Raw genomic sequence first — 103,087 nt, forward strand, 5'->3', positions numbered from 1 at the left:
CCATTATCTTTAGGTTTAGACTGCATTTATTTAAAAAACTTAACACAGCTGCACATCAGGAGAACAGAAGTGTTAGATTTTTGTTTTTATTACTTTTTTTTAAAATTGATTTGGGGTTTGGGAAGGCTTTCCTTATTTTAATTTGTTTTCATTGTGTAAAATGTTCAGTTTGATTAGTTTCACGATTTATTTCTGTAATCTGTCAGGAGGAAAATTTTTAGATATGCAGCTATTACAGCACAAATCCAATGCGGCATCTCAGCCTCACTAAGTACGACCAAACTGCCAAAGACTTAAACAAGACACAGCACTGTGCAAAAGACTTGAGTCACCCCTTGCTGTCTTTATATTTTGCTTTTAAGCAGCCAAACTTCTTGATCTCTGTTCTTGAGGCTTTCTGAAGGTCTTTCAGTTTTTATTTACAGCTCAGGAATGCATCTGGCTCTTCAGTTCATAGACCTACTGGTCAGTCTTATCAGAAATCTTTTTCACTGGAAGGATGTCTGTCAAGAAGATCCATTTTCCTAGCAAAGTAGAAAGGATATCTCAAGACGTTTGCACTATATTGTAGCGTTTTCTGATTATTTGTTATTTAGTTTACACACAGTAAGTTTTTACTGTCGTTATAGTTTACTAATGTTGACACTTTGACAACATATATTATAATAAAATGTATATACGCATTCCTTCTATTAAATATTTTCTTTAAAGTTCAATAAATCCAAATATTTGTTAGATTCGGAGCATAAGTTCAAAACGCTGTTTATTCTTCCACCAGTAGGCGGCAGTGTTGTCGTGCAGCGTGTCTTCTTCTTCATCGCCGTCGCTCCTTTAATGACGTCGTAAGTGCGCGAGTCAAACGTAATTGTTACCACAGCGGCCTGTGTGTGTTTTCACCCGATCGCTGCAATTTTTCTCTTTGGTGGAGGATTTGTCTCTACAGTCCATCACCATCATGAAACTAGTCAGGTAAGCGGAGTCTGGAATGCGCCATTTAACGAACGAGTGAACGTGGGATGATGAAGTGAAGGCGTTGCGGCTGGATGGGTTTAGATAGAAAGCGAAGAAGAGGAGGATAAGATATGAGCGGGAAGCGTCGGGCCGAATGAATGGAGGCTGTCCGGAGTTAGAGTGATCGCATTCACAGTTAAACTACACCTGTAGTGTTAACTCATGCTCGGTAGTTGGAATTAGCTGCATGCATCGACGATTTTTAAACGTACTTTGGTTCGTGGACGTTAGCAGACTCGTAGGTCCGGCCTCGGTTAAGCTGCTACTCAGCGAACGAAATAAACGTAGCCTAAATGTGTAGTAGCAGGAGCATAAAGCTAGTCCAGTATTTATTTTAGTTATGGCGGTTAACTCTGGAGGGTTTCAGCGGGTTTTCATAAGGTCGTCTCACTCCAGGGGTGGTTTTGTTTTGCAGGTGAAAGCTATGCAGCTAGTAGCTAGCTTGAGGCTAGTTTTTGGTTCATTTCCAGGCTGAACTCAAACATAGATGTTCATCTTCTTCCACGATGCCCACAGGTTTTTGATGAAGCTCAGCCATGAGACTGTTACCATCGAGCTGAAGAACGGCACTCAGGTCCACGGCACCATCACAGGTAAGACTCAGCTGGAGGTGATTTATTAAACAGGTATTAAACAGGTGTTGGGCTCACCTCCTTACCGCTTTCATTAGTTGTGCTGCCACTCTAAGCCAATTCATTCCGCTAAGAATGCTGTAGTTCAGGCGTTTCAAAGTAATGCTCAGAATTTTAATGTAACGGTGGCCAGTAAGGCTCATTTTCAAGCCAGCACCCAATTCTTCCTAAAGCTAGAGTCCTGTGGAAATGCTGGGAAATGTTTATATATAGCTCACTTAAATATAAATATAAACGAAGTATGCAGGTCCCAGGTTTGCAATTAATAATTTTAAAGATCAATAAACTGGTTTTAGCTGAATGCAACTTTCCCAGCTCCCTCTGTTGGTAAATACAGTGAGCATCATAAAAAGTGAAGTTTGTTCCATAGTCTTCATATGCTTGTGTATTCCCTTTAATGTCCCAGTGATACTTCAGTGAGAAAACACTATCAAGTCCTCCTGTGCATTGTACTTTTTCACTGCTGTTTTTTTAATTTCTTAATAAAAGAATAATCATAGCATCAGTATAAGGATTTACAAATGTCAGTGAATTCCTGGAGGGAGATTGTAGAAATTATCAAAATGGAAGAGGGGGAATGGTCAAAGGAGGAAGTGGAAAAACACAGTTTAAAAAAAAAAAAAATCTAACCTCAGTAAAGAGATGTAACCGAAGATATTTTATTTGTTTCTATCAGCTGGCACTGCGTATGAAACGTTGGGACATGACTGCACTGTAATTAACACATACTGCACCACACACAGCATAAGTGTTGTAGGACCTAGAAAGATTTCCCGCAGAACTCTCAGATAAAACGGTTAGCTTTTGGTTACTCAGTGTACTGTGTGACATGTCTATTAAATGTGCTCCAGTGCAGCCCTCCATAATCCAAACTGCACAGTGGTCAACATAGCTGATGCTGTGTGGGTTCCAACAGGTAAGGAAGTAACAGCGGCGTTCACCAGGAATGGGAGAAACACAACAAAGTAGTGATGTGCAAATGAAGCAGAGAACCAGTACTGACCCACTTGAAAGTGGGTTCATTCATTCACAGCTTTGTTTCAGTGACATCTAGTGGTGGAATAGGAGTCAGCAAAACAATGTGTTGATAATCGTGCTGATTGTAAGGAGGGTTTGTGTGAATGATATAAATACAATTTTGCAAAGGCAGTCAGTTGATTCTGTAAACGTATCTAATAGTTGGAAGAAGGCGTGCTCTGCGAAGCTCAGTGTGTGCTGGGATGGTAGGGTGTGAGATTATACTTTCCACAGTTTTGACACTTCAGGTGTTTATGTCATAACTTCGCCCTTCTCCACGGTCGGCTGGTTGATCATCAGCACATGTGGCCCACAGACACCCTTCTTTGACACATCCCCCATCTGACAAGACACTCTGCAGGTATATGAGCTGTCCACGGAAAACCAACACACCACGTCTGAACCATAATTTCAGCATTAGTCTAAACCGTGTCAGTGATGACAGTCTTCGCTTCTACCTTCACAGCCACTGGATAAAAGACAGACTTTAGACAAGTGCTTGTATGATGTACAATGATGAGGGACGTGAGAACGGCTGACAAAAAATGCAGTGCAGAACACAGAAAGTGGGCATCTGAGCCGAAAGACTTAAAACTGCATTTTTTTTCTTTATCTGCTTGTCAGACCAACTGAGCCATAAACATAAGGCATCAGTTACATTGCAGGTAAAATAATAATAATGTTCATATAGTAGAGTTTAGTTGTAGTTGTCCACACTGGAGCACACAGATGGAGGATGGAAGTCAGAACAGTTGGGAACAGATGTTTCTACACTCATTTGGACTCACTCAGAGTCTTACTTCCATCTACTGTATTCAGTTTTCAGATTTTTCTTTCCTTTCCTTTCCGTAGGTGTCGACGTGAGCATGAACACCCACCTGAAGGCGGTGAAAATGACCCTGAAAAACCGGGAACCCACTCAGCTGGAGTCGCTGAGTATCCGTGGCAACAACATCCGCTATTTTATCCTGCCGGACAGCCTCCCGTTGGACACCTTGTTGGTCGACATCGAGCCAAAGATCAAGTCCAAGAAGCGAGAAGCAGGTGAGGAAGTGTTTGCTGTGCACCTGGCTCTTTTTGTTGTCTTTAAAGGCTTGTTTTTTGTACCCACAGGCTGGTTTATAAATGTCACTTCCCAACACTTTTTACATGAATGTGGACAAAGGGTCAGGCACGTGAACCAGTATCCGTACGGCAGCTTTTCATGTCCTTTGGAAAAGTTAAATCTGGAAGCTTTGTGCAGAAAAGCAAACGAGGGCTGTGGGTGTGGGAGCGTAGCGGCCTTATGCACGATCGCTGTGTTTGATGTTTACAGTTCTTCCATACCGCTGCTGAAGCTGTGGTGTGTTTTGTTTGTTTTTGTTTTTTTTTCCCCTGAGTTGTGTAAGCATATAGGAACACATTGTAGCTATTCATGCGCATCTAAAGTGTGAGCATAAATGAAAACAGTGCTGCGCTGACGTCACAGTTGGTGCGAGCAATGACTGGTGCGTCTATCGTAACAATAACATAAAATGCCTCAGAAGCATTTCCACTGATGTCCTCTGTCACGTCTGAAGCTCTCACTCACCCACAACCTGTTTCCAGCAGGTTTTTAATTGCTCGCAGCTCTTTCTGCGTCTTTTTAAAATCTGTTTAGTGCAAATTGTACTATCAGATTTTTTTTAGCCCCTCTGCCTGGTCTCTTCCACATCAACATGTGGTTAAACAGCCCACTTAGAAATCACTTGGGTGCTCAGGGTTGTTTCAGTGATCACATTTGTTCACTTCTGCAGTATTAAAATTATATTTTCAGGGCCTGTGTTTTTTAAATTTGTATATAGGAAGTTTTTCAGAGTTGATGCAGTTTTAAATTGTGGTATCTAAGTGATCTTTAATAGGCCTGTTTGTACTCGGGCCTGTTGTACACTCTGTCCTGCTGTAGTTACGGGAGCATGAAGCCCAGAAAATGTCAGATACAGGCTGTTATACGGTCACCTTAAGAAATGGAAATTGATTCGTGCTGAGTTATCGCTGTTGTGCGTTTCAGCAGGGTTTGTGTGAGTTTGTCTTCACAGCATGAGATGACCAGACACAAAGTTGATACTGATAAACTTATAAAATTAGATTGGAGATATAAGGATGATTGATTTATTGGGGGTTAAACACCAAACACCGGTCAGTATGGCTGAGTTTATACTCACCACAGACATGTCTCTATTCAGTCTCTAATATCTTCCATTTACCACACTAAACAATAGAGGTGGGAATCACCATACATCCCACGATATGATATTATCACAATATTTAACTCACGATACGATATTATTCTTGCTCAGAAAAAGGATCAACATGCTCTGAAGTCAGAGTCCACAAAAACTTTTTTTGTAACAAAATATCGATTTCTGCTGTCCCTGTATCGATACATTATTAGAAAACAAAATATCACGATGCTACACAGTATCGATTTTTTTCCCCCACCCCTACTAAACAACATACATGTGCATCTTTAAACATGTGACAGAAAACTGGTTCTCCTGGTTTTGTTCTTCATATTTACTCCTCGTACTGTACTTTCGAGCCATGCAACAGTGTTTAGTCGCAATGTGAGACCCTGAAATGATGCTGCTGCTCAAAGAAATGTTACTCCTGTTCAAAGCAATGTGTTTACACTTTCTTTTAAATATATTAAACATTACTAAAACCAGAAGTAAATCAGGATAAATGCTCAGATTTAAATTGAATAGGGTAGCACAGATTCGATTTTTAAACTGCGCATAGAACAACCTGCCTTATGTTTATAGTAACATAGCAACTCAACACATGTAGGTGAATGTTTGTGACAAATCTGTTGCTCTCCTCTCAGTGGCTGGACGGGGGCGAGGCAGAGGACGAGGACGTGGCAGAGGAAGAGGAAGAGGACGGGGTGGACCAAGGAGATGATCCAAAGGCCTTAAAGCTGCATCTCACCATCCACTGTTTGTACAGGAATTTTTTTTTTTTTTTTTTCCCCACAATTTGCTCAAAGGAAACCGTTTGTGAATTTCAGTGTGTTTTTCATTATTTTGTACATTAAAAATGTTCCTCATTAAGAGGATAAACTTGACTCCAGTGCATTATTACAATACCTGTGTGACAGGGGTTCAGGTTAAACTTTTGTTCTTTATTTACAAGGTTGAATAAAGTTTCTTTGTTAATGATCATGATTTTAACAGAAAATGAATTTGAAGCGCTCAAAACGCAACAGGTTATGTTGTGAGAGGGGTCAAAATCTGAAGAATGTTATTATAAAATAGCACACAGTCTTACACTTTGTCTAATTTATGTTAAATAAAAAAGGATCTAAAACTTTGATCTTCAGCTGCCAATACTAGAATAGAATAGAATTCGACTTTATTGTCATTGCACATGTCACAGGTACAAGGCAACGAAATGCAGTTTGCATCCATCCAGAAGTGCTTTAGCCATGATATAGATATATTACAATATATATTAGCAATAACATAGATATGTGAGTATATTACAGAAATGGGTCTATTATGGTATGTTATAATGTACACGGTATGATGTATGTTATGAATATGCTATAAGTATGTACAGGCTATGAACAGGATATAAATATGGAAAACTACAGAAATATGAGATATACAGAAGTGTGAACTGTGCAGGTCATAAAGTTGTAATTTAAAAATTATCGTATTGTACAGAAAGATTATTTATACAGTAGTGCAGTTAAGATAAGTGAGATATGTGGATAATTTCTACAGAGGCTATATAAAGTGCTAGTGGTTGTGAGTGGTGGTTCAGTCCATGTTATTGTGTGTATGCGGGTACAGTTCATTGTGTGTGTAGGTGGTAATAATAATGAAAGTAAAAATACATTTAGGTACACATATGGAGGCTAAGCTCTTAACATTAAGTAATATCAGCAAACATTTTGTGTTGGTGTCCGCAATTATGAATAAAATGGAAGTGAATTTTATTTAGTTTTAGAAATAAAAAACTGAAACCAAATTCCAAAGTACCTGAAGGTGCAATACTGCTGTTGGGCGCTAGGGTCGGTTCCACCGGAAAAGCATAAAATTTAAGGGAAGCATATTTCCAAGAGCACCTGGCTGCAGCCAAAAAAGCTATATTTAAACCATAGCAGATAGTTAAATACTGTATTTTTATAAGCTTAGTCACTCAGGGTTTTTACTGTTCTACTACCTAAATTGTGCAGCACCCGGTCCCCTTATTCTATAGATATATTCTTAGCTGTAGAGGTTTAGAACTTACTTTTTCTCTTTCTTTTTTCTAATAACTTTGTCTTTTTCACTTGTTTCTCTTAATACCAGGAGTTTAGGACAAACCTGTAAACGCAAAGCTTTGTTTTTGTTTGCCAAACAATTTAAAACAGATTTTTGCTTTTTCCAAGAGAGTCATTCCACACCTGCTGATACAAATTTTTGGAAATCACAATGGGGTAATGAAGTCTGTCCCATGGCTCTGAGCGTTCTGCTGGAGTTGCCACGCTTAAAAATTATTTTTCTGGGGATGTGTTACACTCTGACTGTGACACCTTAGGACACTACCTCTGCTCAATAATCAGACACAATAATCTTTACTTGGAGCAATAAGACAGGATCCAGGCAATCACGTATTGACTTTTGGCTTGTTTCTGACTGTATTGATAAAGATAATATTACCATTAATGTACTTGCCACCCCCCTCACTGATCATAGAGCAATTCACATTAACGTCCAAATGTTTACACTGGATAATATACCTCATAAATTCTCTTATTGGAAGTTAAATAATTCTTTACTAAAAGATAAAATGGTTAACATGCAGATTAATAAATTAATTGTTTATTATTGGAACAAAGCTAACAGACAGAAGTCCTTTTGTACCAATTGGGAACTTTTTAAATTTGAAGCATGCAAATTCTTGAGAAGATACGGGAGTCAAATTGCTAAATTAAGGAAAGCTGAAGAACAAGTAGTAATAAGCAGAATTGCCTCTTATTACCAGAAGTCCCCAGAAGAAATCTCAGAGGAAGATAAATTAAGTTTACTAGAACTTCAAAATAAATTGGACGATTTATATCGACGCAAGGCTGAGGGTGCTTTTATAAGATCCAGAAAGAGGTGGCTGGAGGAGGGCAAACAAAATTCTGCTTACTTTTTCAGACTTGAAAAATACAGATCAAAAACAAACTCTATTCATCAACTAAATATTAATAGCACTGTCTCTGACAATCCTAGAGAAATTTCACATTTCTGTGCCGAATTCTATACTAAACTATACAACTCAAAATATAATGAGGCTGTCTCAACAGGATTTTTCAATAATATTAAAAACCTAAAATCTATTGTTGTGGAAGACAGAAGTTATTGTGACAGCCCTCTGACTGTGGAGGAAGTTTGTAATTCCATTTCTGCACTTAAGGCCAATAAATCTCTGCACAGACTGCAGAGTTTTATAAATCATTTTCTAATCTCCTGGCTCTGTTTTTACTGCAGGTTTTTACAGAAAGTATAGAGAATAACACCCTCCCTCCTTCTCTTACTCAAGGTCTCATAACACTTATTCCAAAACCAAACAAAGACTTACTTTTTATTGATAATTGGAGACCCATCTCCCTGCTCAATAATGACTATAAGGTTATGGCTTCAATACTTGCTAACAGAATTAAAGAGGTCTTGGAAACAATTATTGATGAGACACAATCAGGCTTTATGAGAAACAGACACATTTCTAATAACATTAGACTGGTTTTGGATTTACTTGATTACTCTGATCTGGTACCTGACAATAGCTTCATTCTCTTCCTGGATTTTTATAAGGCTTTTGATACAATTGAACATCAATTTATCTTCCCCTGTTTGGAAAAATTTGGCTTTGGCAAGTTTTTCTGTAAAGCTGTCAAAACCTTATACACAAATGGCAATAGTTCTATTAAAATGATTAACGGCTCCACCCCGAGATTTGACCTGAAACGTGCTATTCGCCAAGGATGTCCTATTTCACCATATTTATTTTTACTTTGCACACAAATTCTTGCAACTAATATTACTCTCCTTACATCTGGATAAGAAAATTAGTAAAGATATTGACCGTATGCTCTTTAATTTTATATGGAAAAACCGTACGCATTATATTAGAAAAACTGTTGTGATGAATAAGTACGAATCAGGTGGGCTTAACGTCTTAGACCTTTCTACTTTAAATAACACTTTCAAGATTAATTGGGCTAAACATTTTCTTAAAAACCCTACCTCTATCTGGAACTTTATACCATATTATATTTTCTCTCGTTTTGGTGGCTTTAATTTTATTTTAAATTGTAATTACAATGTTGAGAAACTCCCTGTAAAGCTTTCATCCTTCCATAAGCAGGTCCTCTTAGCGTGGACCCTCATTTATAAACACAACTTCTCACCTCACAAATACCTTATCTGGAACAACAGAGATATTTTATAGAAAAATAAATCACTTTTCCTGGAAACTTGGGTCCAAAATGGGATCCTATTGGTGGCTCAGCTGGTTAGTAAAGAGGGACAACTACTTACTTACAACGACTTTATTGCACTATATAATTTTCCAATTAGTGTTCAGGAATTCTCAATGGTGCTTGGTGCCATACCCTCAGGGACTTTAATGTTATATAAAAACACTGACAGCTTGATCTCTACCTCAGTCACTCTCCCTGATCCAGCTGAGTCACCAATAGGAAAAATCTGCTTTTCACAGGAACTTGGTAACAGCAATAAGAGAATACGTAGTTTATTCCAAGAAGATAGTCTCTCTCCCATATATAACATCTTATTGGAACCGATTTGTTCCAGATATCAAGTGGAAGACAGTCTGGATGGTCCCCCATAAATATTTGATTGTAAATAAGGTGAAAGAAGTCTCATTTAAAATTCTACATAAATGTTATCCAGCCAGTCACTACATGGTAAAATTTAAAAGGGACATAAATACTAATTGTACTTTCTGTGGGGATCATCCAGAAACTGTGACACATCTTTTTTGGTACTGTTCTTTTACACAGAGATTCTGGAAGGAATTTAGCAGGTTTGTTATTGTCCATATTTTAAGGAAGTTTTCTTTACGTTGGGAAAATGTTTTATTCTGTTTCTTTAAGTTCCCCAAGAAGTATGATAAATGTTTTTTATGATAAAGTTGTTAATACTTTTAGCTAAATTTTTTATCCATAAATGTAAGTTTACTAACAAAACACCATATTTCTGTCATTATTTTAAGGATGTGGAAATGTACATACAATCAATATCAGACTCCACCAACAAAAAGGCTTTCAAAACAATATATGTATGTGAATTTTTGTGTGTATTCTTATAATTGTTACCTTTTTCTTTTACTCTTGGCTTTTTGTGTTCATGTTCTGTTGTTTTGTATACTTCATCTGTTCTGTGGAGGTCACGTGCTTCCGGCTACTGTGGAGGTCACGTGTATCCGGTTACTTTGGAGCTCCACAGTGGCTGCAGCCAGATGCTCTTGACACTCCTTAAACCAGGTGTTTCTGTCTGGATTTGATAATAGTTGAGCCAATTATAATCTGCAAATAAATAACAAAGAATTTCAAAACATTACTAAGGCTATCCCTCAAAACATTCTATGTACAGCATATAATCTTTTTCAAAACCCTGACTATAGATCCCCTGACCTCTCTGAACTCTTGGTAAATGGGCATAACATTACAGCTAACAGTCTAAAAACCTCCCAAATTAGGGAATTATTTACTAATGTTTTTTTCCCTTATAGATCCAATCCAAATTCCATCTCACATCTGTTCTCCGGTGATCAAAAGAAAGAGATCAGAAAAAATTACCTAAAACTTCCCATTCCTCCCAAAGTTAAGGAGGTCCAATACAAAATCCCTTCTGGTATTTACCCTTCCAAAGAATTTCTCAGACGTCGCTTTGCTATTGATAATAATTCTTGCTCTTTTTGTGATGGGGATATTGAATCAACAGAACATTTATTTTATGATTGTATATTCTGTAAAGCCCCTTGGAACGATGTGCACTACTGGCACTTTCCAAAGATTCCAAACTTACTTGAATTTTCTAAAAATGATATTATCTTTGGTTCTCTAAGAAAAGAAAAGAAGCTTGAAAATGTTTTAAATGTAATAATTATTATGGGGAAATTCTTCATTCACAAATGTCGTTTTCTGAAAATAAAGCCGTCCTTTTTTACTTTTCACAAAGAACTCTGCCTCTTCCTCTCATCTGTTAAATTTATGGACAACAAGCTCTGGTTCTGAATCATGTGATTATTGAACTAGATCTGCTAGAAATCCCCTAAGGTATAACGTTTTTTGTTTTTTTGTTTATTTGTTTTTTTTGTTTTTTTATTCTGTTTTTATTTATTTATTTATTTGTTGTTGTTTGTACTTCCTGTTCATTATCTATCTTCTATATGTTGGAATTCAGCCTGTTCTGATACTATTTCGTGTTGGGAAAATAGAATCTTTGTAGAGATTGCCATAATTGTTGTACATTTCTGTGAAAATAAATAAATAAATTTGATAATAGTTGACCTTTGACCCATTTCAGGATAAACCGGTTTTCCAGACACCTAATTGTACGTAAGAGGTTACACAAACATGGCGATGTCCTATTAATAAAATAATTAATGCAATTAATTAACATTAAATATAGTGGCGTGGTTGTTTGTGTGTCTGAGAGGGGTTACTTGAACCGGAAGTAATAAAACGACTCTAAAATATAAATAATATATAATAATATAATAATGCATTCATAATATAACATAAGCATATAGAGTTTATGTATGAGATTGTTAAACTTGGAATGAGATTAAATTTAAAATATATATTACGTAATTACGTATTCTGCGCGCTCTGCGCGAGTCCACCGGGCAAGCAGGTGCAACCGACACCTCCGGCACACCAACATTGGTTGCAAGAAGCATAGAGGTTCCTCGTGCCCGTTTGGTCTCGAGCCACACGAAGTAAGATGGAGATGTCGGGAGCCGCTGGTTTCTTCCTGTATTTCGCCTTCGGAAGCAACTTATTGAAAGAAAGGCTACAGCTGGCTAACCCGTCGGCGACATTTTATAAGACCGGTCGCCTGAAGGTGTGTACAATAAAAACAGCTTTATTATTATTGTATTTAGTCTTTATTATTGCTTCTGTAAACCACCTATTGGCAATGATGTGCTATCGAGTTTGTGACATTTAGATATTATGAGAGATTCGGGGACCATGAAACGGCTTGTTTGGTTGCATTAAATATAAACATATTTTTAGCTTGGTTGTGCGGTGTGTTAAATTGTTAACGTATTAATCTCTGTCTTAACTGTTCTAGTGGTTAATACGAACACCTCCAAGTTCACAGTGTAGTGATTTTGACATCACCTTCGTTCCCTGGCAACGTGAACGCAGCTGGACCTCGGGTATTTTAGCCAGAGGTGTCGTCCAAAAAGTGATTTGTGCGTCTATAACCTGTCCAAAATGTTTCACGAATGATATCAAATCAGTATTAGGTAGAAGGTACAATCAGGTGTTTTTCCAGTGTGAGGTTAATATAGCCTCAATTTATCAATTTAATCTGTCTTTTTTACATTATTTTTTAAAGAGATATGGACACAAGGGAATCGGAAATTGCAATAATTGTAGTATATGTGTGTATAAAAAAAGAACTAGATTGATTATAATGTAGGACGCAGAGTAGGTACAATAATGCTGAGTCATAAGGGCATTTATCAACATAAGCAAAAATATTACATGTAATAAAGACAAAGAAACATTGGAAATCATTTTTTGGCTCAGCAATAATAAAAAGTAGAAAAAATTAATAAACTTAAGCTTAACTTGGAAAACTAACTAAATAATAATAAGTAATAATACAGAAAGCATAGTGGAAAATATCCCTAGTTTGAGTAGTTTGTAGTTTGGTAAAAATCTATATTCACACCTTGCCCGATGAGACTTCGGATGTCAACAAGACTGTGAGCCAACTGCTTTGAAAAAGTTGTTTTTATTCTGTTTATCCAGCACATGCCCTTCATATGCTGGAGGACTAAAACTGACACTGAAACTAATAAAAAATAATAATAATAAACTGAATAAAAATTCAAATGAATTAGAAAATTCAAAACTATAGGAAATTGATGAGCTCATAATAAAATCAAAAACTATATACACTAGCTGTAAACAGTAGCAGTCCTTCTTCCTTTTTGTTTATATGGAAAATTAAACAGTACAGTTATCGTAAATCATACCAAAATTTTAAATGTGGTTTATATAATTGATTTGACTGGTTGCCGATGAAGCTGAGTTCATCTGAGAGTTGCACCTCCCCTGTTTGTGTCAGATCATTAGCTAGCAAAAACAAATTTAAACATTAACCACGTTTGTACCAAGAGGGAGATATTTACTAGTTATTTTCAACCCTCCTTTGTCAACGAGTGGTTTAAATGACAATTTATTATTTCTCAAAAGTCTTGAAGGAATGAAGGATATGGAAAACAACTGAGTCAGCCCCCTCCTGCATTAGCATCTTAGATTGGCCAAATAAAGGTTGCTGCTCTACCTCCTCTGATGTGCCAGCTGTAATAACAGGACTCGGGTGTACTGCAGTTTGACTCTGGTATAACAGCAAAACAAGCTCACGGGAGGGGGGGGGGCACTGCTGAAATCACAAACAACACCCTTCTTACATTATAACAGTAAAACAAAGAGACTTGGTTGAAATGCTGTTACTTTGTATCCAGCTGCAGATAATGTTAAAGGTAAGAAAAGTGTTTCCCACTCAGATGAAGAGCATTAGAAGTAGCAAATCTCCACATAATGACTGGCATTGTTCTGTGTGTGTGTGTGTGTGTGTGTGTGTGTGTGTGTGTGTGTGTGTGTGTGTATAGGACTACAAACTGAACTTTGGCCTGTGGAAAGAACACATAGACAATGCTTGGCACGGTGGCGTGGCAACCATTGAGTCGTATCCAGGCGCAGAAGTGTGGGGGGTCATCTGGACTTTGAACAACGAACACCTCTCAAGCCTTGATGAGTGAGAGCCACACATGAACACGCAGCTATTGGTCCATTTCTGAGTTAATTTGTGTACTTTTAACCAACTGTTTTGTTTTTTAAATTTTTGTTCTTCTTTAGCCAGGAAGCAGTGAAGGCTGGTGTATACTCTCCACTGGAGGTCTCAGTGGAGACTGATAACGGGACCGTGCTCTGCAGGACGTATCAGATGAACAACTTCCACGCCTGTCCTCCCTCGCCACAATACAAACAGGTGCAAGGAAAACACCCTGATTCTTAGAGTATGCAATGAAATAAGATACACTCACCCACCACTTTATTAGGTACACCTTACTAGCGCCAGGTTGGACCATCCTTTTTTTCTTCAGAGCTGCTTTAATTATTCATAGCACAGATTCAACAAGGTGCTGGAAACATTCATCAGAGATTTTACTCTATATTGACAGGACAGCATCACACAGTTGCTGCACATTTGTCAGCTGCACATCCAAAAGGTGCATTACTGGACTGAGATCTGGTGACTGTGGATGTCATTTGAGTGGACATGATTTGAGCTTTGTGACGTGGTGTCTTATCCTACTGGAAGCTGCCATCAGAAGATGGCTGCAGTGTGGTTATAAAGGCGACATACTCAGGCAGCAATATTCAGGTAGGCTGTAGCATTACACAATGCTCAGTAGAGGCCAAAGTGTGCAAAGAAAATAGCCCCCACTCCCTTAGTACCAGCGTGAACTGTTGAAACAAGGCTGGATGGATCCATGCTTTCATGTTGTTTACATTAATTTTTCATCCTACCATCTGAACACTGCAGCAGAACTCCAGACTGATCAGACCAAGCCACAGTTTTCCCAGCCTTCTGTTGTTCAACTCATTAAGTTTAATTTTCCTCATTCTCCTCTGACCTCTACAAGATATTTTCACACAGAGAGTCTCAATTTCTTCTTTTGCAGAATATGCTCTGTAAACTCTAGAGATGCTTGTGTGGGAAAATCGCAGATCAGCAGACCATCTGTCACCAACACGACACGTTCAGAGTCACTGAAATCACCTATATTTCCTGTTCTGATCTTCAACCATGTCTACATCTGTAAAAGCACAGAGTTGCTTCCATGAGATTGGTGGGCGATTAGAGATTGCACTAACTAGCAGCTGAACATGTGTACCTAATAAAGTGGCCAGGGAGTGTTACTGTACATTGCAACACAAATCTCTCTTTTTTTTTTTAAACAAAAAACAAAACGTAATATTTAACATAATATCTGCTCATGTATGCATCACGCTGTGCCTCACGTAAGGTGGTGTGTCTGGGCGCGGAGCAGCACGGACTCCCCGTAGAGTACAAGAAGAGCCTGGAGGCCGTTCAAACCAACAACTACAGCGGCCCCTCGATCCTGGACCAAATCCCAACGATCACGAACCTGAGATTAAACAGTTCAAATTCAGGTTCCTGAACTTGGAAATGAAAGTGAGCAGAAATGCACCAGAATGAGATATAAAGCAGCTAATTGGTGGAGGAACTGTGGTGAGGAAGTTATCGCTTTTTTGTTTTCTTTTTTTGCAGATTATGGACCTTTTAACCTCAAACATGATTATAAATGATTACCATTATATAACAAGATTGAAACTGAGATATAATTAACAGGACAGGGAAAAATGTTTTTTGTTTCACAAATAACTCTCATGTTATGAAAGTGGCACCACTGTGTGGACAGAACTTAATAATGCATGCAATTTAATAACGAGACGTTTGGCTGAGCCCAGCACAAACCACGTCTTAATCACCGCTGAGCAAATAGATTGTGTTGAAAAATGTGTTTCATTTCAAAGACTAAAAATATGCAGCGCAGACACTTGTTACCACAGTGTTCCTCTGGGGTATATTAAACACTGATGACACACCCTTAAGACTCTAAACTTGTCCGCCTTTTATTACACATAATGCACTGCCTGTATTATGACTTTAAACCAGTTTGTTCACTTCTGTGAAAAAAGGAAAAGAAAGAGGGGCCTGCAGTTTGTAATTACACACAGGGGGGAAAAAAGGAAAATAAAAACATACCTTGGGATGCTTTAACACAGCTTAATTAAAAATTACATTTTTATTACAAAATGAAAATAAAAATGGACCATTCGTGTAAAAGGAAACCATGTTATTTTGTTTACACCACAGTGGCTTTGGACAGTGTATTTATTTTAACGCCTCCCAATATTTCAATATATTTATACTCTTGGACTTATAGAAAATACAAGTATATAGAAAACAAAACAGAAAACCGATGCGGGGAACACCCAATAACACGTTCTAGGTTCTGCTGAATCTCCCGAACAATTTCCTCAAATCTGAGGAAATGCGCAGACTTCACAATGGCACAAATTATAATCTAATCTGAAAGTAAAACAAAGGCTCATGCGGGGAACATGGCCAACAGCAAGTTCAGAACTCAAAACACTTATACATTCTTTAAAAGATTAACTTCCACACTGTGAGATGAGCATTCATCTCAGTAGGTCCACATGAGCTGGTGAGCTGGGCGAGAAAAAAAATTGAAAATAAAAAAGATAGTAATCTCCTTAAACTGTATAAATGTTGAGGGACAAGTGGAGTGAGTAATCTTAAAAGATCCAGTGGCAGAAATCAAAAGGCAAAGGTGAGAACCGGTTAAAACAAACAAACAAACAAACATGGTAAGGGAAAACTTGGTTTGATCAGCTTGTTTGTGTTGCGGTGTGCACCAAATACAAATGAACAAAAATAATGATTGCAAAAAGCAGCAAAAAGAGGCAGAAGCACTTAAGTCGAAACCATTGTGGAAAGAGATATCGTATCTAGCTAAATGCAATGTATCAGACAATACACTTGGACCTGCTTTCCCACAAGGCTTTGCATTTCTGTGGAAAAATATGGACCACTGACGAAGTACTGAAGTCAAACGAAGCACTAATAATGAAGGCTACATTAATAAACCACCCTCTGTTACAGGTAAGCTTCTATGTAAGATTATACATCATTCATTTACAATGCTTGATCAACCTCTCAGATGACTGTTAACACAAACGTGGTCATTATTAATGAGCTTATTTTCTTCTTTTAAATGCATTATTTTATTTTTATTTATTTTTTTGCACTTTTTCAGGTTCCACTTTCACGCACTTCTGAGCTCATTCCATCTGCTCCCCACCTGTGACTTTTTCATTTCCACTTTCGTCCATCGGTTCTGGTGCGTCTTCGCCGCTTTCCATCTCCTCTGTCGTGTCAGCTGCTGATTCGGCAGGCTGCTGCTCCGGGATGACCAGGTTGTGCTTGAGTTTGCTCAGTTCGGCCATGTTGAAGCCGAGGAGGATGCCTGCAGTGTTCCTCTTGAGACTCTTCATGCACTTGCTGCGTTTCTTGCTGAAGAGCGCCGCCAGCTCCGCCTTGGTAAGAGACAGCCTCTTGCACAGCTCTTCGGTCTCTGCTTTGGTCGCGTACGGGTTCACGTTGAAGTATTTGGATATGAAGTCTCTACGCTCCTCGCTGCAGCGGCGCTCCGTTGGGGTGGGCTCCAGCAGCAGCTTGACCGCCGTGTCGCTCTGAACTTCGGGCTCTGGCGGAGGCAACAACTTCTCCTGCTCTCGCTTCTTGCGCATGGCTGCCCTGTGTTCTCGCTCTCGTTTGTTGGCCTCGAGGACCTCCCGCCACGCAGCTTCCAGTCTCCTCTTCGACTGCAGCTCTGCTTCGGTTTCCGGAGGCTCTGTGGGGCGCACGATAGGAATCAAGCGAGCTGGAGCAACCCGAGCTGGAGCCACACGAGCTGGAGTCACGCGAGCTGGAGTCAATGTCTGTTTCATAGTCAGCCCTTGTGGTACTTGAAGGAAGTAGAGACCGGAAGCCTGATTGACCTGCTGAGCTGGTTTTGGTGGCGGCTGGGGTGCTGCAGCAGGTGTGGGTGGTTGTTGTGGCTTGGGTGAACAACGACATCGCTGAATGTGGAGCATCACAGCCTGCTGGGTGACCTTTCCTGTGTACACGCCGTTGCAGTATATGCACTTGAAAGCCTCCGTCTTGAGAATAGCGTGGATAGTGGGTGCTACAAAGTGCTTCTGTTTCAGGTGCTGCAAGTAGTCTGACTCCTGCTGAAACTTTTCATCACAAAAGGGACAGTAGGAGCTGTTGACTTTGACGGGTACGGAGCAGATTTCCGGGTGGTTGCTGGGCTGCAACTTAAAGAAAATCAGATCTAGGGAACTTGTGACCAAGGCGAGCTTGACCTCTGCGTCACCAAGGATCTCTCTTGGCGCAGAGGTGTGAACGTCAAAATAAGGGAACAGGATCCCTCCAGCACCCTTTGAGTAGACTCTGTACTTCTGCCTCAGGAAATCACAGTATGCCTTGCTTGTAGGATTGTGCTGCTTTACATGTTCGATGAGCTGTTTGATTGAGAAGAACAAGGCTGAGCAGTACAAGCAATTCAAGCCATGCAGCAGGTGCTGGAAGACGCTCTTTTCTGATAGTAGAATTTTGCAGGTTAGACATTTCACAGTTTTGTCAGGCATTTTTTTCAGGAATGCAGCTCGCGCAGCTACACTTTCTGACTTGGACGAGGAAGATTTTGTCTGGTGGGCGACCTCGGTGTGCATGTCAAAGACATTGGAAGGGAAGAGTTCATTGCAGAGGGGACAGGTTATCCATTTCTTAGTTTGTGGCGTGGAATTTATTTGTTCAACTGACTTGAGGGCAGTACTTGTGCTGTGAGAGACTGGCACTGCTACTTGCAGGGGAGCAAAAGTGTACGTGGGCATTCCGTTCACCTTGTTGCCAGTCGGGATCAGGTGACTCAGCAGAGACTGTGAAGTCAACATAGTACCTTGTAGGCCGATTTGGTTTGTTGCTAAACTGTGTGTAACTGCAGCAGGCTTGGGTACAGTCCCAGGTCCAGCTGCTACGTTCGCCTGCAGTCCCGACTGAAGGAGGATCTGCTGCGCTTGTGGGGTCTGTTGTGCAGGAGCAGGAGCTGAAGGAGGCGCTGAAGCGGGAGTTAAGGTCACTGGCGCCTGTTTTAGAGCAAGATTCGAAACTGTGGGAAGGTGGACCATAGGCGGTCCTTGGGGCAAAGCACTTCGGAGGGCTATCGTGGCACCGGGCTGAAGCAAACCTTTAGCCTCAGCACTAGCTAGCTGCACTAGCGCTGAGGCCTGAGGTGGCAGGAAAGCTTGGTTTGTTCCAGGGCCACAGATCAGAGTGGTACTGTTTGCAGTCCCTTGTACTTGCTGTAATGTCACTACAGTCCCAGCAGGTTGGCCGTTACTTGGCAAGACCAAAGATTTACTATTGAGCATTTGAGGTTGCTGTGGTTTGGGAGCAATACTTGGGAATGTCACAAACACACCATTCCCATTAGGAGTCGGTTTAACAATGTAGTTCTTATTCTCATAAATCAGAACCTGCACTTGTGTGCTTACTGTATAATGTGATGGCTCGATGAGCATGTGATGCAACATTTGGTCTAGAGTTCCAGTGTTCACCTTGCACATCTTGCAGCAATACACTTTGACAGATGAATTCCCCTGAAGGTGCAACCTGTAACCGATGTACTGCTCTGCCAAACTCTCCATGTGCTTCAGAATAATGTGCTTCTTCATTGCAAAGATAGAAGATGTGGGAAACGCACATCTTCGACACTGATACCTCTCGTTTCCACGATGGGTGGGTAAAGATGTTTCCCTCTGCAGCGGTATCTGGGTGTTTGACACAGGGAGTTTGGCGTGGAAGAACAGCATGTGCTTCTTCACAACCTTGGGGTGGCCGATGAAGACGCACTGTGAGCAGGGTGTCAGCGCACAGAAGGACTGGACGTAACCGTGGCAGCGGGAGACATGGCTCCTGAAGTTGTAGATGTTTTGTGAAGAGTACTTGCACAGGCTGCAGCACAGAGATCGAGACCGATACGGCCACTGAGGACGGCGAAAAGACAATGAAAGCGTAAGAGGAGGCAAAAAAAAAGTGCTTTTAAAGAATCCACAGCATGAGAAAAATTTTTTTTTTTTTTTTTTAAATATCAGGTTTACCTTCTTTTGCATTCTGCTGTAGTATCCTTCCGCAAAATCCATCCACTCAGTTTCCTGAAAAGCATCATCTTCATCCGAGTTTTTCTCAGAGTTTTCATTTATTTCCTGCACAGAACACACATATTTCAAATAAAAGTAAAAACACTGTGTGAAACTCCAACTTATCAACTTCCATTTACAGCTGTGTTTAGCGAAGGTTAATTCAGTCTAATGCACTTATGCCAATTCATTATTACCCTGCTCACTTACCCAACACCACAGACATCTCTTGACAGTTATCAGGCCACATCACATCACCCAACCCCACCTGTTGCCATGACAACAACAGAATAACCTAGATATGGTGTCCCCAACCACCAACCCTTCACTTCAGCCTGCATCTCATGTAAAACAAAGTAATACAGACTTTAAAGAAATTTAACTGTATTTATTTAAAAAATAAATAAATAAATAAATAAAAATAAAGCAGACAGAACACAGCTATGACAGATTGTAAGCCTCATGTTCTACACATCTTCCTCCCAGCAACAAAGACAATCTTTACAGTCACTCGAGGTTTTAAGGTGATAAAGATCATTGTCACAAACTGAGCATCTGAAGTGGGAAATGTAGGTTCAGGGCCTCTCACTGAGAGGGTTTTGGCCTTCCCTCCAGTGGAAAACCACAAGAACGGTCATATAAATATTTTTTCAACTGACTTTTTAAAATTTTTTAAAGCAGGCTTTTATTACTTAAATATTTTACTCATCAAATTGCTAAAAAAACAAACACCAAAATTAAATGATTTGGTTTTAAGGTTAAAACTCAAACTCTTTTTCCTCATCTACAAGCAGACCAATCATGCTCATTTGCATCCTCAAAGACCTTTTTTTACAAAGTTTGTTCTCGAGTTCAAGCGAATCCTTTCAAGTCATTTTAGAGGCAGTTCCCTCAAGACATGTCTGAGGTATCGTGTTCACAAGAATAGGACCGATGGGGCAGACGGAAACCTGAAAACATGACACCTCCAGCCAGGCCACTGCCACCAGCTGCAGCAGTTTCTGAGGCCTAAAAACTCTTTAAGAGCTTCTCTGTCCTAAAGCAGCTGTCATTACTTTTTAATAGTTAAAACCTAATTTATAGAATTACACCAGGAACCAAAAATTATATCAGAGTTTGTGTCAGAAAATACGGTGGCCCTGAGGTGCCAAACACACTGCAACTTAAAAAAAAAACAAAAAAAACAAAAACCCAGCAAATAGAAAAAACGCTGCAAAAGAACACAAAACATAACAGAAGTGTTTCTGTGGAGCCAAAAAAAAAAATAAAGATGGAAAAGCTGCAGACTTGGCAAGCTAACAGTAAACGGCTAATAGCTTCTTTTTCTTCCTCCTAGCATTATTCCCGCTCTGCGAGGTCCGCTTTTCTGCAAAGCCACCTCCATCTTCTTCACATAGTCTTTAATTCGGTCCATCCATCACCTTTTTGGTCTGCCCCTTGGTCGCTGAGTCTTAGTGCTGTTCTTGTCAACAAGTTTTTGTCACTTCTGACCACGCGTCCATACCATCGCAGTCGTGCTACTTGCTCTTCTCCGTGATTGGTGCGATGCCCAGCCGCTTTCGGATGTTAATGTTCATGAGGTGGTCCCACCGTGTCACGCCCAGGCACCACCAGTAAACGGCTAATAGCAAACATGATTATATGAATCATTCAATTAAAACACACATTACCTGCACCTTTTCACTTCCGTAGATGCTCTGTCAAAGTAAAGCACTTCTTTTGTGTTTTTTGAGATTTTGTTTTATCTAATCCCGTTCTATTTTTTGTGCTTTTGCAGTTTTTTCCCCATTTGCTGTTTTTTTTATAAAGTTGCAGTGCATTGCATCGTCAGAGCAGAGACAAGCAGAGCTACTGAGCTACAAGTGATTCCTTGTGTCAAGGGAGCAGCTGAAGCTAGTTTTGTAAACTGTTACTGCAATAATGGATGCAATTAATAGTTAATACAGTATCTTGATTTTTAACTGTCTAGCCTAGTCAGTGAAAAATGCCCAACTTGTTTAGTATTTAACAAAGCATCATACAGTCTCCCTGTGAGTGCTACTCTTATGTAAATGTGAGATCATGATGATTGGATCCATTTGCACTTTACAGTAGAGCAGGGCGATATGGCCAAAAATATTTATCACGATATATATTTGAAAATTTGCGATAACGATATAATTGACGATATAATTGATGCGAGACAAAATACAACTCCACAACATTACTAGCGCAAAAAGACAACCTTCCATTTATTTTCACTTAAACAGGAAGCTGGTTTTTATGTACATTAAAGCTTTAGAAAAATGTAACAGTGCAAATGCAAATTCCTTGCTGAAAGTTTAACCAAAAGGCATTTCCAGTAGAAATGGGCTGACATATCATGAGCATAACCACGTATAATATGGTTATATGGTTAAAAAGAGGTGCTTTGCAACATTAAACTGCAGTGTGCAGTACGTATTTTTCGGACCATAAGGTGCACGGGATTATAAGGGACATTAAGCGAAACAAAGCAGTCAGATAAATCAAACTTTATTAAACTCATTCTTCTTGCTTCCTCCACTTCTGTACCATTGATTCATTAATGTTGAATTCTCTGGCAGCTGCTCTATTCCCATGTCGTTGCAGTATATTAATGACTAACCTCGTATTGTGGATGGATTATCTCAGTTGTTCTCCTGACTGAAGATTGGTCCTTTTACAGCATCCTGCCATGCGATTGCATTTGTCTCTAACTATCAGGAACTTTAACGTTAACTTTTATAAGTGGAAAAGTGTTAGTGTTCGTCCTCCAGCTTCACTGTTTATGTTATGCTAACATAGCTTTGTCGCTAGCGGTCACGTAGCACATCATTATATACCAGCTAGCCCAACTTCAGTAACCCTACAAACGTCACTGCTGTTTAGTTTCCTGTCTTCATTTATGTTGGAAGTGATAGCAGAGCTGTACGTTTGATTTTTTTCAGAAATCTCTCAGTCAGAACATGCAATATCATGCTTAGGTAACTAGCGAAACTAGCGAGCTAACTTCCGCTAGCTTCCTGCTAACTTCTAACTCCGTTAAATGTAATAACTTTTGTTTTCATGGATGCCTGGAAGTTAAACTTCATAGTTACACCTGGTAAAGCAGCAATGCTGATCGTTTTATTAAAGATGAAAGAATTTAGACAGTTTTTAACTCTCAGTGATGCTGCAGTGTTCGTTTGACCTGAAGCATACGGAGTTTAGGACCCAGATTACTCCCAGATTTAAGAGCATCTTAGTCCGACAAATACGACAATAACGACGGCCGCTTGCATGTTCTGTAAAAAAAAAATGTGCTTTGTCGTGTATCTGACGGACAAACACCAAACCAGTTCCACATCACTGAAGTTGCACCATTTTTACAAACCAATTCTGGTTCATCTGTTTCACTCAACAATCGGCCATGTGCGCATGAACACAAAGGCACTGCGCATGCGCGTTTACTCATATTCTATCGCGATATTTCATTTTCCTATCGTTGCCTAACATTATACCAGTATTACCGTGAACGGTATAACATGGCCCAGCCCTACTTTACAGTGTAAAGCTGTAAAGCAGAATCAGTGATGAGTTTGTGTGGATGCAGCAGAATGGGATGAGTGTTTGGGATTAAAAACCCCATTTGCAAAATATTTTGAGAAGTTGGGACTAAACAACACCCTGTAAACATGTGAGAACTTAGGAGGCAAACAGCTTCATATTTTCCTCATTCTTGCTTGATGCAATATTACCACCTCTTTTTCAACGACGAGTACAAGATCTCTGCAGTGGGTGACATTTCTGGAGCGCAGGCAGGCCATTTTAGCTCCTGAACTCATACTGCAGAGTCATGCTGTTGGAATATATACCTAATGTAGGTTGGCATCATCTTAGTGAAATAAGCAAGAACTTCTCTGAAAAATGCTGTAACCCAAACCTTCTGTACTGTCTGCTGTTTGTTTTGGCTCTCTGATAAGCAACAAGGTCAGCCTAGTTGCGTGTTGACAGTACTTCCTTATGTGAAGAGGATATGAAACTATAGCTGTAACGTTTGACGTGTTTTCAGGCGAGAATGTAGCTGTGTAAACCTCAAATATCTGCTCAGTTTATCAAGACACCGCATATTTTCAAAAGCGCTCCGACGTTTTCGGAGACGTCTGTTACCCACTAGCTCGATAGCGAGCCGGGGACAAGGATCACTAGAGCCAGTGAGAACACCGGACTCCCGGCAAATCGTTTTCAAACCCACCGCCGTCTTTCGCTACTCAGGTTAAACATATATGAGTCACTTAGATAACTTAAAAATATTATTCTTTGGCTTTTTTCAGTATTTTATTTGTTCCTGTTGGCTGAGTTTATTAAACTTCACCAAAACAATCTGCACAATTCATTAAAATTTAATAAACTACCATCTTATTTTTAGTTAGCACATACCTTAAACACTTAAAGCTGTAGGCTAATGATAGTTATATAAGAGCAGATGCATGCTGGTGCAATAAGCATCCGTTTTACGTCCAATGGATGCATGATCTGATTAGTCGACTAATCGCAAAAATAATCGGTGACTAATCGACTATCAAAATAATCGTTTGTGGCAGCCCTAGTTCAGAGACATCAGGACAACATAAGACTGAGATTCAGACACATCGTAGATCTACTCGACTTTAACAGCTGTATTGTTTCAGAGACGTCAGTATATTATGTAAGTATTATCCATCACTGACAGAGAATGAAAATAAACAAAATATGTGAAAGCGGAATTTGACAGCTGTGTGCACCAATCTCTGTGCACAAACTACTGTTTATTATCAGTTTGTGTCCTGTGTGTGTGTCCTGTGTGTGTGTCATGTAATGAGCAACAACAGAGCCTGTCCCACCAACACTCCACCTTAACTTCCATTAAAATATCGACAACAGAAAAATGCAAGATTCAGCTCTCAACATTCAGAGGTGACCAGCTTCACACAGCAGAGGTGGGCAACCCTTACCATCAAAAGAAACATTTTTGACCCTCCCTAAATATAACAGCAATGCTACGTGCTTGTTTGTTTTATTTTTCTTTTTGCTAGTTTGTCATCCAGATCAAGCTCACCGAATCTGCTAATACAGTGTAAGACTCTCCACTTTCCTCTGATTGCACCGTATTTGAATTACTGTGCAGAGGTTTGGGGCAATACTTACAAATGTTCGCTATCATCAATCTTTATATTACAAAAAAGGGCCATAAGGATAATCCATAAAACTGGTTACAGAGATCATACAAATCCACTATTCTTAAAATCAAAAATTCTAAAATTCACAGATCTGGTTCATTTTCTCACAGCACAAATTATATATAAAGCAATAAATAACCTGCTTCCTGACAATATTCTAAAAATGTTTTCTAAAAGGGAACGGGGATACAATTTGAGGGGGGAATTAAATTTAAAACATCCTCGTATCCGTACAACATTAAAAAGTTTTTGCATCTCTGTGTGTGGAGTGAAGCTGTGGAACAGACTAAGTATAGATATGAAGCAATGTCCGAGCATGGCACAGTTTAAAAAGCGGTTTAAGGATATGGTTTTTACAGGGTACAGGTAGAGATTTGATAGGGTGTTCTTGTCTAATATTTTCATGTGTGTGCGCATGCACGGGTTTGTTGGTATGGGTAACATATATATATATATATATATATATAAAATTGTAGGTTGTGTATCCTTGAGGTGTTAATGGGGTTATTGAAAATGTGTATATGTGCGTATGTGCGTATATACGTATGTATGGATAGATAGAAACATATATGGGTATATATTAAAAAAATTTTTTTTACACATAACATATAATGTAATTGCAAGGAGGTATTTCTGTAGTCTATTGATACTAGATAGTGGAAAAGGGGTGGGATTAAATAAGCTTATGCTTCTTCCTGCTCCTTTTTGAACATGGACGTTATTTGGAGTTGTGGTTGCTCGTTTTCCTTTTGTTTGCTTTGTTCATTTGTCTCTTTTAATTCTATTTTTTTATACTTTTTCAACATGTTCAAAATAAAGATTCAATCAATCAATCAATCAAATGTTTCCTCTTTTGGGTTGGAGTCCATAACAAACAGTGGGAAGGGACTTTGAACCCATTTATTTTTCTACATCCATGCCAGGTCCAGCAAAACGTAAGGTGGTGCAGGCTCTGATTTAACTGATTCATTTTTTTGTTTTTTAAAAGGCAGAACATTTTTACAACTGGAAAATGTAAAACATTACTCACAAATACAAGAACTAAAAATGAAAAATAACTACTCCATAATAAAGTCATTTTTTTCCTCCTCTCTCTTTCTTTTGTCTTAGCTGCAGGGAGAGGGAGCCACACGTTTGCCAACCTCGGCTCAAAGCCTAGGCAGGGCACTAACAGCTGTGAGCCAACCCCCTGTGTCTCTGGCATTTCTAATAAATCAATGAGTGAAGAAAATCCACTGAGCACTCCGTCCTCTCTGATCCCGGGCCTCCTTAGGGCAACTATCGCAGCCACAACCAGCGCAAAACCCTTAAGACGCCACATTTTTACGACAATGTAGATGATGAAACACCCAAATGCTGCGGTTTTTACACTGAGGGCCACTATTCTTTTTGAAGAGACTTCTTCTTATACCCAGCCATGTTGCTGAACGGTCACCAATTAAACTAATTAGGTATGTTATGCTTTTATGTTATTTTCAAACAAACATGGGCTAACGCATTTCTGAAAATCAGCATGTTCTGCTTTCTTTCTACTTGAGTTGCTGTTACTAGAGCACAACAGAGTAAACAACACTCAAGCCCAGAGATCTGTCAGATTATTCTCCACGACAGAAACCTACCTTCAGCAGGTTCTGACAGTCTTCCAGGCCGATCTCACTCAAGATGCTCTTCACTGCCTTCCTCGCTTTGCGGATCTTTTCGATATTTCCAACTGGGACCTGATACATGATTCCTCACAAGCCCTTATAAAGGAAAATAAGTTTTCAACTGGTTACAAAGCATTCGCGCTCTTCTATTAATTATAAAATAATTATCAAAATATGCTTTTATTGCATTTATAGTGCAAACATACATCATATTTCTCAGCCTACAAAATTACCATTGTTTTTTAATTGTAGCATCATTAAATTAGTAAAAATATTTTCTGTAGCCCCAAAACAAGTGAATAGTATGGTGAAAAGGTGAACATGGCACACACTGGGCAGAATAACAAAGGTTAGCTGAGGTCAGGTAATGTATGCAGTATTACATCAATAATTTATAACCCTATTATGCCAATAAATAAAACACATAAACAGTAAATGAAGATGGAATAACGGACGGGGTAATAATGATGTAGTTAAATAATCCACTGCAGCATAGTGACAACCTGCCTGTATTTAGTACTGATTGATGAGAATCACAGCATGGCTGAATATGGGTATAATGTCTGCACAGGCTCTGTGGTAACACAAATAAAAGCCGTAACAGTTAGTGTGCATCAGCTGATATCACTCTCAGCATCTGTGCAAAAACACCAGCCGTTCGCCAGTGAGCACTACAAAAAAAGTTATTTTCAGTCAGTTAAAAGTGCGAGATTTAGATCACCTGTAAACTAAAAGCCTGTCCCCCTCACACATGCCATCCATGCTAACACTACAATGTGTCTGCTGGCCGTACTGAAGTCCTAAAAAAGCCCGGGGAGGCACGCTGACAACAAGCCGGTGACTAAGACGGCGAGGGCGCATCCGCCTACACGAGGATGCCCACAGCCTCCTCGCACATATTTACCTCGTCCAATTTTCAGCGTAGATTAACGTTAGTTGTCGCTGTGCCACCACCGACAGAGCTAAGGGTTTTCCCACTTCCACCGGCCCGCAACTGTGTGTATCAGTGAGCTGCGTCTACTGGCGGTGCTGCGCGCAGACGCTCCCCCGAGCGGCATTCGCTGTCCGTGCACACCGCTCTACGAACACCCTGCTTAAATATGAAACGTGATGTTTGCGAAACCACTCCGGAGACAAGTTATCTTTTTTCTTTTTTGGTCCAGCTTTTGTCCCTTTCTTCCCCCCTATTGAGGAAAAAATGGCGCTTAAGTTCAGGATCTGACGTAGCTGCCTCATTTGCATACAGCACAAACTGACCAATGGGAGCGCTCGCCTGCTAAAACCCGAATAACTTTTTATTCTCTCACTGGAACCCTCAGCCCGGCTCCCGGTTGCCCAGGTGACGCACTCTGTGGTTCACTTTCTGAATTTCATGCCACATCTGACCTGGTGAGCCCACATTTACCATTCCCATCTAATAGCTAGGTAGGGGGCGTGGCTCCTGCGACCCCCCCCCCCCCACAGCAGCAAGTCACGTGATACATGCTCAAGCCCAACCAATGAGGTGTCGAGAAAATGAGCTAAATGGGTGGTCTTTGACGTGTGATGTCATATCATGCTACTTTCCGTACCCAATTACTTTGAGCCACCATTTTGATTGAGGGAGAAAGCGAAATGAGTAGGTTAGATGTCTTTAGGCTAGCAAAAGATTAAGTGTTAGGATTTTTTATTGTGTTTTACAGTTACAACTTGACAAAATGGCTAGTTACCATCATGTGGTAATTTATACCAACTGCGAAATCTTGTTACATATATTTTATAGATAGTTGTAGCTAACTGTAAAAGTTGATTAGAGCAATTTCCAGGTTAACAATTTTACCTTCAGCTTTTCCCGCCTACAGGTAATTCAAGCACAGCTTGAGCGCTGCGTTAACCACCTATCTGACTGTCGCCTGCATGCTAACCTTAACAACCAAGGTTAGTTTAGGCAAAAACTGGATGAAATATAAACAAATCAATAATCTCTTCAACATGTCTGTGAAGGTTCTCAGTCATCCAGGTCATCATAGTCAAAGGAGCTTACAAAGAAAAGCATCTGGACTTCTTTAAGTTACTTGAAGACATTTCACCTCTCATCCGAGAAGCTTCTTCAGTTCTAAGGTCAAATGGTGGAGAGTCCCAGATATAAACCTAGTGGGAGTAACCCCCCACAGAGGGACAAAAGGACTCCCTGATGATCCTCTAATCGCCTGAGCCAAGGTGTGAAACTGGGTGTGGGTCCCAATCAGCCAGAGTTTCGGGTGAGTTCATTGTGAAACCTGGCCCCACCTTATCATGCGAATTCCTGAGATCAGATGGCCCAGGATGTGAGTGGGCGTTAAGGCGTCTGGGAAGGGATCTCAAAACTGGATTATAGATGGCAGACAGTTGGTGTCGTAAACCACCGCCTCTGTTCAAAGATGGTCGCTCACAGTGGACATAGATGGCTTCTTTCACTCCTCTTTCAAACCATCTGTCCTCTCTTTCCAAAATGTGAACATTGGCATCCTCGAAAGAGTGTCCTTTATCCTTAAGATGCAGATGGACTGCTGAGTCTTGTCCTGTGGAGGTGGCTCTTCTGTGTTGTGCCATGCGCTTGTGAAGTGGCTGTTTGGTCTCTCCGATGTAGAGGTCTGGGCATTCCTCGCTGCACTGTACAGCCAAGAAAAGAAGTCCAGACGCTTTTCTTTGCAAGCTCCTTTGAATCTCTTCAACAGTCTCTTCTTTGTAATGGCCTGATAACCAACACTTGCATTGCCTGATTTAGGCTCACACCCAAGTCAGATACTGCAAACAGAATGGACACACGAAGTGCCATACTTACACATATAATGACTGTACTCCAATATGTATCTCTAAGGCTAACAGCTAAGTTAGATTAGCATTGTCTCCAACCCAAAGTTAGCGAAGACAAAGATTTCCATTCTTTTTCTTTGCGATTTCCTTTGCTCATACCAACAAAAGGGTGTTCACTTTAGACCAATTAGCAATGGTCCAATCAGAGTTGCTCTATTTGTGCAGTCAAAGAGTGGATGATGTGAATCGCTCAAGCATATAATTTCAGATCGATCGAGTCTGTGGTAACCTTGAATTTAAGCTATTTTCTCTGCATTGCTGTGTGTATTTTCCCCTTGCAGACCATTTAGGTGCAAGATTTTATTCATTTATTTTTTATTACAATCAGATCCACTGCTGTCAAGCACAATGCCCAATTCATCAATACACACTCCAAACACAATGGAAAGCACTGTGCATGATCCATCTGCTGATCTATTCATCTTTTAAACCAATTAAAATGCAAGCAACACTTCTCTAATGAACACTTGAGGCACATGAGACACTTGATAGGAGCTGTAATGATCCCCGTTAGACAAATACATCCCTCAGATTAACTCGATTCTGACGTGCAACATCGAGGAAATAATTCAGCATCTTTAATTCACTCTGAAGTGTATTTATTCTGAGGAAATAACTTTGCACAAAACACATCAATATTTCCTTCGTGCCCCAGTGCTTCTTATGGTCTGCACTTAAAACATCTTTCTTATAAATATGTAATTATCAAAATTACACCCTGTTTTGTATATTGTCATGGATCTTACTGGAAGCTTCAGAGAACACTAAGAGGTCCGAGCTGGGTGTCTCATTCACTGACAGGGCATGCAAGGTAATTTACAAACAGTGAGGGCAGGGGTTTATCCATTTTATCCAGTGTACTCTCAGCGCAGCTGTGGCCGCACTGGCATTCTGATCTGAAGGATCAGCTCTTAATTTGATCTAAGTGCTGAAAATGAACCACACTGCTTGAACACATACGCAAATGTTGCAATGTATGGTGGAAACACAACACTGTACAGGTTGAACTCAACTGTAATTTTTGTAATGTTTAGGATGAAATCCCGCAAGCGGGTCAGTTTTCATTATAACAGGACCCACAGCAGCAAGTGATTAAAAGCTCCTTTCTGTCTAAAGATGCAATGCAGTGTGATAAACTGCTGGAGTGCTTCTAGTGGACATCCAGCAAATGGTTATTACCCTTCCCCTCAAATATATTTGCACTGTCAGTTTAGTGCTGAAAAGATAGCATTTCTCCAATGGGAAAGCTAGGATCCATAACTAACTTCAATAGACCTAAATTACTTTACCAGCATACTATTAGGATACGCAGACCACTAAAAAATATGAATAAAACTGTTAATTCTAGTTGGACAAAATCTAACTAGGCATGGTCCATGAGTATTAACAGCCAAAATTTTAGCTTTTTTCCTTTTTGAGAGCCTTTTAATTGATGCAGAGGTCCAATGACATCACCCCATTTTAATTTGGTAAATACTGCAAAACTAATGCCATTTTAACCTAAATTTTAATTAACAAGCAAACAAACTGAAGTAACACCAGGGGAAAAAAAACTAACCAAAAAAGTAATAAAGTATTTGATCAACATGAGCAAGGGAAGGCTTGGACTGAGACCCAGGTGACGACGTAGGAATATTTGCAACTTCCCACATCTTACACTGGACAAATAGTCCACATATTATTTTAGCTTAAAAAAACCCAAAAAAAACCAAAAAACCCCACAAACTTTTTTTTTTTTTTTTTTAAAAACACCAATAACTAAAAAAATAAATGTAAGAATAATACTGGTTGGTGCAGCACATTCTTGGCTGTTTAACACATCAACTTATTTCAGTTTTTAGTTCAAGTCTACTTTTGTTAACTAGCATTCAATTTTTGTTAACTTTATTAACCACAAGATTCGTGTTAGGTGTTTGTAGTTTTTACAGAGTAAAAATGAGGTGATGTCACTAGATCTGTGAATCACTTAAAGGCTGGGTTTCTCTATAACTAGGCTGTTGTAGTAGTTTTCTTCAGATTTAAAGAGTCTGTATATCCAAGTAAAGTTATTGTCTTCAAAATAACCCTAGCTGTGGGATGCAGCAAATTGCTAAAGCTCCAAATTATGCTGGCTTACAGGAACAATGTTGTATTTCCAGTCCCTCCACCCACCAATGCCAAAAACCACACAAACACCAGATGAAATGATTTCAGTCAGAAATGTATATTAAATTAATCACTTATTACTTTAACGAGCACAATGTACAGTCAAAGAACAGGCTATGGTCCATTAGTGCCTTAGACAAGCAAATTAATACATTAGTCACTCATGACACACAGGGGCGAGAGTTGATTTAAAAAAAACAAAAAAAAAACCAAAAAAAAAAAAACCTGATGCTTCAGGTCATCTTTAACATGAGTGAACATGTAGCTGTAGAGGAGACTGTGCAGGAAGTCCCTCGACTTCAGAGGCATGAAAGGTCTGTCCATGTTATTTAGCATTTGCACTGCCCCAGAGAGGTCTGTGTACAACTAGCATCTCTCACTTTAAAGATACAGACATGTACATCCATATCTGACACATACAAATCATTTGTGTTTGAGCATGTGTCAAAAGAAGAAAAAAATAAAAAATAAAAATTGAGAGAGAGAAACCCCCCTCCTTCCTTTGTTGGTTTTCAGAGCCAGCAAAGGAGCTAGTGAACAAGGTCCAAATCCCCTCGACAAGTGTCACAGTATTTTTCCTTTAACCCACATAAGATTTTGTGCCTTTTAAACCAGATTAACCTCTGAGAGAAAGGAGTGCACTGAATACAGTGTCCCTGTATCCAAGCTACAGCTCAGCACAGAGGGAATCTCCTACAGTAATTCCATCAGGGCTTTCGAGTAAAAGGAAACCACTGAGGTCACAAATGGAAATCACAGCACACGTAATCCATGTATCATTTAGAAAACAAAAAAAACAAACAAAAACCCAATAACTTATCACAAAAACACTTAAATGGGCCATTGCAATAATACCTGGGCAATAAACACACAAGGATGGAGCTTTAAATTTGCCCAAATTATATCTGAATCCAATAAATATTAAAAACAAAAACAAGATGCATTGAGTGAATTGCAATACAGAAAAATACATCATTGTCATTATTTCATTTAAGCAGCGCCAAGTGAGGAGTCCGAGGTGCAGAGTCCTCACGTGGCAGTGATTCTTTTAAACACTTCAAAAATTGCCTACAGACCAAATGTACTGTTCTCAGACACAGGAGCTACACAACTATTGATAGGTAATCAATACAAAGCATGTGATTCAATGGATCTAAATCAATTGTACATTTTGTAAACTGAATTTTAATTAGGAAACAAAACCACCCCAAACATATGGGGGGGGAGGGGGTCCCATCTCCAAAGAGTCATCCATTTTGTTGCATAATGTCATAAAAGCTTGGGCAAGAGTTCTTTTAGCAAACAGATTAAAGTCGCAAAGAGTCAAAACTAGGGTCATCTTCCAGGAAAAAATTTGAACTGAGGTATCAAATAACCAACCGTGTGTCATTGCTGGAGGTACAAAAGTGAAATTCTGGAAGAAATTACAGGACACTGCTGTTTTCCAAAGCGGCTGGAATGTTGACCACATTTAACCCCTCATCCCAAACACCACACTGACCTCTCCTCTCACACAGTGAAAGCAGAGGTAAGGCAGATCTGTGCAATAAAATATGGGACAGAGGCCGAGGGTACTTAGGGACTGTACGGGAGAAACGAGAAGTTCTTCATGGCGCCACCCAGTGTCACGCCGGCCTCCTGCATTTCGTACCTGAGGACAACAGTGTGACGATCAATTCTCTTAATGTCTTGTTGCTACATTTTCATGAGTGGCAGACGCCAACGCACTCACCAGTCAGAGGTGGAGACTGTGTAGTAGATTGGCAGTGGGGGGGCAGTGGAGAGGCAGCTTAGGTCCTCTAGGCCGCACACCCCCATGTTGGAGAACAGAAGCCAGTCTCCCACACTGAGCTCTGGTAGTAGGCAGCGCTCCACCACCTGGTCTAAGGGGTCCAGTGAGGGCCCCCAAAGGCTGCTGGCATACATTGCCTCCTCAGCACACAACACACGCTGGGGGGCAACAAAACCCATCAAAACAGGCAAAAAACAGACAACAGTAACCATGTGCGTGCTATCACATGATCTATTCAGTCATGAATTGAGTTTAGTCTCCTCTACTAACCTTGTGTACTGACGGGGCAGGGATGGAGTTTCCCAGCAGCTTGCGGCCAAATGGACCATAAACACCCTCATTCATGTAGTACAGGAACTCAGTATCCTCATTGTTCTCACCTGAGTGAATACATTAGATAACCATTTTAGAAATCTAAAACAAGAGTTACTTCAACTAGTTTGGTTCTGATTGTATGAAAAGTTAAATAATCACAACCTCAGAGAGTAAAGTAACTCACCTTGAGCTAGGCTGTCCCAGTGGCGAGTCACCACCTTCTTGCCCATAATGTTGACAGCCAGGCTGAAGGCGGAGGCCACGTAGAAGCTGCCCGGCTGGGCCAAGACCTGCACACCAGAAAGCTGGGGGAAGTAGGCATCCAGCAGTGGCCTGACTGCAGTTTCAACCTGCATACAGTGAACAGACAGATCAGATATTTTCAGATTAAAAAACAAAAAGACAAAAATAAAGGACTGGATCATAGGAATAAATGCTTTTGCTTATTAGCTAATAATAAGCTTCTTGCTAATAAAGCAGTTAAAAAGAAGATTGAAGCATTTCTAAATGAGTCACTTCAGTTCACTACTTGCCTGTTTCAGCTGAAACTCTGAGCCAGTAAATCCACCACCAATGTCAAGGATGTTCATGTTAAACCCCACTTCCACCTGAGTAGATACAGACAGTTGTCATATCAGATAAAGTCATTTCAAGACAAAATACTGGGGGGTGGGGAATCAAGTTAATATATGTCTACTACTAGAGTTATGATTTCATAATTAGGACAGCACTCACCCCCATGTCAAACACACAGCGGGCATCTGACAGTGCATGGGTGTAGGCCTGTTGCAGGTCCTGGCAGGAGCTGGGGATGTGGAAGGTTACCCCCACCACCTCGACTCCCAGCTCCTTGGCTGCTTCCAGCAGGTGCCGGCAGCTCTTGAGAGAGGAGCCGAAGGTCATGCTGGTCTCAGCCGCGTGGGCCTCTGTGGTCAACTGCAGCAGCAACCTGGAAGGGGTGGGAGGGGGGGTCAGATGCATTTTAAATTAGACCATGGATCTTCTTTTGGACTTTGCGTTTATTAAAAAAAAAAAAAGTTTGCTCATTTACTTTGCATTAGGATGCAGACGGGCAATCTTGGACAACTCTGCCTCATTTTCACACACAAGATGCTGGATGTTGTTCTTGGCAGCATACTTGATGTGTGCCAGTTGCTTGAACACACTTGAGAGGATGATGCTTTCCGGTGGTACACCATGATCCAGCACCAGGCTCATTTCAGCCTGCAGGTAATAGGATGCACAAAAATAATAAATAAATAAATAAAACCACACACTCATTAAAACAATCAAAAGCAGTACTAAATGCGTTGCATAAGTTGAAAGGATAACAGTCATCAGCTGACTACCAATCAATGATGCTTGTAATGTAATTTCCCTTAAAAAAAAAATGAAGTGCTTACATAAGAGGATGAAGCACTTTGCAGCTTAAAAATAATTACTGACTGAGTCAAAACTACATGAAAAAGCTTACCTTGTTGGCGCAAATGAAGCCCAGGCCCAAGGATGCCAGCAATTCAATGACTGCAGGGCTGCTGTTGCACTTGACTGGGTAGTAGGGCTGCACATGTGGCACCAGGCTCTGCCAGCACAAATGCTGTCGCATCAGTGCACCGAGATCACCCACCACAAAAGCACTTTTCTCCACCTGAGAAATCAGAAAGAAGGTAGGGTGCAGGTAAACAAATTTATCAAACATGTATAACTACAAATCCCATCAGATTAAGTAACTCACTGATGCAAAATAGAATTCAGGGATAGCCTCAAGAGAGTGTTATAGAAGCTGAACTGACCAGAGCCTGTTCACAGATGTGTGCATCAATGACATCTTCCAGAGTCACTCCTCCCTCCAGTAGTTCAATGATGTAGCTGGGTTGGTCAGTGAGTCCTTTCATCTCAACCGTATTCCGTTAATCCGACAATCATAAAGAGCAGATAAACAAGTCAGGGGGTCACGACTGAGCCAATGGGTCCTGCCGGTATGCAACAAACTGGAGAGAAGAGGGAAGAGACCAAAAAAACCAAACAAACAAACAAAAAAAAACAAACACACACACACAGAAGAAGAAAGGAATATATGACTATGGCCTTTAAAAAACCCCAAACAAAACAGCTTTGTGTGCAGAATTGAGTCCTTCTCCCACACACACCTTCACTATAAAAATGCATGCATCTTTGTGTATAAGACACACATAGCTACTCACATGGACAAGTCAGGAGATGGACCTGTCCCTTTATCAGCTAGGATCCCAAGGTGGCTCAGCGTTGAAGTTAAAGTGCTCCCGGTAAAGAGCCGCCCCTAGGCCCTCTGGGTAGCGTTCATACACCTGTGCAGAGACAGGGGAGCCCTGAAGTACAAGCACTCAGTATTAGATATAGATCCAGAGGAAAGACACTTTCAGGAAACATGTAGCACAGCGTTCTTAAGGAGGCTCAACAATCCTGATTGTTGCTTTTGATGTTTAGGTCTTATCTATTGAATATTTGTCATGGGTCAAAACCTGAATGACACAACACCCCTATCGGTTCAGTTACACCCGACTTAATGCCTGTAACTGAACTACTACCCCTGTCGTTAGTGTTTTTATGGCTGCTGGTACTCCTTACGCGATAGACGTCCAAATAAAACACGCGCATGCGCTGTAGTACTCACAACAGTGTCACAACTTGACAAATTGAGTATTATTTCAATGCGCAGACAAAGCATAACCCCTAACTAGAGCAAACTGATGTAATACGTTACATTTGACTAGTTAAAAGATATTTGTATTGCTCAAAGGAAACGCCATTGTGACAAAACACACTGCTGAAAGGTTCATGGAAACGACAGAACCGCTAACTGACGACGGAAGGAGCTTACGTTAGAGCTGGGTGTCCTTAAAATTTCAATAACAAGCCGCTAAATGACACAATAAACGAATAAAAGCTACATAGTGGTGCCGTGACTGCGTCACAATTTCTTAATACATTGAGTTGAACACGAAAACACCCGGAAAACACATATTTCAATATGTGGCTCGGTCATGTGCAGCAAGAAGGCAGAAAGACGAGCCCGCCATGTTACGTCCGCCCGCTGAACCCAAAGAACTCAATCGAAGTACTTCGCTGTACTTACGTGAGATAACGGCCAGAAGGTTTTGGAAAATCGTCTTCTCTTTTTCGGCGGAATTTTTAAAGAGTAGTGGGCACAATGATATAAGAAAGAAAGACGGCTGTTTTTGCCATATGTCTAGGCGAAGAACGCGCGTCGCTCGAGTAGTGTCTTCTCTGCCTGAGAGTGGGGTGGAGATAGACTGGAAAAGGAGGCTGGGGAAGAGGAAAAGGTAATCAACGGCTCGTGGGCGTGGCTTGAACGTTCAGTTTGACCAATTAACGCTCTGCATTCGTGAGCGCATACCAAATACGCATTTCCGAAAATTATACAGGCTGCAGTACATCTGTGATGTTTTTTCAGGTTGCATAACCATAAACTTTCCAAACAAGGCCACCCAGTAAATGAGCTCAAGAATACAACTGCTCCGTTTGTCAGGGAACAGCTCACACGCACTTTTGTGGTTGCTACAGAGCTATAGCTGCTATATTTTATATTTAGGAAAATATGTATAGGAAAATACTATGTATAGGGCATAAACGCTATGTAAAATAATAAACAGAATGTCAAAACAATATTTTCTAGAAAGCAGTAATTGTTTTTAAATGTCACATTTGTCAAAAGATATCAGCAATCAGCATCTGTCTAATTTCCAGAGATAAATAGTATTGCTCAGGCGTGGCTGAAACTTTGCACCTGCTTTGTGTTTAGTTCAGCAGTTCGCTGTGAATGAACAACGAACACAACAGATTAAAATAACATATTTTCTTGATTTCTGTTGAATGCAGTATTTAAACGCTCTGTGAGTGTGCCAGTAAGGGTCTGCTGTCTGCATCAAACTTGTGAGAAAAAGGAAGAAAATACCTGAACATTACCACAGCAAGTTTTTATCACATTAGTGGAAAAAACACACAGACCAGATGAAAATAGCTATCTGTGCGGAGTGTATACTTTTATATCTATGGTTTTCATTTACTGATTATCTTCCAGTATTCTGTTTAGCCAAAGAGAAAACTTCTGGTCTTATTAGCATTACGACTAAACACAAATGCGCTGTAAAATGTAAGCAACCGTCTTTGCATATAAAAATCACATGGACAAGGCAGGAGATGTCCGACTATTAGTTATAGAATTCCAAAATGGAATTATTTCTAAACATATTAATGCAAATATAAATTATACTTATAGCCATGCTGGTCAATTTCCAAAGTACATTAAAAAACAATATGCAATAAATATGCCATCACTGTGGATTCTTTGCACCTGTTGGCAAATACCTTCAGATTATTTGCTATCTTTATGAAAGTCAATGGTGACAAAACAAAGCACATTAAATTTACAATAGTATAATAGTAAAATAGTGTGCTTTGGATTTCTGTTAATTGCAGCATTTCTGCCTGTAACCAATTTCAATTTGTTTGATCTTTTTCTTTGGTGTAGTGGTTTAAATACTTATCTGTAAAGAAAAGAAACTAACAGGCTGAATGGTGAACCACAGCTGAATAATATATTATCAAGTCCAAGTTATGTTTAGTCAGTTTTTTTCAGTATTTTGTATTATTTTGTATTAATTGTTGTCTGTTGTGGCTGTATTGACAGTGTGCATGTAAAGATGGATGCATCCCCACTTCAGAATAAATCTAACTATGGGTTACCTGAAGCTGAACGTGAACCTGAGGCCAAACATCAGAGAATGTATGCATGGGAATAAGGCCCGCACTTGTTAAACTTGATTAAAAGGGTATCTAATTAAGTCATACCCACTCAACCTGCCCTGTCTTTAGGTAGCCACCTGAGTCTTTTCCTAAAGCTTTGCTTGGTCACTCACACTTTTATGACACTGAGAACACAAAACATGCAAACAAAACACGCTCCCCGTTGCAGTTGTACACGTTTTGGTATTGGTGCTTTCGTCACGTGATGAAATAAGATGTGAGAGTTCTTCAGAATGTTCTGTTCTTTGATCCTCAAGATCTGTCACGGTCATCATAGCCTTATTTTAGCTGCGATAATTTCAGCTTAAAAGGGATGTAAAATTAATTTCAACAAACACACAGTTCAGTATGACGCTAAAGCACTGGAACACTGCAAAGATAAGTGCGGAAACACAGCCTGCAGGCACTTTAGTCGTATGACTTTCTGTTGCACCCAACCAACGTGTTGCACGTCTTCACCCGTGTGTTTGTAAACAGCGTAGAGGTCCTAGAGCGCTTATCTTTGCTTTATGACACTGCAGTAGACACAATGTTCACAAAACAGCATGACCCAGAAATGCTTAACCAAACAACATGGAAACTGTTTTGCACATATTGCAGAAACAGCTAAACAAATGACTGTACTTCTGAAAAATTACTCTAAAGCTTACTCTAAAACTTCAAAGTCTATTTGGGCAATTTGGACAAGAAAACCATCAACTGAAGTATAAAAGTATGTGCTTCAAGTTTCATATCGGGGCCCATGGGGTCAGGAGTAAATTAGATTTAGTCACTGTTTGTAGCAAATAAATTCAATTTGCCACCATAACTAACAAATATTTTCAAAGTTAACACACTTTCCATTGTGTGAAGACTGCAGTAAGAAATCTGCAGGGATGTTTCATGTGCTCACTGCAGTTTAAGTAGTGTTACTAGAAATATTAAGACAGAAATGGCAGTATCACATTTTAAAGGGCCCGATGACTAAAATGCACTCACTGGCCACTGTGTTAGGTACACTTGCTCAACTGCTCATTAAAACAAATATCTAATCAGCCAGTCACATGGCTGGAAATCAGTGCATTTAGGTCAAGATGACCCACCGAAGTTTAAATTGAGCATCACAATGGTGGGAAGAAAAGGTGATTTAAGTGACTTTGAACGTGGCATTGCTGCGGGTGTAAAATGGGCTGATCTGAGTATTTCAGAAAATCTACTGGGATTTTCCAATGCAACAATCTCTGTAAGTGCAGAACAAAAAAAGAAGCATCAAGCCTGAAAAACACACATTTAGAGCAGAGGAAAAGTATTGAGTCTTTACTGGACTGTGTGCAGAAAAAGAAAAAACAAATTTCAACCTGTTTACCTCGCTTACCTTTTTACGCGGTACCTTTTTATGCCTTAACCTGCATAATTTGTGTCCACTACATTAATGTATTTGTGATTCAAAAGTTCAGTTTCTTCCTTTCTGTACCGACCTCTTGTGGTAAGATGTAATCATGGAACTGCTGTGCTGTCTTACTTGTCAGTTACTGCCTTTAGGTGGCACTGAATGTCTATGAGACAGCAATCCTCAGGTATTGGTAATGTGTCAGCAACCTCTATCTCTATACAGTACACTGCATACTTAACCTTTTTGGACCTTTTTATGTTGCTAGGCATATAGGCAGGATAATGGCATCACATCGAATTTTAAGTGTTAAATATACACAGTGACTGATTTTTATGTAAACAAAAAAAAATTGTTTATTTGTTTACATGAAAATCTAAATAACCTGCTACTAAATAACCCTTTTGAAGTAACTCTCAGCAGTTATTTGGACATGAAATAGTTGGTAGACATGTTATTAACCCTATGAGAAAACTGTTACTTTTATTCAGGTACAGTGCCATCATAAGGCTACAGGAAACACTTTTATTCAAACACAATTTCTTATCAAAATGGCTTTAAAAGAGATCTGTGGCAGTATGTCATAGCTCAGCTGTACAGACTAAAGATCAAGTGTACAGGTGTAAAGAATAAATAAGACATAGTTATGCTTGATTTAGAGAGACTAGAACAAAGCTGTTGTTTTGTTAGTATATCCCCGTGCAACAGCTTTGTTCTAGCAGACAGTTTCCTGCACAACGTTTATTTGTACAAGCACTTTATACAGCATTTCACTGCAGGCTTTCCAGCCCACTCTCTCGCTCTAGATCTGTGCTGGAATAATTTGCAAGTGCACGTTAGCGAGGCCCCTTCACTGTCCACTTTTAAATCGCGTCTTAAAACCCACTTTTATTCTTTGCCTTTTAACCTCAGCGAGACTTAGTTTCTCTTGTAATGAAATTAGTTATTTAATTAATTATTTTACTTTTTCTTTTATTTGGCTTTTATTTATATCTTATGCATTTTATTATATAGTTCCTATGTACAGCACTTTGTGTCAGCTGTGTTTTTTTAAAAGTACTTTATAAATAAAGGTGATGATGATGATGTGGTTCTTCGCTACATTAGCAGTTGTAGTGAGCAGAACTGGTACAAAGTTTGCAATGTTGTTGAGTAGAACTTTTAAAGGATTTTTCTTTTTGATTTCTGTCAGGATTGTCTGGACCATGTCATCTCTGATGCCACGGGAGAAGATGGCCTGGGTTTCTATTGATGTGATAGTTTTGGAGACTCGATCCAAAGGGATCAAGGAGGGGGAGGAGGGGGAGGAGGACGCTCCCAGAAGCCGTGCAGGATGCAGGGAACTACCCCTATTACCACTTCCTGTGCGGTGAGCAGTTTGGAGCAATGCTCCTGCTTCTTCCCTTTAAGGATTTCAATGTAATTTCTGACCATGTTGAGGAGTTTAGGTGTTCTGTAGAATAAGTTCAAGTTAAAAAGTTAAAAGAATGATCTTTTCAACATATTTAAAGCATCACAGAAATATTGAAACACTGTAGCTGGACCGTTAACAAACGTATGTCAGATGTAACTCACTGAAATTTAGGAGGTATGGCCTCTGGAAATTTAAGGAGCATCCAGGCTTGAAACTCTATGTCCCTCATTTTATTAATAATGCTCACTACCCTGAAACAGGAAACACATTAACAGTGCAGTTTTGTTTAGATATTATGTGAACATAATGAAAAAAACAAATCTCCAAATTACTACAAGTCTTGTGAGTTTTCTCTCACCAGTTTCAGTAGAGTTTTGGCTTCTTTTTAGTCAAAACCCTCAAGTTCAAACTCCCAAAGCCTTAAAAAGAAAACAAAACAGAGGTTTTCTCTCTGCATTTACACTTTAACTGACTGTCAGGTGTGACGGGGATGGTCTGTAGGTATCAGTGTAACTCACTGCTCTCTGCTCTGCTCTCTTTGCTCTTCTCCACCAACAGATCTCTCAGATTTTCAATAGTGATGTGTGATGGGATTTGATTCCCCTGCTGAAGTCTAAGGAACTCCATCATCGTTGGAATCTAAAAATAAAAGGAGCCATTTCATCAACACCACTCTCAGGTCCTCAGATATTACCTGATATTTTATGTCAACTGTGGGTCTTACCTGAGCCCTGTAGTGTGGAAGATGCCAGCAGATCTTCACAGCCATGTTGTAAATGGGTGTATTGAACAACACCTGTCAAAGAAATAAGAAGTTCCTTATTGCTACTTAAGTCGATTCTCAGTTTGTCAGCTTAAAAACCACATCAAATTCTTCAATTTGTTGAAATGCAGTACAAGCAAAAACTGTCAAATACCCTGATGGGTTTGTAGATTCTTCTACTTGCTTCCATTGAAATGTTGTTGTTGTATCACAGTCGGGAATAAAAACTGTCAAATACACTCCAAAAATTGTGTAATGTAAAATGTCTCCGGACTGGTTGTTTGCTGCTCTTTGAGTTCAGCAGGAGGAGGTGAACCCACAGCTGGGAGTGGTTCCATGGTGTCTTGGAGGATCTTACTTCAGGTTCATGATCATAATTATATTCTTTCTGGTCTAAACCTCAGACAAGAGCTGGTCAGATGAATTGAGTCAGCTTTCTGAAGTTCTGCTACAGAAAGGAAACAAGGACAGCAACACCTCCACCTTTATCTGACAACACATCTTTGACGATTTGTCTTCTCAGTATCATAATAATTATATTGTCAGAATATTTTGGGTTGCTAAAAACAACTAAAAGCATAAAATTCCGTTTTCAAAATTCAGTACTGATGTCCCACATTATGAAAAGTTAGCCCAAACGGTGTACAATGGGTTTCTTTTCTGTTGACCAACATAAAAACTTTTCCAAAAAGCAATTAAAGAGATTAAACAAAGATATTTTGAAGGCATTTTGGAATTACCTGATTTAGCAGAGCTACTTACCCACTGTAGCTCAGTTCATGGACTTGAATTAGGAGGGACAAGAAAAGTGAATTCAACTGACTCCAATTTACTGACATCTAATGGTGAGATTTTACATACTGTAACTTTAATGATAGTTGAAAATAGCCCAGGCGCACGGCTGCTAGGTGAGTACACAGTTTGTGTAATATGTGAATAAAAATAAATATAAGCTTTACCCTCTTTTCCAACCAAAAGTTCCCAGTAGAGTTTTTGACCTTCAGCTGTTTTCTTTCCGTTTTTGTTTTTAATATCTTACACACACACACACACACACACACACACACACACACACACACACACACACACACACGCACACACACGAAAAACATTTATGACTCGCACTCTCACCTCTTATTATTTTAAGTAGCTTAGTATAATGTATCTGTTACTTTAGCAATTTTCTCCCACTTCCCCATTAGGTTGATCTCTTTTACTATTTATTTATTACCATCAACTATTTGCTCAGTGTTAGTTTGATAAGTATTTTTTAAATATAAGGTAAATTTTACTTTTAATGAATTATACTTTATGCTTAAGTCTCCTTGTTCCTAGTACAACCTGCTTAAGACACGTGACAGCCGTTTGCGCACGCGCAGATTTCCTCCTCTGATCAGCTGACTTTGAGTGAGATGCTCTGTTGAAGGAGCCCCGTGTGTCTAAAACCCGCTGTTGTCTGCGCTATGTGCAGGAAACTGCGTGTGTTTGGCTGAAATATACCGAGTGGACTGCGCGCTGAAGCCGTTAAACGCGTCGGTGAGTACCGCGGTGCTTCGGTTAGTGACGTCGTGACACCGTGAGGCTACATTGATAAACAAGCTGCTGGTAGCAGCAGTAAGCTAACACTGCATGAAACGGGTTTATTCTGCTGTCACTGATTTTTTCTTCTTTCCTTTCCCTGATACCGAATCAAAGAGCGGCGGTTTCTATTCATGTGGCATTCTGTGTGTTTAATCAAGAGGAGGGTCGCTATTTAGCGGTCTGCATCAACAAGAAGTTGATCATATGACAGTCAGTCAGCAGACATGGAGACTTGTCTGTCTCTCCTGTGTAGCTGTGATGAAATCAGCCACTTCTGTATGTCTGTGGGACTCTTTAAAACCAGTGGGAAATAATGAGGAAGTTCAAGATTCAGAACCAAATAAGAATCAAAAGAGGAAGAAAGAGGATTTTTACATGACTCATTCAGTGTTAGTTTGACGTGTGTGTCTGTCTAATGCAAAGTGATCGGAAAGCACTGAGATTTTTCTTAATCAAAAGATGTGAGAACACAGTTTAAAGCAGGGTCTGTTGTGGATAGCCACACCATTGAACTGAACTCAGTTCTGTTCAATATTAATTTGATCTTTTGTATTTGATCTGTATTTCTTAAACTTTGTACCGATAATGTTTGCTCACATCTTCTGAGCGTGCCTCCTTAACTTTTAGAGAAGAATACAAATCTAGCAGTGATACTGACTTAAAGTTCTCTGCCTGTAATGAATCAAGAAGCTAACTGTACGTCCAGAGAAACAGAATCAACTTTTTGGGATTTTCTTATCTGGATTATTGAGAATGCATTTTAACAATCTTAGTTACAACATCAACAACATGGTTCATTTTTAGCAAAGACTGCACAACACTAGGTGGCTGTAGCTCAGGAGGTAGACCAGGTGTTCTAATAATCAGAAAGCTGGATGTTTGAGCTCTGACTGCTCCAGTCTGCATGCCTTAGCAAGATACTGAACCCCAAGCTTCTCTCTGATGCATCCATCAGAGTGTGAATGTCAGATAGGAACCATTTAGGTTGGAAAAAGGGCTTGTGTGAATGAGGCATGTATAGAGCGCTCAAGTAAAGTAGGAAAGCACTATATAAAAGCCAATACATTTACTTTTCATTGAGCACATAGCTGCTAACTCCTTTGTAATCTCAAACCCTTTGGCTATCCTGTGTTGTGGACAAAAAGTTAAAATTGTCCGCTTCGTATTTTTAACTGAGGCTCCAGATTTCCAGCAATATGCTCGAATTATCTTGGTCTGGTTCACCTGGAGAGGGTTATATTCTCAAATCTTTCTTTTTCTCAAGGCACATTAGTTCAGCTGTCTTCCACACACTCTAGTACAGCGGTCCCCAACCCCCGAGCCTCGGACTGGTACCGGTCCGTGAGTCGTTTGGTACCGGGCCACGAGAGTTGAGGCTCAGGTGTGAAATGTATAGTTTTCAGGGTTTTTATTGGTTTTCAGCGTTATTTTGTTATCGTTTTTATCGTTTACTCTGTTTTCCTTGGTCTCTTCACGTGTGTTATGAATAAATTTTCTTTTTTTCATTACCGGTACTAGTTTTATTTTGTTGTATTTATCCGCGACACCTTAAAGGCCGGTCCTTGAAAATATTGTCGGGCATAAACCGGTCCGTGGCGCAAAAAAGGTTGGGGACCGCTGCTCTAGTAAACTCCATCAGAAGCTGGATAACTTGTGTTTTTGCGATTTTTGTGGGAAATCACACAGCTGGTCTTCACTTCCTGGATGAGCTTGGTTAAGAAAGTCCTTGTTGCTTTTGCAGCTTTGTTGGCTAAATGTCAGACGTCCGTCCCTGCTATGCATCAGTCAAGTTCTTGTATTTTTCAGTGTGTTTAGTCTCATAATTGCGATTTAGACTGTAATCCTTAAACAACAATTTGCTCTCCACAAACAAACACACAGCTTTACCTCTGACTTCAGTCCATGTCTTATTAAAAACTCTACACTCATCTTTCAGGACTAGCAAACTCACATTTCTCATAAATGTTGGTTCCAAAGGAACATTTACAGTCATGCTTGCATAAGCATACCTATGTACATTAAAAAAGAAAATAAAGACAGCAAATTTGTATTGCGTATCTCCACAAAATCAGAAAAAATTGTAAGCTATTATCTCATTACAGCTTATGGTGAGGAATTTATCAAAGAATGTTTTGAGACTGAAAACAGGACAAGCTGCATGATGTATACTTATTTACATTTTAATTCCAATTTCCCACCAACCTAAAATGGGCCAATCAGGAAAAACCAATGGCTTGGATATGGCCGTACATTGGGCCCAGGTCTGGTCTAAAGGTAAAAGTAAAAGGTAAAAGCCATGCATTCATATGTTAATTAAGTAAAGATGCAAAATGAATAACCTGCCTCCAAAGCATTAGATAAGTATTATTATATTATCAGATTAGGATTTTACTGTAGCATTTCAGGTAGTGCTGCCCATTCACTAAATCGAAAACATAACATGAAAAAATTAAATCTTGTTTTTTCACCTTCAGTAACTTCCTTACATCAGCGGCACGGGGGACAAAATTCCTGCCAGCAGCCATGACAGAATTCTGGTTGATCTCGGCTCCCGGGGAGAAGACCTGCCAGCAGACCTGGGACAAGCTGATGGTGGCCACTACGCGCACCAACAACCTCTCCACTAACAACAAGTTCAACATCCCTGACCTCAAGGTGAAAAAACCCCAAAACACAGCAGTCCTCTGTGGCTAAGGCCTCAGTGATGAATGCATAGGTGGACACCAGCGTGGCCATTATTTGCCTTTTTGCTTATGTTTTCTGGTCTACCTCTAACAGGTTGGGACTCTGGATGTCTTAGTTGGCCTGTCAGATGAGCTGGCTAAACTAGACACTTTTGTGGAAAGGTAAAGTTTACTGAAACATGACAGAGTTTTGTGTAATGTGTTTGTCAGGCAGCGGAAGAGTTGTGAGCTCAGTTTTATAAAGAGTGAAAGAAACCTTTAGATAGAATCATGCTAATTGCTGTTTCGTTTTTCTGTTCTCTCTGCTCGTTTTCTATTCACTACTCATCCTGAAATCGGATGCAGTGTGGTAAAGAAGGTTGCTCAGTACATGGCCGATGTTCTGGAGGACAGCCGAGACAAAGTCCAGGAGAACCTGTTGGCCAATGGAGGTAACCTCTGCTTACGTAATCAGGCAGCTTCTTAGAAAAAACAAGTCTATTTGCTTTACAGCTATTAAAGTATATGGAAATGGAGATTGATGCTGATGTCTTTGATCTTGTTTCTACTTGATACAGTTGACCTGGTCACCTATGTCACCAGATTTCAGTGGGATATGGCGAAATATCCGATCAAACAGTCTCTGAAAAACATCTCGGAGATCATTTCCAAGGTAAAATCAACTCTCTTTGTAAATTAATTATTAATGCATTGTGTTGTATATTGCTGAAGTCCTGGTTGATGAGTTGAGATTTCATCTATTGTATTAAGACATAAATTGTCCCAGAGTACACTGACTATATCAGATTTTTCCAGCTGCACTGATCAGCGATGATGTATTCACCCATACCTGCTTGGTTTTCTAGCAAGTGACTCAGATAGACAACGACCTGAAGGCCAGAGCTTCGGCTTACAACAATCTAAAGGGAAACCTGCAGAATCTGGAGAGGAAGAATGCGTGAGTAAAACAGCCGTCACTAGCACAGACGTTTGTGGACACAGTGGACGAGTAGCTGTTGTTGTTGTACTTGTTTCAAGTCTGCTTGGAGTCCATCTGTGCATGGTTGAAGAGTTGTGTGTGATTACAAGGAATTTAAAGGGCACATAGTCATCTGTGCTGAGCCTCGTAATGAAATGTGTGTCCCTCAGACTACAGCGCACCCTTGCATAAATATGGGCCTATGTTGGCCCAGAGCGCTCATGCAAAAGAAATTATTCATCTCACAAGAGTTACTTTTGGTTAAGTGAAAGTTAACAACAAAAACAAAAACCATGCTTTTTTTTCCATTCATTGTGTTTCATTGATATTGTGGAATTGGGTGCTCTGCATTACAAGCTTTCACACATGGACACTATATATTTATTTTTTAATTTTTTAAAAAAAAGCTGGATTTAGAGTTGCACTGAAAATTTGTATGTTATGTGCATTTTTGTCACATGTATAGGATGTTTTTCTCATCACTGTAGAGTAAAACAATATTTTAGGTTGTTGCCTGAGCATAATGTGAAAACATCTTAGCTTTAATAATGTTAACAATACTGTTAGTATGTAACTTTATTCAACGTCTGTTTTCTTGTGCTCTGTGTATATGCATGTGTCTTTCTTCTAGGGGGAGCTTGATGACCAGAAGTCTGGCTGACATAGTGAAGAAAGAGGACTTTGTGCTGGACTCAGAGTACCTGATTACCATGCTGGTGGTCGTCCCAAAGTAAGTGCACCAGCATCATTGTATGCAGTGTGTGTGTCTTGTGAATACTTATTTTTTGAGCGCTTCTATTCATGGTGCAATCCCAGTTCCGAAAATGTTGGGACGCTGTGTAAAATGTGAATAAAAACAGAATGCAATGATTTGTAAATCTCATAATTCCCACATTTTATTCACAGTAGAACACAGAAAACATCAAATGTTTAAACTATGAAAATGTACCATTTTAATATAAAATAAGTCATTTTGAATTTGATGCTAACAAGTGTCAAAAACAAGGCCATGTCTAAAAAAACTACTGTGTTGCATGACCTTGACAAGGAGGCATGTCAAAGGATATTGCGTCCATGTTTTGCAAGGCCAATATACCCATAACTCAGAGCAAAAAAAGTTCAAGGTGAACTGAGGCCAAAACAACAAATAAAAACTTTTAAGGAACACTGCTACCTAATCCTTACGTGAAGCAAAACCAAACAAAAAGTGTGCTAAACTCACAAGCCAGAAACGAAGAGGGAGTTCAGCCCTTCTGCTTTAGTGATACACTCACACAGTGAGTGAGTTAAGGTATGTACAAAATATAAACACCAGCTAACAGTCACAGGGTCTAGCAGAACTAATGTGTCTCCACAAAAAACATGCACAAAACTATCAAAGGTTTGGAGGCCGAGGGCAGGACCAGAACGCTGCTGCTGTCATTTCTGTTAGGAAAGTGCTGCTGGGAGTAGGATTTTTATGTTATTTTATTTTTTCAAATACCAGATGTTGATAGGGACCAATCAGCAGCTGGCATGTCACCTGGCCCAGCCATGGATTCAGCCAATCAGGCGGAAACCTGCATAGAGAGGCTCAAAGATCCTCAGAGGTTGAGAGGTCACTCTCCTATATATAAAGCAGTGCCGAGAAACAACACTAACCACGTTCACGTGTGGAGTCTTTGCATTTGTAGATGGCGCAATAAACTGTTTTCACAGATGGTGATTTCTGGAAGTGTTCCTGAGCCCACGCAGTGATTTTAATGACAGAATCGCATGTTTTTAATGCAGTGCTGCCTGAGACACTGAAGATCACGTGCATCCAATAATGATTTTCAACCTTTTTCCTTGCACACAGAGATTTATCTTCTTTCAGTCATTGTTGATATTATGTATTGCAGGTGATATGTTTAAAGAAAGTCCTCACAATTGTATGTTGAGAAAACAGTTTCTTTTAACCACCACTTACATCTAATTTTCCAGCCGTTTGTTGCCTTTTTTTTTTTTTTTTTTTTTGAGATGCTTTGATGCCATCAACCTGAAAATTAGCTCAGATTTTAATTAAATTGTCCATTTTGTCATTGTAAACATTTGATGTTTTGCATGTCCTACTGTAAATTGTGGGGTTTATGAGATTTGCATAATAATTGCATAAGGTTTTTAATATTTTACACAGGGCTCCAATGTTTTTGGAATCTGAGTTGTAGACAGTGCGAAGACGTTTTGTGATCATTAATTTATGAGCAAGTAATTTCATAACTGTACAGAATTTGGCTGTGGTAAAGGTTAAATTTTTAATTTTGGTCTGAGAATGGTTTTTATCAAAATAAAATAAAAGTCAAAGATGTTATTTTCTAATTTCCACCCTCATCAGGACGAGCTACGCTGACTGGCAGAAGACATACGAAACGCTGGCTGAAATGGTCGTACCACGCTCCACCAAGTAAGTCCTCCCTAGACGCTGCTAAATACAAAAGGTACAAGAAAGGTCTGCTTTTAAATATATTTGTGCATGTCATGAATTGCACATGGCTGTTCCATGTTATTATGATAACAGTTGAGGTAGACCAGAATTTTTACTTCCTGTGTCTTCTTCTGAGTTTAACTTTGTGCTTGACTCTGATTAAAACTGGAACCATCTCACGTGTGAACTGTAAAAAATTATTTGACCCGTATTAGAATAGAAGACGTTACGTGGTTGACCTGTAGAAGGCAATTGATCCTGTGTCAACATGGCCAGGTGATTTAGGACATTGTGTTTAGACTTTCTGGGCAAATGTGACCTCAACATCCTGATGATCCAAATCTGGAGCTGTCTCAGCAGGAAGACAGTTTGCATAGTTTGATTAAACAGAGTTTATTCTTAGCTGAAAATATTCTCCAGTGTTGATTTCTATGGTCACCAGTGAGGGATGTTTCACTTTATAGTATAATTATAGTTATAGTAAATCCAACTTAACAGGTATCAACAGTTCTTTTCCTTTTTTTAAAACTCCTCTAAACTGGCATGGTGGTAAGACAAGCCAAAGTGTATCAGTTTTTCCAACCTTCTCAGCGTCTGGTTTAACATGAATTTCTGTATTTTTCTCACTTCAGTCATTTTTATTTTCTGACAAACTGAACTGTTTTTATTAAAGTGTAGTCCAACTTAAGTGAGTGCAAACATGTGTGGACTGTTGTACTATTACTATTACTATTTTAAACAGTCCAATTTGCAACGTTGCAAAGGTCAGCAGCTGAAGAAAGTAAATTACTGTTAAATAAAATAAACGTAAAAATTTTGTTTTATTGAAATTTATTATTTTTATACTAAAAAGTTTGATTTGCATTTGAAATGTATTTTTATTATATTACATAATGTTTATTTTAAACATTAAATTTACATTTAAATATAAATGTATTGCATCTCTGTGTGGTTGCATTGTTGCTCCACAAATACAAATACTCTGCTGTATTGATATATTTTCCCACACCTCTTGTGCATTCTGTCCTCATCTCCAGGCTGCTGTTTGAAGACAGCGACAGCGGTCTGTTCAGTGTCACCCTCTTCAGGAAAGCTGTAGATGACTTCAAACACAAGGCTAGAGAAAACAAGTAAACTCTTCCACTTCTGTTTACTCAAAAGAATATGAGCTTTTCAGAGTTAATGTCTAAAGCTTATGTTGCGTGTTGCACTTGATACACTCCAGCCAATCCAGCTTTGTGTTTTCTCTGAATGACAAATGTTTCCTTTAGTTATAAATGCTCCATAAATAGATAAGTGGCTCATGAGGATTTAAGTAGGGTGTGTGTGTGTGTGGGGGGGGGGGGGGGGGTAGGTGCTTGATTATACTCATCTCTGTGAAAGCTGATAGCCATCTCTCTGCTGTGTGTCCTGGCTCAGGTTTACAGTGCGGGACTTCCAGTACAATGAGGAGGAGATGAAGGCAGACAAAGAAGAGATGACACGCTTGTCCACCGACAAGAAGAAACAGTTTGTATGCCTGCTGCTTACTTCAGTAACAATGTGTGTAGTTAGTGGAGCTCGCGCTGTACAGAAAGAATTGCTTTTGTAGTACATCTGTACATCCTTTTGCAGCTGCTGTTTATAGTTAACTAGTAATCAGAAAGTAAGCATGCCGTTTCATTTTCATATTGCTGTGGTATTTATCACCCTTACTTTTAAGAATGGTAAAAATTGATGATATGTTGTTGCATTTAATCTAGGGCCCTTTGGTACGATGGCTGAAGGTGAATTTCAGTGAGGCCTTCATTGCGTGGATTCACATAAAAGCTCTACGCGTGTTTGTGGAGTCGGTGCTCAGGTGAGTTGTCTTACAGGAGATTATGAATTTATTAATGTACAGATGTGCATCCTTTACCATCAGGCTCTCGAATTCATGGTTACCTTGTATTTCATAGATATGGGCTGCCAGTCAACTTCCAGGCTATGCTGCTTCAGCCCAACAAGAAGAACATGAAGAAACTCAGAGAGGTGCTGTACGACCTGTACAAGCACCTGGACAGCAGTGCTGCAATCATTGACGTGAGTCTCAGCAGCACGTTTGTTCATTACTTACCTGTTTGTTTGTTTGTTTGTTTTTGGCAGTGTTAAATGAAGTAATCTGAGGACTGTGTTATACAGTAAAGTAAGAATCCACCACAGATTATGACCTCGAGTCTAAATGACCTTTATACTAAAAACACAAACTGGATAAAGGATGAATGCTGGTTTCCAGTTTGCGTCACAGTTGTTTTTGGAGTGGCTACAGGAGGTAGAGCAGGTCAGCTACTAATCTTAAGGTTGGTAGTTTGATCCCGGGCTACTCCAGTCTACATGCCAAAATAACATTGGGTAAGGTACTAAAACTCAATTCATTCATCCCAGAGTGAATGTGTGTGTGAGTAGGTAAATGAGATGTGTTGCGTAAAGCACTTTTGAGTGCTCACGTAGAGTAGAAAAGAGCATCCATGCTTCCATGCTAGCTGCAGGTGACTGCAGCAACCACTTGCCAACTGGTTGGGGAATGCACATTTTTCCCAGCGGCCTTCGGTTGCGTGGTGGAGGAGAGATAACTGACTGATCACTGACCGGTTTCTAGGCCTGCATGATGCATTCATTAGTACTAGTTAACTGGTTTCAAAGTAAATGCCAGCAACAACTGGCCAAGGGAAAAAGAGTTGCTGATTGGTCTTTATTTAAGTGAGGAAAAAATATTTTTCCAAAGAGAACGATAATGTATTGTCATATTCTCTTGTATAATTACTGTTCTCTGCCTTCAGGCCTCCATGGACATCCCAGGGCTGAACTTGAGCCAGCAAGAGTACTACCCCTATGTTTACTACAAGATCGACTGCAACCTGCTGGATTTCAAGGTCTAGATACATTATCATCACGTGCAGGAGTGTTCTGATGTGACACTTTCACATCCACAAACCTTAAATTATTTTTACTCTAGACTTTTTTTGTGTTCTTCCTTCTTTTCCTGTGTTTTATGTTCCTAGTACATTCCTGGGTCTCCTCCCTTATAAGTTGTTAGGAATCAGAGTGCTGATTAGCGACTGTACTTAGGATCTGTTTTAGAGGTAAACTGGTCTCTAATCACAACTTCTGTTCCAACATACTTAAATGAGAGCTAACTTTTTTGTTGTCTTTTTCTGTTTGTGCCACACTACTTAAGTAAACAGCTTCCTCCATCTCAATAGTTGGTATTCCCTCATTGCTTCAAATGCTATGTAAAATACAGTGTTTTTACTGTCACTACTTCCATACCCTACTTGTTAAAATTAACATGAAAGGTATATGTGGGGTAAGTGGGAATAAAAATAAATAAATAAATCAGTGTGCGTGTTAACTACAGTATTTATTTCAAGCCTCCAAAATCAGTGAATATGTTTGTTCAGTTTTTTAAAAGTGACGTGTTTATAGCTCCCTGTAAGGAATGCCTGTTTGTAAGTAGATGTTGACAGTTGTTTCTGCTTCTCAAGCTAAAACCTGTGAAACACTGAAACTGGTCATTTTACGGTACAAAGAAGCAATATGTTCGCTGATCTTATGCTCCTGTGATTTCTGTATATCAAGCCGTTTGAGAACAATGAATAATGTGTATATGTGCAAATACTGTATTGTCAGTATATCTATAAATTAAAACACATATTTAAATAAATGTGAAATTAAATACTCTATGAAAGATCCTTGACTTTGGCTTTTTATGCTGTGTAAACCTGCTCAATAAAGTAATGGGGGAAAAAAAGATAAAGGCTAAGTTGTTAAGGGGTGTGACGATTTATGAGGAAATAACATCTCTCTGAAATAAAGGTGTGGTTTTAGGTACTACAATGACCATTTTAAGGTTACTGTTGATACAAGATACACTAACAAAAAGCGTATCTTAAAGATAAAACATACACTAATCAGTTAGACAAAAACAACCATGTGCAAAATGACCAGACTCTTCAAAGAGATGCAAAACAAAGATAAATGAATGCAAATTGATTCCAGTGACAATGCTGAGGGATATCAGGAGGGTGTGAGGTTTTGTCTTATATCTTATTCCAAAGTTCATCTTATTTTTCTCTTTGTCCATGTATATGCATGTGTTTTTACACAAAGATGCACATCAAGCTCATAATGATTCACATGTTTGTTTTTTCTCATTATTTGGCTTTTTGTGTCTTTTACAAAATACCTACTCTACATATTCAGTGTTTCTTAATAAGAAGGAGCATATTATTCATTTTCTGTTACCAAACACAGCTATCCATCCACACACGCATTTGTGGGCATGTTTACTCTGATCATAAAGTATTTTAAGCCATTTAAAGCTTCATTATTATCAAATGCAGATCCCCTATAAAAAGTTATTTATTGGCGCCTTATTAAATATGAAAACTGGCATCCACGTTTTGTTGTTGATTGTGAAGATTTAACTCGATAAATTTCATTAAACACAGAAAGAGCAGTTTCGTTTGGCACACACGTTTCCATGTTGATGATGAGGATGCTGGCCGTAGTGATGATGCTGACAATAGCAGCTGTTGATTTCCCTTGTGGCCAATCAGCAGCCACTTTAAGCTCCGCCCTCTCCGGGTGACGCAGGTAGCTCGTGCTGGTCAGCTGGCTCTGCTGTTTGAGGAGAGCAGCAGCTTCAGAGCCGCCGACTGATGATGGAAACACGGATGGAGCTTTAGTAGAGAGCCAGGGAGGAGATGCTGCGGATGCTGTGAGACAAAGCGAGCCGTGTTTAAGCCCGCGTCAGCCTCAGCTACACCTGCCGTGGATGATTATCTCGATGGGTTGTGGAGGGAGTCGGGCGGACGCGATCATCGAGCCGAGGTACCATGAAAGCTGGACAAGAGAAACAGAATCGACATGGCTTACTAACACGGATGTAGAGACCCCTCTTCCAGTAGCAAACAGTAAGAGCCTCGTCATCTCTAAAATAATGAAGAGAAAGATCTTCCATTAAGATGCAAATCCAAATGCATTCTCTTTAGGTGCCATATATGCTGACAGGGTGCAGCCACAAGCTAAACAAACCACTCACACCACAACTTGACCGAGCTGACACAGCCATCGCAGCCATCTCTACTATCTTGTTTTCACGTTTGAAAGAGTGCCACATTTCAAACACTAACCACTGTCCTGTAGGTAAACCTCTGGAAGCCAACATAAGGGAGAAGAGGATGGTGAACACGGGCACCCAGTGTGGGAAGCAGGCCCTCACCACCAGCAGCTCCAACCACCAGAGGAGACCCAGACGCTCTTTTAGTGATGTAGGTGTCACTGGTAGCAGGTACTGGCATGTGTGAGTCCTAAAACATCTTTGCACACATGGTCATGAGCAGGATTTGAGCACCACCAGTAATGCCACACACCAAACCTGCAAAATCACCGTCATCGTCATTAAAGTGTAACTATATTCATCATTAGCTTTTAACATGTTTACATAGAGTGCAGCTAGAGAAGCTTAATCAGCTCGAGCCATCCACATGCCATTTATGCAAGGGCCTCACAGCATTTAAAATGTCATAAAAGCTTTGTTTGCAATTTTACATAACAATAATGTTCATAGATGATTTACAAGACAGCTATAAGAAAATAATTAAACAGTAATACAAAAATGTAAGATATTCCTAATATTTCTGATTTAACTTATTCAAGTGAGATTTTTTGCATTAGTTTATCGTACATACCAGAAACTCTTTGAGCTAATTGTTCTGTTTTTGCTGTGGGAAATTTTGTAAAGACACTTAAATATAGTTCACACATACTGTCTCACTTACTGCTCATTCATTATATTACAAAATGTCAGTTCATCTGACCTTCGTCAGGTATAAAATTAACATCCCTCCATTATCATTTGTACACTCACTGGCCACTTTATTAAGCACACCTGTTCAGCTGCTCATTAATGCAATCAGCCAATCACATGGCAGTAACTTAATGAATTCAGACATGTAGACAGTCAAGGCGGCCTGCTAAAGTTCAAACTGAGCACCAGAATGGAGAAGCAAGGTGATATAGGCGACATCGATTGTGACGTCATTGTTGTCAACATGAAGGTATGGATCCATCTTGCCTTGTATCAAAAGTTTAGGCACCATGGTGTGGGGGATATTTTCTTGGCACACTGTGAACCCACAGTACCAACAGACCATTGTTTAAATGTCATAGCCCACCCAAGTATTGTTGCTGACCATGCCCATCTTTTTATGACCACAGTTTACCCATCTTCTGATGGCTTCTTATAACATATCACGTCACAAAGCTCAGATGATCTCAAACTGGTTTCTTGAAGAAGACAATGAGTTCAGTGTATTCAAATGACCTCCAGAGTCAGCAGATTTTAATCCAATAGAGCACCTTTGGGATGTGGTGGAACTAGATATTCACATCATGGATGTGAAACAGACAAATCTGCAGCAGCTGCGTGATGCTGTCGTGTCAGTATCGACCAAAATCCTCCGAGGAATGTTTTCAGCACCTTGTTGAATCTGTGCCTTGAAGAATTACGACAGTTCTGAACGGGGCACTAGCAAAGTGTACTTAATAAAGTGATTGGTGAGTTTATCTTTTTAAAAAGGAAAAGTAATAACAGAAACTCTCTTTTTTGTGAGGTTTAAATTGAAAATATTTTTGTTGTTCTCAAAACTGAAATAAGCTTTAAAAAAAGATCTGAAAAATTATTTTATCTTACCAATTATATTTCAGTTTTTCTAAATGACAGTTAAAAATATGTATTAATAATTTAACCTTCCACACATGGAAGAACCTCAGTGACTCACCTCTCAATTGGCCATCTTTGCCCACTCGCTGTTTGTCTAGTGCGGTGACATTTAAATGAAGTGGGATTCCAAATCTTTTCACAGCAATCTACTCGTGACTCCAAAAGGAGGTCATCAAAGGAGGCCAGCGCTTTGTCTAAGGATGGGCAGCCGGTAAGCGCCAACAGCAGTGACGATCCAGAACCTGAAAACGCCTCTGACGAAAGATGAACCTCCACGAGGAGGAAGACGGCTGTAGGTGCGAGTGCCTCTCCAGAGAACAAGATGGAGATTTGAAGACGTGCGTGGCTGATTTTATTTATTTATTTTTATTTTCTATTTTTTTGCAAGATCCTGGCTGTTGTTTGCAGTGATTTACGACACAAGCACCTGCAAACGTCTCCATCCAAAGACCTGTGGATGCTGCATCTTCGTTGTGCCATTGCAAATGCATGTGCAAAGAAGAGAGTGGGTAGCGAGCAATGTTCACACTTTACACCATGCTTCTCTCCCATGCTTATGGTGCCAGTCAGGGAATGTGTCACTGTTTTCAGCCAGTGTGAAGAAAAAAAACAAAACAAAAAAGAGCAGATTGTCCCATATGCACATGATAATTACAAGCAGTGTGTTCTGTGTGAGGCCTTCCTAAGAATTTGCTTCAGTTCTTTGTGCAAGTATACTCCTTTTGTTGTGAATGATTATCAGTAGTATGGGAACTAATACCGATGCTGTTTAACCTCAGTCAATTCTGTAAGTAATTTTAATTTAAAAGAACCAGAAGTGCTGTTTAGAAGCTGAGACTTGGAGGCGTGAAGCTCGAAGGCTAAAGACTGCCTTTTCCAGCCTTTCGCAAGACATACAAACACATCCGCATGTGCCTACAATTAATCTTGATTCAAAGTGCTGTTGTGTTCTCTTTCAGAGTTTGATTTTTAAAGTTTGCTTTATACTGTTGTGTTCAATACTTCTACTTTACTCTCTGTTACGTTGTAAAATGCACACTTTATATTTAGTATTGTAACATGTAAATTTTTTTGGCTTAATACCGGTCTGCATGTATAGATCGGTGCTATGTTAATTTAATCAAAGTCTCTGCCCAAACTTGATCAATAGCAAGCCATTAAAAAATCAATTAAAAAAAGCCTATCCAACATATGTAAATACAAGCATACTCAGGAGGATTTTCAGGATGGGGCATCTGGCAAATTAGATCATATGACCAGCAGATGGCGTAGTTGACCAGCTGAGGTCTTAATATCTAAACACAAAGAGGTTTGAAAGTGGTAACAACCACATTAAGAAAAGCTCTGACTTACCGGAGGCTGTCGGCTTTACATGATTGTATGAAGGACAATCTGTTGGTCATATAAATAAATTTAAGAATCTGAATTAAAATGGTGTGCATGTGATAATGATCGCTTGTCAAGAGTTTTTAATGACTTTACTTAGATGATGTGATGAAATGTGTACAGACCGTGCCATATTTGTGATGGCAAAACAAACCTCAACGTGTATGTTTCAAAATTACTTTTTTCTTCTTTGCATTAAAATATTTGCTGGCTTTGTAATGTATGAAATCCAGGGGGAAAACAAGTGATCTGAGCATTTATTTCTCATTACACGAATTAAAAGAAATCAACCTTTTCTGTTTCCTATTGTGATTAGACTGGAAAAGCATCCGTTTTGCACTGAGCTATAAACTGTTTCAATTATAAGATAAAGTTTCAAAAGCGTTACTGACTACATTTCCCAATGTAAAATTGGCTTAATTGTAATTATGTGTAATGGTCTCTTTACCTTTAAGAGAGTAATTCATTAGTTTTGCCCAAGCATTATGTAGCCAACTCTGACAATCTCTGATGAGTGAGCAAATCATTTTATAAAACAGTTTTCTGTCATGAGTTTCTTTGTACTTTGCTTCCAAGAAAACAGACTTCATTTTAATTTTATTTTTAAAGTGGTCATGAGCAATAGTTCTTCTCTAGGTGATCTGAAGGTCTTTCAAATGTTTTCTTTTGACATTGGGTGCTTATTCGATTATTTTTAATCCAGTCCTTGTACTTGACCATTTTCAGAGGAATGTGTTTTTTTTTTGCTGTTGTTTCTTTTTTTTCTTCTTTTTTTTGGTGGCCTTTTTGTGCCTGTTAAGCAGTCTGTTAGGCCACTAAGGCCACTTGTCAGGTCCTGTGTCAGCTGGTCCATCATTGGTAATGGTAAAGAAATAAGTTCTTCATAAGGAAGGGAAACAGGAACAGAAGGCTGAGGCATGCCAAACTACATAAGAACTGAACTCAAAATCAGTGACAAAAGGTCTTGTGGAGTGATGAATCCAAATTTGAAATTTTGGTTAAGATTGTCAGTATATATGGAGGAGGTCAGGACAGGGGTAAAACACTGAGATTTTGATCTACTTTGCAGTACCAGCTAGAAAGAATCTAATTGACAGTGGCTTCATTTTTCTGCATGACAATGACCCCAAACACATGGATAGAAAAACACACAATAGCACACCATCAGTCAAGTTCAAGCTGTGTTGAAGACTAAAGGCAGCCATACTGAATATTGACTTTGAAGCTGGTTAGAATTGCACAAACTCTGTTTTTGACTGAAATCCTGTACTTCCAAGTATGTTTGCAAATGTTTCAAGAAATATCTGCGCCCAATTCCCATTTCCTTGAAAAATAGTTATAGGAGTAAGTACGGTACAGTCCACCACATGATTTGTTGACCTTTGTGACACACCTTTTTAAAACAAAAGCCCAAATCAGGTGTGTCGACTCATACTGTATGCTTAGTATTTTTTTAATAAAATATATTTGATAGTTTTATTTTATATAATTTAAAATGATAATTTATTGATTTATATTTTTGATCAAAAAAATATGACCCTTGATTACACACCGGAAGTTCTGTGAGTTATAAAAGACAGGAGTTTTGGCATGTTGCTGATGTTGATTGGTAATTAAACGTTCAGGCTTTAGGACCGCGCGGATCACGTTCTCGGTTGGCTGTGGCTCGGTGTGAACCGTTGGTGCTCCACGGCCACGGTACAGATAACACCTGGCTGACGGACGAGGCTACATCTTATCATGTAGCTGGGCAGCTCTGGGACGTTACCCGACAAACCTGTTCGTTTTCCCCTTTACGTTATGCGGACAAAAATGATTTGAGGATGGCCAAACGACCGGGGACTGAGGATGGGATGGTGACTTCGCCCACCGTTCTCCGGAATTTCGCCGCCGATTTGAGCATCGGAGACGTGAACATGGACTGCAGCGACGGAGCCGAGGAGCTCTCTTTAGAAGAAATCCTGGCTTTGTACAGCCAGCCGATAAACGAGGAGCAGGCATGGGCAGTGTGTTACCAGTGTTGTCGGACTTTAGCGCAGAAACACCGGAGGAGAAGCTCCAAGTCTGCTGTTGTCTCATCAGCCGAGCACCCGAGAAGGATTGAGGGACCCGGGAATGTGAGGCTCGGGAGAGACGGGACTGTCAAACTGCACTTTGAAGACAACGCAGGTAACTAAACCAACCAACCAAGACCGGGCAGGTGTCCGCTTTAGCTTTGTGTGCTATGAGTAACTGCACAGGTTAAACGAGGGAGACTGGCTTTGAACAGGCAGCCGTCAACAACGACAACAAAAAGCATTTTCCTCCACATCCCTGACAGGCCAAACGAATGGAGCATCCCTACGAAGAGGCCATGTTGTTGTAGCTGCCTGCTTTTAGCCATGTGGCGATTTTGTTTACAGGCGCCTATTAATAATACATCATAGATCACCGCATAGCTGCTGGGGGGGAGACCACGAAAGCTTGTGTGATGAATTATTTACGTTGCGGGTTTGTTCTCATAACAGCGGCTGATATTTACATCACAAACATGATTCATATTAAAGCTCTGTTTAGACTGGTTTGTGAACAGGGCTGCCTCACAGCCACTCTCCCCTGGAGTACAGCGGTCAGTTAGTCAGCAAACACAAATCACGTGACCTGTTCAAATTGCAGAGCACCTTTTTGGGTGCCAGACTGCGGTGAAACAAAACACTCCCTACAAGCACGAGGCCGGAGACAGATGAGTCATAGCTGCTCTTTGTTGTGACATTTTGGGGTGAATTGGGGACAAATTTGGGGCCAGGAGGCAGAATCCATTCAACAGCAAGGTGCCAGGTGTAGGCTGAGAGGTTCCACGCAATTTAAATCTAGCTGGATGGAAGTTTGTGTACGCACGTTGACTGTATACATCCTCTATATCCACTCTGTTTTTGTTTCCGTCATGCGATTTAGAGGATCCTTGAACTCTTTAATACAGGCTCATTTTCTATACAGATATTTTTGGGTAGTAAATAGACTTTTGTTCTGTGCTTGGCTGTACAGATAGAAAGCAAGTTATGTTTAATTCAATTCAGATTTTTTATATGGCACCAAATCACAGCAGTAATCGCCTCAAGATGCTTCACATTGTAGGGTGAAGACCTTAAAATAATACAGAGAAAACCCCACCAGTCAGATGACCCCCCACTATGAGCAAGTGCTTGGCAAAAGTGGGGGGGGGGGGGAACACCCAAACGTTTAACAGGAAGAAACCTTTGCGAGAACCAGGCGGGATGGCAGATATCTGCCACGACCGGTTTGGGGTAAAGGGAGGAAGACACTGTAAGAGAGTCAGAGGTTAATAATAAGTAATGCAGAGAGGTGTATAAACATGGTAAAAAAGAAACACTCAGTGCATCATGGGAAGCCCCCAGAAATCTAGGCCTATTGCAGTGTAACTAAGGGAGGATCGTCAAAATTGTACTTTTAAATATCCTAGGAATAATAAGTAAACCAGCAGTCTGGGAGTGACACGATCTGTTTGGTTGATACGGTACAATGATGTCTTTAAGATAAGCTGGATCTAAAGTGAGAGTAGATGTCTAAGATGAAAACGCTCGACTTCTATAAGACCCACACCAGAAAAACGTATTAGAAGCCAGCAGGTCTCTGTGTACTGAAACTACAGATGAAACTGTAGTGTATCTCTATACACAGGAGAAAGGCTTAGTCTTGTACAACAGCTCAGGTGTGGAGAAAGGTGTGTAATGCCTTTAACTGCATTCCATTAATATTTCAGAGATGAGATTGGGTGTGTCTTTCTGCGCAGCCACATTATGTGGGGAACCTATTTGAACCTTTCTTATTTTTTCCGTCCCCCTGTCTTGAGTTGACCCCTCTGTCCAGCTCTGCCTTGTCTAGACTAACCAGTAATATTGTCTTCCTGTGACTCCGGCTCTCAGAATAAACAGATTCACTTGGTGCTGCTTAGCATCTTTGCACCACCAAAAATAGAACAAATGTGTTGATTAGATGCACTGATTTTCAGAGTGCACATCAGTTCGAGATTATGGGGAGAGTCCTCTGCTGCTCCTCCTCGCTGGTGGCTGGAGTATTTTTGGGACAGCTTGGCCCTGTCCTGATTCCTATTAGGCCTGGTGATGAGAGAGATGTGAGACCTATTAAGCATCCAGCAGCTGAGTGGCTAGTGTACCACACCGGCATAAAATCAGGGCTTATGCAACCTGCATATGGCCTGCATGAGTCAGTGACAAGGTGGCATGATTTGGCCAGCTCCCAGACCACCAACAATAAGCTCCTCAACCCCTCTAGTGATATTGGCCTATATTAAGATTTTGACTGCTGCTGTGGGTGGTTATCAAGAAATCTCAGCAAGCGAAGAAGTGTTTATTTTCGTGACGCACAGCAAACAGAATCGGACTAATAAGCAGCACCAAGTCTTGGCTTATTTTGCGGTGAATCGAGGCGTGATGAACATGCTGCAGTCAGATCGGTTCACATGGAGCATGGGAAAGAATACCTTTGCCTCCTCTCCTGAATGCTGCATCAGACGAGACGTTTACCCTGATTTCAGTGATCCATACCAGCAGGAGCTTCTTTTCCTTCTAAATTTATTTGACTTGCAGGTAGTGATGGTTAAAGACTTAATTATCGTGTCTCTCTGTGAAAGCCGCGAATGCCTTTCAGCAGCACAGAGGCTATTTGAATGGACAGAATAGTCAGGCTGACACTACTCTCCTCTAAATATGTCCGCTGAGATTTACTTGGCCTGCAAGGGTCCTGGCTGAGCCACCGCTCCTCTGCTGGGACAAACAGAGGATCCAGTGTTTCCCGAATGAGTATTCATGAGTAATTGTTGGCTGTTATTTAGTGGCCTGCAACAGAGTTGTTGCACACTATGAAACAAATGTTTTTCATGGATGTGTCCTTGAGCAGGAAGTCTAATTTTATTTGAATAGTTTATGAGTTGAAGCCTAAATGGCACCAGTGTTAGTACGCAGAATGATTGCATCTCTGGCCAAAGTTTCTCATTTATATGCGATGACCTAATTTTACAGTCTGGACTGTTGCTCTTTCATTCTGTACTTTAAACTGTTGCCTCATTCTTACCGGTGGTTATAGGTAGCTCAACTCGCTGCCTCAGGTAACTTAATTAGGGCTGAAGTTCATAATTTTAACTTTAACCAATAGTTAAAAATTCCTAGTCCTCCCAGCACCTGGAATTTTAAAAGTTCCTCGTTTTCTTTCTTTCATGTTGTTTATGGGTGAAAAAACTTTGTAATGATTTGAAGTCATTTGGAGCAGTAGTACCCTCAACAGAGTTGTTGCACAGGCTGAAAATAACCCCTGTATCAACATCCCTGTGTTGGTGTTGTTCCCAGATCATCATAATTAATGTCACATTATCGTGATGTCATAGTTTTGCGATGTAGAAACACCATCCCGACACACACCGAACCCTGACCCCATAACTGTAACCCAAACCACATCCTAATCCCGAACTCTCCCACATTGGCTGTTATTTTCCACATCGCAAAGCTATGGGAATATGAAATATATGAAATTGTATTGAAAAGGAAAAATTTAGATGTTGGGTCAGGATGTTTTGGAGATATATTTCGAGCATTATTTTTCCATCATGTAAGATGGATATTATGAACAGACGTGTTTGAACACAAACTGCAGTCTTTTTCTAAACTTAAAGTAATTTTTATGCTGTTGGCATTAAAAATCGGATTTATTGTTATATTTTTCTTCTGGATACAAAGGAACTGCTTATTTCTATTGATTTTTAGGATGCTTTGTGGACATCTTGAGGCAGTGCTGGGTGGAAAAATAATTGCCTGAAGAGATGTGGAGACCCTGATTTGCTTAGTCTTTTTTTTCTTTTTTTCCCCAAAACATGAAAGATAATGTGTAGTCATTTTTTTTTATTTAATTAAAAAAACCAAACAATAATTGGTAACATTTCACCTTTTATGCAGGTATTTATTGAAAGGTCATAAACTTTAGGTATTGATTTCTTTTATTTTTCTTTCCATTTTAAGCAATGTATCCATGGAAACAAGAGCGAGAGAATGAGAGCAACGTTTCGATGTTTGAATCAGAATCAGAATCAGAATCAGAATACTTTATTGATCCCTGGGGGAAATTATTTTTTGTTACAGTGCTCCATTTTAGACCAACATTAAGACAAGACAGACAATATGCTAACTAAGAATAGTACAATATATACATATATATATATACATACATACATACATAAGTCACTTATAAATAAATAGTTGGAAAAGAAACATGTGTAGTTGTAATGAAAATACTACTACAAGCAGCCCCCAGTGGCTGGTTTTGACATCTCTGTCTGCCTCAGGCGATGTGCGAGCAGTGTGCCGTGACTTGAGAGGAAAACATAATAATTTATTAACTTGCTCTTTTTACAATCATCTTCAGTGCCGTTGAGTAATCTTGCTCGCGTCTTCTAACCTCCATTTTGGTTTGTAACACCGTGTGAAGTTTTCCTCGCTTCGAGGCGCCTTTGGATGATTTGTACAGTGCGTTCCCATTAATGATTAAGAGGGTGTGTTTGACTTGGTGATTGTTACAGGCAGCTACTTGCACAATAAGTGACATCCTCATTGTATGAGTGAATAACTCTCCTTTCTGCTGTCATTACAGATAAATACCAGTCGGCCCCTACGTCATTAGAGGTGAGTTCACATTCAATTCAATTTAATTCAATTTATGGGTAAAGCAGCAGCACCGACTCATAACAGCAATCACTTTAAGGCGCTTTATACTGAAAGGTAAAGACCCTACGGTAAACCCCAACAATCACACGACCCCCAGTAAGCAAGGACTTGGCAACAGTGGGAAGGAAAAACTCCCTTTTAGCAGGACGAAACCTCCAGCTGAGCCAGGCTCAGGGAGGCAGGGAGGGTCAGTCATCTGCTTTGACCAGTTGGTGGGGTGAGGAGGGGAAGATGGGACAAAAGACACACTGTGGTAGAGAAAGCCAGTAATCAGTTTTGAACACATTTTTTTTTTTTTTTTTTTTTTTTTCCTTTCAGTGATCCCAGTAGAACATGTGGACGTTACTTAAACGTTTGAATTAAATGTTTACAGTCTTTTCATTTCACAGGAAGACTAATTTGCTTCAACGCAGACAAAACAATTTCACAATCTGTTGCCATTAGTCTGACCGTCACTGCTCCCATTACCTAGAAGGAACGCTACAAATGGGGTGGCGTGGCAGCTGTGGTGCAGCGTTGTTCACTCTGGCCCTGCACAAAAACATTCCCTCATGTCTTGTGAGTGCAAGCAGATATTAAGCATTAGCCCATTTTCACTTTACAGACTAGGAGAAATATGGGGTGGGGAGCACATCCCAGCCAGACCTGTGATGCGCTTAAACCTGAGCAAGTGGGTAAGAGCGCAATACAAGTAGCGCTCTTCAGTTTGTTCTGCAGTTATTGTTTGTGCTGCACTTAAAAAGAGCAGCTCTGTTGTTGTTCACCGAATGTTGTTGTTCATCGGTTTATTTTTAGCTCTCATCGCGTCAAACCTCATCGCCAAAACCACGTTAAAAGGACATGTGCCCAGTGTGTGTTTGTCCAGCACTATGTGCTGTATAATGTTGGGAGGAGAAGTCTTCATTATGTGTACAGAGAGGATACTTTGTGTAATTGGTCCATCAGGTCTGAGCAGTTTATGTTTGTCTTTGTTCACGTGATCTCAGGCATGCACAGTATGCAGCTGTCCCTGCATGGCTAAGTTTGAAATAGAATTTCTCTTCGTCAGCTGATGGTCAACACTGATTATCTCAGGGCTGAAGCCGACCTGTGGCAGCTTGGTTAGAAGTGAAAATGCTTAACTTGGGTTGGTTTTCTTTGCAAGTTCATGCATCTGCCATTGCATGATTGGTTTCTACAAATAAGCTGGGAAGAGGGTGTGTTTGTTTTTTTTGTTTTTTTTGTCTTTTGTTTTTTTTTTGGTGGTGATAATATCTTTCATAATGGTTATTGTTATCAAGTTTTTCAAAGCGTGAAAGTTCCACTGAGGGAAGTGTGGTTTAAGGCTTTAAAAACTGTATTTATCAGCTTATGCACAAATGTAACCAAAAGAGCACTCGGAGAGAATCTTCTGCAAATCCCAAAGGCTCTTGTCAGATTTTTTTTAAATTTTTTTTAAAATTTTATTTATTTATTTATTTTTTAAAGAGTGATAGCGATCTCTTTAGGGGGGAAAAAGGAGGGAAAGATTTCGGCTCGGGTATCACGCAAATTGGTTTTGCTCTTTAAAAAAATTCCCGTCTGCATCTTGCAAGTGGAAATTAATTCTTCTATCCAACCCATCAAGGAAATTGACGCCCAAGTTTCGTTTGTTGTGTCTGTGGATATGCTCCACTTCCCCACCAGGTTTCATGAAACTCCAGTTGTTGGTTTTTGTGTAATCCTGCTGACAGACTGAAAACATGTCTCCACCCTGGGTTTTGCGCTTTGGAGGAATTACCTGTCACCTGGGCAGAGCAGTTTTCCCACGTGATGGTGACAGCGTTGATGTGTTTTATTAGAGCTGGAATTTATTTTTTAAAATCACTGCTTTTATATGGACCAATCATCTGACTTTTCCTTTAGAAGCACTCTGAAGTTTAAATATTTTCAAATCTAAGTTTAGAAATTGTATTTTTGTAATTTCTTTTTAATTGGCGATTTGCATGAGAACCTAGCTCTTGCAGAAATAGCCAATGCCAGACACTAAAAGGGTGAAAACACAAAAGTAAAATAGAGTTAAAGTGAATTGAATTTCATTTTAACTGGGAATGATAATAGTGTTGTCAGAAAACTTTATAAAGACATTTAATTTCAGTATAGCCAATACCTCAGTATAGCCAATACCTCAGTATAGCCAATACCTCAGTATAGCCAATACCTCAGTATAGCCAATACCTCAGTATAGCCAATACCTCAGTATAGCCAATACCTCAGTATAGCCAATACCTCAGTATAGCCAATACCTCAGTATAGCCAATACCTCAGTATAGCCAATACCTCAGTATAGCCAATACCTCAGTATAGCCAATACCTCAGTATAGCCAATACCTCAGTATAGCCAATACCTCAGTATAGCCAATACCTCAGTATAGCCAATACATGTAAAATGCTTTAAATTAAACCTGCTGAGCATAAGCATGTTAGCATTGTCTGTCTGGACGGGCTGGCATGCTCAACTAGTGATCCGATCACTGCTGTAACTGCCTGCCTCTAAGAGCTGGTAACTGCGTTTCAGCTTAATTTAATAATGTAAAGTCTTCTGACATTAATTAGAACTGTAAATTCATCCCATTGTTTTCTCCTGACCAATCTGCCTTCGGATAATTTGGGAAAATTGATTTATATCCCTTGCACACAAAAGGTGCAAAGGTGTTTATGGCCCAATTCCTGTGCTCCTAATTCTTGACTTTACATGTTTTTGTTGTGTCTTAGTCGCTTGTGGAAGTGAGTCAGCCACTACCCCTCTCTCTTACCTCTGCTTCTAGTTTTTGGAGCAAATCACTAGCTTGTTAACACCTGCTTTACAACCAGTAAAAATGGGTGTAATGGGTAATCAGTAATGCTAGAGAAAAAAAATAATCTTTTCCTGACATTAAAAACGGTGGCATATTTGGCTTTCTCTTCTAGTGCTCGGTCATCTTTTAGGAAAAAATGTTTGAGTTGTACTGTGCACCTTCTGTTGTAGCCTACAGGACAAGCTTAACCTAGTTTGTCCTCATCTGAAGATTAAGGTGAGATTACTGCTAGTATCCTATTACAAGGTCCAGAGGTTGCCAGATCTGCACTTTGGGGCCAAAATGATTAGTTTTCCAGTATAATGTTTGAAGTAAACCCTTGGAATTAATATAGATTGTAGTGGGCTGAGGTTTAGCTTTAGGGATTCTCAGAAAATTGGAGTTAATGCAACCTGTCTTTAGGTCTGTTTTTTCTACTGCTTAAAACATTATACCCTTAAAGATCAGTTTAAAGTCCATGTGGGGACCATCATGTTGTGTTTTGTAGATTAAGCTTCTCAGATTGGGTAGAAATTGCATATATTTGCATTTCAGCATCGTGCAGTTGTGACTTCCGCTCTGTAGCGGGTTAAGCAGGTGCTGCTATGAGGGTTCTGTAAGCGCAGGGGCTGGATGTTTCTCCCTTCACCCTTATGTATGTCACTGGAGGTTATAAGCCTTGTCCCTGCAGAGACTGCCCTTCAGTTGTGTCAGCTTTGACGAAAGAGTGCACATTTGTGGAAGAAACAGGGTTTTCTTTATGTAGATCTCAGGCACGGCCGAGGATTGTTCTGATCTGTTTTCTGCATGCTTGTTTGTAGACGCAGCTTTTGAATTCAGTCGCAGTCCCCCGGGGTGAGTCTCAGTTGGATCCCTGTATGCCCAACATGTACCAGTGACCTCATTATGGCCTGTATTTATATAGCACTTTACTAGTCCCTAAGGACCCCAAAGCGCTTTACATATCCAGTCATCCACCCATTCACACACACATTCACACACTGGTGATGGCAAGCTACATTGTAGCCACAGCCACCCTGGGGCGCACTGACAGAGGCGAGGCTGCCGGACACTGGCGCCACCGGGCCCTCTGACCACCACCAGTAGGCAACGGGTGAAGTGTCTTGCCCAAGGACACAACCGAGACTGTCCGAGCCGGGGCTCGAACCGGCAACCTTCCGATTACAAGGCAAACTCCCAACTCTTGAGCCACGATCGCCCATTATGTTGCACCCTGCTTTTATTCAAATTGATCAATTGATTTTTTTGGGGGGATGCTGACTGCTTTTCTTTTAAAGCGGCTGGCATTACAGTCCCTGAGGTTACATTTCTGCCTGTACAAGAAAATTCACACAGAAACTAAACCGCAGGGATCTGTTTAGCATTTAGTGCTATTCTGGTCAAGGTTTTCTATTTATATCTAACACTGAAGAAGCTCTTGCTCAGTATTTATTTTTATTGTTTCTTTTTTTATGTGGTCCAGCCAGGCTTGAGAGATTAATATTTTTCTCCTGCTTGGTCTGTCAAGTCTATAAAGTTATCAGATCTTTAGCTCTTTGTGGTTTTTGGAACAAGAGGAGCTGTTTTTCTGCTGTGCCATAGAAGCTGTCTGTCAGATTTGTGGTGTTTAGAGCTACTTTAGGGATTCTGACAGCATTTAGGTCAAACTCAGTGGGAGGACTTTTCCAGCTGGTGATTAGTGTATTTCACTGCAGCCTTTAAACTCTGTAGGTTTGTGCTTTTCAGAGCATGTTTTTTTTTTTATCCACACACTGCCATTGGCTTGAAGCTGTTTGATTAAAAGCTGATTCTTTGTGTGATGTATTCAGTCTCAGCTCATGTGTAGTTTTTATCTGTATGTGCCTTTTTTCTTTCAAAAATGTTATCCTGCATTTTCAGTGTCTGCTTTTATGCCAGTTTCCTATTGAAGTGGAAATGATCATATGTAACATCAGAGCTGACTGTTCTCAGGGCTCAGCGTTTTCCAGTTGACTTCACTGATGAATGCAAACTCAGCTGAGTTTGACCTGAAGACGTAAAGAAGCTCCGTCTTCTGTCCCACTCTGAAGTGGGAAGGTGATGCTTCAGACCGGAGGAGGCTGAGCATCCGCTCCTGCAGTGGAAGACCTCACGGTTTAACTTTGGTTATGTAACTGTCTGTGTTGCGGTGGCTTCACTCTACTGCTGCAGCAAATGCTGAAGGCGGCTTATCTGATGTCTTTGTGAAATCTACAGGCCGCAGTGATACCCAGGGCTGTGCGATTGTGTTACCTCTGCTCCAGGAATCTGTTCGGGTAGTTGGTGTAGTCTGCAAAAGGGAAACTGTCTCCATTTCCGGTTCCACTACAGCTTGGAGAGTAGCTGGACAGTGTTTGTAGACACGTCCATCACTTTCATGCAAATTCCAACTGCATTACTGACTATAGTAGTGACCTAAGCAATCACAAGGAGGGATTTTTCTTTTCTCCAAATCAGTAATGCACGTTCTTCCCTCACGACAGGTGGCTGACAGATGGTCATGAACTGACCTTCATAGGACTGCGTGACTGGTCATTAAAAATCATGCAACTGCTTTCAACTGGTCAGGAAATCCTAATTTCTCTCCTCAAGCCCAGTGGCTGCCAGATGGGACTTTATTTGCCCGATCTTACATTGTCATCGTGATTGTCATTTGTCCGAGATGGTGGACAAGTTAACATCATGTGGTTACGTGTCTGCAAAAACCTCAATAAGCAAATTTCATTTCATTAATGGCCACATCAAGGGCCAGATATGCAGTTTACTGATATGCTTTAATTTAATTTTCTTATAAAAAGAAATGTTGGAGGTCACATAGAGGCTTCGTACAGGCAGTTCTGTCCACAGAAAGCTGTTCTCGCACATGCTTCTACAAGTATCACCTAACACGTTTCATAGATCCGAACTTATGGCTGTGTCAAAAAGATCATGTAGTTCACGTGCATCAGAGCCTGGTGCTGAAATTAGCCATGATAAAATCTACATTTTCAGTTTAAAGATGAACCAAAAACCTCAAATTGGCCTCTGTGACTTGGACATTTCCTCTTGTGTGATGTGGAAATGATGACGACAATATTAGACTTGAGCTTTTGCTATAGTTGAAATGTTTTTAAGCTCAGCAAGCTCAGCACCCTCTTAATCACTAGTGAAACTTTGAGTTTACTCACCTGTACCTTGAACCTTACCTTGAGGATTATTTGACTAGTACTATGTTTAATGATCAGACTAGTTGTAAATTCTGCATAAATTGGGTAGAGGTCTCAGCAGCACAGGAGCCTGACTTCTTTCTGCTTTGCTCGTGTGAGGATGTGCTGCTCTTCAGCACAAACGACTCATTCTTTGCACATCTGCGTAAGCGCTGACTCACCGATGGTTTTCCCTCCATCTTGGTTGCTCCTTGTACTGCTTTTCAGCTTATACAACTACAAGAACTACAACTATACAAGAGAATGTAAACAGTTGAGTTTTTTGCGATCTATTTAAAATAGTGAAAATTTGAATTGGCTACACATAAAACATACTGTAGTAGGAAGAGTTCTGTTTCGCTCAAAAACCCACATTGAACTGCACTTTGCAGAATAGGTTTCTGTGCTTTAATGTTGGTAAAACACTGTTTTTCCTCACGCTGTAGACTGCTGGAGCACATTTTCTCGCCCTTTGTTTAAAACTCCTTCTTTAACATCCTAAACCTAGTCTGCTTAGCTGGTTCAAATGAAAATATGGCAAAGCTGGTTACATAGTCATGGTGTTTCCTGGCTTAAAATAGTCCTTTGGAGGCTCATTATATGCATAAACTCTATTGGTCCACATAAAGTTAAACAAAAAGTCTGTATTTGCTTGCCTAACAATAGGCTGTGTATTTTCCAGGCTAATTTTGGTGAATTTGAGTAAGTAAAAATGACAAAACCTCACCAAAAATGCTTATATTTATATTTGCTCTGTGGTTTATTTAACCATCAGACAACCAAGGTTAGTTGTATGACAGATTAATGACTTTTCCAAGCAAATACATGCACGCACACACTCCTCCCTAGCTGTTGAGACAAAAAAATGTGCTTACTTATGAGTTCTTTATTTTATTGTCAGACAACTACTGTCTGAGTGTGCACCTAGTACAGACCTGTTTTAACTAATTAACTGTGGAAATACTCCCAAATTTGCTGATCTGCTTCTTTGGAAGGGAAAAGGAAAGCTGCATCTAAATTTAACTTTTTTTTTTTTTTAATAGTTTCATACACTAAAAATATATGTTCCAATTATTGTGAATTGTGATCTGCCTTTTTGGTTCAAGAGTGAACATGAAATCTGTGAGGTGGACAAAGGTTATTCATGAATGAGGAATTCTTTTTGTATTTTGTCACAGATTCTTAAGATAATGCCTCTGGCACAGGGAAGTAGATTCTCTATGTAAAATCCCTCATTGTTAAAAACTTTCCCCATGCAGTGATGTAATGCAGCTGGTTATTATCTTTCTTTGTGGAGGTTGAGGGAAAGTGCACTCTATTTTGAGTGGATTGGTGATTCACAATCTTGAGGATGCTTGTAAACTTTCTGAGAAAGCCTGTCACGGAGCTCAAGCTGAATTCATTCTGTGTTACGATTTTCTTTTTCTTTGGCACCCAGATGACTCATCCTGCTGCATTTCCTACTAGGCATTTTTAAACACTGGTCATATCCCGTGTTACCTGCTGTGGCTGCCTGGGGAATTTACTTGGAGCCTTATTCACCTAATAGTTTGCTACCACACTTATCCCGTAGCTTAAACCCCAGCAGTGGTTTTCCTGGCTGCCTTTCACAGCTGTTTACCCACATGCTTCCTCTTCCTCCACCTCACTGCCTCAATCCTCTGAATCACAAGTCTTCAGATGTGACTGTTTTCAGTTACTCACCACAATCTATATTTTCCTTATTTCCTCTCCTGTTTTCTTTTCAATAAGTCTGGCTTTTGATACTTAAGATGCCTCTTCCCCATTCCTTCTGACTTGAACTCAAAGGAACTTTCTCCATATGTCGCTGAACAGAATTATTTAGCTGCTGTGTTGGTTGACCTGTGGCCCGTTCCCACTAAACACTGATTCTTCCATCCTTCAGCTCCCTTTGAGTTAAGGTTACCAGTTGGGGTCTGGTAACCTTAACTCCAGTCGGAGTCTGTGAGCCGTCATAGGGTGAGAGGCGAGATAAATCCTGTTCACCTAACCCTATGGACCATATGTGGCAAAATTCATCCAAATTATCGGGAATATTGTACTTGGTGCTTAATTATTGTATTAAACAGTGATCCTTACTGTGCTAGTTGCTGTTGAACCACTGGACAATCACTGAAACTAATTTTGTGTTTGATTAGAAAATTTGATTCAAACAGTAACTGTTGGCTAAACGTACTCTTGACCCACCACTACAGAAAATGTCCTTAACTGGACATGTAGTATAGTGAGACTGCTTAGCCTGGACATGAAAACACGAGGTTTCTTATGTATACGTGGTGCAGTATAAAGCTGATGATCCTTTTTGCCTGTGAATGAGATCCCCATGTGCAGACGGTCACTCCTGAATTTCCTAGTTTCCCTGCCCACTACAGTGCATGTTGTACTACAGATGGATTAAAAGGTTGCATAATAAGACACTAAGGAATAGGATATTTGTTTTAGCCTGGGAACAGGATTATCAACTGCACACAGAGATGATTGAGGAATGATAACGATGTAACACTATGAAAGCAATCTTTTCCCAGTGAGAATAGGTGGGTTGATTTTTGGAAATTGAGAGAATCTATTCCTGCTTTTTTTTTTTTTTTTTTTTTTTTTTCTGGGGGGCATTTTTTAAATCTTTTGATGTTTAATAGGCAAACAAATTGTATTATTGGTTATAATCCAATATGCATATCTGTGCACAGACTTTGAAGAGCAGGTGCTCACGTCAGAAAAAGCCATTATAAAATAATAAGAAAATATTGAGTTGCACACAGTAGCAGACGCTTTCCTTGCTTGCGTACTTACCGATTTATTTATATCTATGAAAATATTTTCATAAAGAGTCGGTGATCTTATTCAATTTCATAATGTTCCAAAATATCATACACTTAAGTAATGAAAATGATGAAAAATTGATAAAATTTACAGTGATGTGTTGTGACTCCACAAAGATATGTTGAGGACTAATGCTCATGACATTATGATCACATGGTTCTTTCTGTTGTCACACATGGGGTCCAACAGAGCTCAGGTGATTTTAAAGCAGAATAGCTTGCTTTTTATAAGTGGGCTGTTACTGCTTATGTTCGTCCGGCTGTAATCGTATCTCAACTTCATAATGCTGACAAACGTGGACGAAGCTAGTGCAAACACGGTCGTTACCTGGCTGTCGCTAATAAAAGCAGGTCAGAGGATTGCTGCTGCTCCTCTGGGTGCTGCAACGGCACGCATAGCTGGCTGTGAAGATAAGATGGCTGGGCCGGGCATTGTTGGGCAGAGGTTAGTTTTTGTTTAATAAAATTGGAACTTAATTATATACAGTTTCTAAAATCCCAATGCGTTGAATTAACTGAAACTGATGCCCATTCAGAACTCTCTTTCACCATGATCATGGGTTCAGAATTTTTTGTCTGACCCTGTGATTCCTCAGATATGTTACCAGACCCGTTTTGGCTTTTGGACTATACAAACAAAACAAACAACACAAAAAAAACCAACATTTAAGCTACAATGTGCTGCACCTTGATGTACCAGGACATCAAATACATTGTCACAACTGTGAAAATGGATCGTACAGTATCCAAGTAAAATCCCACACTCTAGAACTGCGTGGTTTGTGTCAGTTATTTTAGTAGTCAGTCTGATTAAATGAGTTTCTTTTCGCCTTGTTGACCTTAACATACCTAAACGTGTGCACTCCACACCCTTCTCTTCCATGTAGTACACTCCCAGACTCCAAAGACGAGTGCAGTGCTGTTTTTGGCACCAAACCAGCGCATATCCAGCCATGCCCATCAGAACTAGCTTCACTCACAGCAACGGTCTGGTTTGTTTGGGACGCCTCCCTCTTTCAACAATACACATCTGGAAATAGAATATGCAGTGCAGTAATGACAGAGCATTTATTTAATGGCTCTGGTGACAAGTGGCAAACAAAATAAACACAGAAGTTATGGCAAAATTTACTGAAGTCAATTTTTGTGTTTGCTGCTGAAACTTCAGGTGAAGTGCTCTGTATCCTTAGCCTTTGAGTATCAAAGGATGTCCACGTGCGGAATAGTATTTTAATTTTTGTGGGTACTTTGCTAAATGTCTTCACTCCCACCACGCTCTGATTGAAATCATTTGGCCCGGTCATAACGATATCTGACGTTTCCAAGGTTGTTTCAGGTCGACTGGCCAATACTTCCGACACTTGTTGACCTCAGACCGAGGGTTAGATCAGTGAACTAAGTGCGCTGATGTAAAACTAGCAGTTTTGTGTGATCTGATAGTTGTTTGAAACATCAGGAAAGAAAAAAAAAATGAAGGTCATGTCCTACTAATTAATGAGAGAAGGCAGTGATGAAATGAAATCATCTCCTGGATTATGGTAATTATTAAGTTTCAGTCGGATACACTGGCCTTTTTACTCATTCACTTTGAAGACGTGAACTGTCCTCCGTTCAGGTGAACTGAGGTTTGTTGTAGATACGGTTGTTTATCTGAGTAAGGCAAGGGTACTATGAAATGAGGCTTGTTCCATGAGGATGTGCTGGTGTGCTTTTAATTATAGCGGAGCAGGAGGAGACAAAAAGCTGAATGTCGTCTGTCAGCTGGAAAGAACATAATGTTGGCATAGTTAACTTGGAGTAAACAGATTTCAGCAGATGGGAAAGAAATGTTTTTACCCCTCGAGCTAAGAAGAGCCACCGATTTGAACCAATACAGTGAAGACTTACAGCAGAGTATTACTGCATTTGCTTTCTGCAAATACGATACTGAGGACATATGACATTGAATACAGTATAAAGGAAGTTTGTGGAGTGACCGACGTGATTACTCATTAAACGTGGTCTGATTTCATCAAGCTGAAGTTGTCTGGCCATAGTTCGCTCCTGCTTCTGCAGTATTGGTCAGAATTTAACCAAACTTGCAATGATCACCCAAATTGTGATCATAGTCACAGTCAAGGTCATTGTTGTTGGTCTCAGTGGATTTTAATTATTAGTGTGCACAATCCCGCTAACTAGTGACAAGAAAACGTATCCTTTTCTTTCTGTAGTTCACACATTACATGTGAATTGTGATGATTGTGAGACGCATGAGCTGCTATTCACTCACGGCGGCGTAACATCCGATTGAGCCATGTAAGAATAAAGGAGGTGTTTATCCAGAGAATTCGCACAGTGAGCAGAAGTCATGGTTGTTGCCTCCTTGATGCTCTGCAGAACATTTTCTATTGTCAGGAAACATGTCCGACTGAGACTCGCGTGACATTATGAAGCATTCATGTGTGGAAATCCTTTTCATCATAACTATTCAAAACACAATTCGACTTATCGAATGCATAAACGTTGTACTGTTCATGCCTTTAACACAATGAGTAATCACTCACATTGCGTGCTAGAAAAAGTAAGCAAACCTATGTGCTAAAGACTGATATTCTTTTTGGTGTTCCAGTTTAGGAGATGATGAAAGTTGTCAGTGTGTGCACCTTTAGAAGTGATCCTCACAATAATTAAAGTCAACACTTGCAAGTACAACTGTTTGTTTCAGAATTTATCTGTTGTTCAAGCCCCTGAGTGCCTAAAGCTACAAAATGTAAAATCAACTTGGTGGCCTGTACAAAATAATAACCTACAACCTCTTCTTTTTAGGTTATTGACTCACTGGGTGTCATGATCTACAAAGCTCTAGACTATGGCCTCAAAGAAAACGAAGAGCGCGAGCTCAGCCCGCCGCTGGAGCGCCTCATCGACATGATGACCAACACGGAGGAAACGGAGAGTGACCCCTGTCCCGACGAGGGCTACGAGGCCACAGAAGAAGAGGATGAATGCGAAGAAGAGGAGGAAGGGGACCTCGTGTCTGATGGCTCCAGCAGTACAATCAGTAGCATCCGGAGCTATCGAGACATCATCATGGTAGGGTTTAATTTTATTAAGATACACATGTAATCGGTTTGCAATGAGAGCTTAGTTTGTCTGCCAGATTCCTTGAGTACATAAATCTGTTCTCAACACGTGCTGCTTCTATTAACTCTAATAATTAACTACAGTGTTCCTGCTGTAGAGCTTCATCAGTCTGATCACTTGGTCCATAATGGATTGAAATGGCAGAGCAAATTGAAATAAAGCAAAGCTATCGCAGGCATATGAAATGTGTGGCTTTCTGTTTTGTGTGGAATAAACTGCCGTATAGTTTGTGTGCTTGCCACATTTTTACAGCTGGCTTATTAAGAAAGCAGTGCAGCCGCATGTAATCACCCCAGCACAAACGTTTTCCCCTGATAGAAGCTGTCACACTGTAAATTCCCCAAGTAGCTTCTGAATAAGACGGGTAATTATAGCCCTGTAAACACACTGGTATTAAGGGAATGGGGTTAGAAGGTTTCACAGCCTGTGTTATAAAGCCTTATAAAACTGATGTGGAACACAAATTTCAGGTCTGTTTGCTGCCTGTGTGCATCTTCCCTAAGCTCTTACTCCTCCAGCAATCACTCTGTTCAGTGTAAAGTCATTATGGCATGGCTGCGGACAGATCTGGCACATCTACATCCAGTCTTATTCTCTTCTGACAAACAGAGGTATGTCACTTTGAAGTTCCAGCGAAACGTGAAGCTGGTACAGTATGACAGGACCTGCTAGCTGGCATCCTACTTAGACAGGAATATTTAAATGTTAAAGTGCCGAATGGGTTTGCTCATTGCTCTTGTACAATGGAGTGAACGGAGGCTACATGAGCTGGTATTGTTCTACTGAAAGTGAGTTAGGGGTTTGGATCCAGCCACATTTATGCCAATTATGGCTCATCAAATGAAGCCCTGAGTTTAACATCAAATTTAACTCCATATTCTTATGTTTGCACACTTGATTTCCAGAAGTCGTGCTGTTATTTTGCAGTTTCACTTGGTTTTTCCATATAAACACTTTTTTTGCATGTTTCCACAGAGAATTGTTATCAGTAGAAACAATGGAAACGACAGCTGCTGTGATATTTTAAGAATGTTTTAACTCTCACTTCTCAGGTGTCATATCACCTGTTATTTTCCCATCGTGACAAGAAGGCGTCTGTTTGCAGAGTCAGACATTTTTTCAGCTTGCCAAGCCCTTTACCTGAAAATGAAAATATGCCATCCATCTGGTTCGGTATTGTTTTTTTGGAGATTATTTGACAGCGCATGCATAACTCCTTCAGGTAACTCTTATTGTCACAACAATTGGACTCTGATACCACGCAGGTCGGAGCTTTAAATGGTGCGCAACCAGTGATTGTCAAGCAGTGTTGTTCCAGCTGGACAAGCAGGTTTAGTGTTATTTTTGTCAAGTTCCCCAACATCACACGAGCCTTTAGCCACGCATGAGGCATGACTGAGAATTAAAATGCCCACTTTGGTCCAGATTGGAGTTAAATTAGTCTCAATAGGGTTACAAAAGTGTACAAAGTGTATGATCCACAAGCATAAAGACGATTTACAAATGTACATAAAGGTTTGTGTGTAATTTGGAGTACTGACAAATGTGTGCTTCAATCCACACACAGATATAAAGCAGCTTTATTGATTGTTTATTCCATAAGCACCAGTATATGTAATACATTGCATTCTTTGCCTCTACAGCTATGTTCTTCCCACCTACCCAGTCCATCAGATGCCCCCAACCATTACCAGGCTGTGTGCCGGGCTCTGTACGCCGAGAGCAGAGAACTGCGCACTTTCTTGGAGAAGATCAGGAGTGCCAAGGAGGTATGAACTTTTGATGTGTGACATTATGACGTTATTGCTAATTGAAGTGCAGATGAGTGCGACAGTCTTCTGCACTTACCTATTTTAAATGTTATCGCTACATTTCCAAAGTTGGGTGAACTTTTATGTAAGTCACTCAAGAACTAAGAGGGCACGTCACAAATTTCTCATATTATAAACATGAGTGCTAAGAAAAACTGATGGACAGAACAGACTGTGAGAAAGGACCAAACTCTTTTCTAACGGTTTTACCACTCTGGTTTGGTACATATGTTTGCTTAAACTGCTGGAATAGGGATCTATTCGGCCAACGGACTTATTGCTGGGGAAAGAAAATCCCAGAGTGGTGCCCAGAAGCAGAAACAACAGTCCACGAAGTGATTATAGTACAGATTGACTGAGACGGTGGGTGTCCCTGGATGACCCTCTTGTTAGGCCAGCCATGAGCTCGAGTGCTTGGCATAACTTAATTCTGAATGGGCATGTTCTGGCATCCTCTCTCAAGTAGCTGTGCTCAACCTAACAGGAACGGTTGTGTAAGCGGGATGTTTTTACTGGAGTAGCTGAGAGTTATTAGGGTGGAATACCCACTTGTGCTGTTTTTCCTTTTTTTTTTAAATTTTATTTATTTTATTTAGAGCAATTTAAATTTTTTTTTACAGTCATGAGGGGAAAAACGATTCTCAGTTGAATAACTAAATATGCCCTTACTGCTTCCATATTAAGAGGTTAAGTAGCAGGAGGCAGGTGCTGCTAATCAAATGCTTTTGATTAACTGATCATCAGCAAGTCTTAGCAGCCCTATATATTTAAAAAAAAAGAAAAGGGGGGGGAAAAAGAGGTTTTGCCAGTTTCTGGTATGAGTGTTAATACAATGGCATGATCTTCCCAGGAGTGGATGTCTCAACAAATTCACTCCAAGTTCAGAGTGCATTGCTCAGAAAAAATGCAAAAGACCCAAGAGCTATGTCTCAGTTTACAGGCCTCAGGTGGTATGTTCAACCTTAAACCTTAGTGCAGTGCAATTAGAAAAAGACTGAACAAGTATGGCCTGTTTGGAAGGGTTGTCACAGAAAGCCTCTGCGCTCTAAAAAGATCATGTCTGCACAGCTTTTCTCCAAATGTAGACAAACTTACCCACTTTGTCTCATCTGTCCGAAAGTATGTTGTTCAAAAAGTCTTGTGTTTTGTTTAGATGCAGCTTTATAAATATAAAACAGCATATGAGCGCAAACGACTAATACCAACGATAAAGCACTGAAGTGGAAGGGTGACAGTTTGGGCTTGTTTTGCAGCCACCTGGGCACTTTGCAGAGATTGAGTTGACCATGAACTCCTCTGTGTACCAAAGTATTCTGGAGTCAAATGTGAGGCCATCTGCCTGGCAGCTAAAGCTTTGCTGAAACTGGACAGTGATCCCAAGAAAATCAGCAAATCTAAAAAAATAAAATAAAATGGCTGAAAAAGAGTCAAGATGCTGCAGTGGCACAGACCAGATTGAAAGGCCGTGGTGGGATCTTAAGAGAGAAATAAGTTTAAGGAGACCATGTAGCAAAGCCAGAAATGGTAGGTTTGCTGTACAATATGTACTGTAAACACTAGCTTCTGTAGCAGGCATGATTCATGCAAACAGTCTTATGTAAGACGGTGTGGTTATAGAATCAAGTTTAACTTTATTACAGCAATTTAAAGAGCTCACAGGATTGCATCAGACCACTGCTGTATAGGGGACTGGCTGTAGCCTTAAAGGCCTCTGGATGATTGCTAATAAGCAACCATACACTGTACCTCACACATCACACATGCTTCCAAATTAGGAAATGATCAGTTTTTCTTAGTTTCTCTCACCGTTTCGGACTTTTCTCTAACAAGATTGTGAACAGCATTCTTCTCTTGGGAGCCAGCCAGACTAGAAACCAATGTAAATGTATTGAAAACGGCGTCACTGACTCTGTTATCATCGTTCAAAACAGGAATGACCCCAGGGAAGTGAAGGTGGGAGATGCATATGCAACTTTCATATCACTTTCACTGAAAGACAGAGGTCGGAACAGTGGGAGTCGGAAGTTAAAATATTACATAACAATTTTTATTTATTTATTTATTTATTTATTTTTTCCCCTTAGGGACTTCTTTCTTTGATCTAAAACCCTGGTGTTATGGTAATTTGTCATTTTAAAATTGAGATTAACCAGCACAGAAAAAAGATTGAAAGTATTGGACATGTCAGGAATGAGGTTGATCTTGAGCAGTATCACAACTGAAGTAGGTCACCCAGAACAGTTCTGCATAACAGATTCAGCAGTCACATATTAATGGCAGTCATTAGTTGTTCATTGACCTTTTTTTTTTTTTTTTTTTTTTTTTTGTTGTTTTTTTTGTTGTTTTTTTTTGTTGTTTTTTGTTTTTTTTTTTTTTTTGGGTCATTGTTTTTTTTTTTTTTTTTGTTTTCCCCTCTGGCATAAATTCGATTTCAAGATGAGGAGGATCCACCTGGTCATGTGAATCCACATTTGTTTAAACAGGCTGCCATGACATTATGGGCAATATGCCTAGGACCTTAACCTAATATTTGTCTGGGAGAGAGTTGGGCACAAGTTCACTACCATCACTTTGCTCATTTTCTGTCTCATTTTTTCCTTGCTAACATTCCATGTTATCCCATTTTGCTATCTTGCCTAGAACCTTCGGAAGATGGAAGGGGAGACTCAGGAAGAACCTGTTAAAGACCTCAATGAGCTGCAAAATGCAGACTGGGTAAGAAGATCTACTTGGTACATCAATTATCACTTTAAGGCAGGAATGTCAAACTCATTGTACATCATGAGCCACATGCAGTCTACTTTGATCTTGAGTGGGCCAGACCAGTGAAAGGCATTGCAAATGCATAAGTGCATCACTAACCGTGCCGCTTGTATTCCAATCAGGCACGGTTCTGGGTACAGGTGATGAGAGATCTAAGACACGGTGTAAAGTTGAAGAAGGTCCAGGAGCGCCAGTACAACCCACTACCCATAGAGTACCAGCTCACACCCTACGAGATGTTGATGGACGACATCCGTTCAAAACGTTACAAGCTGCGGAAAGTCATGGTGAGGGTGTTTGGAGTTTTTTTGTTTTCGTCCTCTGTGTAGTTCAAAGACAAGCGATGGTTTTGTTCTGTAGCGTGACCTTCCATTTTTTTTTTTTTTATCACGTCTTCATGTTACTTTTAATGTCTTCTCCCAGGTGAATGGGGACATTCCTCCACGGTTAAAGAAGAGCGCACATGAGGTCATTCTGGAGTTCATCAGGTCACGACCTCCTCTCAACCCTGTGAGTCGTGCAGAACACGGTGTCAGTAATTAGTATGGAGGCTCAAAATCAATAAAAATACATGAATTTATTAATTTGCAATTACACACAATAATATTGTATTTGATAAATATATATATACACACTTTTAAATGTATTATCTCAAACAAATTTTGGCATTAATCTAAAAATATGTCCTGTTTATTTGTTGCTTGATTAGCTCTCGGTCACACAAAACTTGAAACCAGTCAGTAACCAGGCAACCACTGGTCAACAGGAAAGCAGTTGGTGAGTGGTTGTTCACGGTCGCTAGGGAAAATTGGTTGCAAAGCCATAAAGCTCATTTTTCTGCAGTTTTCCCATTTTAGTGGTCCTGGTTGCCAGGGCGCCCACTGCCTGTCTCTTAAGTTGGATTTGATCTTAGTTCTCTAGTGAACCCTTAATGGGCTTTAGCCATTAGCCAGTCAACCAATAGTACAATAGTACCAATTGTAGTATGCTCAAAACACACTTTAAATTATAGCTCGTTTAAGCTGCATCCGTGATAAAGTAATTTTTTTTTTTTTTTTTAATGGATATATAGCTTTGTTTAGGGGAAAAAAAACTTTTGTGAGCAAAATAAACAAGTAAATAAATAAAATGACAGATATAGAAGCAAAATAAAGCAGACATATAATATTGCATTTATAAAAAAAAAAAAAGCAAACAAATCTTCTGTTATACACTAGATTTGACATTTTAATGACATCAGTTTAATTATTGAATCCTAAATTTACTTTAAAAAAAAAAGCTTGGTCCTTTGTAGCATGTGTCAGTATGGTATAGTATTTAAGTATACCTCATGTACTCCACTTTCAGTACAGTAAAATTGAACTTGGACAGTGACGTGACAATTGTCGTCTATATTCAGCACAGCTGTGAAAACACTGAAGTCCGTGACATCAATATTTAGTTGTCACTTATGATACCAGTACCCTGCCATACACGATGCTGCAGATGCCAGATGGCTGAGTGTGAATGTTGACACATGCAAGTCTATCATTGCTTTTAGCTAAATGATTAATTTTGACTGAGAAAATAGCTGAACGACGTCATCACGCACTCTTTCAGAGCAGAGGTGTGAGAGGAAAATCTTGGTAATCAAGTACGCACTCCTGATTGTCACGACAGGTCTCTGCTCGCAAACTCAAACCACACCCTCCGCGTCCCCGGAGCCTTCACGAGCGACTGCTGGAGGACATAAAAGCAGAAAGGAAGCTGAGGCCGGTTTCACCCGACATGATCCGCAGAAACCGCCTGGGTGAGATGACGATTACACAAACCCACGCTCAGAAATGATTCTACTTATGGCCTGACATATAAGCACGAACTCGCACTGCTCTGACTCACATGCAAATGTATTGATCTTTAGAAGAAATCTCTCTGGGGGAGCGTTGTTCTTAACTTTCTGCATGACAGCTTTCAGTGAACCTAACCCATCCACTCAGGACATAAAACATTATCCATGAATTAATCATTCTTAACTGCAGCCATCACGAGTACTCTAACAGCCTGCTTCCTGCATCGATCTCCTCGCTTTATTAAAGGTGTCAGTGTTTAAACAAGGATCATGCTGACTGCAGCTGTGAGCCTTCATGTCTTTAGTATAGCTGTTACTGCAGTTGCCCAAAGATGCCCAGGTCTCTGCGTGTGACCTTAAGTGACATTACTCATTATGTAATGCAGTGCCTTTTGAAGTGAGCAGTACATAGGTCGTAATCCTCTTTTAGTATATAATGGTTATACATGGACTGAACATGGTTTCAATTAAAGCTAAAAAAGCAGCAGTCTTTACCATTCAGTGTTCTGTGCAGTTCATAGACCGATCCCTTTGTAAGTGACTTCAGTAAACTAATGTTCAGTTGTTGCATAATCGTACATATGGGGCAATTCTGTTAAACTGTTTATGAAAATCTGAGATTATGGAGCCGTTGTGAACGCATGGACGTGTTAAACTGGGATGATTCTGACATCATCGTCCATTATAACATAACATTTTCTTTGTTTTCTATTTTGCTTCCTTTCTTTCCTTTTTTTCCTCCCAAATATGGGCATATCTGTCAGTCATGCGACCCCTTAGCATGTCTCACAGCTTTGACTCATCAGGTAAAGTTCATGTCACCTGTTATGTTCTATCCTATTGTTGTGCCCGTGTTTTATTCTAGGCTATTTTTTAGGATTTAGATTCTTGCTTCTCCCTGATTTAAACACACCCCACATACTTCACGCTTGTGTTGTACAAGTGCATTTATGACACACTACTGTCACTTACTGGCTGTTTATTATAAAGACACTTTCTGAAGGTGAGAGGAAAGATGGGTCAGCACAGTGCACCTTAATCTTAGGATGCGTGAAACTGTGTTGGTAATGTTCTGTTGCTGGGGTGATTTTTGGGGCAGCCTGTGGACACAATAAACGTACAAACTCCAGAGAGGGAGGGGATATATTTTAGGGGAGATGCTAGTCACAGAGGCTGTCTGTGGTATAGCTGTTATGAGATGGCAATTGGGCCAGAGCCAGTAAAGTGAGATTACAAATCATCACTCTCTCTACAGCTTGCCTCCCGTGCTGGTCATCCTAATCCTCCCTCTCAATGTGAAAAGTGAAAGAATTATGTAACGCTGCTGTCAGCAGCCTAACCCCTTAGATAAATGGTTGGGAATGGGAGATGACTGTTCGAATGTAGCGTTACAGTTCACGAGGTGACCACAATCCAAATTATGTACGAGAATAACTTTTAGCACTGTGGCTGCACTCATTGTCTTTCCCTGCTTCCTCCCCCGCACTTCCCTTCGTACGCCTCTCCCTCTGTGCTTTCTAGTTTACGCACAATGTGTTTAAGCTTTAATATAGACCACTATCGCACAGCGTCCTGTTAATTCACACCCGGGGTCTGTACTATGAAGCGGGCTACAATTGTGATTGCGCAAAGCGCTGTCAGTCGCAGGTTTTCACATCTCCAAGTCAACCCAGGTTTCCTGATTCCAGCTAGAGGTGGTTTAATTTACATAGAGCTGCATACTTCTCGCAAGGATGGATAGATAGATAGACACATACATGTGGATATATATAAATTGTGAATCTCAACCTCCTTATTCTTTATGGCCCACACTCTGAGACCCACTGGATTAATGTGTCCCTGAGATTTACTCTTGGGTAAGGCTGTCTTAAGTTTATTTTTCCAACTGCAACCCAGGTGGTGTTAAAGGCTCAAGTAAAGAATACATATTTATTAAAACTACAGGGCAGCCTTCCAGATCTTCTCGGACCCCCGAGTTACCTCGCTAAGCCCGCAAATGCTGCTTCATTGTACAGGCCCTCTGCTCTGACAGATGCTTGTCGCTGTCGAGTCCTCCCCGTGGTTCTAGTCTGGTGTTTGTTAACGTCTGTGTGAGCTTCGACTGAAGGTTATATTCCCTTAATTCATCTGCAGGTGCAGGGAAAAGCATCAGCACTCCTCAGGACTTGTTCCGCAGCTCAGGTAAAGCACACACGGACCGGCGTGTCGTGGCAACTTTGGAGTCTGTGTGACAAAGCAGGAGTGTCGTGAAAATGAGTGAGGGGAAATTGATGAGAAAATCTGAACCGTTGGCATGTGGCTGAGGTTTATCTTCCTCAATTCTGCCTCTGTGGTGTCCTGTCATAACACTGTAAAGAAGTCTTTAATACCAGCTACTGAAGGAGTTGACTCGTGATGTGTGGTTCATGTGTACATGTGACATCTGTAACAGTGTCTCTGTTTATTATGTTGGACGCTGTATCTTCCCGCTTTAATTGACTGTGTTTGACCCACAGACACTCCTGATGCTCGGAGGAAGTTGACCTGCAGCACCCATTCACTGTCCAGCAGCACAGCAGGACCAAATCAGGGCGGCGGGCAGGCGCTTAGCCAGAGAAAGAGGGTGCTCAAAGCGCCCACGCTGGCGGAACTGGACGGCTCAGATTCCGATGTAAGATGTCTGACTTGTATGATTGATTGCAAATGATCATGCGTGTCATGTGACTTCATCAGAATCTTGGTTATTATGCCAAAAGAGCAACAAAATTATACACAGTCCTATTTGGTGCAAAGAAAGAAAACAAACCATCTTAACTTTTTCATGCACAAAATTAAAAAGGAGAATTTCTAATAAGCAGTATAAAACAAATATTTAAAAAAAATAGATATGTATGTGATGGCTTCTTGAGCTCAGAGCATCATTATGTCTAAAAGAATCTTATTCCACAACATTGCTATAATATGGTTAAAGTGACATTCTGATTTAGTAGCTAAGCTCTCACAATTATTAATGACACGTTAATAATAGGCACACAAACTTGATTGTGGTAGTTATGAATTTTCGATGAATTGCTAATATGTCGTTTTCTGGATGACAGGAGGAAACCACGCGGAGCAGCTCCAGCATGTCCACGTCTTTGATAGAAGACACGTCTCCTGACTCCGTCGCAGCCACGAAGGGTATTAACTTTTGAACATAGTGTATTACACAAATTAAATGTTCCCTCTCTGGCAGACTTTTTCATGCATATTTGTGTCCCATGTCTCCAGCTCCAAAGTTCCTGCCTGTCTCCGCCACTCCACAGCCAGACAAGCGACAATCTTCACAGAGGCGGCACTCTATCGACAAGGAGTCCCCTACCAGCGTCAGGCCTTTCTTACCACCATCCAGACAGAGCTCAAAGTCTTTGGTACGTTACCTTGTGGAGGCTATTTCTATTGGACTCTGTTTATGACAGATCTTTATCATCTAAATGATTTTTAAAAAAAAAAGTAAATATAAAAGCAGATACTCGGAAGCATTTCTGAATGCAGTTCATGACCCACCAGTTACATCGATTAACAGCACCAGACGTACAATACGTCTGTTGAATTTACTCCTGTCCTGTGACCGGCCATTGGTTTGCAGTGAGGTCACTGGTTTTCTCTGACTCTGAGCGTGGTCCTATGATTCTAGTGAAGTTGATGGATCTAATTGAAAGCACAGGACAGCGCTGTACGAAAAGGATTTAGGTCAAGTTGGTTTATTCTCACTATTTATGTATTTCTTTTCCTTTTTCTCCCCCCCCCCCAACACTGCCAAACCCAGATCTTCTAATTAAGCCAGACTCAACTTTTAAAAGTCTGCAGTGATGCATGTCAAGAATTAGAAGGCTTTCACAGAGAGAACTTCATATTTTAAATCTTTGATCCCTAATCCTTTCCAGAATCTTTCATAATTAGTGACAAATGTTGCTGATTCTGTTGTTTCCATTAAAATCTGTCCAGTTGACAGTAGAAACAACAAACAGTGACGAGATTAATCTAAGACATCTTTGATGAGTCACTTTTAAAAGTTGGAATAAAAAGTTACTGTTCATTAATACTGGGATGTTAACTCTTTCTCCCTCAGATTCCTGCTACGGGTAACCCTCGTTTCTCTTTCTGAGTTAAGCAGTTTGTCTTATTTCAGACCTGTTTCCAGAACAAAATGATTGAGTGTGCATCAGAAGTTGGTGGGAGGGATTTCTGCCTGTGCAGCTTTTCCCTGGTTTAAAACACCCTCTCAAACTTCATTCATATAAGAAGCTGAAGCTCTTTAGTTAATGTAGAACAGTCAGGTCTTTGTTGCATCCCCTCCCTTTCTCGTACTCCTGTTATATCTCATTTACATGTTTACTCTGATTAGCCATCTTCTTCCAAAGACTCACTTTAAATTATTTCTTATTTTCAAATGCTACAGCTAATGACGGATCCCAGTGGCAAGGTAACTAGGTCAATTTCCTGTTTATCGATTTATTTATTTATTTGCAATGTCCACTAATCCTAACAATTAGTACTAAGGAATGCATGCATGCACGCAAGGGAGAAAGTGATTTAAAGGAATGCCATGCCAAGTATTATGGCAGGAATGCCATAATACTAAGTGCAATAATCCTTTCTGTCATCGTTGTATTTTTACTCAGTTGTATATAGTATTTGTATTCTATTTTTATCTTATTGTATATTTATTTTATTTTATTCTACTGTATATAGTATTTTATTTTATTCTATTCTGTACAGTTGTGTACTGTATTTATTCTTATTGTATTCTAATTTTTGCCTCATAACTTTTGCACTGTCCACTTCCTGCTGTGACAAAACAAATTTCCCACGTGTGGGACTAATAAAGGTTATCTTATCTTATCAAGGTTGGAAGATGCAGCCTAAAGCCTATCACTGTATCCGGCTTCTTCAAAGCTGTTTTTTATTGCTAGATGTACTCTGTGTGGTTTAGTTGAGGGAGCTGGCCGTATAGTGTGCGCAAGAGGCAGCACACAAGCTTTGTACTAGGATTTGGTAGAGACCGAGGTCTATGTGAGGACACCTGATTGGGTGAAGTTCAGGTGGGGAGCGGATGTGTGAAAGGATTTTAATGGACTGAAAGGAAAGCTGCAATGTCAGTGAACAGCCTTCCTTTTGAGGGGTACATTGAGATCAAAAATGAAATGTCAAGCCAGATATATTTGTTAAAAATTAAGTAATCCTATGTGCTCATGCATGTTTGAATGTGATGATGTAATCCAGAAGTTTTTTTTGTATATCTTTTTATTAGATTTTATGCTTGGTTACAACGTTGGCTGTAAGCTGATGACAGACCACCTAATGGGTTCATGCAGTTCTTGTATTAAATTTTACTGAGCGTACTGTGTGTGATTAGCTCGTTGGAATATAAGGTCTTGCTTCTGTTTAAATATCCTGTTCCCTCTGTCTGCTGGTCAGGTGGATGCCGGCAGTGGTGCTCAGGGCTCGGTATGTCGCCACTACTGCAAAATATCAAATTGTATCACCTCCAAGCACTGTGTGGGGGAACCATCCTGAATGGCGTCTAATTCAATCGGCTTGTTTTTTAGATGAATGGGACCTTGTGTTGTAAATGCTTGAGTGAATGCAACATCTGTGGCGTACTGAAAATAACTCAGGGAAGATTATATATGAGGCCAGATCTTATACAAGCACTCAATCCCAGTAAATGATGATGATCAGTAGATGTGCTCCCTGAGACATTTTCCCCCCTGTGGACTTCTTTTGTAAAACTCCAGATGAGAGCTCAGCTGGCACCATGATGGGGGATTCTCTTACAGATTGTTTCCTTGGAAACATCTGGTGAATAACAGGAGCTCAAAACGTGTTTTTGACAGAGAATAAAGCAAATCTGGATTAAAGTAAAGAAATCCTAGAGTTGTGGTTCCAGCATGGGAGGTGTTGTGTTGCATCACATGGAGGTTCTGCATTTATTTTCACAGCGGCGGTGTGAAACTGCCATTCTCACATCTCGTTGCATGTTTAGGTGATGTGGTGTGCAGTGGGGCATTTTTGTTTGGGTTTGTCAAACACATCACTGTCTGTGTGTTTGTGAGCATGGTTTGATGATGTGATGCATGTTTCCCCCGCAGGAGGAGTTCTGTTATCCGGCGGAGTGTTTGGCTCTGACGGTGGAAGAGGTGATGCACATCAGGCAGGTCCTCGTCAAGGCCGAGCTGGAGAAGTTTCAGCAATACAAAGAAGTCTACAACGCTCTCAAGAAAGGAAAGGTACAAAACCACCTGTAAACTTATGGTTTTCTCTTAAACTGATAATTTGTCACATTGATTTTGAAACGCTAGTGCACCTTCCTCACCTCAATTTTTGTCCTCCCCTGTCCAGCTTTGCTTTTCTTGCAGGATTAAAAGGTTCTCCATCTTCACCTGGTCCTACACCTGCCAGTTCTGCAAAAGGTAATTTGAATCGCTGTTAAAAGGACAGCTCGACTTAAAGAGGGAGACTCCAACATTTAAACAAAGTCTGTATTTGACACTGATTCCCAAATTTATAGTTTTCCTGTTTACGTACCAAACATACCCAATTGGCCTCATATCAAACAGCCACATGCCCAGCACATCCTGGCTGGTATTTCATTAGTCGATAAATCTACTGGATGCATATGAGTAGTTCTACATTTTTCATTGTTTTTCTTCAAACGCGTACGTTATTTAAAGTGCTTTCTGCACTGCAGAAGTCTGAGTCGAGACTAAAGAAACCAAACTATCTACTGTAGGAGCTCGTCTCTCTGGCTCTGCTGCATTAGTTTCTGTTTTAAGCTTTAAGTGACAGTTTGACAGGAGTGCAGTACAAAATCAGTGAAGTGGTTTTCACGAATTTCCAGCTTATCAGTTTTTTAAATTTTTTTTTCAGACCTGTGTGTTCCCAGTGCTCGAAAAAGGTACGAGACTGTCAACTGCTACTTGAAACATCAGTTTAGTATTTGACACTCATTCTTTAAGACCTACATGAGCCTTTTTAGTTCAGTTGTTTTGTATCTCTTTGCCTCAGATGCGGCTGCCGTCTAAGCCCTATTCCACACTGCCTATCTACTCTCTGGGTCCCAGTGCTGTGGTTAAAGAAGACACAGGCACATCTGCCCCAGCTGAGCCAGACAAGCAGCCGTTTGGGTCTGCGCACACCCGGCACAGTCTGCGCAGAAGGTGACTTAATAATCGGCAGCATCATCGTGTTGTGGCTGCGACTGCTTTCCTGTGTGTGCACAGATATTCACTCAGTTGTCTCTGTTTAGGTTGTCCAAGCACAGCATCAGCAAAGACGGGCGGTCGCAGGATGAGCTAGAGCTGCCCAAGGAGCTCACTGAGGACTGGGTCACCATGGAGGTCTGTGTGGACTGCAAGAAGTTCATCACAGAGATCATCACCTCCAGCAGGCGCAGCCTGTGCGTGGCCACCAAGCGGGCCCGCCTCAATCGCAGAACCCAGTCGTTCTACATGTCGTCGTCCAGCTCTGTCAACTTCAGGCCTTCGGAGCGAACCATCAATGAGTTGTAGAACATCGGACTGGTCGGTGCACTTTAAGTTAAGCTTTGTCATTCAATTAAAAAAAACAAACAAATAAAACAACAACAAAAAAACCAACAAAAAACTCCAAAACAAACAAAAAACCCCCCCCCACAGTGATGTGTGTACATAAAGTGGAGTTTCGCAAAGAAGTAAGAAGTGACCATGTGGCCGGTCCATTCCAAGCTAAAGCTAGTAAAGTTTCTGATACTTCATCCTCCTCTCAGATTGGCTGAGAGGAGGGATGCAATGTGGGTCACAGAGAGCAGCCGAGCTTCTGCATGTGGGTGACGTTATCGAGCTGCTGATGTCACCATCATGAACCGGGGTAAGGATGAGTGGGAGCGAATGACACAGAAAGCCAAAAGGTGCAGTGGTATCGTGTAAATAGTTCAAAGGCCCAATCATAGTAGGTTTTCCAGTTCCTGTTTACGTTTAGCACTCAGGAAGAACAAACGATTGTCTTTTGACAGAAATGCACTGTAGATCTTCCCGTCAGGTCTGCTGGGGTAGATGTCTGCCAGTCCCCTGCCCCTCTGATTCTTCCAGCAACACTTATGCCAAAAGTTACATCTCTTCTTTTTTTTTTTTTTTTTTTTTTTTTTTTTTTAAAAGCCAGTTTAAATGTATATTTGCTATGATCTCATGTGGCTGATACAGCACGTTGAGGGGTTAAAAATAGCCTGGTTATTTTTCTGGGTGGGTTTTAGTATTTAATTAAATGTATAATCAATTCTGTGCCTGGTGCCAAAATGTAATTTCTTTCTCTGAATGCCTTTTGTAGTTACGGACCTACTGTGCATAAGGTTTGGTTTCTCACCATTCAGGCTGGCAATAGAAGCACAGACGTGTTGGGTTCGTGAGTGTGTACATGTTGTATATCTTAACTGTTCCAAAATTTGATTTAATATAAATCTGTAACAAAGTATAATTTTACCACGTTTTAGGATTTCTGCCTCAAGAGTTTCTTTATTGGAAAAAGTTGTTTATTATTATTATTATTACTATTATTATTAATGTTATTATGTTTCTGTCAATATAATAAAGTTTTATTTCTGTTCTTGTATAGTTTATAAACTTCTCAGTGTTATACCCTTCTAAATCACAAATAGCACTTTTACTGGATCAATTTATTGTTTATTTTTGTTCATTTGTCTTAAATGATTATGATTTATAATGTTTTGTTTCACCTCTTGGGGGGTTCATAGTGCCATTTTCCCCACAGTTCATGAATGAAAATGTGTTTGAGCGACTTCTGGCTGCTTCACAGGAAGGACTAATTACTGAATCCACTAGAAACACACCACTGAATTGAATGTAGGCACTTTAAGTATAGGACTGTCATCCTTTACCAATATTTTAGCCTTTTCAAATCACACAGTCTCACACGTGTTCAAAGTGTGTGTTTTGGGGGTAAAAAAAGTTGTTACAAAATGAACACAAATCTTAACCAGGCTGTTCGACGATGATGCCATGTTCCAATGAAATAGTCCATCTGATAAGTTTTATTTTAGAGATCTGTAAAGGAACGTGTGCATGCTGTACTGTGTTTTTTTTTTTTTTTTTTTTTTTTTTGTTTATCAAGGAAATTCTAATAAAATCATCATGATTCTTAAGTCTGACTCTGTTGCCCTGTTACAGAATTCAGCCTTATATGCCTGCAGGCTTACAGAGCACTGTGCAAACCTGTGTTAGGCAGCAGAGGGCGATAGAGACAAAATAAAAATGAAACTGGTTTCTTCTCCATCAGCCTGCAGACACCAGGACATCAGGTGGTAAAGGATCTGTATTGCAGACAGATCCACAAGTTTTTCTGTACCATTTGTATCATCATCCATTTTCAGAAGCTTAAAATTAATTGAACAATTGACCGATAACAAATGTTGAACTCACTTTGAATATTTAACTGAAAAATGAAGTCTAATGAGATGCTGGGACGCATCAAAGTGATGGCAAAATTTCTGAATTGGCCAAATAAAAAAAGGAATGCATTCAATATTAAAAGACCATGTAAGAACACTGAAGTAGATGATGACAGAATTATTTTCATGGTTAAGAAACGCAAATAACCTCTGACCGAGTCAAGAACACTCTTGAGGAGCAAACCACTGATTACACTCAAGAACAGGAAGTCCAGATTTGCTAGAAAACATCCTGCACAGTCCAAGAAACATTCTTTGTTCCGGTGACACCAAGATGAAGCTGGATAATGGGAAGAGAAAAGTATGGAGAAGGAGAGAAACCGCTCATGCATACTACACCTGGTCGAGGTAATTTTATGGCATGGGCTACCGCTGCGACCGCCACTGTGTATACATAATATGACTGCTGATTGAAGCAGCTGGACGAATTATGAAGTGTACAGATTTAGACAAATGCCGCAAAACTAACTGGACAAAGCTTCACAAATTAATAGCAACCCAAAGTAAATGGCAAACCACAACATGTTCTTCAATGGCCAAATCACTCAATGCTCCTCTCAGGAAAGCAGCTTTTTAGTGACTGAATGCTAAAGTAAAGAGGCAGAGGATGTCAAGGCAAGAAATGCAGCACATCTGGTGGAGTTTACGGATACTAAATATTTAAAACAATCCTTATAATTAAAATTATGTTAGTTTAATCTATTAATTCTGAGACTCTGAAAATGTTAATACAATACATTTGTTAAACCCAATAAACTAAAGCTGAAAGTCTGCACTTCAGTGACTTCAATGATGGATTTTATGAAGCATGTCAGTCATATATATAAATGTATATAATTCTTCTTGCTGCAGTCACTGTGTGTGTTTATGGAGACACACAGAATAGGCAATGATATGCTACCCCTTAATGGGTTAGTAACAGATACTGAAAATAACCTGCCCAGGCCACAGCCTCCCTTAAGGGTGACCCTCACACACTGGTATCTATGGAAAGGTATTGAGCAAACACAGAGTCTGTAAACAATCTGAGAAGGCTGTGTGAGCAGCAGCTCAGTGGAAGGTTTCACTGGGCTTTCTTACATTCTGCTCTGTTTGACTGAGCCGAGCACGTGACTGCCGGTGACATAATCAGAAAAGTCACTGCGTTGGTGGATTCAGCATTTTGAGTTTAGACATTAAGCTCATTTTGCAAGCACGAGTTGTTGAATGCATTCACACAGGGTTAAAGAGAGGCATTTAGAGGGACCAGGCTAACAAGGAGCCATTTAACTCAGAGACAGTGATGAAATTTCCATTTGGTTAGTGCTTGTAGGCAAGTTTCAGCATTTCCACTAACACTAATGGACAAGCATTAAAGCGTAAGAGTGAAATCTGATCCCAAATCTCTTCCCCTAAGGTCAGCTTTGCTGGAGGGCTAGTTTTAAGTAGGCCATATACCTTGCAAACAGTGAGCCTCTCAGGGGGGCAGTGGTAACCGGATATGAAGCCTTCATACCAGACGCTCTGCATGAGGAGAATGTGCCCTGAAGGGTCAAGAGGTTGACACTCACATAAAGAAATGCATTCACTACATTCCAGGAACATCCCAATATTTTAATGGGTTTTGCACTGGTGTTAAATGATGTACGGAGAGAAAATGTGTCACCTGACAACCGGAACATGTTTCTGCATTGATGGTGTTCCCTCATGCACGAGGGGGTCGTGACTCAGCTAGTCTGCAGGCAAATTACGAGCCTGCTCAAAATGAAGACCGAGAAGCTGAACTAAGATGCGATTTTGCCACAGCTGATCTGTTTTTATGCGCAGAAAGAATCAATGCAACAAATAAGAAGTTTGACTCTCTCTTTAGTACATAAACACAACATTTATGCACATCGTACAAGTAATACCGCATACAAAAATAAAGAGGAAGTCTCTTAATGTGCAAGTAGCAGCAATGCATTGTTCAGTTGATTCGTGAGAAAGTCTCAAACATTAAGATGTATACCACAAATTGTCCAATAATGGAGCTACCAAGGGCTGGAGCAAAACACTGAATGCATGCTCCATGAGGGACAAGAGGGCTGCAGGACACAGAGGGATGTAATGGCAATCAAAGTCTTGACAGGTAAGGATTTCTTTGTATGACTATGATTTCCCAAATGAATAAAAAAATGAATTCCAGATCAGTTGGTGTGATTGTGCCAGATCACCTTTAGGTTGCCCCTGCAGTCTGATGTAGCCTGTAAACACACAAAAAGTATCTCTAACAACATTTTTTACTCATGGCCGCTCACAGCAGGCCACAGGTTGTCTTTATCTAACGACATTTGCATGCACAGTGAAATATGAATGTAAACCACCATTGAAATATTTGCTCACAGATCTTGGACTGATCCAAAACGTCACATCTTTGCATACTGGTTCTGCCATGTTTTAAGCAGACATCTTAAAAACAGAACAAGCTTTGTTGGGTTTTAACTGAAAATCAACCCCCCAAGACTGGAATAAAGAAAAAAAAGTTCTTCTTTGCAAAACTTCACCAAACATCAGAGCAAGTACAACTTTGCAGTAGCCCTTATTCTCATTAATCAGTTCCCTCTGATACACATCAGGGTCAAGAAGGAATGTATTATTTTTTGACCTATAAAGTGCAAATTATTTAACCAGTTTCAGTTTTGTCAAGAGTTAAGTGCAGCTGCCCTGCAGAGTGACAGGCTGTGTTCAAATATCTTGGAAAATACAGTATTAACACAATTTAGTTTGCTTTATACAAGTGTATCCATCTGCGGAAACAGCTTTTAAAGAGCTGTTTGGATTACATACGTGTCCGAGTAGCTGCCTCTCATCATTTCTGGGGTTCTCGGTTCACTTCCGCCCCAGATGCTTAGAAATGACACCTCTGCATGCCAGCTGAGCTCTTCTTCTCTGATGCAGATGAAAGTCAGCCCGACCTTAAATGCCGCTTTACTGAGCTGCGTGAAAGAATGGTGTCACTCTGACATGGTTTCCCATTTCTGTTAGAAGCCAATAAATAATGGCAAAGGGCAGGTGGAGATTACAATAAAAAGGAGCAAGCCGTGATTAGATGGTGGGTCATGGTGGGTTTGGTCTGTTGGAAACGCAGACTAGTGGGAGAGAGCCGTGGTCGAACAGCTTGTATGGCAGAGAACCTTTAGAGGTCCAAACGTCTGTTTTTGGGTCGTAGCACTCGAAGCAGTCCGAGTCCTCGATGACGTCGTGGCCATTCAGGATGCGTCCACCTGTGACGTAGATCTTGCCGTTGATCACTGTAGCACTGTGATGCATTCGTCGCTCCTTCAGGTTCTCACACTTGAAGAATTTGTTGGCTTTGGTGTCGTAGGCAATCATTCGCGTGGTGTACCCTGGAGATTAGATGGTTGGTAAGTCATAGTAAATTACATATAGTAAACAAATCCCAAAGTCGACCAAGCAGGTCGAAATATGAGTCAAACTATATTATAGGCAATATATTATATATAGTCCATATTTTAGCGTAAAACAGCTGCTGAGAACAACATTTTTTTCTCAGTTTCTTAAAAGTAAAAATGCATCCTTACCTCCTATGATATAGATCTTGTCGTCTATGACGGCGGCGGGAGCACAAACATTTTTCACAGTCCTTGTCTCTAATTTGGACCACAGATTGCGAGCGATGTGATACACCTGTGTAACAGCACAAACACCATCAATCAGCCTTTTTGGATTTCCTGAGCATCGCAGGCTGTTCTTCACTGAATGCTAACTTTGACTGAAGCCTTCCTTACCTGAATCAGCCTGACTGGGTTCTGCATGGCGTCCTCCCCTCCAAAAACATAGATCTTCTGATCACTGGCTGCAACAGCTGGATGAAGCACGGCTGTGGGCATGGGTGCCATGGCCTCCCACTGGTTAAACATACTGTTATACCTCTCTACTGACTGAGAGATGCGCTTATCTACACCGATGCCTCCTAACACAAAAATAAAGTGCAGGTATGAGACGCTTTGGTGGGCATATCGTGGCTCCAGCATGGGCTCGGCAGTCCTCCACTGGTTGGTTTTGAGGGAGAGTGTGTAAACTGTAGCGCTGACCGAGCTGTCGCCTGATGCCATGCAGAGGCTGAGCCCGCCGAGGACGTAGAGGATACTGTGAATGCACACATAAGCAGCTTTGTAGAGGCGCAAGGGGAGCTTGGCCAACCACTGCCAACGCTGAGTCCTTTCGTCATAGAGTAACGCTTCCCTTGAAGTCTGTTCGTTGTTTTTGCGTCCTCCAACTACCACCAGCGTTTCTCTGCAGGTATAACGTCTCGGTGTGGTCCACAGAGGCTTCAGCTCACGGCTGCACTTGGCGCTGACTGTAAGCATAAGGCGACGGACTGACTCGATTATCTCAGTGCAAAGGCTGGAGCTCTGCACCAGTGGATCATTGGCAATGAACTGGAAGAGGTAAGTTGGGTGGATGTAGCGCAGACGGACTTTCTTGAAGAGATCGTGGATTGCGCCCCTTCGTGAGAACGGGTCATGGTGGATCCACGCCAGCAGGGTCTCAAACACTTGTTCCTCCTCAGCACAAAGTCGGTCGTCTTCTAGGTAACACATGAGCTCCGGGAGAGATAACTCACAGAAATCTTCTGTAGCGGCCACGTCAGAGAAGGACCTCACAGCCATCTCCTTGGCCCTCTCCTTCAAGCTCTCACAGTGAAGTATCTCAGACAATCGGATCATGCTCAGGCAGTTTTCCGGGCTCAGCTGCTCCTGGAGGAACACAGAGCAGGCTTCAAAGAGGCTTCCGTAATGAAGCATGGAAGCTGCCTGCATGAGTGGGAGCACAATGTCCATGGTGATGGTGATGCAGCCCGTATAAACATAGTCCACAATGCCAATGAGCACATTTGAAGAGATTCCCTTCAGATTCACGCGGGCCTGGCTGCTCTCCAGAAAGTTACTGCAGAACATGGCGCGGAAGTACGGGCTGCTGGACACCAGGACGTTCCTGTGGCAGGGGATCTCCTGGTGTTCAGTGCAGAGCAGGACGTCCGTCAGGATGCGCTCCTGCCGGAGGACGTTGAGCTTTGCGAGTAGGTGAGAGGGAAGTTCAGCATCTTTGAAAGAGAAAACATCTTGTGGTCTGGTGGCCATTCTGCACAAGGGATGACAAAGCAGGAATCATTTTGTGACTGATGTCGTATTTTTGTTTTCCAATGGGAGAAAGTGGATGACCGGCTATGCTGATGATGTGTGATGTGATGATCTACATAAATATTAGTGACGACCACAGTTTTTAAAATTTGCTTGCATCTTACTCTCTGTGTACCATCCTCCTCTGTCACACTAACCATGTCCATCAAACATTTTTGTTTTTCCTCTTTTCCTCATGTATTCCTAATATATCCAATGTCCCTCCTCTGCACGTGTCCAAACCATCTCAGCCTTGCACCTCTAGCTTTGTCTCTAAACTGCTCTACCTGAGCTGTCCCTCTGATTTCTGGTCAGTCCCAGTGAAAATATTGACATCTTTACCCTGCCACCTTCAGCCCAGCCTCCTGTCTCTTTGTTTGTGCCACCATTTCCACACTAAACATCACAGCAGGTCTCACTACCATCTTGTAAACCTTCACTTCACTCTTCTGTCACAAATCACACCTGACACTCGTCTCCACCCACTCCACCCCGCCTTCACACTCTTCTTCACCTCTCTTGAGCACTGTCTGTTGCTTTGGATGGCTGACCCCGGGTTTTTAAACTCATCCACATTCATGACCTTTTACACAGTGAAGCTGTGTAAAAGGTCATGAGGCCACACACATTATTCTGTTTTGCTCCTCCTGACTTTCATTCCTCTTCTCTCCAGTGCATACCTCCACCTCTCCAGGCTCTTTTCCACCTGCTCCCTCCTCTCACTACACATCACAATGTCATCTGGAAACATCATAGCTCATGAACTGACCTCATCTGTCAACCTGTCCAACACCACTGCAAGCGAGAAGGGACACAAAACCAATCCCTCATCCCACCCCCACCTTGAAACCATCATTCACTCCTACCATACATGTCACCGGTGACCTCATACATGTCTGCTGCTCCTTTCATATGCTTTCTTTAGCTCCACAAAGACGCGGTGCAACTCCTTCCGACCTCTACACCTCTGCTTCACATCTGTAGAGCTCTTTCTCAGCATGAAGCCATACTGCTGCTCACTGATCCTCACATCTCTTCTTATCCTAGCTCCAACAAGTCTTTCCTCGATCTTCATAGTCCGTCTCATCAGCTTCATCCCTCTGTAACCCTTGTTCTTGAAAATCAGTACCAGTACACTTCTTCTCCATTGCTCAGTCATCCTCTCACTCTCCAGGACCGTGATAGCTGCCCTCATTTCCTCCTTTCTAATCCTCTCCTTCCTGATTTACTAACCGTTCTCCATCCATCCTCCTCTCTAATATTCTTTATTCATGAGCTCCACAAAGTGCACCAATTAGATTCACAAGTGTGATTTTAATAAATTTGTATTTGCAACAACTTAATCATGCATGCTTCGAAAACCGTGTGATCTGGTTCATAACAAAGCCTTTCACTTATTCGTCTCCTCTCAAACTCTTAAACCTCCCACGTAGCAGCTGTCTTTAATGTGAATGACTGACACAGATTTCTGTTCCAAATCCTGTCTAAATGATCTCACAGGATTCGTGTGCCATTAGGGCTTATTTCAGTAATCAAGCTGCCCATCATCACTAACATAAACAGAACTGTATCAGCGGACCATCTGTGTTTGTCTCTGCAACCCATCTCTCTCTGGACTGGCCTCACAGTCTCTCTTGTTATTTTTTTCTATATGTCATGTTTTCTCTCTTAGTCCCAGTGTGTCTCTCTCTGGCTGGAGGGTTTGTGGTGATCCTATTGTTTAAAGAGCATGAATTTCATTGGGCTATTAGCAACATTAAGTCTTCAAATCATCTCCGTGCCAGCTACCGATTTACTCCCACTTACATGGTCCAGCCTGTCTGATATATTTAGACCACTAATCATTATTGTATATTATTAAATGCCAATAGCTGTGAGTGGCATTTCACGACTGGGAGTTTTAACTCAGACTTCAAACAAGAGCTGCTGGTGGAGCTGCAGAACCTCTCATGATAAACTGCATCTGAATTTAAAAATAATCCATCTGCACCTTAATCACTTAGTCAACAGTGGTGATGGTGATGAATTGATCATGTACGCAGCTTAAATTATTACACTTTTAACAGACAGTTTATAGCATGGCATCATATTTTTGAGAAACATTTCCAGTCTAAATAAAGAAATGTCATAAAATGCAATGACTCACTCCTTTAAATGCCCAATAAACAAGAGGAAACGTTTTAACCAGAAAATATAGATTCTTAACTAAGAGTTATGCTAATACAAAAGAAATTTCACATTTGAAGATTTAATAATAAAACTGGAGTTAAACTGAGGAGTTTGAGACAAACATCTGTGTGAACAAGATGATTCCAGTTCATCAGCAGTATCTGTGATTAGCTCAGCCCTTACCTCCTGTCCTCGGAGGACCAATATTATCCAAAGTCGTCAGTCTTGACAGAAAAAAAGGATTAATTCCAAATGAAAGACAGTTTAAGCATTACTCAGAGAGAAAATGGGTAGTGACTCAGGGAAGGGTTTCCAGTTAGGCGCTGTGGAGATTGCCATGAGGCCACTGTGTACATTCCTACAGCTAAGAATAGTATCCTGGGCCACTGTGACTCCAGCCGGGCCTCTCATGTGACACAGCGCTGTTTGGTACCCAGCTGCCAGCTTAACAACTCAGCCAGGGTCCAGTGGAGGGAGTGTTTACAATAGCCGCAGGAAGGGGAACCATCACAGGGTCCTGACTCAGGCATTGTTCCCACCCAGGCTGGTCTTTCATCAAAGTGTCCCCGAGCTGCTAACCCTTGTCTGTCTTCTAGTGCCGTCCAAGTTCATCCCTCCTCCTCCTCTTCCCCCTTCCTCATGTGTGTAACCCAGGATGTAGTCAAATATAGAACGGTGCTGATGGGCCACTTTGATCAGGAGAAACAGCTGTAAGAACTGGGCTCAGTTTTCAAGGTGTGGTGGTGTTTCTGTTAGTGTCCATGAACGTGCACAACTGGACGTGACCACTGTTGCTATTAATCACCCGTTTGACAGTTAACTCGTTGCACTGTGTGTGTCAAATCATCAAGAAGTATTTGCCATACCTTTAAGAGTTGAGCAACCAAACGTGGAGGTCCACATTTATATCAGATATCATGAGGTCATCATGTTGCCAAGCAACCACTTAGCTTGGCAACATGATGGCTAAAATGACCCATTACTGGCATTTATGCACCTATAACACCTTATAAAAGTGTCATACAATTTTTATTTTGCATCAGTAACATCTAATTTCTATCCAAAAAGGCTGAATTATGTGTAATGATGTCATTATGTTGCCTGACAACCACATAGCAACTGGCCAAAATGACCTATTATTAGCAGTTATGCATCTCTAAGAGCTTATAAAAGTGTCATATAATTTTTTATTTTGCATCAGTAACATCTAATTTCTATTCCCAAAGTTTAATTATGTATAAAATGATGCATACAAAATGCAGGCTACCTGTTTTGTAGCATTTGTGCACCTGTAGCACCTTATGAAACCATTCTTTTTTCTTTTTTATTTCACGACAGTACATCACTTACATCCACAAAAGCTAAACTACATGCCTGGCAATCACCTAGCAACGGGCTACAGTCACTCATTTTTAGTACATAAACATCTGCCAGTCTATTTTAAAAAAAAACTTCTCTCTTTGTGATTAAGTACATCACTTTAAAAACAACACAAACGGACCAAAACCTACTAGCATGAGCATGTACTAGTTTCAAAAATACATGCAAATTTAAAAGCACAGAATACATTACAGAGAAATGTTTTGTTGATAGCGATCGGTGACTCTGAAAGTTGAGGCCTGGACCTCAGTGCATTAGCAGGTGGAGAGTTAACTGTGAGGCTCATAAAATTACAAGCAGTTTATTAGTTAATCACTTTTTGTGACTCCCCTGTGTGTACTCAGAGTGTGAATGAGTCTTACAATAATAAGTACTGTCTCTAGAGGAATTACATGATCAGTACATAAAGAATAGCTGTTGTAAGAAATTTTAAAAAATTGATTATTAGACATTACTTAATAAAACAAGCTGCTGCTGCTGTGAGAAGACATCATGTGAGATGGTTTGAAATGTAAATAAAGTTGACAGTTTGTTTCCTTTCCTTTTTATTATTTACATTAAACACAAGCAGAGGAGAAAAGCTCAGGGTTACAGAAGGTCTGATCGCTGTTCACAAAGCAAAAATGTCCTCTGCAGCTCACAGTAGTAATCAGGTTTGGTATTTATTTTAAGGTGAGTCATTGTTTGCTGTTGCATGGCTACAGCAGATCATACTTAGGCTTCCCCTTGCTGTTAAATCCCACTTTAGCCCCTGCACATTAAAGCCTTGAGACTATGAAGAACTTTAACAGTATATTTTAAAAAATTTATATTTAATTCAAAAAAAGAAACACTATTCTTCCATCTCTATGCTTCTAGTTTAGAAACAATGTGTGTTTTCACAGCTTTTATATCATACTGTAGCCTTAGATGAGGTGTTTCACAAGTAGACAACGCTTTATTTTAAGAGATCACACACCAGAGAAGGCTGGGGAACACTGTTACAGAAATAGGGTGCAAAGATTTCCTTTCCTTCAGAGATCAGATTGAGCCTCTTGTGATATTTTTTCAAATCAGTCTTGTGTGACTTTACAGAGACATTTAAACCTTCTTTTCCTTATATTATCTGTGAGCTATAATGTCATGAGGATTCTCAATCTGCAGCCCCTTTCTGCACTCCATGGAGTTATGCCGGTTGTCTGCCAGGCAGATGAATTACTGTCATGTTTGCTTAGCGGCATATGACAGGGAACTGAAGTTACATGCAGGCAGATTGAATGACATAGCTGCAAGAAAGTGAGCTGTCAGCAAGCCAGATATCATGACCCAAGAGCAGAAGCCACTTTGGTGTTGCAGTGAAATCTTACACTGAGTCACCAGTCACTAAGTGATAGTTTCATGCTTACACGTCGGATTCCTGTAAGAACAAAACTGCAAATCAAACAAAAAACAACTCATAAAAGCTCCAGGTCAGGGTGCAGGGACAGATTTATGATTTTCTATTTTTAGTTAATCATACCGGCTTCAAACCTGAATTTTGCTTTTGTTTCCACTGCTGAACAATGATCACATTAACCACTCACTGAAATATTAAAATATACTGTATATATTTTCTGACCAGAATAAAGATATGATAACAGACCTACTGGGACAGAAGATATATTATCACACTAAAGGATTTTTTATGGTGTGAAAATGAGAGAAAGACAGATTGGGGGACCTAAATAATGAAGGAATTTCTTTTCCAAAAATTATCTCAGGTGATAGAAGTGTTTTAACAGATCACTTTGGCTTTGCACTTTTATGTCTGACAGGAAAACGATGGCAGCATTTCAAGCTACTTAAGCTAATTATAATGCCCTGTGTTAAAGATGACTGTGTAGTTAAATCCACATCAATCCAGAGTTGTGCAGATGCAAACCTGACAATCATGTAGAACAAGAGATTAGAGGCGATAATTTATGTTTTTAACCAAATTTATCTGCAAGTATTGCACTGTGTTTTATTGTATTGTCTT

At 40.3% G+C, this 103,087-nt stretch overlaps 8 protein-coding genes across 21 annotated transcripts; 5 read left to right on the forward strand and 3 right to left on the reverse strand.

Annotated features, from left to right (window-relative positions):
* The first annotated feature begins 828 nt into the window (after positions 1-828).
* Positions 829-5,745, forward strand: snrpd1 (small nuclear ribonucleoprotein D1 polypeptide). The gene is made up of 4 exons (XM_026157200.1): positions 829-969; positions 1,528-1,604; positions 3,513-3,704; positions 5,506-5,745. The coding sequence occupies exons 1-4, from the start codon at positions 956-958 to the stop codon at positions 5,580-5,582; spliced, it is 360 nt and encodes a 119-aa protein (XP_026012985.1). The 5' UTR covers positions 829-955; the 3' UTR covers positions 5,583-5,745.
* Positions 5,746-11,519: 5,774 nt separating this feature from the next.
* ggcta (gamma-glutamylcyclotransferase a) lies at positions 11,520-15,564 on the forward strand. Of its 2 annotated transcripts, XM_026155657.1 has the most exons (5): positions 11,520-11,746; positions 13,533-13,678; positions 13,780-13,912; positions 14,955-15,124; positions 15,221-15,564. In XM_026155657.1, the coding sequence occupies exons 1-4, from the start codon at positions 11,627-11,629 to the stop codon at positions 15,108-15,110; spliced, it is 555 nt and encodes a 184-aa protein (XP_026011442.1). In that variant the 5' UTR covers positions 11,520-11,626; the 3' UTR covers positions 15,111-15,124; positions 15,221-15,564. The 2 variants fall into 2 exon arrangements, with proteins under 2 accessions (XP_026011442.1, XP_026011441.1); XM_026155656.1 differs by having other exon boundaries at positions 14,955-15,564.
* Positions 15,565-15,571: 7 nt separating this feature from the next.
* adnp2b (ADNP homeobox 2b) lies at positions 15,572-27,776 on the reverse strand. 2 transcript variants are annotated; one of them, XM_026155653.1, is made up of 5 exons: positions 27,492-27,776; positions 27,095-27,161; positions 26,561-26,683; positions 19,705-19,809; positions 15,572-19,590 (listed from the first exon to the last, which is right to left on the reverse strand). In XM_026155653.1, exons 3-5 carry the CDS (start codon positions 26,666-26,668, stop codon positions 16,819-16,821), a joined length of 2,985 nt encoding a protein of 994 aa, XP_026011438.1. In that variant the 5' UTR covers positions 26,669-26,683; positions 27,095-27,161; positions 27,492-27,776; the 3' UTR covers positions 15,572-16,818. The 2 variants fall into 2 exon arrangements, with proteins under 2 accessions (XP_026011438.1, XP_026011437.1); XM_026155652.1 differs by lacking the exon at positions 27,095-27,161.
* A 3,830-nt stretch (positions 27,777-31,606) lies between these two features.
* On the reverse strand, positions 31,607-36,974 carry azin1b (antizyme inhibitor 1b). 2 transcript variants are annotated; one of them, XM_026155655.1, is made up of 11 exons: positions 36,790-36,974; positions 35,879-36,001; positions 35,468-35,665; positions 35,149-35,322; positions 34,726-34,898; positions 34,410-34,623; positions 34,208-34,282; positions 33,859-34,024; positions 33,630-33,739; positions 33,300-33,517; positions 31,607-33,218 (listed from the first exon to the last, which is right to left on the reverse strand). In XM_026155655.1, the coding sequence occupies exons 3-11, from the start codon at positions 35,567-35,569 to the stop codon at positions 33,143-33,145; spliced, it is 1,308 nt and encodes a 435-aa protein (XP_026011440.1). In that variant the 5' UTR covers positions 35,570-35,665; positions 35,879-36,001; positions 36,790-36,974; the 3' UTR covers positions 31,607-33,142. The 2 variants fall into 2 exon arrangements, with proteins under 2 accessions (XP_026011440.1, XP_026011439.1); XM_026155654.1 differs by having other exon boundaries at positions 35,879-36,022.
* Positions 36,975-43,387: 6,413 nt separating this feature from the next.
* atp6v1c1b (ATPase H+ transporting V1 subunit C1b) lies at positions 43,388-53,400 on the forward strand. The gene is made up of 13 exons (XM_026156900.1): positions 43,388-43,562; positions 46,082-46,262; positions 46,386-46,453; positions 46,637-46,722; positions 46,849-46,943; positions 47,137-47,228; positions 47,881-47,979; positions 49,603-49,671; positions 50,730-50,822; positions 51,112-51,205; positions 51,435-51,532; positions 51,630-51,753; positions 52,491-53,400. Exons 2-13 carry the CDS (start codon positions 46,131-46,133, stop codon positions 52,587-52,589), a joined length of 1,149 nt encoding a protein of 382 aa, XP_026012685.1. The 5' UTR covers positions 43,388-43,562; positions 46,082-46,130; the 3' UTR covers positions 52,590-53,400.
* A 924-nt stretch (positions 53,401-54,324) lies between these two features.
* Positions 54,325-58,157, forward strand: LOC113014691 (brain and acute leukemia cytoplasmic protein). Of its 4 annotated transcripts, XM_026156371.1 has the most exons (4): positions 54,325-54,626; positions 54,859-54,983; positions 56,580-56,733; positions 56,826-58,157. In XM_026156371.1, the coding sequence occupies exons 1-3, from the start codon at positions 54,488-54,490 to the stop codon at positions 56,703-56,705; spliced, it is 390 nt and encodes a 129-aa protein (XP_026012156.1). In that variant the 5' UTR covers positions 54,325-54,487; the 3' UTR covers positions 56,706-56,733; positions 56,826-58,157. The 4 variants fall into 4 exon arrangements, with proteins under 4 accessions (XP_026012156.1, XP_026012155.1, XP_026012157.1 ...); XM_026156370.1 differs by having other exon boundaries at positions 56,580-58,157; XM_026156372.1 differs by lacking the exon at positions 56,826-58,157 and having other exon boundaries at positions 54,859-55,015; positions 56,580-56,717.
* Positions 58,158-59,411: 1,254 nt separating this feature from the next.
* Positions 59,412-92,003, forward strand: spire1a (spire-type actin nucleation factor 1a). 8 transcript variants are annotated; one of them, XM_026155974.1, is made up of 20 exons: positions 59,412-59,992; positions 64,481-64,512; positions 76,198-76,464; positions 78,159-78,284; positions 80,967-81,041; positions 81,212-81,376; positions 81,513-81,599; positions 82,749-82,878; positions 83,682-83,723; positions 85,051-85,098; positions 85,413-85,567; positions 85,995-86,076; positions 86,167-86,306; positions 87,338-87,361; positions 88,357-88,386; positions 89,031-89,168; positions 89,281-89,351; positions 89,809-89,836; positions 89,947-90,098; positions 90,188-92,003. In XM_026155974.1, exons 1-20 carry the CDS (start codon positions 59,647-59,649, stop codon positions 90,447-90,449), a joined length of 2,400 nt encoding a protein of 799 aa, XP_026011759.1. In that variant the 5' UTR covers positions 59,412-59,646; the 3' UTR covers positions 90,450-92,003. The 8 variants fall into 8 exon arrangements, with proteins under 8 accessions (XP_026011759.1, XP_026011761.1, XP_026011760.1 ...); XM_026155976.1 differs by lacking the exon at positions 88,357-88,386; XM_026155975.1 differs by lacking the exon at positions 87,338-87,361.
* Positions 92,004-94,281: 2,278 nt separating this feature from the next.
* On the reverse strand, positions 94,282-100,291 carry klhl38a (kelch-like family member 38a). Its single transcript, XM_026156350.1, has 4 exons — positions 99,895-100,291; positions 96,148-97,504; positions 95,941-96,046; positions 94,282-95,745 (listed from the first exon to the last, which is right to left on the reverse strand). The coding sequence occupies exons 2-4, from the start codon at positions 97,501-97,503 to the stop codon at positions 95,456-95,458; spliced, it is 1,752 nt and encodes a 583-aa protein (XP_026012135.1). The 5' UTR covers position 97,504; positions 99,895-100,291; the 3' UTR covers positions 94,282-95,455.
* Positions 100,292-103,087: the final 2,796 nt, after the last annotated feature.

This window comes from Astatotilapia calliptera, chromosome 22 (genome assembly GCF_900246225.1).
Source record: "Astatotilapia calliptera chromosome 22, fAstCal1.2, whole genome shotgun sequence".
NCBI lineage: Eukaryota > Metazoa > Chordata > Actinopteri > Cichliformes > Cichlidae > Astatotilapia > Astatotilapia calliptera.

Excerpts from the sequence above, each read along its gene's own strand:
- adnp2b (XM_026155652.1), bottom strand. The coding sequence starts at position 26,668 with ATGTATCAGGTCCCAGTTGGAAATATCGAAAAGATCCGCAAAGCGAGG. Across the intron at positions 19,810-26,560 it reads ACTGTCAGAACCTGCTGAAG|GAAATAAATGAAAACTCTGA; the intron begins GTAGGTTTCTGT and ends TGTTCTGTGCAG. Across the intron at positions 19,591-19,704 it reads ACAGCAGAATGCAAAAGAAG|TGGCCGTATCGGTCTCGATC; the intron begins GTAAACCTGATA and ends CGCCGTCCTCAG.
- spire1a (XM_026155974.1), top strand. The coding sequence starts at position 59,647 with ATGGCCAAACGACCGGGGACTGAGGATGGGATGGTGACTTCGCCCACC. Across the intron at positions 64,513-76,197 it reads CGGCCCCTACGTCATTAGAG|GTTATTGACTCACTGGGTGT; the intron begins GTGAGTTCACAT and ends TCTTCTTTTTAG. Across the intron at positions 83,724-85,050 it reads TCACAGCTTTGACTCATCAG|GTGCAGGGAAAAGCATCAGC; the intron begins GTAAAGTTCATG and ends ATTCATCTGCAG.
- ggcta (XM_026155656.1), top strand. The coding sequence starts at position 11,627 with ATGGAGATGTCGGGAGCCGCTGGTTTCTTCCTGTATTTCGCCTTCGGA. Across the intron at positions 13,679-13,779 it reads CACCTCTCAAGCCTTGATGA|CCAGGAAGCAGTGAAGGCTG; the intron begins GTGAGAGCCACA and ends GTTCTTCTTTAG. Across the intron at positions 13,913-14,954 it reads CCTCGCCACAATACAAACAG|GTGGTGTGTCTGGGCGCGGA; the intron begins GTGCAAGGAAAA and ends GCCTCACGTAAG.
- atp6v1c1b (XM_026156900.1), top strand. The coding sequence starts at position 46,131 with ATGACAGAATTCTGGTTGATCTCGGCTCCCGGGGAGAAGACCTGCCAG. Across the intron at positions 46,944-47,136 it reads TCTCGGAGATCATTTCCAAG|CAAGTGACTCAGATAGACAA; the intron begins GTAAAATCAACT and ends TTGGTTTTCTAG. Across the intron at positions 49,672-50,729 it reads GTCGTACCACGCTCCACCAA|GCTGCTGTTTGAAGACAGCG; the intron begins GTAAGTCCTCCC and ends CCTCATCTCCAG.
- klhl38a (XM_026156350.1), bottom strand. The coding sequence starts at position 97,503 with ATGGCCACCAGACCACAAGATGTTTTCTCTTTCAAAGATGCTGAACTT. Across the intron at positions 96,047-96,147 it reads ACCCAGTCAGGCTGATTCAG|GTGTATCACATCGCTCGCAA; the intron begins GTAAGGAAGGCT and ends GCTGTTACACAG. Across the intron at positions 95,746-95,940 it reads CAAGATCTATATCATAGGAG|GGTACACCACGCGAATGATT; the intron begins GTAAGGATGCAT and ends TCTAATCTCCAG.
- azin1b (XM_026155655.1), bottom strand. The coding sequence starts at position 35,569 with ATGAAAGGACTCACTGACCAACCCAGCTACATCATTGAACTACTGGAG. Across the intron at positions 34,025-34,207 it reads CAGAGTTTCAGCTGAAACAG|GTTGAAACTGCAGTCAGGCC; the intron begins GCAAGTAGTGAA and ends CACTGTATGCAG. Across the intron at positions 33,740-33,858 it reads CTGGGACAGCCTAGCTCAAG|GTGAGAACAATGAGGATACT; the intron begins GTGAGTTACTTT and ends GTATTCACTCAG.
- LOC113014691 (XM_026156370.1), top strand. The coding sequence starts at position 54,488 with ATGATTATCTCGATGGGTTGTGGAGGGAGTCGGGCGGACGCGATCATC. Across the intron at positions 54,627-54,858 it reads CCCTCTTCCAGTAGCAAACA|GTAAACCTCTGGAAGCCAAC; the intron begins GTAAGAGCCTCG and ends ACTGTCCTGTAG. Across the intron at positions 54,984-56,579 it reads CCAGACGCTCTTTTAGTGAT|CAATCTACTCGTGACTCCAA; the intron begins GTAGGTGTCACT and ends ATCTTTTCACAG.
- snrpd1 (XM_026157200.1), top strand. Across the intron at positions 1,605-3,512 it reads GGTCCACGGCACCATCACAG|GTGTCGACGTGAGCATGAAC; the intron begins GTAAGACTCAGC and ends TCCTTTCCGTAG. Across the intron at positions 3,705-5,505 it reads GTCCAAGAAGCGAGAAGCAG|TGGCTGGACGGGGGCGAGGC; the intron begins GTGAGGAAGTGT and ends CTCTCCTCTCAG.